The sequence below is a fragment of the Talpa europaea genome (assembly GCF_964194135.1).
Source record: "Talpa europaea genome assembly, chromosome: 8".
Taxonomy (NCBI): domain Eukaryota; kingdom Metazoa; phylum Chordata; class Mammalia; order Eulipotyphla; family Talpidae; genus Talpa; species Talpa europaea.
In genome coordinates, this window is record NC_140075.1 from 49,959,825 (window position 1) to 50,081,720 (window position 121,896).

General features: G+C 41.1%; 2 protein-coding genes across 4 annotated transcripts; both read left to right on the top strand.

Moving 5' to 3' along the window:
- Nucleotides 1–22,386: 22,386 nt before the first annotated feature.
- Nucleotides 22,387–112,329, top strand: USP3 (ubiquitin specific peptidase 3; the record flags this gene model as incomplete). Of its 3 annotated transcripts, XM_084239483.1 has the most annotated exons (15): nucleotides 22,387–22,477; nucleotides 49,844–49,904; nucleotides 54,172–54,303; nucleotides 65,897–65,980; nucleotides 68,540–68,621; nucleotides 70,031–70,113; nucleotides 71,250–71,363; nucleotides 73,490–73,603; nucleotides 82,765–82,911; nucleotides 86,925–87,031; nucleotides 87,151–87,231; nucleotides 108,720–108,838; nucleotides 110,193–110,306; nucleotides 110,428–110,495; nucleotides 112,164–112,329. In XM_084239483.1, 15 exons carry the CDS (start codon nucleotides 22,387–22,389, stop codon nucleotides 112,327–112,329), a joined length of 1,563 nt encoding a protein of 520 aa, XP_084095609.1. The 3 variants fall into 3 exon arrangements, with proteins under 3 accessions (XP_084095609.1, XP_084095610.1, XP_084095611.1); XM_084239484.1 differs by lacking the exon at nucleotides 71,250–71,363; XM_084239485.1 differs by lacking the exon at nucleotides 54,172–54,303.
- A 5,960-nt stretch (nucleotides 112,330–118,289) lies between these two features.
- On the top strand, nucleotides 118,290–121,681 carry FBXL22 (F-box and leucine rich repeat protein 22). Its single transcript, XM_084239759.1, has 2 exons — nucleotides 118,290–118,639; nucleotides 121,201–121,681. The coding sequence occupies exons 1-2, from the start codon at nucleotides 118,305–118,307 to the stop codon at nucleotides 121,544–121,546; spliced, it is 681 nt and encodes a 226-aa protein (XP_084095885.1). The 5' UTR covers nucleotides 118,290–118,304; the 3' UTR covers nucleotides 121,547–121,681.
- Nucleotides 121,682–121,896: the final 215 nt, after the last annotated feature.

A 121,896-nucleotide genomic window follows, 5' to 3' on the forward strand; every position in this document is an offset into this window, starting at 1 on the left:
TCATCTTGAGGATGTGGATCTCATCTCATTCATTTTGCATTCTCCATGACGTCTCAAGAATTCATTACCTAGCTAACTTACTCTCTCCTCTCTAATCCCTCCTGAGTGATAGATTGCTTATGTCTCTGATCCCTATCCCTCAGGTAGGCCTCCAAGAGGTTAAGCTCCTGGGACTTCTCAGTCCCAGGTTCTGGAGGTTTCCGGCCAGGTACCCAAGAGTAGCACAAGCAGCCAAAGCAGAGACAAACTACATCATCTGTTTCCCACATCCACTGGGCCAGAGTGGGAGGAAGAAACAGCAAGTCTGTAGGCCCAGAAACTCTCTTGTGCTTGTGGATTTCTTCTCCATATGATCTCATTACTGTAAAGCAGATGTTTCATTGCCAGGGCAACCAGGAGGGGATAGGCACAGAACAACCTCCTCCAGACCTTAACTCTATTTTGATAAACTCCCACTGGGTTCTGAGTTTACTTCACATTTGTGGTTGCAAGAATGTAAACATTCTTTGGTTCTGCTGGGGTTTTTTTCTTCATCTTATTTTGTCTCTTTATAAGGTCTGGCTGACATATTATAGTTTACTGGCTTACCTCCTTTTGTTTTTACCAGTTAACCTTGATATCTTTCACTCCTCCATACAGTCTTGTGATCAATATTTCTCATTCATAATAGAGTTATAGACTTTTTTTTATCTATTGAAAACTAACCAGGTCAGAATTGGAAATTTCCAGTTGAGAGAATGCTAGAGGGAATGCTTTAACCATGTTTGTCTTCCTCCTGCATTTGCATTTCCCCCTTGGTTTTTCTGTTTCAGTTCCCTAGCGGCACAAACACATTTCTAAACTCCACTGGAGGAGCTTCTCTATGGCAAGGTCTGTATGGGGTGAGACATAAATGGAGTCTCCTCTCCCTGGTTAAAGACAGAGATCTCAGCATGCTGAGCAGAGAACTGGATTCCTCAATAATAATAAAATTCAAATAGCTCCCAATTTGCTCTCAACCAGCTCTTGTCCCAGTTAAAATACCTGTGAAGTAGACTATGTTTCTAGAATAGTGTGCCTAACAAAATTGGTCTCTGGGCGCTGTATTTTAGCATTCTAAACACACTAGCCTTATCTCGCACCTGGCACTTAATTGTAGCAAAGAAGTACAACTAATTAAATAGAATCAAACCAAATATAATCAGTAAGCTACAAACTAGCCTTGCAAATAAGGGCCTCTTAAATGCAGCCCAGCCGAACCACAGTTCGCCCATGTCTAAGAAGAGGAGGACACATTGCTAAGGCCACTCTGGTAGTTGGAGTGTTTCTTTTCTTTGTTTATTGCTCTGTGGGTCCATTCCGATTTCTCATAGTCACTGCCTGTTGTAAAGATCAGGCATTTTATCAAGTCAAGAACTTGAGTCTTTCGAGAGTCAGGGTGTGAGCTCAGCTTGGACGTGAATGGACATGAACAGGAGAGCAAGGGAGGAAGGTGAGTAGCTGCACAGTCAGTAAGGAAAAATCAGCACAAGCATACTGCTTTTTATTATGTTTTTGCAGGTACCACCTTTTTTTTTTTTTTTTTAACAAACTGAAGGTTTGTACCAACCCAGCATCCAGCAAGTCTGTTGGTGCCATTTTCCAACAGCATGTGCTCACTTTATGCCTCTGTGTAGCATTTCTTAGCAAGGAAGAATTTTTCAATTAAGGTATATACATTGTGGGTTTTAGACACAATGCTATTGCGTACTTCATAGGCTGCAAAATTGTGTTGACATGACTTTCCTATGCACTGGGAAACCAAGTCATTTGTGTGACTCTATTGTAATATTTGGTGGTCTGGAACCAAACCCACAGTCTCTCTGAGTTGTGCCTGTAGCTATAGGAAACATGAGAGAACTGATGATGTGAAATGAGTTGGTGACTCATGGGCCTGGCCTCTCTGGACAGGTCCCTCCTTGAAAGCAGCTCATCTAAACCAGAGAGGGGCATCAGGCAACCTCAGGGTACAGCCCGACTGTGCACCTGCACTAGAAGGGAAGAAAAGTAGGGAATTCACCACCATGCTAGGTTATACAATTAGTTTCTATGTTAAATGGGGACATAGGTGTTATTTACAGAAGGGGAAACTGAGGCAATTGATGGAGTAAGCAGCATAATGGAAAAGACATCACCTTTAGAGGCAGACAAAGCTGGGTTCTTATGTCACAGGTACCATCTCCTACAGTCTGTGAAGCTTTGAGTAACTGATTCCCCTCCCTGACCCTAAATTTCTCATCTGTGAATAGGAGATATTAATGTGCACCTCACATTTTTGTGAGGATTAACTACAGTTAAAGAAAGTGATGCCCAGAAAACAAGGCCCTTACACATAGGCAGTAGGCCATCCCTCAATGTTTCTTCTTGCTCTTTGACCAAAGTTAGCTGGCAGGTTACTAGGTCAGCCAGGTCACCTAATGGCCATGCAGCTCAGCCCTGTCCCCCTGAGTGGTAAGGTAGGGACTCCACTTTAAGGCAGGATCCCTGTGCCTCCTTGGGTCCTCCCCCTGTGCCCGCCCGGGTATGAGTAGCCGGCAGTATCCTCCCACAGCTGGGGCCGATACAAGGAGGGGTTTCTGGCTGCTTCTAGTCAGCTCTACCCCTGGCACATGCCCCACCTCTGCCACAGCCTCATTTGCTGGGCCTGGTGACCACTTTGCTATACTCATCTTCAGAAACACTCTTAGTGTCTAGGCAGGGGCCCTTTCTCTCTCAGGGTGCCCATAAAAGCCCTAGTTGAACCTTTACCCCCCTGCCTGGTCTCACTTTGTATGTTTTTGTTTGTTTTGTTTTGTGTAGACAAACTGGGGTTAGGAGGGTGAGAGGAGAGCAGCAGGCGAGACAGGAGAGGTCTGCTGCACCATGTGGATCACCTCCCTGGCCAGGGATCAAACTCCTGCTGCAGTGGCTGCGGATAACTTCATAGTGCTGTGTCTTAATCCCTTGTGCCACCAGGGAGGCTCCCATATCTGTAAATTTTAAGGCACAGGGCCTCCCTGGTGGTGCAAGGGGTTAAGCACCACACTATGAAGCAGTCCTCAGCATCTGCAGCACAAGTTCGATCCCCGGCTATCCAGGGAGAAACCCACATGGCGCGGCAGACCTCTCCCGTCTCGCCTGCTGCTCCCTTTGGCAGTGTATTTCAGTCAGTCTGCCTGTTCTGTTCCCCACTCTGTCTCTGGTGAGTCCTCTCAGCCCGCCTCCCCCAATCTCTGGCCTGTACCCCAGCTCTTGTATGCATAAATAGATAAATCTTAAAAAAAATTTTAGGGCCTCCCCTGGTGGCGCAGCGGTTGAGCGCTGGGCTGCGAAGCTGCCTGCAGCCTCTGCAGCGCCAGTTTGATCCCTGGCCGCCTGCGAGGGTCCCACATGGCGCGCAGACCTCTCCTGCCGCCCGCTGCTCCCCTCAGCAGTGTACTTCGTCAGTTTGCCTGCTCTGCTCTCCCCTCTGGCTCTGGTGAATTCTCTCACCCTCCCACGCTTCTGACTGTACCCAGTGCTTATATTTAAAAAAAAAAAAAAAGTTAAAAAAAAATTTTTTAAGACACAGTAATAAACTATGTAACAACTAATACAACCTGCCTCCCCCATCTATCCTTCTACCTCCTCATAAAGGTAATCACTATCCTGTAGACTGAGTTTAATGTTGCCTTCCTTTATTTTTTTCAGTGTTAGCAAATATGTAAGCATTTCTGAATTATATATACTTTAATTACGTTGGGATTTTTTGGGGGAGGGGAGAGTTATGTAAATAATATCAAACTGAATTCAGTCTTCAAAGGTTATGAAATTGACCATTTAATGATGGACATGCACCTACCCGACAATTCAGCAATTTCTTACGAAGGGTATATCCGACTGCGTGGTTCTCAAACTTGCTTTCAGGATTCTTATGCTATCAAAATCCACTCCAAAGAGCTCTTGTTTATGTGGGTTGTATCTATCAACAGTTACTACCTTAGAAATTGAAGCTGGAAATTTAAAAATATTAATTAAAAATAAAATCATTTTATGGTAGCACAGCATATTTTATGAAAGAGAATTATATATATTTTAAAATTCAGGGAGATAGTTTCACAGATATAGAATTGGAAAAGGTAGTAGTATTTTAATGACCTTTTCTGATCATTGTGGATATATCATAGAGCCCCTGGGAACCTCCACAACACATGCCTGACAGAATGAAAGTGAAAATTGCTAGGAAAGTAAGGACCCCGATGGATCCTTGAGCACACTTTGAGAACTACTGCCTGAGTGAAACTTGTACATATGTGCCAGGAGGACTTGCTAGATTGTTCACTTCAGTATTGTTCATACAAGGAAGAACCAGAAACAATTCAAAGGTCACCCATCAGCAGGAGAATGAACAGATGAATCATGGTTCATTCACAAAATGCAGTATTTTACAACAGTAAAAATAAATTCTCTTAAGACTTTGTATTTGGGAAGTTTGATGTCATAACAGAGTGCTTACATTTTGACTCAGTAGTTCATTTGATCCATACAAACTAGAGTGTTAAGTGAGGCCATGCACAAAGTAGGTATTTAAGAGATAGACAAAGGAATGAACATGCCCCAAGGCTATGGATGGAGAGGCAGAGCCAGAGTCATCTAATTTCCTATTGTGACTTTTATCATGTTAAATTCTCAAACTAAAGTCTTTTCATTTTATGAGCACTTGATTTCAGACTAATGATTTAAAAACTAACTTCCTGTTACAAAATGTTTATGTCCCTGAGAAATACTTTGCAAAGAGTGGGACTTAATAAACACAAGCTCAGAGAAAATTCCACAAATTTATAAAAATCTCCCCTTTGGAAGTTTGAGATACAGAGCTATAATGAGTCCATTTTATGTCTAAACCTGAGTCTTCTTGCTGGAATAAAACATTTCAAAGCAAAATCTTCCCACACATCTGATTCACAGTTAAAAGAGAGGAGGGAACAATTGAGAGCTTTACAGAGACCAACCAAGCAACTGAAATTATCTTTATCAGCACAAAATCCTGGAGTCCCCAGCATTCCTATGAATGGAATTGTTTCCCAAAGGGCCCCTTCTCTCCAACCCCCACAGTTCTGTACAGTGTACTCTTTCAGAGTATAGGTACAAGTGGTAGCTTTACAGTGGCCCGAGATGGCTGAGCTGCAGATGTGATGGAGACTTGACATTTCTGTACTTCAAACACACCCATATATTAGTAGTTATTAATACACTGATACCCCATGCATCTGGATGCCCTTACTAGCAAACTTACTGGTCCTGAATGGACCAAGGAAAACGGGAAATATGGATTAGTGGGTGAGGAGTGCAATGAGCTAAATCCTCGGTCAGTAGATAATGACTAAAACTGAGAAATCAAGACAAAAAATAAAAGCATGCTATCTGTCAGTTTGGAAGTACATACCAAAAGTATAAAAAATTTTAAATGTATCTTTGGGGAGTAGAAAATGGAGAAGTTGTTTTCCATAGCAAACTTTGCAGAACTATTTGACGTTAAATTATGGGCATATATAGCTTTGATTAATAGATATGAAAAAACTTTAAAAATAATTATAAAACCAAAGTAAATGACCCTCAAATAGTCACATATACAAATACTAATAAAGTAAAAATGAAAACACTACAGGTTTATCTTACTAAGAAATTATGATCTAGATTTTTTTGAAACAGGAAGATGCCAAGGGTGTGTGTGTGTGTGTGTGTGTGTGTGTGTGTGTGTTAGGGTGAGCAATAATCCCAGTTTTCCAGTACTGAGTTATTTTCTGGGACCTGGGACTAAAACCAGAATATTCATTGGTTGGTTACTAGTTCTGTGATGAGTGTGTGTGTGTGTGTGTGTGTGCGTGTGTTTGATGGTGTAGCAAAGATAAATTTTTATTTTTCATAGTAAATAAAGTCTAAAACAGAAATTTAGAAACTGGAATATAAAGCATATTGCTTAGTAATATAATGACAGTGTAAAAAACAGCTAAACCAAGTGACTGTTAGGGCAAAGGAATTAAAAGTATAACATGGGATTATAGATTTTCCATCTCATCCAGGGAGAATTCACTAAGAGACAATGAGAAGGTCCTTACATCTGCACCCTCCTCACCCCCTCAAGACTTTATAAGCAGAAAACTGGAAGACAGAGAGAGTCATGTTAATAGTGACTTCTAGTTATAGAGTACAGTGCTATGATTTTCCTCTTCTCTCGCAGAGAGGGTGTTCCCACATACACATAGAGTCAGTGAAGGGTGCTCATAGGGACCCTCTCATGGGTTCTGTTTTTTCCTGCAAATAGGGAAACTGCCCAGCTAGAGACCAGTAGCATTGCAAAGAGTCACACAATGAAACAGAGAGCTGGAAAAGAGTCCTTCGGTGAGTTTTACACATGACCCTGGAGTTGGGGTCATATGTGAACCTGGCAACTGGGGTCTGCTTCTTGCCTACAGAATTCAGAGAAAAGAGATCTGGTGAAGCAGCCCACAGTGGCAAGGAAAGGGAAGAGCACATCAGTGGGGACAGATTATAGTACAGATTGTAATTCACCCAAGAACCCACATTGGTAGGTTGCTTACAAACCAAAACTAAAAAGACAACCCCAATAAGTAGACACAGTAAGTAAAAAGAAAATTCTCAGATTAAAAAAAAAAGGCTTAATACGTGAAAAGATGCTCAATTTCATTCATAAATAAAAAGGAAAGCTATAATGAGACAATAACATTCCCTTACCATTTTAGAAAGACAAGCCATTAAAAATAACAGGCACTGACTTACAACCATCCAAAATAATATAAGTGGAAAAAAATAACTTGCAGAATGATGTAACCATTTGCTTCCCCAAAAGGAGAAAGAATATAGGGGCCTCCCTGGTGGCGCAAGGGGCTAAGACACAGCACTATGAAGCTACCTGCAGCCACTGCAGCACAAGTTCGATCCCCAGCCAGGGAGGAGACCCACATGGTGCAGCAGACCTCTCCTGACTAACCCACTGCTCCCCTCAGCAGTGTATTTCAGTCAGTCTGCCTGTTCTGCTCCCCACTCTGTCTCTGGTGAATCCTCTCACCCCCCACACCTCTGGCCTGTACCCCAGTACTTGTATGTATAAATAAATAAATTTTTTTAAAAAAGAAAGAATATATATTTATACTATATATGTGTATATATACAAGCACATATATAATATACACACTATATATACATACACATATGTATATATATAATAATCATTTTTGGAAGAGTGCTAATAGTTGTTTATGGCTTCAGGAAAGGGACTGGGAGAAAAAGGAACTTACTTTCCACTGAATACACTTTATTTATTTATTTTTTAAGGTTTTATTCAGTTTAACTTTTTTTTTTTTAAATAATAAATTTTATTTTTATATTCCCCCATACAACTGCACATGCCCCATTCTGACCCCAATCCCTCCCCTCCCGGCCCCCACCCCCCAAAAAGTGTCTCTGGTTCATAGTTTTTTGTTGATTTTGATTTTCACTTTCTTATAGTTTGAATACACTTTATTTTTAATGCAACAAAAAACTTACCATTTTAACTAAAGTGTACAATCCAGTGACAGTCCATTCACAATACTGTGCAAACATCACCACTATCTAGTTTCAGGACATTCGTCATCACCTCAAAAGAAGACCTGCACTCATTAGCAATCACTTCCCATTCTCCCCTTCCCCCAGTCCCTGGTAATCACACATCCATAGATAAGAAAATCTGGACGGAGTTGCCTTTTCTGGGTTGTTCATATAAACGGAATGATGCAATATTGGCCTTTTGTGTCTGGTTTCTTTCATTTGGCACAATGTTTTCAAGGTCTATCCAAGTAGTAGCATATATCCCCACTTCATTCATTTTTTATGGTTGAATATTATTCCATTGTATGGCTAAGTCACATTTTATTTATTGTCAGTTCATAGCATTTGGGTTGTTTCCATTTTTTGGCTATTGTGAATAGTGTTGTTTGAACATTCATATGCAGGTTTATGTTTGAACACCTGTTTTTAATTCTCTTTGGTATATGTACCCTGGAGTGGAATTGCTGTGTCATATGATAATTACTGAAAACTGCAGTGACTTTTGAATGCATATATTATCTAAACAAAAATTGATTGTTGTAATAAAAATAAGTAAAGACAGATGTATTTTTTAATAATCACATTTCGGCAGCCCTGCAAAATCAGCACTGGATCATTAAGTGGTCTCCCAGGACCTGAAAGAAAAAGACAAAAACTATGGCACAGGAAGTAAAATCTAATCCAACTTTAAAATATGACTCATAGAACAAGTGGGTCTTAAGCTACAAATGCCCCGTCATTAAATGTTTCAACAGCGTTGCCCTGATGAGCGTGGGAAGGACTGTGAGAATGTCTTCTAGATCCATTACCCAAAAAAAAAAAAAAAAGGAGGTAAAGCGGTGGTTAAAGTTGGTGTCTACCATGTGATTATGCTGGTTGATCTCTTAGTTGCACATATTGTCATCGGGAGCTATGGCTCCCGCAGCACCATCGATGTCCTCTAGGAGGCAGCCCGGGAAAGACCTGAGTCCCCAAAGTGCAGCTCCCGCAGAGCTTTCACAAAGGCAGAAAGAGGAAACAATTCCAGATCTGGAGGGACACTTGCGAAACACATTTCTCAAGCCCTTTATTTTTAAAAACAAGGAGAATGAGACCCAGAGTAGCTACTGGTCGTCACACAGACTTTGAACACCGAGTCTGGAAACTCTGCTATGTTGCAACGTGGGTGTGGGGAGAGTGACTTCAAGTCTGATAGAGCTGAATTCCGAACCCTTTTCTCCCTGCCTATTCCCCCTCTCACTACTGTCCCTCCACCTAATTTCCACCATTTACTGAAATGTGTGACCTCAGGTCAGTTACTTAACTTTTTGGAGCCTATTTCATCATATAATGGGGATAAGAACATTCACCTATTGTTGATGAGGAAAAAATGATGTCATGTATGTATAGGGCCTGGCTTATGCTTGATGCAGTGTAGGCTCTCAATAAATATTTTTCCTGCAAATGAATATCCCTTCCTCCAGCCCTCTTGCCAGCAATGGTTCTGGAGGCCAAGTAAATCTTTATTGATGACATTTTAGGTGGCATCCTTACAGGCCTTCTTATATCTGGAAGGCTGACCCTGGGAGGAGAAGCAAAGGAGAGTTTGGGGTGTGAGCTTTACTTATATTTGGGTGAAAAACTCCTAGGTGAATCCTGAGGAGCCCATTACCTCCCTGCTCTGTTGTCCACACTTGGAGGCCTCCACATGTATCAGCCAAAGCTCCCCATTTCCGATATCGTGTGCCAGAAAAGTGGGGTTCCTAGTAAGGCAACAGTCTCATCCCCCTTGGCTCAGTGCCCCTGAGCATTCTGATAAGAGGCCTAGTTTAGCTGTTTCAAGTAATACAAATCAAAGCCTTTTATGAAAACTGTTCTTTATCCCCAGCTACAAAGTGATTGTGCATATCTCAAACACATCAGGGTAATAAGTGATAATTTTTATTTGGTTGCATTTATTTGGATATTTAGATTGTGTTTTCTCAGCCTTCATAATTTATATGAAATGTTTTTTTAAATTAGGTAGTAAATTGTAATTCTTACAGTTTTGTGGGGAATACAAGTTGGGGGAGAGAGCAGGCTAACTAACACTTTTTTTCATTATAAAACATATCACTCTAAGACCTAAAAATTTGCTACAGTACACAAAATGAAGGGAATAGAGAAAAGAAAGAAAATCTCCCATAATCCCATCATTCAATCACTATTAGTATTGTTAGGAGATTTTAAAAACAATTTAAAATGTACTATGTATAAAGTTGTAATCAACGGTAACATTATTTCTTATTTAATCAATGGTAACATTTCTTATTTTAAAAACTTGCCATTTCAGTACCTAGCAGTGATACTCATTTCATCAAGCATTTCCTAAATGCCTACCATGTGCTGACTGGGGTACAAAGATAAGGTAAATAGTGTCCTCTCTAAGATACTGTACCTTCTCCTGTCTCTGCATTTTTAACTTGTTTATGTGTTGCTAAATGGCATTATTAGCAGAAGCTCTGAAAAGGAGGAGATACTGATAGATTAAAGCAGGATGGGGGATCATGTCTGGTGAGGGCAAGGAACAGCCAAGAGCCTGGTGTAACTAGAGTGATAGGAGGTGCTCAGTCAGTACTTGCTGAATGAAAAATTATGAATGAATTATCCCAGCATGCTGTGCAAACACTCTGAGTTAATCCTGAGGGTGCCAAAGTAGCTCTGAAATTGCATCTCCCTTTGCCTCCTTTCTTCCAGATTTTAAAAAATGTTTCTGTATAGACGCTATCTTCTTGAAATCGCCAATGAATTTTTCAAGATCCCATTCCTCCCATTGTCCCCTCACTTTGCTTTCCATTTAACTGAGAATCTGTCCATTTGGACTCAATCTGAATTTTTGAGTTTTTTTCTTCTGGGTCATTTACATGGGTCTCTGCACCGTTCTTGGCCTGATTTCCTCAGTGCCTAGGACTGTACATGTTTAATGAAGTATTTGATGAAAGATCTCTTGAATGAGTGAATGAATTTCTCCTGATGAGTTTCATCAGTCCTTGACATCTCCCTTCCACTAGCCTTATCATTGGTCATCCCATATCAGCTTCATTTACCTGTATTTTTTTTTTCTTGAACCTACATGGTTACTATGAGTTTTTCACTTGTCTGCTTCTTTCCTGGAGAAGTGCCAAGTACTACCTACCAGGGGTGTCTCATTATACACCAACTTTCTTTGGACTTAGAAGCACCTCATACTGCATCCTGTCCCGCAATACCCCTTTCCAGGAAGGCTGCTCCGGGAAACCAAGGTAAGATCAGAGGGCAATTTAGCCATTGTGAGTGTCTCCATGACAGGAGGGGCTCCCTGGTCCTCAAGAGTCTTACTGTCCTGAGCTTCTGTGCCCTTCAACCCCAGTGCCAGAGGCACACTGACCCAGTTCCTTTGGAAATACTCTCTCTTCATCCCCCAAGCTCCCTTTCCTATTGTCCAGTCACTCAAGCTCACAGGAAGGTATGGAGATGGCTTTGGGGAAGGGCAGGAATAGGTGCTAATTTAGCAGAAAGGAGATTGGAGGAGCTGGTTTCCTGGGCAGTGTCTGACCTCTTTAGTTGAAAAAGGTGTGGCCACCTTCTACAGGACATGGAGTTACCAACTTTGTGTCTTTCCCCCACTCCTGTACTCAAGAATCCTTTCAGTCTTTGCCATCCCCTCTGTAACAATGGCCAGTTGCAAAGATGTTATCTTTGTCTTCCAATGTGAATATTCTAGTAGGCTTCTCCCCAGATATTCTCTTCTGGAGGCCTAGGGCAAAAGTAAGAGCTTCAAGAGTATGCATAGAATGAAGTTGGTGACTCATGTTTATTAGGATCGTACTTTATGAATGGCAAGAGTCACAAGTTCTACACATCACCCCCATTTTATAGGGATTGGGCCTAAGAGATTCAGAGAGAGTAGGTCACTTGTCCAAGGTCACACAGTTATTACATTTATTAAGAGGGGCCCTCAAACTCATCTCTGTACATTCTGTCCATCAAGTCACTGCACTCAAGGGTCAAACATTTACTGTGAACCTACTATGTGGAAAAACCTGGAGCCAGTACTGTGATAAACATGTAGGTGAATGAAGAATGGGTAGCTCTTGCACTCCAGGGACACAGTTTCTAACTGGCATGTGTTGTGAACATGAAGAATTCTATTCCAAAGTAGACAGAAACAAGGGCTGTCTCTGAGGTACAAGTAGAATCTCGTAAGAATGTAGATGAAAGAGGAAGATCAATTTCTGTGTGGAAGAGAGAAAGGGAGTGAGAGGAGGAGGAGGAAACGGGCGGGAGGGAGGAGGAAAGGAGTGGGGGAAGAGAGAAATATGAATGATATGATGCTGGGGAGAATTTCTCTAGAAGATGGGCTTTGTGTTGCATGTTGACAGACAGGAGAACTTCCACAGGCTGGAATGAAACAGCATTAGTGAGAAGCCAGGGTGAGGGCATTTAGGGTCTGCTCAGCAGTCAGGCCTATGTGGGGGTGTGGAGAAAAGCAGGCTGGCAGTTTTTTCAGGACCAAATGTAGGGAGGCTTGATGCCAGGGAAGGGTTCAAGCTTGCTTCTGGGAGCAGTGGGGAGCTGCTGAAAGCTCTGATGGAGACCAGGCAGAAAGAGATGATGCAACTTGGCAGTGAGAACTGGCAGAGAGGTGGGGATGAGGCCTTTGTGTGGTTTGTCCCTTTTTTGGCCTCCACCCACTGCCAGGCTGATCACTCAGAGGGGACAAGAAAAGGAGGAATGTTTCCAGCACTGGGTGCTCCCTTGGCACAGACTAAGCAAAAGGCCCCTTCAAGACCTGGGGGAGGGGTTCAGAGGAGGAAGTGGCGATGATGTGTGTTTTTGGTTTGAGAGGGGACTATAGGAAATACCGAGTGTTCCTGAACTAGGAGGAGGAGGTAGGCAGGGGAAACAGAATAGAAACACATTCTGGGATATGGCAGGAACATCTCCCCAACTCAGACATAGTAAAATAAGTGTCCTCTACTCTTACATATTCAGACTCATTTTTTCTGACTGAAAAAAAATATTTTGAAGAAGTACAGATGAATTTTAGCTTCCAAGTGCAGTAAAAACTCAATGAAATTGAGAACCTAATTGCCTAAGCATTCAGTTCACCAGAATTGCTTTTTGATTCAATTATAAGAAAAGAGGGAAATGACCACAGACAAGTTAATTTCAGGATATCAATCATAAAAACAGCTACTATGGATGATGCCAGGCAGAATCAGCACATGCAGATGGTGACTCAGTCTAGGACCTATGGGAGGAGGGTGGGGAAAGCAACCCCCCAAAAGTTTGCTCCTCCCCTTGTCATGTTCTCAGAGGCCCTAAATCCTGAAGAATCCAGTATATAATTCAAAAATTTAAGAATATTAGAAATAAAATGTAAAACAGAAAAATTATACATATGCTACTGTGCAACTACATTCTCTGCAAAATTCTTAACTACATTAAAACTGAACTCTATCCCTTTCTTATCTGCTTTGCTGATTCCTTAACCAGCAGGCCCTCATTGGCCTGTCATTATACCCAGTAGACCACAATGTTAAGGATATTTCTTGGGAGGAGGGGGAGTCTTGAAACTGTTTGCCTTTCTAAGAATCCCTATTGAAAATGAGAAGATGCAAGGGGTTAAGATGCAGCACTATGAAGCTATCCACAGCCTCTGCAGCACGAGTTCGATCCTGGCCAGGGAGGTGACCCACATGATGCAGCAGATCTCTCTGTCTTGTCCACAGCTCCCCTCAGCAGTGTATTTCAGTCAGTCTGCCTGTTCTGCTCCCCACTTTTTCTCTGGTGAGTCCTCGCACCTCTGGCCTGCACCCTAGCTCTTGTATGCATTAATAAAACAAATCCTTAAAAAAAAAAAAAGAAAAGAAAAGGAGAAGATGCTAATATTTCAAGGCTGTAGAAAGGAGGGGGGGAAAGACTTAGACTCCACAGCCTGACTGGCTGTAAGACCGTAAGTAATTCCTTAGTCTCTGGGCCTCTGTTACCTCGGCTGTATAAATGGAGAGGCAGAAAAGAATAGTGTCCCTCTTACAGTGCTCCTGAGGATGAAATCAGTGAATGCACAGAAAGCATTCAGAAAGAATGCCCAGCCCAGTGAGTCTCCAGCACTTTACCTTCACTACAGTTCCATGGAGGGTTATCCCTACCATAGTTAGGTGCTGTGAGGCTCAGGGAAGGCAGGACACTTGTTTTAGAACACACAGCTAGGAACTAGATTAGCTAGTTTGACTAAAGACGGGGCTCCTTCCCTCCCATTGCAGTGCACGTTTCCCTGAGTGGGGGAATCACATGAGGCTTAAAATGTTAAACATTAAAACATTTAAAAGATATATTGTACTTTTTTTTGATAACCACTGCTACAAATCTCAATAGGATGAAAAGAGTATACAGTGAAAAGTAAATTTCTCTCCCTCCTCTCTCTTTTCTCACTGACTCTCCCTCCCCAGAACTAACAGCTATTACCAGTTTCTTGAGCACCCTTCCAGAGTAGCTTCAGGCTGAGTTGCCAGCTGCTTAATGCACATTATTTACAACATAGTGCAATTCCCTGAGGGCCTCACATGTGCCAGGAACTCTGTGCTGGGGCTTCTGCTGCCTTCAGAGGGCTCACTGGCTAGAGTTTGGAGTTTGTTTACATCAGGACCTGTTACACTGCTGTGTTCAGTGCTTCTCCCTCTATAGCCATCTCTTTCCCCAGTGGAACCAGCTTGTGGATCCTGCATGCTAGAAAGGCCAAATGAGATGCATGAAAAACTTCTCTGGTTTGGCTTTGCATAGACTCGGGCAAGCCAGGAGCTCTGTGGTGGCAGGAGCCGGCCAAAGGACTCTGATGCTGAACAAACTTGTTACCTCTCTGGCAAACTCCTGACCCAACCAGCTCTCTAATCAATCTGTTCTAAAGGCTCTTAGGAAGGAGCGTTTCCACAAGTCTTGTTGCTTCTGGTCTCTCTTTCCAGCCTGAAAGTACCAGCTATCCCATGGATAAATACCCTCCCTCTGCCCTGCTTCTAATTTATAACTGGGTCAACCATAGCAGATCTTGCTAGATGATGTAATCATAAAACATGTTTACGCCCTTTGGTGTGATCACATAAATGCATAAATTATAGATGTTGGTAACTTTAGGAAATGGTTCTGACCCTGACACCTGAATCCCTGTCCTCTGTTTCCAAGCAGTAAGTATTTGGCTAAGGGAAACAAAGGCATCATTTTGGAAGCAGCTATTCTTATTCCCACTTAGTAGATGGAGGTTCCAGACCTGGCTGCTGGACTGAGGTCCCACAGCAGGCCAGTGGCAGAAGTGGGAGCCCAGCCTGATTGGACCTAAAACCCTACTTCTTTCTGATGCATCAGACATTTTATGAAAGGATCTGGGAATGTAAAATCTTCTGGATATTTGAGAAATTAATTTTCTGGTTAGCTGAATTGTCAGGTTAGATTAAGGTTAGGAAATAAGGAGAGAAGGGAGAAATGGAGATTCTTCACCTAAGAAGTCTTACCTCATCAAAATTCTACATCTTAAATTATTTGTGTTTCTCCCTCTCTGAGCTGGGAGCTCCTCCTGGGTAGTTTCAGGGATCCAGCCATGATTAGGATCGGGGAAGTCACATCTGCATTCTAATCTCTTCTCCCAGTCTCTAGCCATGTGGGCACTGTGGTTTTAACTTGCATTTTCCAGATGACTAATGCCGCCGAACACCTTAAATATGTTTAATAATTGTTAGTTTCTTTCTTTACTCTGTTTTAGCACTTGTCTTTCCGTATCCTGGTGTCCTTATCCCCTCTCCCAGACCTGGCAAAATGCAAGCCTGAATGATGCCAGCGTCCTGGGGACCCAGATTTCTCTGTTTTGACATTGCTGTGTTACAGAGTGTCAGCAGTCCTTCACCGTCTGTCTTCTGACTACACTGCCAACCTTATCTCTCAGTTTTCCATCTCCGTAACTCTCCAGCCAAACCAGCAGTCTTAGAGCCTCTCTGAGTCTCTGAGTTTTTGAAGATTCAGTTCTCTCTTCCTATTCACTGCCCCAAACACTACCTGCTTAACTCCTAAGTATCAACTAAGACCCAGGTCACTTGTCACTTCCTCCAGGAAACCTTGCCTGATGCTTTCCCCTCCCCCACATCCACCCACCAGCCTGGGTTAGTTGTCCCTTGTTTGTGGCTAAGCAACATCCTGTACTTCCCCTCCAGCACTTATCACACTGTGTTGCAATTGCCTGTTTGCTGGTCTGTTTCTCTTGCTCTTTTCCTCATCCCTTTGAGAATGAGACTTTGTGCTCTTCAGTTTTATATCTCATGAGCCTTTGCATCAGTGACATTGGTGGAAAGAATGATCTGGCTCAAATCCCTTTATAAGGACAAAAATCTAGCCTTCTGTGCCAACCATGCGAGAATCAATGACTTCAGGCCATCATCTCCCCCATTAATCCTCCTATTTAACAAGGTCTCAAGGAAACAGACATTTGTTGAGGGGGCTGCTCTATGCCAAGCACCAAACTAAGCCTTTTACTAGTGAAATTATTTTCACGGTGAAAAAGCTTAAAGCTCCTAGCATAGACAGCACTTTGAAATTCAGAGCCTCTGCTCTCCGGTCAGCCAGTGAGCAAGCAAGGGGAAAGAAGCATTATCACAAGGCTTTCCATCTTGATAGTGGCAAAGAGATGTGAATAGAGAAGGACCCAGTTAGCACTGAGCCTAAAGTCCTGGAGCTCTAAGCACTGATCTTCAGTGCCCAGCATATGACAAGAATGCAGACAAGAGTTGTTGATAAATGAAGACAGAAAGTACAGTCTGGAAGCCTAGAAGACCCACCTTTCTTTCTCAATCTTACCTAATATATTCTACCTCCCTCACATTTCTTCCTTGTGTTGATAAACAAAACTGGACATACTGAAGTATTTTTGTGTTGGACAGCTGCTCACAGTGCGAGCCAAGGAGGTGATGCTTATATTTTCTGTTCAGACTTCATTGACTGAAAATGGTTACCCCTAGCAACAGGAATTTCTAGTTGTGAACCTAGGAGGAAAAGAAAGTAGACAGGAGGGAACAGTTAGCAGCCTCTGCCACAGGGTCTAAGGATCTTCTTGTACCTACTGGTGTCACCGGGTGGCCATGAGCTATTATGGATGCTCACTCTGCATAGACCCTTGGGGGTAATTTAGTACAATCCCCTGATTTTACAGCTGGGATACTGGGCCCAAAGAGAGAAGTGACTCCATCACTGTTAAAGAATTGCTTGGGGGTCTCCCCGGTGGCGCAGTGGATGAGCACTGGGTTGCGAAGCTGCCCGCAGCCTCTGCAGCGCCAGTTCAATCCCCGGCTGCTCCCCGGAGGAGGGTCCCACAATGGCGTGCAGACCTCTCCTGCCACCCGCTGCTCCCCTCAGCAGTGTACTTCGGTCCTTCTGCCTGCTCTGCTCCCCACTCTGGCTCTGGTGAATTCTCTTACCCTCCCGCACTTCTGACTGTACCCAGTGCAGTATAAATAAATAAAAATAAGTCTTTAAAAAAAAAAGAATTGTTTGGTGTTAAAGTTATGCTGTTTTGCTTAATCCATAAGTGCTTTATCTGCAAGATAAACAAGAAAACCTTCTCATCTCCTTCATAAAAGTGTTGTGCAGTTCACATTTCAGTGATTAAAAAAAAGTGGTAGAAGCAATACAAATTAAGATGTTGATGGTACAAGACTATTACAAGAGTACAGTGATTCACCAGTGACTCAGAAGGCTGTCTGTGTCCTGTGGTCCATGATAATCTTCACCATTAGGAACTTCAGCTAGCCCCTTGGGCTATCCCATAAGATCATTTAGCTGACCATTTCTACTAGGTGTGAAACTGCCTTCTTTGATTAAAGACCAATTACTAATTGTGAATATTTGTGCAATTATTTAACCTTCTTTGAGCTTCAGTTATTTCATTATTAAAATAGAGATGATAGGGCATCCCTGGTGGAGCAAGGGGTTAAGACACAACCTATGAAGCAATCCACAGTCACCGCAGCAGGAGTTCTATCCCCGGCCAGGGAGCTACCCATATGGCACAGCAGACCTCTCCTGACTCAATCACTGCTCCCCTCAGCAGTGTATTGCAGTTGATCCACCTGTTCTGTTCCCCACTCTGTCTCTGGTGAATCCTCTCACTCCCCACACCTCTGGCCTGTACCCCAGTTCTTATATACATAAATAAATAAATCTTTTAAAAAATAGAGATCATAATACTTTCTGCTCAGGTTTGTTGTGGAAGCTAAAGAAGGAATGAAAACCATTTGATATCTATCTGGCTCCTAGTTGGGACCCAATAAATGTAAGTTTCTGTTCTTATATCATTGAGGTCCTTTCTGTGAATACTTAGGGGACCATTACATGTAATGACTGATGTAATCACTTGAAAGGGGCATTTCCAACAACATTTAATCAACAAGATTAAAAATATTTGCAATTGCTAAACTAGGTGCCTCAGATCCACAGAGGAAAAGCATCTGTTCCCAAGGGAGGCTGAAATGAAAACAGAAAATAACAGCACCATGTGGCAAGCTGCAGGGACAGAGCGAGTGGTGGTGGCTGGGGGAGCCTTTGAAGTCAACTTGAATGACTGATGGAGAGCTTCCCTGAGGAGGTGATATGCTTGGTGGGGGAAGGAGTAGGAGCTGGCCAGGTAGAAGGGAAAGAGATGGGGGAGGATCCAGAGGTGTGAGAAAGCACGTTTTCTCTACTGAGAGAACTATTTTAGGTACTGCCAGAACAGTAACAACAAAAAGCTTTAGCGGAGAGAAGGGACAAGTGACTGATGGCAGTGGGCTTCAGATTTTGTCTTATCAGAGATGAGGAGCCATTGAAAAACTTTGGGCAGGGAGATAATTGGAAAGAAGGGGAGACTGACACTGGGGATTTTCCTGGTTGCTGAAGCCCTCACCCATTCATTCAACAAATAGTGAGGTCTGCCTTGTACCAGGTTGAATTGCTGGAGCTGGAAATCAGCCAATGAACAGGAATGGCGAGGTCTCCGCTCTCATGGAGGAGAATGACAATAGATAAACCAGTGAACAAGCAAGGGAGTATCAGATAAGTGCTGCTTGGAAAATTAAACCAGGTGATAGAAGAGGCCCTGAGCCGGTGCTCCTCACTCCTCCCACACCTTCTGAACACTCCCCAAACCTCCTCCAGATCTAACTTTGGTTTCCCAAGGAGGCTTGGCTCCTAGAAAAATCTCTAAGGTAAATAATTAACCCAGCTCTCTGAGTGCTTCCAAAAAACCTTGCCTGAATGAAGACAGTCACAGCTAGTCTTTCCCAGGAACGGTCAGTTTGTAATCCGCGCTTTGGGACCACCCATTCTGTCAGAAGTCTCAAATCTAAGGCTTTGATGGGTCACAGCAACCTGGAGACTTTGCCTGCATAGGTTCCCATGGCAACGTTTGACCTCACCCCTCCTTCCCCTCCCTGCCTTTATTTATATCTCCTTTAGAAAAGACACATTCGATAGTATGGCTGGTATTGTGCAAATCCTTTTCTCTTTAAAATCGGAACTTTTAAAACAAGCCGGCAGTGCTTCTGGCAGGAGTTGCCCTCCCGCCACCACCCCTCCGCGCCCCCCCGCCCGCTCCCCCCCCCCTGCCTCCCCTCCCCTTGAGCGGGAGGAGGGTGGTTGGAAGCCGGGGATCCACGCCGAGAAGATTCCCTAGCGCTGCAGCTCAGGCCAAAGGCTGGCTCCTCACCGCCAGAGCTCATGGTATGTGTGTCAGAGCTCGGTGCTGCCAAAGGGATGCCGGCCAAGAACAAAAAAGTGAACGTTGTAATAAATGTAGCTGAAGAAAGGAGGGGCTGAAAAAGCCGATTTTCCAGTGTGCCCTGTCGTCTTCCCTGGTTTAACATATTTATTCATGGAGAGATTATTTTTCATATATATGAATATATGAATGTATATTTTTTATATATATATGAAAAATTTCAAAGACACAGGAAGTTCGCTGTGTTTTAGGGGTATGTAACCAAAGCCTCAGGGAAGGCCTTTCTGATTTTGCCCAGCTTCTCCATACTGCCTGATAGTCATAGTTTGCACCCTGGGGATTATTGCTGTCACCAATGACTAAATCAGGGACCCTACTCTGAGAGCTTTTTTAATTGTAGTTGCGGAGAGAAGACACTAATGAAAAGGTTTTCTTTTTCTTCTCAGTAGTTTCCACTTTGCAAGGTGCTTTCACATTCTGGATTCCAGTAAAATAATAAAAAAATAAACTCAGCTGAATGGAAATTCATAGATCGCCTGGGGGTGGTGACAGTGTGTGACCAAATAACTGATATGTATTGGGTCACTTCCTAAACTCCTGACCATGGTAGACATTGCTAGTCCATCACTCACTCATTCATTCACTATTGAACACACTTATTGGACACCTCCATGTCCCATATTGCTATGTTAGGAGTACAGCAGAAAACCAGACAGGCTTGTTTGCTACCCCTTCCAACCTCCAAGGGGGAGACAGACATTAAACAAATAATTACATACATGAAGAATGTTTTTAAAAAGCAGAGTGTGGGGACAGACAAGGGCATCACACACCTGGAGGCTAAGTTGGGAGTGGAGCAGGGTCAGGAGAGCCCTCTCTGAGGAAGTCGTGTTTCAACTGAGGTCCAGAGAATAAAGAGGAGATAGTTTCTGACAGAGTGAAAAAAGAAACATCACATCCCAGCATGCAAGATAGCACAAGTCAAGGCATGCTGCATGGATATTAAATGGGATGTCGGTGTCCAGAGGAAAACAGAGGTTGGTCTGGCCATACCTAGTCAGAAACCTGGGTTGATATGAGGAGAGGACTGAGAGGTTGAGCAAAGGTCAGATTTATTGTTTATGTACCTCTTTCCTAGGAATTAGGTGAGAGAGAGAAAATTATTTGATGCCTACCGCATGGTGGCAAGCCTCATATTGTCCTTGTGATATAAATATTATTTCTCACATTAAAATAAAAAAGGCTTGTGAGAACTTGAGGCACTAAAGTTGACCAGTCCTGACAACAGAGGTAGGATTTGAGCAATTGCACTTTCTACAGCTTCTTAAAACCAAGGCTTGTTCCAACCTAAATCAAATTAAACCTGGAAAGTGACATAAGAGCTTTGACAGAGGATCCGAAATATTACTTGAGGGGCGGGGTGGTTAGAGATGGCCAGGTGAGTGGGCACCACCAGGCAAATGAGTGCAAGGAAGAAAAGGGGTTTGGGGTATGAGGATACTGGGAGGCTTGAGAGGTGACGCAGAGGGTATCCCTGGGCTGCTGTGAAACTGCACCGTGGGGAGGTGCCCTATTCCAACCACTACCCAGCCCAGCCCAGTTAATCATTTCCTGACCTTCCTTCCTCCTCTCGCCCGGTGGACAGGATTGCCACATCGGCTTTCCCCCTCCCCTTGCTCGCTTCCTGGCCCTGTTGCTCCTTCGCCTGGTTTTACGAGGAGCCCCAATTTTGAGGCAATATTTTTTATAGCACGGGACGAATTCAAGGCCAAGTCCCAGAGAAATCGCGGGTTAGCTCAGTATTACGCTCGCCCTAGCGGTCCCTTGAGGCTTGCCCCCAACCCTTTTTAACCAAGATGTCAGAGAGTCGGGCAAAGATTAATTTACAGACTCAGATTCGCCCGCGTTAAAAAAAAAAAAAAAAAGAGGGGGGTGGGTGCGTAGGTGGGACGGTAACAAAAACAGGCAAAGTGGTGCAAGGCTTAAGCGAAGTATTGTATGTGAAGTGTCCGGCTAGTTGACCGTAGTAGGCATTTAACAAATGTTAGAGCCCTTCCCTTATTATCACCTGGTAACTGGGACCTCATCTTCAACAAACCCAGGTTACCTCTCAAACTCCCAGCTGTGGTGAGGTATGAAAGTTTAATTTCTTAAACTTTCTCGTGCTCGGGGTAACGGAGATGGTGAGTCACAGTGACAGTGTTTAAACCCAGGTTCGTGGGCGTCCCCGCGGGCCCAGCCACGCAGCATCCGGGTGGCTGGCCAAGGCCACGTGTTCAGAACCCAGAACCGGGTTAGTATAGCACCTGCAGCAGGGAGCAGTCACACTGAATCAGGTCTTTTCTGAGACCTACTTAGTCCCTTGGGCCAACCCGGAGCCAGGCCCTTAACCGCTCTAAGCTTGTGTCTTTGTGCATAAAATGGGGGTTACAATGTGTGTCTGCCCGAGTGGTTTTTATTTTCTTCTTCACACTTTCCTGTGTGGTCAGATTTTCTACCACGAAGTCACGGTATAGTCAGACCACTAAACACGACGCAGACCAGTTTTCTCTGACTGCGAGCGCTCGCCGGGTCGCAGTAAACGCAGCGGACCCGCCCCGCGCGCCCGGGCGCGGCGCCCCACGCTAGCCGAGCGGAGGGTGGCCTGGGTCGCTCGGGGCTGCAGAGTTGGGAAAGTCACTTCCTCGCGCTGCGGGGCTAAGGCACCCCCGGGAGCTCCGGGACTCCACCCCGTGGGAGGGGCTGGAGGCGGGGCCGGCCATGGGGGCGGGGCCGGCTCAGGGGCGGGGCGGGGCCGGCTTGGGAAGACGGAAGCCCCCAGTCTGTGGGTGGCGGCAGAACCCGGATCCCGGAGTTTCACGTTCTCCGGAGCGGGGCTGCTGGAGTCGGCGCGCGGGAAAACCCGGCTCCCGGAAGCCTTTGCTTTCTTTGACGCAAGGCTCGGGACGCAGCCGCCGTCGGCCGAGCGCCGGGCGAGAAGCTACCCCAGACGGAGTCTCGAGAGTGCCTCGGTTCCCACCTCGCCCCGTCCCGGAGCCTCGGCTCTCCTCGCCGCCCTCCTCTCGGCCATGGAGTGTCCACACCTGAGCTCCAGCGTCTGCATCGCCCCGGACTCAGCCAAGTTCCCCAACGGCTCCCCGTCGTCCTGGTGCTGCAGCGGTGAGTGCGGCCCCGGGCGGCCGTGCCGTGCACCCGAGGCCCCGGCTCCGCCGGGCCTGCCGTCCAGGAGCCGCGGGCGGCCGGCGCGCGGACTCCCGGAGGGGCGCGGGCGAGCGGGGCCCGGGGGGCCGGGGCGGGGTACGGGGGAGACGCGCGGGCGGGCGGGCGGCGCGGCGGCGGCTCCTTTGTTTCCCGCGGCCCGACGGCCCGGCCGGCGGGGGAGAGGCCGCGAGCGCGTGGGGCTGGCGGCGGGCGGGGACCCGGGCCCGCGCGCCCGCCCCGCCCTGCGGCGCCCGGGGCTGCGCTCCCGGGTGTCGCCGGGCGGGGGGCGCCGGCTCGGGCGTCCAGCCCCGCGGAGCCCGCACGTGCCGCGGGGCCCGGGCGGCGTCCCCGGCTCGCCGGGACGGGCGGGCGCCGCGCTCCAGCTTTGTGTGGCGAGGGGCGCGCGGGGCCCTTCGCCGCCGGCTCGGCCCGGCCCGGCCCGGCTTCCTCGCCCGGCCCGCGACTCGGCTGCCGGACCCACGCCGGGCGGGAGCCGCGAGCCCCGGGAGGCGCCGGGCGGCCCAGGCCGGAGTCTCCTCAGCCGGGAGGGGAAGTTTGAAAACAGGCTCCGGGCCGAGGCGCTGGGGAGCCCGAGCCGACAGCTGCTCTGGAGGGGCGGCCCGAGCTCGTCCTGCCTGTCTTTCGGTGGTGGGTTTTTATTTATTTATTTTTTTTTTCTGGAATTGCCTTGGGATTCCCGACGTCGCGCGCTGCGGAACGGCTGCGGGCTGTGCGGGAGGCGCCGCGTTCCCGGGCGTCAGGCCCCCGCGGCTCCCGGGAGGCGCCCGCGCGTCCTCATTGTCTGCGCGGCCGCTCGGGGTCGCGCCGGCCGCCCGCGCCGCTCACTTCCTGGTCGGGCCCGGCCGCCGCCGCCGGAGTCTTTGTTTATTAGCTCCGAGATGGTCACCCGTGGCTCGGGCTGTGGCGTGAAATTTGAATGGCGCATTTCAGAGATTTTAAGATTATTTGAATGAGGGGAGAGGGCTGTGGTACGCGTTGGCTGTCTGACATTTCTCATGCTGGGCCGCGGCGGAGAACATACTTTCGAGGACGCCCGAACACTTTTGACAGGTTGCTTCAATTGTGATTATTGTCCTTGGAGAAAAACATAGGTAACGCCACAAAGGAAAATGTACTCTAGGATGAGGAATAGATACAGCTGCGGTTTCCTGGAGCTCTCAGAGGTTTGCTGTTTTGCTTACCTTTGTAAAAGATGATTTTTTTTTCCCCCATGGAGCCTTTAGAGATGAACCGGTTCGTTGGTTTTTACAGTGCACTATTGCAATCTTTTTATTCGCTACATAAATTTGTATAAATTAGCTCTTACCTATGACTGTGTCTTCCACGGTGAATGTTGACTGTGGAACAACAATAAGGTATATCAAATTCAAAGCTTTACAGACCGGTTGGTGGTGCTTTAGTTATCATTGTAGGCTGTAGCGCTTTAACTGTAACTTAAATGGTTTTTTTTTCCGAAAGAGGTTTGAAAGGAAAAACCACCAAATACTAGGAAATGCCTGCCCCATGAGGAAGGATGAAATTGCTCTTGCTCATCTGTAGTAAGCTACAAGGCTATCAAATGGAAGTTAGCACACTTAACGGCTTTTTCAAGGTAAAGTCACATCAAATTTTAAAATGGCCTCACTGGGCACATGCCTCTGAAAAAAGGAAGCGTTTATGCACGTGGCAGATACTCTGTCCTGAGTCAGTCAGATACTGTGTTGTGAGTCAGTCTCGTCTTTTTCAGTCAGGGAGACCTCTTGCCTGTGAAAAAGAAGTACAGAAAATTGAGCTTCTCTCAAGGAACTTAAAGTGGAGCATAACTAAGAGAGACTGGTGCAACGACAAGAACAAGCCAGTATGTCTGGTCTTAAGGGAGGGGTGATTTCTGGCCAAGGAGCAGAATGGCATCTTTGCATCTTGCAACAAAGTTTGCAGCTTACATTGCTTTGCCAGGTTCTAGTCGTGTGCTTGGATTTGTAAAACTAATAAAGCTAGTTTCCCAACTTTTTGGAGATTGTCCCTTCTGTCCACATTCTGTGAATTGAACCCCTTTTATGTGGGCGTCCATTTTGACCTGTTGGCATCCTTTCCTTGATATAATCAAGTGTTACTGTATTGAGCTGAGTCTTGTTCTTGCCTGTCTGTTATTTCAGTGATTAAATGAGTAAATCTGTGAGTTCTTAACTAATACATCATCTGGGAGTGTTAAGCATTCTGATAGTTAATGGCTAACACTCTTGTAGTTTTTTTCTGGGGGTGGGGTGGGGAGGGGTGTGCGCTAGGGGCCCAAACTGGTAGCCTCTGTGTTGAATAACGTTCTGACTGGGCATTGAGTCTGATTACATTTTTATTAAGGAGTGAAAAAATCCCTGTTTTGGCACTGACACAATAAAAGTAATGCCCTTGCCTTGTTTTCTTTGGAGCTTTGCAATTATACCACAGTGAGAAAGCCTTAAGGCAGCCAAGCAAATTGCAAAAGACCAACATCCTTGGCTCTATTAGCTAGCAATACATCCTTGGACAAGTAGTTCTCTTTCCTTTGCCGATCAGTTCCATTTTCTGGAAAAAAAAAAAAAAGTAACGCTTCACATGTGCTTCATAGGATTACAAGGTGATTTTTGTGAAAACGTTGAGAAACTCCTATACACTTTTCAAGTAATAGGTGGCATTATAGGCCAGAACATCTCTATAAAAACATTCTGAATACTTAAATATCTAAAGCCCCTTAAATAGGATCTAGGGACAGACTAGCTTTGTGCTGAATTATGCTTTACAAGGAGGTATATTACTCAACAAGATTTAGGGATGTAAGAAGTAATTATACTTTAACTTGAGCTTTGCATCTATGGAAGGTACTGTGTATTCGGTTATATAATTGTATACTACAGCCGTTCTCAAGCTTTTTGTTTTCAGGACCCTTCTACACACTCTTAAAAATGAACCCCAAGGTGCCTTTCTTTGTATGACATATCCGTTGATATATTACTGTACTAGAAATTAAAACAAAAATGTAAATATTAGATTATTTACAAGTAATAATAAATTGATTAGCTATTAACATACATAATAGTTTACATAAAATATACTTTTGAAAAGGAAAATTTAGTGTGGTGTTTTTACATTCTTGTAACTTTGTTGCCTAGTTTAATAGAAGACAGCTGGATTTTCATATCTGCTTTTGCATTCAGTCTCTTGAGGTATCACACATCAAGCTGTCTCTGGAAAACTCCACTTCATGCTTGAGAGAGAATGAGGATAAACAATAAAAGTAACATCTTGATATTATTTATGAAAATAGTTTGACCTTAAGTATCCCCTGCAAAGTTCTTGGAAACTCTGAGGGAACCAGGACCACACTTTGAGAACCCACTGGTCTGCAACAATAGTAACAATTACAAACACCTGCTCTTGAGAAGCTAGCTTTAAACTATTAGAGCAATTCTTAAAGCTTAGTTTGCTTTAAAAAAATTCCACTCTAGTTGGAGTGAGACAGGAAGCTAACTGGTTTGAAGATAAATTCATGTTGAGATTTAAGGTAAATGTTGAGAATAGCAAGTTCCTAATAAGGTAAAAGCTGATTTATGTCTAATCTTTGCTAACGGCATTCTGGTTTTAAATGAAAAAAATTTAAAATAAGAATTAGGACATTCTCTCAAGCTTCTTAAAACGTGCACATGCCAGATGTTATTTTCAGAAGCTGGAAGCTTGAGTATTTCTTTATTTTTATGGTTAAAATTGTTGTTTGAACCAGTGGCAAAATACAGGGGGAAAAACAGAAATTGTTTAAAAATATACCTTAAACACAACTGTTTTAATAACTAAGGAAAGGCAAAGACCAAGCCTTTGGACTTCAGGAGTTTGAGTTAACTAGCCAGTTAAATTTGAGATATTTTAATAGCATACGCATTTTTCCCTGATTAATTCTTCAAAGAGTTGAGAATGCCTCTTTAAGTTTCCAGTACACACTTGCTCTCACATTACTCAAGAAAAGTAAGTGTAGATTAAGTACATGGTCTGCAATTTTGGGTGCATATTGAAGACAAACTTTTGGGTTTTTTTTTTTTTAAGATCCATTGACTAATTGATTTCCTTACCGGTAGTAATAAGTTTGTAATATGCGATAGTTTGTGGTAAAGGTGAGAAATCATCGTGAAGGAGTACTGGTTTATTTTGTGTCCTATTTCTCTCATCACAGATATCTAAAGAAGATTCTTGTACACCATATAGAGTAAAATTTGTAGGTAGGATCAGTCAATTTTTTCCGTCGTTAGGTCAAATGCACTTACTGCCTTTTTAGTAACACTCAAATATTTATGAGGTGCTTAGCATTTAAGATTCTCAGTAAATATTTGCTTGATGAACTTTCTTCCATTTAGATTGTGTCTGGGATGGTGTTTAATTTCATGTTGAAAATAAATGCTAAATTCCCTCTTTGCCTACTCCTCCTTCCCAGTGCTTTCACCAGTCCTCACTCTCAGTATTTTGGTTTGTAAACTCTGGTTTGTGAGCAAATGGTCATCTGCAGTGTTGTTACCATAATGAATTTGTATTCTTTTCACATGTTGTGTTTATAGAGGGCAAGTGGACATTTTAGTAATGTGATCGAGCAGCCAAAAATCAGTGGACAGATGATACTTTTTTCAAATTAATTCTGAAGATTAACATTTGAATTTTATATATCTTTATGAGGATTTTTTAAGAATTGGTAATGTTTAAGTCAAGTATAATTGTTTTTCTAGACTTTCTGGTTGTATTCTTTTCCACCCCCACTTCCCAACTTTAAAGCAATCTTAGCATATTTCCAGTCTTTGAATAATTGGTAGTAGATGTGGAAAAGCTGGAATTCACAGTGTGTTCCACGTATTTGTTTCAAGAGGTTGCAGTCTAGGGAGTGAGCCTGACATTTTGCTGTTGTGAGTTTTTGAGACGCTGATCAGAAGTTATTTTTTCAAGTGGTATTCCTCATGTAGTAGTATATTCTTCACAGCCTAGCAGGAGAAAGGGTAAGGTTGAGAGGAGAATTTGAACTCTGTTTTGGTTTCCCATTATTAGTTTATTCTCAAAATAATTCCTTCTCCTCATTGTTTGCTTTTACAGAATTAGCTGTAGGCTCTTATAACATCCTTTTCCCTCCTTGAAATTCATGCAATTTCCTTCTTTACTGGAATATAATAGATTAATTTTGAATTATTCAAACTAGATTTAGAAATACATTTTATAGTGCTTGTAGCTCAGTAAGCAGAAGAGCAATTTGTAGCTCAATGAGTATTTAAATTCCACTTTTGAATTTTAATTGAGTTCCTTTTCCCACAGGTAGTAAATTACGTGTGTATTCTCCCCTAACCTGCTTTGCTTTTTTCTTTTTGAGCTATTTTATATATTTTCCTTACTTTTAAAAAATTAGTCTTTTATTAACCTGGAGTTTCTGACTTACCTGCCTCTGTAACTTATGAGTTTTGTGTTCAGCCATGGCCTTGTATTAGGCTTGTATCAGTCTTTGAAATGGAAAATAGGTACAGTTTAACTTATTTTAATATTTCATGTTTATTCACAGCTCCTTTAGACATGAGAGCAACTGTATTCTAAGTGTTTTAATAGAGCTTTCCTGGACAGATGGCTTAGAAGGAAGTAGTTTGATATTCACGGCAGGGGCTAGTACTTTTTGGAGGGTGTATTTGTGATGAAGCTTACCTTGATTGACAGTTCAGAATGCTGAGAATAGCATTAAGGACAGTAACAGCTTGTTCATCTCACCTAGATATATTTTGTGCCAAAGACCTCTCAAGATGCTCTTAGATTTGTAGTAGTGATTTTTGAGAATGTAGTTAAGAGTGGGTATCTTTTATACAGATGAAATTTACCTAAAAATTGTTCATTGCAATTGTCTCTTGAAATCTTTTGGGATTGCTAAATGAACTTTGGCTTAGAAACTTGTACATAGAGATCATCTTTTAACTGGTGTGAGTGCAGATGTTAGTACCTGTAGCAATTCCAGATGTTTTCTCATCTATTAGTTTTACTGAGTAGGAGGAGAACTGAGAACATCAAGTAACTTCAAAGTAGTTTGCTAGCATTTAATCCTGACTAATTTAATTAACTACCCATCCTTGTAGTTTTTCCTGTTTTATAGATTGTGAAACTGAGACAAAGCTTAAGAGAGTTGCTCAAGATGCTTGAGGGTATTAGAGATAGGCCAAAGCTTAAACTCAAATACCATTCAAACGATACTTTCAGCTTGCTGTTTAAAAAGCGGGTCTTTTTTTTTTTTTTTTTTTTGTCATCCAGTAACTTAATGCTTGAAAATTTAAAGGATTTAAAGTGTTTGGAAAACTTGAAATAATTCCTTTGAAGATTTTTGGCATGAAAATATGTTTTAAATTCCACGTTTTGAAAATGAAGTGATTTATTTTAAAATTGTGTTTGATCGACTCTTCCTTCCCTTGTTTATTGATTAAAGTGCAGGCAAGTTGGAACAAGATTGGTAATACAGTTAGAAGAAAACAATTGTTTTGAATGTCTTAACTTTGTTACAGTTCACATCTAATTTTTTTTTTGTAGGCTGAAATTCATATTACTTTAGTTCAGATCTGGTAAACCAACATAACTGAAAAAAAAATGCAACAACTTTTTATTTATTTATATTTTGATGTGCTTCTGTTGTTGCCCTTTCCCATTTTTTCATTTTGTTTATTATTGAAGAGATTTTTCTTGGAGGTGGCTTGTTGTGGAGTGGAAGAGGGACAGAATTCCTGAAAGACGCAGAATTTTGCTTTTGCCTTTGGCAACTCAGAGGTTATTTGACTCTTTGCTTTTTGGCACTCCACTTTGTTGATTCCACTTAGTTATATTCTAAGATTTTCCAGTTGCCTTTCTTGTAAGAGTTAATTATAGTCTTTAGACTGCAAAGCTTAAAGCAGTTTTCCCTCTCTTAAGATGCACTGGGAAAAAAAAAAGGCATATGTGTGCTGTTTCCAGATGAATGAAATGCAGATGAGCTTAGAAAGGCAATTTTGGATTTTGAAAACAATTGTTGAAATTAAACTTGGACATTGAAAGGTAAAGCTTATAGTTGTCTAAATGTTTGTATTAGATAACTGCTTTATAATGTATACATGCTAGCTAAATCTTATAAGACCCCTTTGAGGAGGGAATTGAGGATTTATTTTTAAGATGAAGCCATTTGTATCTTTGAAAACATAATAAATTAGATTTTATCTGGAGACTTTGTACTCTGCTCTGGGATTGGATAGCTCTATCAATGGGCTGTTTTCTATTTTGAGTAGATGTTCTGTCCTGATATATTTTCTTTGTTCTAGCTGGGTATGACTGTCTTGTAGAAATCTGCTTGTTTATTTATCCTTGACCCACCCTGAATACTCTTAATTTTTATGGACTGTTCTTGTACTATCTTGTCATCAGAAAGAACAGGCTACCAATTAATAGTTATATTCCTGCAGATTTAATTTAACTGATCATAAGACAATACACTTACAGTTTTAGCTTAAGTCTTTGTCCTTACTGGACATGCCCAGGTATTCTTTTTTTTTTTTTAAAGATTTATTTATTTATTTATTTATACAAGCACTGGGTACAGTCAGAAGCGCGGGAGGGCGAGAGAATTCACCAGAGCCAGAGCAGGGAGCAGAGCAGGCAGAAGGACCGAAGTACACTGCTGAGGGGAGCAGCGGGCAGCAGGAGAGGTCTGCGTGCCAAGTGGGACCCTCCTCCAGTGGCCGGGGAGCAGCCGGGGATCGAGCCGGCGCTGCAGAGGCTGTGGGCAGCTTCGCAACCCAGCGCTCAACTGCTGCGCCACCGGGGAGGCCCCCAGGTATTCTTTTTTAACGTAATAGATTATTGTCTCTTTCTTTTGAACATTTGTTGCACAATATCAGGATGGTAATTTTTTTTTTTAAGATTTATTTATTTATGCACATAAGAGCTGTGGTACAGGCCAGAGATGCTGGGGGGGGGGGTTGTGGAGGGGCACGGTGGCAGAAGGATTCAGTAGAGACAGAGCAGGGAACAGAACAGGCAGACTGACCGCAACACACTGCTGAGGGGAGCAGCGGGTGAGTCAGTAGAGGTCTGCAGGGCCGTGTGGGTTGCTCCCTGGCTGGCTGGGCAGAGGCCACAAATTGCTTCACAGTACAGCGTCCAACCCCTTGCGCCACCAGGGAGGCCCAGGATGGTAATATTTTGATGAATGTTTTTGAGGATGGTGCTGAAATTTGTAGGAAATACTTTTTCAGTAGGATGTTTTCCTGGGATAATTGATAGATAATATGTTACAGAAATGTAGCAATATCCTAGACATTAAGGAATATGAACTATATAACTTAAAGACTTAGAGCTAACATTGAGTGATTTTTTTTAAAGTGTAACACAGTAAATTATCTTTTTAAAAAAAGATTTATTCTTTATTTATGCATACAAGAACTGGGTTACAGGCCAGAGGAATGGGGTGGGGGGAGAGGATTCACAAAAGACAGTGGGGAGCAGAACAGGCAGATCTACTGAAATACACTGCTGAGGGGAGCAACAGGTGAGACAGGAGAGGTCTGCTGTGCCATGTGGGTTGGCTCCCTGGCAAGGGATGGAACTGGTGCCAGAGTGCTTGATAGCGCTGAGACTTTAACCCCTGCACCACTAGAGAGGCCCAAACACAGTAAAATATCTTTTGACTTGAGAGTAATTCTAATTTCCATCTGATTTATTTTGAATGTTAATAGTGAAATATGTGAACATTGGAGAAATTGCTCTGCAGCATCAAAGGACTCAAGCTTTCCCTTATGTGTATGAAGTAGTTGCCAGAGCGCAACACTCATCGCATGTGAATTTAATTCTGAGAGCTTAACTACATCAGGTTCATTTTAGTTATTTCAGGTATTTTGTGTATAGTCTTTGCAGAGCCTAATTTACAAATACTTCTTAAGACTTTTATCATTTTTTCCCTTTGAATTATTAAGAGTTTTGGGGACATATTGGGTCAGGTTTTTAAATTGTGCCTATTGGTTGTAGAAAAAAAAATTCAAACGATATTTTTGTTAAATAATTAGGATAGCTATCAGTGTTTGCAGGTGCCTATTTTCTGAAATATTGGGTATTTAGCCCTTTAAGCAGGGTACAGGTATGTGCCCTTTGTTTCTTCACAAATATTCCCACTGAGTCCTCCCTGGTGGCACAGGGGTTAAAGTCTCAGCACTGTCAGTCTATCCAGCCACTGGGGCATGAGTTCAATCCCTGGCCAGGGAGCTGACCCACAAGGTGCAGCAGACCTCTCCTGTCTTGCCTGCTGCTCTCCTTAGCAGTATATTTCAGTACATCTGCTGTTGTTTCTTTTTTTTTTTTTTTAAGATTTATTTATACAAGAGCTGGGGTACAGGCCAGAGGCGTGGAAGGGTGAGAGGATTCACCGGAGACAGTGGGGAGCAGAACAGGCAGGCGACAGAAAGCGCTGCTGAGGGGAGCAGTAGGTGAGACAGGAGAGGTCTGCAACGCCATTTGGGTATCTCCCTGGCTGGCCAGGATCGAACTCGTGCTGCAGAGGCTGTGGATTGCTTCACAGTGCTGTGCTCAACCCGCTGTGCCACCAGGGAGGCCCAGACCTGCTGTTCTGCTCCCCATTCTGTCTCTGGTGAATCCTCCCCCCACCCCCATTCCCGCCACCTCTGGCCTACATCCCAGCTCTTGTATATATAAAATAAATCTTAGGGGAATAAATTCCCATTGATTTTAAAGGTATTACAAGTTTCCTAGCACCATAGTTCATACAAGTGTGGGAATTTTCCCCACTTTGTGCTTAATATTTACCTTTATTATATAACCACACAAATTAGGAAGAAAATTGTACAATACAGATATTAAACCTATTGTTTTCTGAGCAGTCTTTCATAGTAAGAGGTCCTTCAGCCCCTCTATTTAAAGGAGGGGTACTTCCTTTAAGTATCTACATATGAATTAATAGATATATTTGACTCTTTTCTTACACTTGCTGTTGTTTGAAAATAATAACTGTGTGGCATTTATACTTAAGACTTGATTCATTTCTTTTGAAGATCCCACTGCTGTTAACCATGGATTCATTTACTCAGGTTGTTGGTAGATGAGTGAAATTGCATCAGATCTTGCTATTTTAAATAAATGGAAATACTGGATGTCACAGTTTTTCTTAGGTGATTCACAGCTTTTGTGTTCATTCTCCATATAATTAGGTTCACGGGGAAGTTACTTTTGAAACAGTATAAATGTTAATTTTTCTGTAGTTATTTGTATTTGGTCTTCCAAAGGCAATGGCTACCCATTTTGACGATGATTTAGTAATGTCTTGGCTTTAGTAATTTTGGTCCTTTTCCCCATTATCTTTTGCCTTCATTTGAAAGTAGGGGCACAGTTCCAATATATGACTGAATACTGGTAGAGTAGATACAGCATAATAACTTCACTGGGTGTGTTTTTCATCAAAGTAGTGCTGAATTTGAAGGGAAAGAATAATAACAAATTGGTGTGGTGCATTATGTTTTTTGAGAACAAGTAGTTTCACATACATTGTTTTCATTTGTTGTTGAAATCTGATTTCATAAATCCATTTCAAAATAGAGTGAAATGAGGTAGTGAGGGGGCCAGCCTTGCAGATTAGAATTTGCCTCTGGCTGGGGATTCAGCAGGACCAGATGCCCTGTTTTTTCTGGCTCTGTAGGTATCTGGATCTGTTAACATATAGATGACAAATTTTGGCGAGCTTTGAAATTGCATTTTCTAATGAATAACTATAAGAAAGTGAAAATCAAAATCAACAAAAAACTATGAACCAGAGACACTTTTGTGGGGGTGGGTGGCGGGAGGGGAGGGATTGGGGTCAGAATGGGGGAGGTTGCAATTGTATGGGGAATATAAAAATAAAATTTATTATTTAAAAAAAATTGCATTTTCTAATAGAGGACACATCATCAGGCCTGCAAATTAGCCTTGCAGTATATAGGGAACCATATTGTGTCTGGCCCCAAATGATAAAGTGATACTGTAATTTTTATGCTGTGTAATAGATTTTAGACATACTTTTGCATTGATATGACTGTTACATTAATTTACCTTTTTAAAACCCCTTTTTACTGCTTAAAGATTAACTTTTTGACGTAAACCCAGTTCACTCACAGTAAAAAAGATTTAATAGAAAAGCAGTTCCCTCCCCTCCACTCTCAGTGGTACTATCCACACACATCCCTTTTAAGTTCTATTTGGCTTTCTCCCATATTTAACTTTACCTGCATACTTCTAAGTATGTTTTTTTAAAAAAGATTTATTTATTTATACATACAAGAACTGGGGTGTAGGCCAGAGCTGGGGGAGGGGGGTGTAAGAGGATTCACTGGAGACAGAGTGTGGAGCAGAACAGGCAGATCTACCAAAATACACTGCTGAGGGGAGCAGTGGGCTGGACAGGAAAGGTCTGTGCCATGTGAGTTAACTCCCTGGCTGGCTGGGAATCAGAACTCCTGCTGCAGTGGCTGGGGGTAGCTTGATAGCTCTGGGTCTTTAACTCCTGCACCACCAGGGAGGCCCAATAAGCTGTTATTTCTTAATTACCATTTTTGGGTATGGTCTCTTGACATCTTACTACTGTAAACGAGAATGTTAGCGTTTGTACTAGCCGCCTCTCTGACTCTATTTCCCAATATAATTAGATCACATATTTGGGTTAATTATGGGGATTACTTTTTTTTGTTGTTGAACATTTGATTTTACCATGAGTTAATAAATTCCTCTAAAAATTGTTTAGTGTAGCTTCTAGACATTTTCTCCCAGATGTACCTATAAACTTAAATGTTATGAATATTATTTTCCAAGTGCTTAGCCAGGTAGATAATCTCTTAGTACTTTTTTTTTCCTGAAGACCTAAAGACCTAAAAGACCTTTTCCCTTGCTTCCCTTTGAACTAATTGTTCTCTAGGCCTACTGGACAGTTTTTATCCTATGATTTCTTTGCTGTTCTCTTGTTCCTGGGTTCTCTGTTTTTCTCTTTCTTGATTTATTAGACTGTTTCACTGGAGTACATCATCTAGCTCCCTTTCACAGGTCAAGAAATTTTAACCTCCTTCAAGCCTAGTGTTTTTATTCTAATCACTTACTTGATTGCTTGTCTGAGTAGAAAATATTAGAAAAAATTTATCTCTTAGAATTGTGAAAATACTGTCCCTTTGTGTTTAGGCTCCCAGTGTTGCTGTTGAGAAATTTAATCCCTTTCTGATATCTGTTCCTTCATATGTATCTTTTTATTCTTTTTCTTGGAAGTTCTTAGGATAATCTTTTTATCCTTGGTTCTGAAATTTCAAAATGAAATCTCTGGGCATGGATAGTTTTTCTTTTACTATAATGGGTGCTCATGGAGCCCTTCCATCTGTGCCTTTTATAGCACACTCCTCCCATACTTACATCTCCTGCTTGTGTTCTTTTCTTTCTGGAACTGTTTTTCATTGAATGTTTGGCTTCCTGAATATAACCTGTAATTTTCTTACCTTTTTATTTATTTGCCTTTTGGTTCTAGTTCTTGAGATACTGCCCTGACTTTTCCCCCCCATCCCCTCTTTTGAATTTTGAGCATCATGTTTTTAATTAAGAACTTCTCCTCATCATTGCTTTTTCATATATCCTGTTGCGGAATCTTCTGTTATTAGCCCAGGGTTTTATAGAGCTTGTTTTGAAATTTTTCTGTCTTCCTTGCATTTATTTCCTCTAAATTCCTCTTTTAAAATGAGTGAGAGTAGGGGTGTTCTTTTTTCCTAACTTTTAGTTTTTGATTTACAACAATATTTATATTTTAGGGATATAGGTTTATAACCTCTTCAAATGTGTATTTCCATACCATGTACACCACCAAAGCACCAATAATTTTCCACCATAGTCCATTGGGCTCCCTGCTCCCCTCTATTCCTACCCCTTATCTCACTCCCCATCTGGTAGCATTAAGTCTGCAATCATATTCCAAGGGTTAAAAAAAAAAAAAAAAGATTCTGGGCCTGCCCTGGTGGTGCAGGGGTTGAGCCCTGGGCTGTGAGGCTGCCCGCAGCCTCTGCAGCGCTGGTTCATTCCCCGGCTGCAGGCGAGGGTCCCACCAAAAAAAAAAAAAGATTCCAAGGGATGGATTTCTCTGTTCCTTTGCTTTGTTCCTTTATAGTCCACATATGAGTGAAGTCATCCAGTTAGAGGCTTTCTTCAAGGATCTGTTTTATCTGTCTCTTCAGATAAGAGTGAGGCACTGATAAGTTCTGTAAATGGGTAGAACTTGTTTATAACTAGACAGTACCAGGGGGAAGCCACCTTCGCTTAAGATGTGTGTATGGAGAATTTTTTAACTGCCACAAGTGATCACTGATAGCTTGATATCAGGTTATAGAAAGTTTCATGATTTAGTTGTCCTAACAGTCCTTGAACCCCTTGTTTTTAGTCCCATTCTTATCCTTTCTGTCCTCAGTGCCTATTGTCCCTGAGCGTAGGATCTCTGTGGGCCTGCATTCTTCTGTGCTGGCATTTAGGTTGTAGTTTCCTTTGCACTAAGAAGATTGTCACTGCTCTAACTTCTTCCTGACTTTCAAAAACTTTTGAAGTCTTTTGTCTGTTTTGGTTGACTCACATGATCTCTTTTTCCTTATGGGTTTATGTATCTGTTATATTTAATACCTTTATTAAATATAAAGGTATATTTAATACCTTTTTTGTCATTTTAGTGGGGTGTTTGGAGGGGGAGCAGATAAGTGGGAAGTTGGTATGTCATGTTTAATTTGGTGTGTTTTAAAACCCAATATTTTATTTTTTAAAGATTTATTTATGCGGGCCTCCCCTGGTGGCGCAGCGGTTGAGCACTGGGCTGCGAGGCTGCCCGCAGCCTCTGCAGCGCCGGTTCGTTCCCCGGCTGGGCGAGGGTGCCACACCAAAAAAAAAAAAAAAAAAAAAAGATTTATTTATGCATACAAGAGCTGGGGCACAGGCCAGAGATGCAGGAGGTGAGTGGACCCACCAGAGACAGAGCAGGGAACAGAACAGACAAACTGACTGAAACACACTGCTGAGGGGAGTGGCGGAGGAGACAGGAGAGGTCTGCTTCACCATGTGGGTTGCTCCCTGGCCAGCCAGGGATCGAACTTGTGCTTACCAGACTGCGGATTGCTTCATAGTGTGGTGCTTAACCCCTTGCGCCACCAGGGAGGCCCCCAAAACCCAATATTTTAAATCCAGTTTTGCCCTATCATAAATGAATCTTACAAGCTCTTCAGAAAGTTAAATCACTAAAACTGAAATTTGCATTACTCTCTTTAAGATGAACAGAGCAAAATATTGTTACTATCAGTGTTAGCAGAAAGCTACAATAGGTAAGTAAGCCAAAGGGTTTGACTCTGCTTGGGAAGCTAAATCACCAGCCAGACTTTGGATATGTAAAAGAAACATAGTTGTCAGGTTATTTGCACAGTTGTCAGGTTATTTGCACTTCTGTAGTTAGTATGCTGTAACATTTTACTGGCTTGTATTTAGTTCATCAGCTAAGAGAAGTTAATGCCAAGTTTATAGGACTCTTGGCTCTGCATATTGATAATTTAACCTTTTTCCTTGTATTTTAGTTTTATAAAAAACATCTTTTTTTAAGAATTATTTTAATTATTTATGCATATAAGATCTGGGGTGTAGGCCAAAGGTGTGTGTGTGGGGCTGTGGGGAGGGCGGTGAGAGTATTCATCAGACAGAATGAGGAGCAGAACAGGGAGATTGACTGAAATATGAAATACACTGTTGAGGGGAGCAGTGGGTGAGACAGGAGAGGTTTGCTGCGCTATGTGGGTAGCTCTGTGGCTAGGGATCGAACTTGTGCTGCAGTGGCTGTGGATAGCTTGATATAGTGCTGAGACTTAACCCTTTTTCCCACCAGGAAGGCCCAAAAAACATGTTCTTAATTGGAAGTAAAGAATAAAATTTTTTTAAATTTTAATTTGGTATAATTTCACACTTAAACATTGCTAAGAATGGTAGCATTCCCATGTATTCTTTACCTACATTCACCAGTCGTTAACATTTTTACCTCATTTGCTTTATCATTTTTGGATGTACTCTGTTTATAATTTTTTCCCCACTAATTAATTTACAGACATAAATGCTACTTATCCGTAAGCACTTTAGTGCTCCTCCCACTGACCCCCACCAGGAGCAAGCACTTTCTTTTCAGTAAGCACATGATATTGGTCAAAATCAGGATATTTAATACTGATTATACAGTATTATCTAGTGTACATTCCATATTCATATTTCTCCAGTTGTCCCAATAAAATCCTGCACAGCTATTTTCCTTTTCTGTCCCCCAGCCACATTGTTGTCATAACTTTTTAGTGTCCTTTAATCTGGAATAATTCCTCAGTGTTTGTCCTTCATATCTTGGGATTTTTGAGGCATCCAGACCAGTTATTTTATAGACTATACTCAAGTTGAGTTTTTCTGATGTTTCCTCATCATTTTATTTTGGTAGGAATACTACAGAAATAATATAGTTATGTCTTTTCAGGGCATCAGGTCAAGGCACATAATACTGATCTGTCTCATTTTTGTTGCCGTTAACTTTGATTATTTTATTAAGGTAATGTTTGCTTGGTTAATGCACTGTAAAGTTACTGTTCTCCCCTTTGTTATTATTTGTGGGAGATACTTTGAGATTTTACACACACACACACACACACACACACACTCTCTTTCATATGTAATTATATCCTGTTTCTCACTAAATTTCACCCAATAATTTAACATCTATGATGATTCTTGACTGAAATCAGGTATTACTCAGATGGTTGTGAGATGCTGATTTTCTAACACATATTCTTGTAAAGATGAAATATGTCAGTTGGTATTAGGAAGCATGCCCCTCCCCACATACACACTTGTTCTTGTATTTATTAATGTGGACGGAGATTTTTATTTTATTCTGTGACATTCTGTTATTACTATTTATTTTGACCTATGGATTTTCTTAGTTGCGTTTGGTGGGAGCCTCCTTAAGTCATAATGTTGACATGTGCCTATAGTTCATTGAACCCTTTTTTTACTTTATGGCACAGCAAGATGTGCTGGGCTCATGTTGTACTCAGCTGCTCCAACCTTGGAATAAGCCATTTCTCTAAGTAGTCCTGATTCCTTTTGGTGGGAATAATGTTTACAAACTAAGATCTCTTCGCAGATGAGAGCAAAGAAATATGTCATATCTACATATGTATAGCCATGTGTTCATATTGATACCTACAATTGCATTTCAACGCAATAGGACTAATCTTGTCCCTTTCTGTATTTGTAATGTCATTCTTTAATAGTGAAAATCTGGTTCCCATTATCCTCAAAGTATGTACTTATTTGCTCAATTCTATAATCAAAATAGTTCCAGAACTGCTAACCCATATCATTGCAAAGAAAACCCCTTATAGCTAGAGTTCATTATTTGTTGGCACTTCTTTTTGTCTGTATACTGACAATTTAGAAAGTATTACCTTCCAAAGTTATTTAAATACTTAGCTGGCAGGGGAGACACCATGATCATGAAGGTGGTTTTCCTGGGGTAGGAGTCTCTCCTACCAATGACTCCAATGAGGAGTCTCTCATTGCAGTCCCGGTGTGCTGACCCCTGTGATTTCCCCAATTGTGGGAAACTCAACTGCATAATTTGTGGTGAGGAGGGACCTGTGTTTGCACACTCCCTGGTCAAAAAAAAAAGTAATTTAAGTTGTTTCACTGCCTCTTTTAATACTTGCATTATTTTTTTGGACAGGTTCATTTGTTTATGAACGATTGATTGATTCGGTGGGAGGAGTATTTTATTTCATAGCCCCAGTAACTCCACCTCTGCCAAACTTGAACCCAAGTCTGCAGCAGCAGGAGGTGGCGACAGAGCCCATCTTGCCTGGGGCAGATGCTCATCACGGAGGATGGGGGGGCCCTGGTCCTACCTGCCACCTTCTTGTCCCTCTTTTTAACAGAGGGACCTGCTGCCTCTACTTTCTTCCCTTATAACCTGAGAAAAGAGGGAACAAGAGGTTAGGGTCCCCTGGGCTCAGTTTCAAGGCCAAAAGAAGCTGCATGGATGGATGTTCCTGGTGCAAGGCCTGCCCTCCATGGCTTGGCAGTGGGAGCAAGGGCATCCAACATCAGGTGAGAAGCCCCTCTCCTGACCACTATGCCACAGAAGGCATTGTGGCAGGGGTGGTACTGGGTGCTCCTAATCCTCAGGGAAGGTGGGACAGAGGCAGTTTCTGTGGATGTTCTGCTGCTCCGCAGGCACTGTATATACATCATGTTTAAAATGTAGACCAGCATGTGAAACAAAACCATTATTTACCTCATAATAAATGGGTATTTTTTTACCTCATCCTTCCTGGTCTTATTTTTTTGGGTATATAAAACATTATCATGATTCCAAACTTAAAACTATATAAAAAACGATACCAAAAGAGTCACTACCTGATCCTTCCAGTCATTCCTTCCTATCCCTTGTAGACAATTAAGTATTCTGACTTCCTATGTTTCTTTTGTAAGAGTAAGCAGATACTTGAGTTTTATTATTCACCCTCCCCCCTTCCACAGAAGGTTAGCAAACTAAATATATTCTTTAGATTTTGCTTTTTTTATTTAACAGTATATTCTGGATAACACTCCATGTTCATGGAAATTTTCCTCTTCTTTCTCTGTTACTATAATCATCATCAACATCATCATTATAACAGCTTTATAGTAATCCATTTGTGGATTTGTCCCAGTAAATTAAACCATTCTTCTGTGTTTTGGCATTTAGGTTGTTTCCAGTATTTGCAGTTACAAATAGTGCTGCTGTTAATTGTCTTGTGCCAAATATACTTTCACATTAATGGGTATCTTCAGGGAAGATTAACAGTTTTAACTTTTTAATTGTGTGAACAGTAATGTATATGTGATTTTATAATTTTTAAGCCATTTGCTTGCTTCTATCTTCTCACTTCCTGTTGTCTTACAAATGTATTCAAGACTGAACTGAAATACTTAATTGTAGTTATATTTCTGTCTGACAGACCTTGAAATCAGAGAGCCAGAGTGGCCTTGGGAACTTTTTAAAGTTAAGTAGTAGCTAATCTTACATTCTGGGTCTAGGTTCACATTAAGCAATTGACTGTTCCTTGTATATACTCATCAATGAATGCTGTTTTGCCACCTGAGTGCTCAGAACCCAGTGTTTCTGGTACTTCTTTCTTTAAATTTAATTCACATTAGGTTTCTTTGCATTGTATTGTTTGATGACTGCTCCCTGGGGTTATAGAACAGCAGTAAGACAAGATAGTTGTGTGAATAGAAATACGAATTTGGGCATCTCTTTGCTGTAATAGGCCTCAGAGCAATAATGGTATTATAAACTACAGATTCTTTTTTTTTTTTTTAAAGATTTATTTATGCATACAAGAGCTGGGGTGCAGGCCAGCGATGCAGGGGGTGAGAGGATTCACCAGAGACAGAGTGGGGAGCAGAACAGGCAGATCTATTGAAATACACTGCTGAGGGGAGCAGCAGGCGAGATAGGAGAGGTCTGCTGTACCATGTGGGTTATGTCCCTGGCCAGGGATTGAACTCGCGCTGCAGTGGCTGTGGATAGCTTAATAGTGCTGTGTCTTAACCCCTTGAGCCACCAGGGAAGCCTGTGATAAACTACAGATTCTTATAGGAGTGGTCTCATATTCCTAGATAATGCTGCTGGCCCTCTCAGGTGGTTGATGACTTTGGCATCTAGTCTTTTTTTCCAGCAAGTGGGCATTGGGGTAGAAGGGAGCCCTCCTCCTGCACTGGTAAATAGCCATGTAAACGGTTGGCTTGCATAGCCTCCCACCTACCCTAGTGGATTACATATGTGCTAGAGTTCTGATTCCCCTTGGCCTAGGCATGGCTAGATCTTCCTTGCACATCACTGGTTATCTTGAGAAGCCACTTTCTTTTTTTTGCATGTGGCTTACAGATGTTACAAGTTTTGATGCATGCCCTGACAGGGAGAAGGTTGGAAAAGTAGATAGGAACACAGTGTCAAAGTTAGCCTTTTAGAGCCAAGAACATTGTCCCTTAAAGAGAAGCAGGCAAAGACAGTGGGGTGGGGTGGGGGGGACTAAAGTGGGTAAAGGAGAATTATTTAGGGTAGAAATTTAAACCTACAAGTCCATAAAAAATAAGATGATTACCATATCTTAAGTCTGGTATGATTTGAAATATCCCTATTTACTTATTTGCTAAAACAAATGTTAGAAATTAAAATGCATTTTTAAATGATTTGGCTTATTACCCCATTGCATTAGATATTGGAGTCAAACCGATTCACATTAAGAGTGTAGACTCTTAAGGTCTTAATGTGAACTTTCACATTTTCGTTCATTGTGATACTGAAAGTGTATTTGTAGTGAACTAAATAAAGTAGACATCAAGATGCATTTTTTAAAATTTGTTTATGCATACAAGAACCTGGGTACAGGCCAGATGTGTGGGAGGGTGAGAGGATTCACTGGAGACAGAGCGGGGAACAGAACAGGCAAACTGACGAAATACACTGCTGAGGGGAGCAGTGGGCGAGACAGGAGAGGTCTGCCACACCATGTGGGTATCTCGCCAGCCACCCAGGATCTAAGCAGCGCTGCAGAGGCTGCGGACAGCTTCACAGCGCTGCGCTCAACTGCCTGCACCACCAGGGCAGGCCCCTCAAGATGCATTTTTTTTTTTTTAATTTTTTAAATTTATATATTTTTAATTTAATTTATTTATTTATTAATGTAGAAATGCTGTTTCTTTCTTTTTTTTTTTTAAAAATATTTGTTTATTTATTTATACAAGCACTGGGTACAGTCAGAAGCGCGGGAGGGTGAGAGGATTCACCAGAGCCAGAGCGGGGAGCAGAGCAGGCAGCAGGACCGAAGCACACTGCTGAGGGGAGCAGCGGGCGGCAGGAGAGGTCTGCACGCCATGTGGGACCCTCCTCTGGTGGCCGGGCAGCAGCTGCGGGCAGCTTTGCAACCCAGCGCTTAACCGCTGCGCCACCAGGGAGGCCCGCAAGATGCATTTTGATCAATTAGATTGTGAACCATGATTTAATCTTTCTGAATACCTGAGTTTGGTATGTTTCAGTATGGTTTTGACAATTTAGTTGCTTCTATGCTTTATCTGAGCAGCATCGTCTTCTATAATGTATTTGCTTCCTCAAGTATTTATATTACATTATATATACACAATTTAATGATTCTGACACTAACCTGTTTATATCAATTTTGAAATAAGTTTACTACAATTGAGTGTTTTTATCTCATTCTTTCGATATTTTGAACATAATTTTAGGTCAAATATAGGAAGAGTTTCAGAGGGATTTTTGCTGACTTTAATGTGACTGTAGGTATTTGGAATTTTTCTGTGAAAAGAAATTGTCAGCTGCAATTCCTTTTAATGAGTGTATGCTAAGAAGAAGGATACTGAAAATTACTAGTTATGGTATATGTGCACATCTGTTAACCATATTCTATATAATAATAACCCACGTTATTCTTCTTAACTTATGTTTAAGGGAAAGTAACTGACATTCACTGTATGTTTTCTATCTGTTTGGCCCTTAGTTAATGCATTTTATATGATTTTTCTCTTGAAATCCTTACCATGATCATGTGAAGTAGGTTATATTTGTTCAGTTGTACAGGTGAGCAAGCAGTCTGCTGCTAAGGTCATAGAATGAAAGAATGATAAAGCTAGAATATAAATATAAGACTCTTGGTTCTGAAACCTATGTTTGCTTTATTATATCACATGACCTTTACCATGTTTATTTTGAGTCTACAGAGTAGATTCAGTTTCTATGAGGGTAACCCAGTCCCTTTGGTATATATATATATATTTTTAAGATTTATTTATTTATACAAGAGCCAGGGTACAGGCCAGATATGCGGGAGACTGAGAGGATTCACTAGAGACAGAGTGGGGAACAGAACAGGCAGACTGACAAAATTCACTGCTGAGGGGAGCAGTGGGCATGACAGGAGAGGTCTGCAGTGACATGTGGGACCCTTGCTGGCCGGCCAGGATCAAACTGGCGCTGCAGAGGCTGTGGACAGTCTCACAGCGCGGCGCTCAACCGCCTGCACCACCAGGGGAGGCCCTGGTATATTTTTCGTTTAAAGAAGGAAGGCGTTCTTTGGCAGGGCTAGGGGTCTAGGGCAGGTGTCAGACCTATGCCTAATTCAACCAAAATGATGTTGAGCAGAGTTCTTTTGCTGTGCCTCTCCCCTATCTTCTCCTCTTGGGTGGTCATTGAACAACTTGTAAGAGAAAAGTGTGAGTACTTCCTCAGAAATCTTCATATTCTGATTAGGATGTGGGCTCTTGAATCCAGCTACAAGGGCTTGGGATCAGGCATTTCTAGGTGTGATAGGGATCAAGTCAGGCTGACTGAGGAGTATGTCAGAACTCTTAAGCATAGAGAGAACTGGAAACAGATTGAGTAGAATGGTCTCACATCCTAATTATTTAGAGTTGGTTTTTCAGATCCAACCATTGGTAAAATCTTGAGATTTCCCAGAATGCTTATTAAAGAACATAACCCAGGGGCAAAAGGGATGAAGATTAAAGCTTTGTGGCATTTAATGAAGAAAAAACTTTGTTAAGGATCTTGGCCCAGAATTTGGGATTGCTATGGGAATAGTGCTTTTGAGATTTTGAAAGTTGTTTTTACATCATAGGGCACCATTAAGAATCACATTTATGTTCAAGAAAGAATTAGTACTGTAGTTAACACTGCTGTATGATGTATTGACAGTTGTCAAGATAGTAGGTCCAAAGAGTTCCAACAAGAGAAAACATTGTTTTCTTTTTCTTTCTTTTGAGATGTATGAGATGATAGATGTTAACTAAACTGTGTCCTACACCTTAAACTTAGTAAAATGGGGTGGGGGGAGAAAGAGAAAAAAGAATTAGATTGTCTTATGGTAGAAATAGCACAGCTGGATTTGAGTTATTAAAATATTAATGGGATCTAGAAAGAGCCAGTCCCAAGGATGCTGGCAGGTTGGTTGAGGATAGATTGTCATGTCTTCACTTTCTTACCACCTTTATTACAGAGGGGATGGTAAAGACTTTAGATAGTTTTGATTCCTACTGGGTAGAACCTCTTGAAGATTTCCATCCTCAGTTGGGCTAACCATCAGTGTCTGACATTCTGGTGAGTTGTTTGGCTTCATAAGAACAAACCATCCTATATTTTAGTGATGGAAAATTACCATTTTATTTTGCTTATGATTTGTGGGGTAGGGAATTAAAAATTAACTTGTACAGCGTTTTGTCAGCTGGAGTCCTGGGGCTGGGACATCCTCTTCCAAAATGGTTTCTTAACTCACATATCTGATATCTGTGTTCCTTGGTCTCAGTCTCTGTCTCCAGATATCTTCAGCCCCATGGTGTCATAGACCCACCTCTCAGTGGGAGGAGTGTCAAAAAATTTGTGGTTATCCACACTACCATTAAACAGAAAGGAGACTGTGGCAATGAGAAATACTGAACTGTGACTTGACCAGAAAACAATTTACTTATGTAATAGTTCAGGAAAGATTAATTGATTGCTAGCCTTGAACAAAAATGTGTCTGAGGCAGCAAAGAACTGCCAGGGGAGAAAGGTGGGAAATATTCTCATGGGAGAGAGTGGAAGTGCAATCAAAGATAAACTGCTTCATAATTGTCTTCCCTGCCTTAACCCCAAATCCTCTGTTCTGTGATCTTGACCTGGGTTGTCACCTGTGAGCTTGTGAATGCATGCTAGCAATTATTTGTGCTTGTGCTTGGCCTCCTCCTCCTCCTCTTCCTCCTCAGTATTTGGATATTTGGATCTGTGTTTAGTCTCCCAAATTCTATCTTGGGGGTACTTCTTTGGTCCTGGCATCTTTTGCTACTTTTTAAGAGAACTCTTCTGTTTCCCTTTTCCCTTAGAGCCCAGTGCCTGCTCCCGGAAGGCATAGCATTGGGGTGGAGGAACGGGCAATGGACTGTGATTTTGGCTGCTCTCAAGTTGCTTTGTTATCATTGGCAGATTTCTTCTTTTCTGGAGTGCGTTAAGGCTTAGTTCCTATTCTTATGTGACGCCTTCCCCTGGTAATTTCAAAGAATTCAAGTTGAAGGTAGGCGACTTCAGAGTTTTTAACGTAGAATAGGCTTGTGAGCATATGGTATGATGAACATTTATGATATACAGAATATTATATGCCTTGCTCTTAAACATCTAAAAATATATCGGAAGGCAAGTTGGGTTAGTCCTGAAATATCTCTACTTATATGTACTGGAATATATTTCTACTTATATGTATTGAACTATATATGTACATAGCATTTTTATTATAGGGCAGCCCTATCCTTCCATTTCAAGAGGAATGACACTTTTACTATTGATACTTTAATGGCGTGCATGCGTTTTGAATAGCAGCTGCAAAATTGTTTTCATTGATCATATTATAAATCTAGAGTTTTAGATTTTGGTCTGTCATACCATTCACATTTAATAATTTTGAGTTAGTCCATTTTATTTTTTTTAAAGATTTATTTATTTATGCATACAAGAACTGGGGCACAGGCCAGAGGTGTGGGGGTGAGATGACTCACCAGAGTCAGAGTGGGGAACAGAACCGGTGGGTCGACTGAAATACACTGCTGAGGGGAGCAGTGGGAGAGTCAGGAGAGGTCTGCTGCTCCATGTGGGACAGGCTTCCTGACTACTGTGGATAGCTACATAGGTTGCCTTAATCCTTTGTACCACCAGGGAGGCCCGATTAAGTCCATTTTATTAATGCAACTGTATAATACTAGTATTTTTAAGTTTAAAGCACTTAAATTTTATTTTTATTATAAAAGAAGTAATGCTCTCTGAAAAAATTTGCATAATAGTTGAAACTGAAAGTAGGTCCATATGGTTTCAGTCCCCCACCCCATTCCTTTTATGTAACTGTTAGCAGTTACTGTATACTCTTCCAAACTTAAAAAAATAAATGTACAGGTATATAATATATATGCAGAAACATACTGTATGGAATCTTTTTACAACAAAAAATGACATTCTCTGTACCTCCTGTTTTGCAACAGTCCATGCTTTTAAATGCTGTCTGAGTTTGAGTTTCTAGTTCTGTTGCTTACTGTTATTAACAAGTTACATAGCGGGCCTCCCTGGTGGCGCAGCGGTTGAGCGCTGGGTTGCGAAGCTACCTGCGGCCTCTGCGGCGCCGGTTCGATCCCCGGCTGCTCCCCGGCCACCAGAGGAGGGTCCCACATGGTGTGCAGACCTCTCCTGCCGCCCGCTGCTCCCCTCAGCAGTGTACTTCGGTCCTTCTGCCTGCTCTGCTCCCTGCTCTGGCTCTGGTGAATTCTCTCACCCTCCCGCGCTTCTGACTGTACCCAGTGCATGTATAAACCAAACAAACAAACAAATAATAAATAAATAAATAAGACATGCCTCTAGAAAATGAAAAAAAAAAATTGTTAAAAAAACAAGTTACATAGCTTCTTTGTGCCTAAATTTCCTTATCAACAAAGCAGGTCAAATAATAGTATGTATTTCATTGGATTGGTTAAATAGGTGATATTCATAAAGTGGTTTCAATAGTGTTAGGCACATAGTATTTACTAGGTATGTACTAACTAGACAAAAATGAACTTGCTTTTAAGAAATATTGAGTGTTTTCTTATGGGTCGCAACTATTTTTGAGAGTGTGACACTTTAAAAATTATGTGTGTGATGTCAGGTATGTTCTGAGTTTTACTGTTGTGGCAGCATGTTTGCCTATAATACTTTTGAACAGTGATTCCACACACTTTGCTCCATGCTGTTGCAGTAAGTTGCCGTTGCTGATGGGTGAAGTGGTATGAATATATTTGCCCCTCAGAGGTGGTGGGAAGTAGCCCACCCTAAAAAAGCTGAAAACAATTTGTTTAGAAAATTATATTAGCAATTAATCTTTTTCTTAAGTCTTTAAGAAAATTAAGAGAGAGTGGAATTGGAAGAATTTGTCTGTAGAGGATGACATGATTGCTTCATTTTTTTTTTTTTTTTTGGTCCTTTCATGTTCTTTCAGTAATTTTATAATTAAAAAGGACATGCTGATCACTTTGTCTTCATTTTGCAATGAGAAATAGACCCAGAATATTAGTAATTTTCTCAATTTTAATAGTGGATGGTAGTGCTGGGACTAGAATCCTAGTCATTGAATCCTCACCTTACTGAATTTTTTTTTAAAGATTTATTTTATTTATTTATGCATACAAGAACTGGGATGCAGGCTAGAGGTGCGGGATTCATCAGAGACAGAGTGGGGAGCAGAACAGGCGGATCTATTGAAATACACTGCTGAGGGGAGCAGCGGGCAAGAAAGAAGAGGTCTTCTGTGCCATGTGGGTAGCTCCCTGGCTGGCTGGGGATCAAACTCGTGCCATGCTGTGGTGGTTTGGAATAGCTTCATAGTGCTGTGACTTAACCCTTTGTGCCACTAGTGAGGCCCCAAAACATCATATTCTTGTGATAACTCAAACACTACAGGGGTGTACAAATACAGTCAACATTCTCCCCTTATGTACCTACCTAAAATAATTGCTGGTAACAGGCTAGCAGGTATTCTTTCCTGTCCTGTCCTTTCTGTCTTACAGTAAAAAACTCAAATGCCTTCAGGATGACCTTGGCAGTTAATGTCAATATGTGAATGCATCAAGGAAAGGTAGGGCCATTGGCTAACTGGGAAGGGATTTTTTACCATTCAGAGCTTTCACATTCAAAAGTAGTTGGACACCTGTGCTGGGCAGCATATCATTGATCTCCAATTCTTCTGTCACCTCCGCTCTGATACAAATATAGAATGAACATATGTCAAATAATTTTTCAGCTCTTTAATGAGGGAACCAGCAGGATAGTGAAGCTGATTCCAAGAGCATTTGAGAAATTAATTGAGTATAGGTAGACACTGAAGAAAGAACATTGAAATAAATTGCTAGACTAGATATGAAATTGGTCAATATCATATAGGATAGTAAAAATTATAACCTGTGTTTGCTGAATAGAAATTATCTCTACCAAATAAAAACTTACAAATTCATGAATTTGGTTCCTAATAAGTAGTGAGCAGCCGGTGAAACAATGGCAGTATAATCGAATATTATGGAAGGACTTAATAAGCAGGGTTTCATGATACATAGGAAGGATTTACAGTTCTTGATTCAACTTATTTCCAGTTTTCGGTGAATTTTTCTTAAGAGTAAGTTCCTTTGAATATTAGAGCAAGGACCAGATCTTGGAAGAACTTTGTACTGTATACTAAGAAAATTAAACTTTCCTTTAATAAAGGCTTATTGAGCACCTACTATGTGCCAGGGAGCCGATTTATTACCATTCTGAGTGTATGTTGGTTCTTTGGTGTCCATCCCATGCTACTCGGAAGCTGACTAGTAGTTCTTCAGGGGGTGTATTAGGGAGTACCTGTAAAGCTACTTTTCTCAAAACACATGTTCTTTGTCCTTATAGCTCTACCCTAATGCAGATATGTCTGAGCAAAATTTAAGTGTTTTGAAAGCTTTCGAGTTGACTACTTTTAATCACTTCCCTTTTAGAAATCATTGTTGTGTTTAATGGGCCTTTTTTTTTTATTCAAATGAGTGGGTAGCAAGCAAAATTATAATCAATATTTAAAAATTTTTCCGGACCGTCCTGGCCTTCCTGCCCCTATAATACTTAATATAAAATAACTAATGTCCTGCTTACACCCTCAACAAAAATTGTATGCATTTGTCATACAACTAATTATGTTTTATACAACTAATAAATTAATTTGGGAAAAAGTGGGCTTGGTGTCTTATTGTTTCCTTAGGTTATGCCTCTCATTAAATAAACTGAAACAGTTGTCATATTTGTAATATGTGATCTGCATGGCAAACACATGTGATTAAAAAATTAAACTTAAAAATTTTTAATGATAAAATAGACTCAGAGACTATGGTAAAAAGTAAGGTTATAGAGGAGAAAAATGTATGTGTGTTTAACTTGTGGTTAAACTATTTGAGTTAACTCCACAATTAAAATGAGCCTCTGTTGTGGACATGCATTTAAATTGTTTTCAATATAACTTCAGTTAGGGAGCAATTTTGTGTAAATGCACTCACAAAGTAGTGATTTGTGATTTCAGCACACCTAAGCAGCCATGGCATTTATAACTTAATCATAGCATATAGATTACAGATTAAGGGAGAAAATAGGAAATAACATGATACAATTGGTATACTGTCTATTTTTCTTTTTATTAGTGTGCCGGTCCAACAAAAGCCCCTGGGTCTGTTTGACTTGTTCAAGTGTCCACTGTGGAAGGTAGGTAATATATTTATTACATCATTACCCTACTTACTTTTTTCAATTTGCTTTTAAGCTTTATGTTACAGTTTTATTGGTTTGGATTTATTTAGCACCATTGCTTACCATACTGTATAGTCCCAGTCTTTGTAGAATTTCCCTCTCAGAAAGCCTTTATTCAGTGGTAAAATTGAGAAAAATATAGGGGTCAAAATTCTTTGTGTTGACATTCAGACTTTTAATGATTGACAAGTAATATTTGATTGAAAAGATGAAATAAAGGAAATTTGTAATCTTAAAATGAAAGTATTCTTTATGGATTTTTTTAATCCTTCATAAGGTTTAAATTTAAGTATACACAAAATTAGAGAACATAATTGAACTACATATTTATATCACCCAGCTTCAACAGTTATCAATACATGGCCATTCTTGTTATACGTGTTACCTATGCTATCCATACCTTTACTGGCATGACTCAAATCCCAGATAACACATCATTCTTCTGAAAACAAGACAAAGTTACTAAAATATGGACTGGTAAAGAAATTCCCTTGAAAGTAGGCCCATTGTGGAGTTCTTTATTAATTGCTGTCTAAGTAGTATCAAATGTTTCCTTGTCCCATTAAGACATTTTTTGCTTTCAAGGGACTTGACTACCCCACCTCCCACCTCCACCACCATCCCAACTCAAATCTGTTTCCTCCCAGTTCTTGGATTCAAACTATAAACCAGAGACATTCTGCAGAGGGGAAGAAGGGAGTTGATCAAAACAGGGATGGGAAGAGCACAAGGGACTATGGTGATGGTACATGGGTAAACTGGTGGTGGGAATTCCACGGGGACTATACTTGAGATGATAAAACATACATTGTATAAAAATGAAGAATGATGTAAAAAAAAGTTAAAAAAAAAAAACACACCAAAATGATGTTACTTAAATAGTAACTCTTCTAACACAAACTCAAATATCAACCTTGGTGGGTTGGGTTTTTTTTTTTTTTTTTTAAGATTTATTTATTTATTTATACTAGCACTGAGTACAGTCAGAAGTGCAGGAGGGTGAGAGGATTCACCAGAGACAGAGCGGGAACAAAATAGGCAGACCGACGAAACACTGCTGAGGGGAGTAGAGGGGAGTAGCCGGCTGTAGCGGGCGGCAGGAGAGGTCTGTGCGCCATGTGGATCTAACCGGTGCTGTAGAGGCTGTGGGGCAGCTTCACAGCCCAGCCCTCAACCGCTGAGCCACCAGGGGAGGCCAGGTTGTTTTTTTTTTTAACTAAGGTAATAATAGCACATTTATTTCTATTGCTCTTTTAACAGAAAATCCATGTTGAATTTACTTCAGACGTTAATAGCTTAGCAGCAAAGAGCTAGGAAATCATACTGATTCACACATGCTGAAATCTACATTGTATTTATTAGAACTACTTCCCCATTGTTGTTTTTAAACCAATTGCATGAAGAGAGCATCTTTGTTTGTTAATTTTTGATTTTTCACATTTTGAGTCCTAGAATTGAGTATTTTTTCCATGTACACTTGAGTACCTTTGGAAAATGTTAACTGCTTATCTTAATTGTGGCTGTTGTGGTTTTGAAATCTCTAGGATTTGGGGAACCTGAAAATACTTTGTACAGATAACAATTTTTTTTAAAAGAAGAAAAGTAGAAGCACTTAAATTCGGCATTTGAAGAGACAGATTCCTCTCCTAGAGTTTGAGAGGTGAGAATTATAATGCAATAAAATTTGTATAGTTCTTTTCTCCATTTGTCTCATAGTGCTCTACAACCTAAGTCTTAAAGGTCATAGGCTAACAAAAAGACCTGACAAACTCTCAAAAATTAGAGAGAATAATGTTCTTAATACTGAGCAACAAACAATTCTTTAGTTTTTGGAAAAATAAATTGAAAAATTTCTAGATGCTGCCGGCAATCTATTTTCTATGGTAAGCAATACTAAATTTAGAAATTTGATATAGTTTCAGAGGAATATGATTAAACAGATTAAATAGATAATGAGAGTAGCCTGCATTTAGATTTTCATTTTATGTAACTGATTGGTTAATTTTTCTTTATTTTGTAATCCTGGGTATTGATAGCCAAGTATTCTGATTTTTCAGTAATTTTAGATCACTTACCTGCTGAGAAGTCTTTTCTTTCAACCAGGAAACATAATTTATCAGTCAGTGTCATCTTCTAGTTAAATATTCTATTGGTCTTCATGACACTATCCCATTTAAATTTTTTTTTAAAGTTTGTGATTATTGTTAGAAATCTGTGACATACATATTAACACTTTTTCTTTTTAGGTCAAATTGTTAGTTAAAATCTAAAACTAGATGAGAGAAATACCTATTTACATGTTACCTATAACTGTATTATACAGTTTTATATATAACTGTTAGCTTCTGACTTATGTATTGAAATCATTAGCCAAAACATTGCTAATCTTAACGTCAGCTATAGTATGTTTCTTACTTTATCACTGGCATTTACAGTAACTACTTAAATATCCAGTGTGTTTGGAGACTATAGTGTGGTAACTAAATGAACTGTTTTAAAAGATTTATTTATGCATGGGGTTTATTTATTTATGTATGGCCTGGGGTACAGGCCAGAGGTGTGGGGGTAAGAGGATTGACCAGAGACAGTATTGCTTTTTCTTTAATCCTGAACTCATTATAAGCATACTGTTGCTTTCCAAGGCACATTATGTGTATGTAAATGTGGAAATTGAACTAGATATTGAATCTATGTAATGTCTTGAAATTACCTTATCAATGGAATATTAGTTGTTTCTTCACCTATGCAATGTGTTATCTTGAAGTATGTGCTTAATATGACAACTTTCTAAGGAATTATGATGTTTGGAATCTGAATAAATGGTTGTTAAACATATAATGAAAAATAATTGCTAGCATGCATTCATTTATTCATGCAACCTGAACCATGGATTATTTATTTAATTCAATCACCCAACAACCCATAAGGTGTAGTACTATTATCTCCATTTTACAGATAAGAAAACAAGAATAGAGAACTTAACTCACCAAAGCTCACATGTCTAGTGACAAAGTCGACTTTTGAACCTGGGCAATCTACTTTTGAGCTTATATTCTAATTATTTTAATTTAAAATTTATTTCACTCCCTTTTGTGGACCATGTACATGCAAATCTTGCTATGTTTACTACGCTGAAAAAATGGGGGAGGGGATACACGATCAGATTCTGAGTTGAGGTTAGTAGTGCCTCAAGTGCTTCCAAATTCCCTAGGATGTGGAGACTGGGCTTGATGTTGATCCTCCCTACTTACCACAACTTTCCTACTTTGCCAAGGTAAGTGTTGCCACTGGTACAGACGAAAACCATGTATACTCTCTGAGCATGTTTAGTTGGTACCATGTAACCAACATTTGCTTTGAATACTCTTGGTTTTCAATTCAGTGTTGCCTTCTACCAGTTGACTGCTTTCTAGGAGCTCTTCTATAAGGGCCTTCACAGTAGTGGTCAGTTACAACATTGTGAAGGTATAGTTGATTTTGGGTGCATACATGTACATATGAACCCTTATTTCAGTTTCATTTTCCTCTCCCTAATACAATGATTTACTAAATCTGAGTTGGAACGTGTTACAAAGTATTTGTGAATATACAGTCAGCCTTTGATTGTCTTTATTCATATAGAGAAATAACAATTTATATATGCTGAAGATGATTTCTATTTTGCTTGGATCACTTCTAAACAAATGTGTTTCTTATGAGTGGGGCTTGTCAAATAAAAAATCAAATAAAAATCTAAAGCTATGGCTATATTGTGAGGAAGAGATAGAGGATCCTGTTTTTCCATATCTACTCTCATGTTTTACATTAAGCAGCAACCCAGGCAGAACCCATGGTACTGTAGGAAAAGGTTGAGTAATTTAGTTTACAAAGCTTGTGTTTAATGGCTTGGGTTGGGGGTTAACAGGCTGAGAAGAGCTTAAAGAAAGAAAGAAAGAAAACTGTAGCAAAAACATGATAATATCAGTGGTAGTGAAGCTGATTTGCATAGATAATGCCTTTTCTTGCCTGCTTCTAGGCTTATATATAATTAAAACTTGACGGTCATATTTGATTGCAAAAAAAGAAGCATATTTTAAGTATTCAGCTTAATAAATCACTAAATGATTGAATGCTCTTATAAAGTAAGAATTCTTTTTCATTCTTATTTGATTAAACATCTAATTTTATCATCTACTTTAACTTCCAAAGAGATAGATTAAAATAAATTTTCTTTTTTGTTAAGGTATGTGAATGGCCATGCAAAAAAACATTATGAAGATGCACAAATACCCTTAACCAACCATAAGAAATCAGAAAAGCAGGATAAAGCTCAGCACACAGTTTGTATGGATTGTAGTAGCTACAGTACATTCTGGTAAGTTCATATTTTCTGGAAATTACATTCCTTACTATGTGTATATTTTCTCATTTTCTTCTCGCTTTCCCCTTGTGAGGCCCTTTCCCCTGTCCCCCCCAAATCTAAGTCAATTACCTCTACCTTTACTTCCTTTTAGTTCTGTTATGGGTCATAGGGAATTGGAACCATAAGAAATGCCTGTCCTTATTCATTCGGATTTTATTTTATATTGTTCCTTTCAACTTCTAGGCCTCTTCTTTCCTACCCCCTTTTCCTACCCCCTTTTCCTTGTCCATTCCAATAAGCTTTAATGAAATGAAAAGTATCTATTTTTATTATGTTTTTTAAATTTTTTAAGAAGCATTTGACAGTATTTGTTGTAATATAATGGGATACAAAATACTTAATTTCCTCTGGGTAGTTAAACCTCCCATTTCTCAATTCAGAAGAAGGCAGAAAGGAGCTTGGGGAACAAGGATAGAGAGAGGCTAATCTATTTAGCCTTCAGGTACTCCGAGGCCTCACCCAGGACTTTTTTGGTCTCTACCACAAAAAGGCCCTTAGAGTACCTTCTTTATCCCTTCATCATATACCTAAGACCTGGGAGAAATGCAGGTAGCCCTGAGAGATGGTACTACCATCTCTTGACAGGAGGCTGGGAGTAATTTTGAGGCCCAATTAATTTTCTAAGATTGTAACCTTAGCAGTTGCGTTGTTGGTATTTAGAAGAATAGTAAACTTTATTATATAGTTCTCTTTCACACTTTACTGTACAATGTTATTGCCTAGGGGGACAGAAAGGGCAGCAGTAAGTAGGAAAATTGCTTCCCTCTCCTAGCCAGAGCAGGGGAGGGAGCACAGGTGGTGGAGTAGGAGACCAGGGCAAGAACCTGGCAGCCATGTCTTAAGCTGGCCATAAAGTCCTTTCCTCATCTTGGGCTGTCCAGGCAGCCCTAACCTAGGACCCAGGTGGTCTTTCATGCTTAGGGCTGTGGGAGAATTTCCTTTTACTCTGTTCCTTCCATCCAACTACTATCAAAATGTTCAGACTTGGGCTAAATGTTGCCCAAGAGACTGAAATGAGGAGATCAGTTCCCAAATATGAGTAGATTATGAGCAGAAATCTAAGGCTTAGAAAAAGGGGAGAGACCAAGCGTTCTTTGGGGTGTGCAGAACAGACACTCATTGCTCCCACAGTCTCATATATGGGAAGGGAGAGAAGTCTGGGTAGGTTCAAGTATTTTTTTAAAAAAGGTTATTTATACATACAAGACCTGGGATGCGGGCCACAGGTGTGGGGGATGAGAGGGATTCACCAGAGACAGAGTGGGGAGCAAAACAGGCGGATCTACTGAAAATTCAATGCTGAGGGGAACAGTGGGCGAGACAGGAGAGGTCTGCTGCGCCATGTGGGTTACCTCCCTGGTTGGCGGATAGCTTCACAATGTTGAGACTTAACCCCTTGCCTCACCAGGGAGGCCCTGGGTAGGTTCAAGTTTTATGTTCAATATAATAATCAGAAACTTGCACAAAACAAACATACTCCCAGCCACACTAAGCATGAGATGGGGGTGGGAGGCTAGGGAACCAAACACCAAGGAGAAAGCAGCTTATTGGTGTGTGTTGTCACAGCCCAGTCTCATAAACACAGTGGCTCTGTGGTCAAATATGAGACTCAGGAGCATCTTGTTGGTTGTTCTGCATGTTCCAAGAGCTGGTTGTTAAATCTGGTTCTTTAGTTGGTGTTGTATACCAATCAGGATTTTCTGTAGAGTCTGAGGCTTATAGTGCTCTACTTAATCCAGCTGAAGACATAGGCTGACAACTCCTGGAAGCTGGCCACAGAGGTGGAGGCACTGGAGGATGGCAACAGGGAGGCATGATGCCTTGAAACATGCTGAACTTGACCTGGAGATAGACCTGACAAGCGACCTTGTCATGGGAATTGTACTGCCGTGCCTTCGCGATCTGCTTACTGTTTACTTTCATGATCTTTAGGCCCATGTTTTCTTTGTGCATTGTGGACACTCCTCTTCCTACTTTTTCTCCTCCTTGTACAAAAACTGGGTGGAATCAGTGGTCTTCTGAGGAATGGCGTGTTTTGTTGTGCTTCTGGAGCCAGTGTTTTGTTTTAATATTTTAAAATAACTCGTTTTTTATAACATGTTTCTACCATATAGTTAACATTTTGTTACATAATCTTAAAAATTTTAACTTCTTTGTTTAAAATTTTGGCAGTTTCCCTTCTACCAGCATAGTTCCACTCTTCTCTACAAATAAATGTCAAGCATTTTGTGTGTTGTCTTTCACTCTTGCTTTCTTTCCTTTTTATTTTTTTCTTCAAGTGTCACATCTTTACCAGGAGACTGGAGGCCTAGTTTTCTTTTTGTAATATAAGATATGCCTATTTCATATAAATGACAATAATAGGTATCTATTTTTGTGACTACTTAGAACTACATTACTTAGGTTACAAGTAATGTTTAATAGTCTGTATCCATTTGGTATGCCCAGAAAATATTTTGAACATCAATGTAAAATAATTTTCTTTCCTTGACTAGGAAAGTATAAGTAATTATTTACTTGTTTTATTCAGTTTACTCTCAATTCAGAAGATTTTTGACATTGAAGGGGGAAAAAAAACCCTAAGCCACTGAAAGGATCCGTTTGGAGATACTTTTTCCTGCCCTACAGCCTTTGAATGTTGTACTTGAAGGCAGTACTGGACCGGGAGAGGGGTTTACAGTTCAAATACCACTTTTGATTCACACTCTGCTGAGGTTATGTGCTCACCTTTCTATATCTTCCTTTGTTGTTAATTGTACTGAAGAAAGATATCCGTCACAAGGAGGAAAAAATGGTTAGTGGCTTTCCAATTCTTAAAATTGTTACAGTTTTGACATTATTAAATTGTGGCTTTTGAATCAGACATCTTAAGGTTTACTCATTCCTGTCACTACTATTTCAGTGATCCTTTGTGAGAATGATATGTAGGTCTGGAAGAGAAGGAAGCTAGAGGCAGATGAACATTTTAATAAAAATGAAAATCTTTCCAAGAGTTTCACACAAGGGCTAGTGTTCAGTTTATTTATTACTTGCTGTTATAAAACCCTCCTTCTTAGAAAGTAAGCATTAGCCAGGCTGTTAAAGTGTTCTCATTAGTTTTTCCCCCTCCCCCTCAAGAAACTTTCATACTAGAATGATCTAGCTACCTAATTGAAAGACTCCTGTTTTTGTAAGGTTGTAAGTATATCTCTTTAGATAGAAGAAATTAAGGTTATTCTTGAGTTATTGATCTTATAGTCATAAATGTATCAGCTGTTGAGAACATGCCTTCTTGATTTTTGTTAGCAATGTGCATGAAATGCTTAATTGGGAAGCTTGGAAATACAATTAAATCTTTGTATGTTGTAAGCTTGCAATGGGTTTTCTTGCTATTGGTAAGATTATGAAGAAACAAATTCTTTGAGGAAATTTTAGTATCTTAATGGAGTGGAATTATATTCATAGGGCTCTTTAAATGATATACTGTAATGTTTTTATATATTGAATTTTGGAGGAATACCTTTCTTAACTAGAATTTGAATTTAATTTGTTTTATATTGGCATTGTGTGCTAGAGTACATGTCGTTTCATGACCGAATTGGAATTAAATAGCAGATCTTGAACCTTGGGGAATGTTCACCGTGGTAACAGCTTCTTGGCCAATTGCCAGTCTTTTGTGTAAAGTTATACAGAACTGCAAGTGTGTGGACACTCAGATTCTGAAGTTAAGGAAGGGAGCTGCAGCTGGTCACATTATCATTGCATTTGTGGGTTTTAGAATAAAATGCCAGGGAATCACCTTGTAGCAGTACACTGATTCCTAAAAGGAATCTGTGGTAGTTGAAAACTGATGAAGCTGTGGTTTAACAATTTCCCCACATGATTAAGAAACAAACAAAAATTTCTTCTTTCTGTATGGGTGTGTTTGTGTGTGTGTGTGTGTGTGTGTGTGTGATGTGGTACATTCTATCACTTCAGTGTTTTTACTGCCATTTATAAATTTTCCTTGTACATAAACTTCTTGTTTCTAGACTGAATGATTTACTTCAGAGGTAAACTATTGGCATATCAGGTTTAATCTATTTGATTATTAATTATTACACTTATTGTCTGAATTTTAAGATTGATTTATTTATGCATATAGGAACTGGGGTAAGGCCAGAGGTGTGGGGGTGGGAGCATGGCGGTGTGTGAGAGGTTTCACCAGAGACAGAGTGGGGAGCAGAACAGGCAGATCTACTGAAATATGCGGCTGAGGGAACAGCAGGCAAGACAGGAGAGGTCTGCTGAGACAGGTTGGTAGCTCTCTGGCTAGCTGGGGATCTGCAGAGGCTGCAGATAGCTTCACAGTGCTGTGCTTAATCCCTTGCACCACCACGGAAGCCCTATTGTTTGAATTTTTACTTTAGCTAAAGCTACAGCTTTTTTTCATGTGCTCTCTGCTCTGAAGAAGTTGAAACATGCTGTGAGGCTTACATTTTTCTATCCTTATTTTCCTCTAAGATTCCCTGCCCTTTCCTATCTTTGCATATCCTTTATGAAGTTATCACTTAACTGCTTCTACTCCCCCTACCCATCTCGAGTTTTAACTGGAGGTAATCGCTCCTAAACTCAGATTTCTTGGGATACTTGTAATTTCCTGCTGCACATTAGGGACTTGTAAATGTCCTTAGGGACTGGGAACCATATGTCAGATCTTTGGTTTTTTTCCCCATACTTGGTCTCTGGTGCAGCGTAAAGCAATATATGTTTGAAAGTTTGGATATTGTTAACCCTCTTCTGAAAATAGGGAAGGTTACATTAACTCTATAACAATATGTCCTCTGATCACGTCTAAAGAATGAAAAACCATAGAACGTTTTTTGCCGAAGAAGACCTAAATAATGATATACGTGAGCTATGGCTGTTCCATTTATCTCCCAAGAGGGACATGCTTACAGAGCAGTTTTCCTTACTTCTGATATAAACAGGCCATCCAGAAGAAGCACATGCACAAAAATGATAAGTGGGTCACTATCTCAAGACACAGATAGCAGCCATAAAAGGAATAATTTTGATTAAATATAAACCCACTCTGGGCCTCCCTGGTGGTGCAGGTGGTTGAGTGCAGCGCTCTGAAGCTGCCCGCAGCCTCTGCAGTGCCAGTTTGATCCCCGCTGGTGGCGGAGCAACCCACATGGCAATGGCAGACCTCTCCTGTCTCACCCACTGCTCCTCTCAGCAGTGTATTTTGGTCTGTTTGCCTGGTCTGTTCCCCACTCTGTCTCTGGTGAATCCTCTTACCTTCCCGTACTTCTGGCCTGTACCCCGGTTCTTGTAAAAATAAAAGAAAAATAAATCTTAAAAAAATAATTAAAAAAATATAAACCCACTCCTTCAAGAGATAAATCAGATGAACTGAGTTAGAGTTAACTGAAGATTTCAATAAAAATAAAAATCTTGGGCCTCCCCTGGTGGCGCAGTGGTTGAGCGCTGGGTTGCGAAGCTGCCCATAGCCTCTGCAGAGGTGGTTCAATCCCCCCGGCTGCCAGTGAGGGTCCCACATGGCGCATAGACCTCTCCTGCCCCCTCAGCAGTGTATTTTGTCCCTCTGCCTGTTCTATTCCCCGCTCTGGCTCTGGTGAATTCTCTCACCCTCCCATGCTTCTCACTGTACCCAGTGCTTATAGAAATAAATAAATCTTAAAAAAAAAAAATAAAATCTCCCCAGTTTTTCACACATTCAGTTTATTGTTTGTTAAGCAGTATTTTCTTTGTGCTTACCCTAACTTCCCTTCCCAGTCAATACAAAAAGAAACAAAGATACAAATTGGTCAAGAAAAAACAAAGATTGAAATGAGGAATTTTGATTTCTTATGCAGGTATCCCTTTGAAATAGAAAATACTGAATACATTATTTTGTCATCTGCGCCTTGTAGGTTAACTTGATAGCTGGGGATTGGGGGTTAACTTGATAACCTTGTATGTTAACTTGATAGCTGCGCCTTGTAGGTTAACTTAATGCTGCAGTTACTGGCAGAAGCAAGGAAGGGAGGGAAGGCGGGAGGGACTGAGTGAGGGGAGGAAGAAGTGACTGGTGATAGCTTGATAGCACTGAGACTTTAACTGCTGTGCCCCCAGGGAGGACCAGTCTTAAATTAGTTTAAAACTACTTTAAGATCATATTTGGTTCAAGGAATTTGGTTTTGAGACTAATCTATCTAGCCAAGATGATAGTATTGCTTGTCTCAAAGTGTTAGAAGTAAAGGAAGATACCAATCCCCCACCTACCTTGCCTTCTTATAGCCTATTTCCTGATCTGACATCTCTAAAATGTTATCTGATATATTTTTAAAATATTTTTTATTTTTAATGTTCAATTTACTTACAATTTCTTAAATTTCTGAAAGTTCTTTCTTTTTACTAACAGAGAAGTGAACCTTTCTTTTCCTTACCTGACAAGTAGTCTGTTAGCAGTAGAGCTCATCTTTTCTTGAAGTCATCTAAAATCACTAAATAAAAACATGCTTAAGTATAAATTTAATAGCCTGAAAGTTGGTCATACATATCGATATAGGTAGTTCCTGACTTTTGTTTGTCAGACACATGAAGTCCTGTGTAGATGAAGATGACAATCGTGGGCCTCTTCTCCTAGAGAGGTCCTATTCAAGTTATCTGAACCTGCTCAGCATTCTCCTATCATGATTTCTCAGAGTCAGGAGCATAGAAAGAAGAAAAAGAGGAGTAGAACTTTTTATAATATTATTTCAGCTACACTTGGGGAACCAGGTATGTTTTCATGCTGTGGTATCTAATCATATTTATAACATTTATTTCAAGTTGGAAATGTATTCCAGGTTTCAGAGGACCAAATCTTAAAGCTTTTGAAATACAGTATATCGTTATCTACTTTTTTGTACTACTTCTGCTGTCATCTTCTCAAAGGGAAAATTAAGAGTAGCTACATTTTTTTTAGGTGTTAGAGTTAGCATAAATCTTAACATACAGCTTCAACACAATTATAAACTAGTAAGAGATTTTTAGAACTTGTTTATCTTAAGTCCTTCTGTTTGCCTTGGTATTTTTAATACCAGTATTAATTGGTATAGTTTCCAATTTGAAAGCAGCTTCTTAGCTAAAGACTAAAGCAACCTGACAACATGTAAATTCTTGTTCATTTCTTACTTTTGCTACTTATTTTCTTTTGACCTCTGGGCCAGGGAGGAAGAAATCAAAACAGAGGAATGGGGCAGCTAGAGAAAGAGGAGCTATTAGTTCTTGGTTACACAAAGGCAGGCAAGACCGTTTATTGATCTTCTCCCACATGCCTGGCACTCTTAAAAGTTGGGTCCTTTCCTTTCATCATCATCATGATCATCATGAAATAACATTCTCAAAAGAGAATTACACAAACACATAATCAGCTCTAAATTTGTTCATAACAAGTATTCAATTTTTCTCTCTAGATTTTGTAGCCAATTTATTACTATAATGCTGTTATTAAAACCTACAAATTCATTAGTGTTGAAAATGTGTAAAATCAATATTGATTTGTATTATAAAAATTTTTAATTCTCTGACTTGTCTAGCATCTTCGCAGAGCACAAATAAGCATTTTCGCTTCTCAGATCTTTAAGTTTAGCTTGTTCGTGTGCACTTTTCTAGAAGGTGAGAAATGTAGATCACATTGTGGTGTTTTTGTTGAATATTGGCAAGTGTTCCTTTTGTTTCCAGAAAATCTCTAATTAGAGTTAACAATACAGTAAGTCCTTGTAAAACTATTCCATCACTCAAGGAGTGAACATTAGCAAAAAACATGTAGTAAATTTAATACCTTCTGTTTCTTTTAATGGTGGTGATTCACAGCATCTGCACATAAATATTGAACCGTTCCAATAACTGCGTCCACGATACAGTTCAGAGCACATGTATTTTCAGTGTTATCACACGGTGGAACAAATATAAGAAAAATAATTCTAGGGTCTCCCCTGGTGGCGCAGCAGTTGAGCGCTGGGTCTCGAGCGCCCGTTCAATCCCCAGCTACTGGCGAGGGTCCCACATGGCTGGCAGACCTCTCCTGCCGCCCACTGCTCCCCTCAGCAGTGTATTTCGTCAGTCTGCCTGTTCTGTTCCCCGCTCTGGTGAATTCTCTCACCCTCCCACGCTTCTGACTGTACCCAGTGCTTGTAGAAATAAAGAAATAAATCTTTAAAAAAAGAAAAATAATTCTAGCCAAAAAAATCCATATTTTTCATCTCACATAACTGGCTCATTGTTTCTATAGAAGCTTTTTCCTATCTAACTGAAAGTGACATGTAAAACACTAGAAAATATCTACAACGGAAGATCTAATATTTTTAAGGTTGCAAATGGATGGCAGATATTCCTCTGTAAATTTGAAGTCATTTGAGATAAAATGGAACAAAAGGATCAGTTGTCCAGTGTCTAGCAACTCATGTAAAGCTAAAAATAAAAGTACTTAGAATTTTTCAAATGTTGAATTGATATTTAATGTCATTGGAAAGATCTTTTATTCACTGACAACTGCTTGGTGGATCAATTGAAGTTCTTTTACTTTTGGTAAAATGATGTGTTTTATATTCTTTTTCTCAAATTTAAAAAACAATTCCCCTAATTGAAATAAAGACTTAATTTTTCATCTCTTCATTTAATAATGGTTTTTTTTCTTGAGCAAGCATTCAAGACAATAGCTGGCCAAAATTACAAGCTCAAATCCTTTAATAATCAGAATTTTTTTGTTATATATTTAACTTTAATTTCATTTATTAGGACTACTTTCATTGATTGCTTTTGGGCTGTTGAGAGGCAGTTTTTTATTAAATTAATATGCATTTGCTGAAAATGACTTAACATTATTTTATCTTAAAACATCAAACCACTACTTATTTTGCTCTATTGCGGCAAATTGTAATTGCCATTCTCTGTAAAAATTGTGACATACCTTTTCCACTTCATTGTGTCTCATTCATGTGCCTTTTTTTAATTAAAAAAGTTAACTCTTTAAAGCTAGAAAATAGTTACAATTAAACTGTTACATTTAGCTACCAAGCATGACTTACACAGGTTTCACTGTAATTCATCCTGTCTGCTTAAAATATTCAGACATACTCTATCTAGTGCTACACTGTTACATAAAAAATAACTTCAACTGAATCATTTTCTTGACGCAAACTAGATTGATGATGGGCTTATGTGTAATACTAGAAGAGACACATGCCTATCATGTACACTGCAATACATCTCATATGATCTAATAATAAAAGTGAAATATAGTTTTTCTAAAGCCATAAATTTGTGTTTAATGGGAAAATGTTTTACACTGCTCGTTTTAAATTAAAGAAAAATTAAAATTTAGTTCCTCAATTGTATTAACCCCGTGAGCATAGCTTTGAATCTTAGAGCACCATATTTGCTTCAATGATCAAGTTCAGAGAGATGAAGCAGCTGGACTTAAGCCCAGACTAGTTCATAATGGAGCAAGGTCAGACAAATCTATATTTTAATATGTAAAAATGTTGCTTTAATAAATGTGATTTTTATATCCTAGGCTGAATCCATGTCACATCAAAAATAATCACTTTAATAGGAAAAAAAATCAGTCATTTCATTTAGTTTGAAATCTCTTGTTTCTTTGAAGAAAGCAGTTGCTTTCTTAGTGAAGATTAAGGGATTCACTTTTTAATTAGGTATTATGGCATCCTGTAAATACTTGAAAGATGATTTAAATATACCCTTAGACATCATTTCCCAGCTGAACACTAGCATTTGGAGTTTTTTTTTTTTTAATTTTTTTTAAAGATTTATTTATTTATACAAGCACTGGGTACAGTCAGAAGCGTGGGAGGGTGAGAGAATTCACCAGAGCCAGAGCGGGGAACAGAAGGCAGACTGATGAAATACACAGCTGAGGGGAGCAGCGGGCGGCAGGAGAGGTCTGCCTGCCATGTGGGACCCTCGCTGGAGGCCGGGGATTGAACCGGCGCTGCAGAGGCTGCGGGCAGCTTTGCAGCCCAGCGCTCAACTGCTGTGCCACCAGGGGAGGCCCTGGAGTTGTTTTGAACACTGGTAATATTTTGTCTGAAATACATGCATAAGTTTATGCACATAGAATGAAAATGTAAGGTGGAATTAGAGTAACAGTGCAGTTTCTCAGTGAATGTGGAGGAATCAGTGCCTTAAGCTCTAATTTACAGAATAGACTTTGCCCGCTTAACATATATGTGAAGAGGAAGCAAGAAGTCAAATCATAAAGCCCATAAGAATGATTCTCCTGCTGTTGCTGGTACTTTGATCATAGAGAAATGGTCCAGGATGTAAAAGGTAACTTAAGCTCTTCATGGAAATGCTGGGGATTCACATGGGAATTTGCCCCATAGAGAATCTTGATTGACACCATAAGTAGTCAGTTAATGGGGGTGAGGTCCTGTTAAATATCCTATGTAATATACCAGTTAAGTTTTCAAAATTACTTACTTTTAAAATTTTGACTCCTATAAATAAAAGAAACAAGTATGATTTTAAAAATTATTCTGTTCTTTAATCCCGTTTTCATAGACTGGTTTCAGATGTGTAAGTAAGATTTGTAAGTAAGTTTTGATTTGTAAGTAAGTAAGATTTGTAAGATTTGTAAGATGTGTAAGTGGATTTTTTTATTTTGCTATTGATTACCTAATTTTTATTAATTACGATGCATTCAGTTTTGTTGGCTCAGAATGAAAGTGTTAACTATCATTATTCTTTGGTAGTTATAGTAAGTGGTTTTATACAAAGCTGCTATTCAAAAAAAATAATATTGGTACTAGCTTGTAAGTTGTTTCTCTTCAAAGTGACTTTATCCCAGGAGAATACTGAATGCTAATGTACAAATTAAAGTTTATTATGTTTGATTCCTAATGTTTTATGCTAATTGGTTTGTTAAAACACATGCATACATACTATCAGTTTTAAAGAACACTGTATATATTTTCTTCAAAGCAGTTGTAAGTTTCCTGAAAGTTGTAGTCACTGTTCTGTACTATTGTTTTCTCGCATCTTGGAATGAGGTGTCATTTTCCTCTCAACCATCTGTATTTAATTTAATTATGTTTGAAGGGTATAGCCTTATTTTTAATTTTTTCATTTAAATATATCTGTTGGTTAATTACTCTTTGCCTTTAATCTCACCTTCCCTCAGACTTCCCATTAATTTGAGTTGGAAAATACCACCTTGAAGCTATGGGCTTAATGCTAGATGAGTAGAATTGGTGCTTTTTATTTCATTTTCCATGTATTATGTACCACTAAAGAGAATTTGAAAGAATGTAGCAGTTTCATTTTTGAAGGAGAAACTGAAGTGCTTTTGAATTAAAGTATGAAGTGACTAGTGTTCATTGCTTATGTGGCTTTTTAGAAAAAGTTCTTCAGAAACATTCTATTGTGGATTCCAAGTTCTCTTTAAATTTTACCACCTACAGTAACTGCCTGCAGAGTCATGTGATCATCTTGGCAGCAGCCAGGCCTTTTAGTGATTTCATTACTGTGGTTTCCTCAAGCTTTCTACACACATTGATTAATATTTTCCTTGCAGTTATCGCTGTGATGATTTTGTGGTTAATGACACCAAGCTGGGACTGGTACAGAAAGTCAGAGAACACTTACAGAACTTGGAAAAGTAAGTAATAGGCCTTAGGTAAGAAAGGGAACAGAATGGGATTGAGGGCCCTTTAAAATAAACTTTGGATGTGGCTTCCTGAAACTGTGCCCATAGTTGATGATGATAGCTGTGTATTTATTTCATTTAAAATTTATCACTATATCCAAGGGCCCAAGGGCCTGTTTTTTGAGTTAGTACCCACCAGCTTATTAGCTACTCAGCATACTGGCAGTGGCAGCTTTGGAGGTGCAAGGAAAGCTCGGATGTGATATAAACTCATTATAGAGTTACCTTTGATATAGAAAAACCTTGTCAAATGCATTATGAGGTCTTCTTAGCACTAACATTTATGCATTGTTTTTAAAGGAAATGAGGTTTGATTATATTATAGTTCTCTTTATTTGTATATAATAGCACACTGTGTTTGCTTCGGCAGCACATATACTAAAATTGTATATAATAGCACAAGATACTAGTGTGTTCCTTTATCCTTAGGGGTAGTTATACCACTTGAAATTATAAGAAGCTATGGAATGTTTTGTTATCACAAAGAAGTACTTATATAGCTTTTTCTTGCTATAGCCACGTATGTTATTCAGATGAAACTCACTGGAACAATGTTAAAGTAATAAACAGAAACCCAAATAGCATTGCCTAAAAGCTGCAGTGGATAGAAACATGACCATGGAGATTTGTGTGCTATGGAACTTTCTGAAGTAAAGGAAATGTTCTATGATCTGCACTGTCTAATATGGTAGCCACTACCCACATGTGGTTCTTAAGTACATGAAAAGTGGCTAGTGTGAATAAGAACTGAATTTAAAATTTTAAGTTTAAATAGAGCTTCCATATGATCCAGCAATTCCACTCCTAGGTATTTACCCAAAGGACACAAAAACATCAATTCCAAAGAACACCTGCACCCCTATGTTTACAGCAGCACTGTTTACAATAGCTAAGCTTTGGAAACAGCCCAAATGCCCAAAAATAGATGACTGGATCAAGAAGATGTGGTACATATATACCATGGAATATTACTCAGCATTCAAAAAAGATAAACACATGCAATTTGCAGCAACATGGATGGAGCTGGAAGGGATCATGCTCAGCGAAATAAGCCAGAAAGAAAAAGAAAAATACCAGATGGTCTCACTCATAGCAGGAATCTAGAAAACTTGAATAAGGGACCAGGAAAATGAATAACTATAAGAAAGTGAAAATCAAAATCAACAAAAAACTACGAACCAGAGACATTTGTTGGGGGGTGGAGGGCGGGAGGGGAGGGAGTGGGGTCAGAATTGGGGGGGTTGCAATTGTATGGGGAATATAAAAATAAAATTTATTAATTAAAAAAATAAAATAAAATTTTAAGTTTAAGTAGCCACATGAGTGGCTACTGTATGATATAGAATCTAGAGAATTCAGCCATTTTGAGAATGACCATGGGTAAAATTTAATCTTATGATTTAAAAAGCTAACTTCTATATTTAATACATTAAAACTGAAAGTTAACTATTAGCCATGTTACTACGTTGTATATGTACTGTTTGTGATTTAACTTCTCTTCTTATATAACGGAATTGATCTCCTCTTACTACTCCTCTGAGAAGGAGTACACACAGTTACACAGTCAGTATGTCTGATCCTCTGAAGGTCATCGTAGTTCATTTGGAAATTCTGCAAAGAAAAATAGTTATATATTATTTTGGATTAACCTGGTATTTTCAGAAGATGGGAAAGAACTGGCACACTTAAAAGTCTGACTTTTAATAACAATTTTTATTTCCTTTAAATTAGTTTTCTTGAGACATTACTTTTTTTCAGCATGAACATTATCTGCTTTTATTTTTTTAATTTTTAAAAATTTTTTACATCATTGTTCATTTTTAAACAATACTGACTTCCCCCCACCCCCTCAGGGGTAGTCCCCATAGAGACATAATTTTAAAGTGAACCTTTGGAGATAGGATCAAGAAAAATTTGGAATAATTTAAATTCTACATTTCTGTGCTAGTTAAGATTGGTTTTAGGCTCTCCTGTGAGCATACTTGAATCAAATGATTTTGTATCATCTATACCTTATCATCCCTTAAATTCATATTATATCATAATTTATTATGAGAAATGAGCAAGACATGATGAAAATTAAGAAAAATAGCTTTGTATATGATACTTACTGTTTACTCTCAGAATACTCATGTCAGACCTGGATTTCCTTTTTGTTATGAGGAATGGGTTTTCTTGTTTTTTTGAAGCTTCACAATTGATTAGGCAGATAGAAGGATGGGAAGGGGGGATTGTCTCACAGACTACATCTACCTGGCCAGTTTTTCTGGGAAGTGCCTGGTAGTTGCAATTTCCAGTCCCACCCCGCTGGAGGAGCAGCTGGAGGAGCAGTGGGGGCTTCCAAGCAAAGTAGAACTCCTTCAAATACCTTCAAATACACAGGGGGCCTAATAGGTTACTTCCTCTTGTAAGCAACCATGCCAGGTGCTTAGGATAGCTAAGTTTATTCTTTATTCTGCTGTACACATGTATACATTGTCTTTTTGACTGTGTTTGTTTGTGTCTTAACAGCTCAGCTTTCACAGCTGACAGGCACAGGAAAAGAAAACTTTTGGAAAATTCATCACTAAACAGCAAGTTATTAAAAGTAAATGTAAGTAAAATTTGCTCAAATATGAATTAGTTGACATCTAATCGCTGTTTTATTACAAGTCTAACATTAATGTTTGCCACTTGTGCTAATGATTTGTAGTTTGACTAAATACCCCAGGGTGTCCACCCATCTGTGCCTTGCTTCCATCAGGATCACTACTGCACACTCCATTGTCTTAGCAAGCGTCCCTTCTTAACAGTTACTCATGTATCTTTTATTGGATCCCAAAGATCCTTGCTCTCTTCTATTAAAGGTCCCTAGTGCAAATTCTGTGTCTGAAATTTTGCTAAGTTTTAATTCTTAGGACTTTTTAATACAACTTCACCATAAAAGAATATGCTTACTCATTCTGGTAACCATCTATTACCAGATATATGAACCAATAGTGGGTTAGGAAAACTTAAAGATCACTGAATATTTTTATATTAGTACACAAAATTATACTAGTAATTTTATCTCTGCCGTCATGCTGGCTGTGTTGGATATATACTTAACTAAAGGTGTTATGATTTTGTGAAAGAAAGTGCTGAAGTGCTCTCTGGTCATCTGAATTATGGATAGAGATGCTATGGGTTGGGTTAGTAGGTTAACCTCCCAGGTGTAGTATTCCAACATCATGGTGCATTTGTAGAGCTAATCAGAAAACCAAGCCTAGTCTTTAAGAAAAGTTCAGGTATTTTTAAAGATTGATATCCCATTATTAGGAAAACATGTACTGGTTATTTATGCACAGTTTTAAGCTAAAAGTTTGAGGACAGAAATACTTGGGTGTATATGTTTTATATATTTTCTTTTTCTTTTCTTTTTTTTTTTTAAAGATTTATTTATTTATACAAGCACTGGGTACAATCAGAAGCGTGGGAGGGTGAGAGAATTCACCAGAGCCAGTGGGGAACAGAACAGGCAGACTGACGAGATACACTGTTGAGGGGAGCAGCGGGCGGCAGGAGAGGTCTGCGTGCCATGTGGGACCCTCATCTGGCGGCCGGGGATCGAACTGGTGCTGCATATGCTGCGGGCAGCTTTGCAACCCAGCGCTCAACTGCTGCGCTACCAGGGAGGCCCCAATGTTTTATATATTTTCAATTGCTAGTAGTTCTAATAGACTCTTACTAAATATTAAACTATTTCCTTTAAGGATCTTCCTGGTTTTTGCATTGCGTACTCCATGATACTTATTAATGTTGATTTCCTCATAAATTTCCATAAAATACACCCATTTAGAGCAATCCCAGAAGCAGAAACAATCTTCTAAAAATATGTAGACACTTACATAAAGTGAAAAGAAGTTTGAAATACTCATTGCACAGAAAAGGGCCAATTCCAAATATTGACTTTTGCTTTGCTTTCATCTTTGAGACAGTTGGCCTTCTCAGTGTTACATGGCCTCTTTTTGTCCCATTTTACAGGGAAGCACCACTGCCATTTGTGCCACAGGCCTTCGGAATTTGGGGAACACATGTTTCATGAATGCCATCCTTCAGTCACTCAGGTGATAATCAGAGCTAAACTATCTGATGTTAATTTCTAGCAGATTAGTTAAGGTGATATGTTCTGTACTTCACTGACTTTAGTCACAACTTGGGGCTAGTTACCTTAGTTTCCTATGCCTTAGTTTATTCATCAGTAAAATTGGGGATAATAGTTTTTATTTAGGGCAGTGGGAATACCGAACAATATAATTTATATGAAGTGCTTAGAACAGTGTCTATTGGTAAATAGATTAGCTGTTCACTATTTCCTATTGCTTCTTGGATAGACTAGGACAGAGGTCGCTAAAATTTTCCTGTAAAGGCTAGAGAGAAAATATTTCAGTCTTGCATGCCATTTACTGTCTTTCTCACATATTCTTCTCCTCCCCTCTATCCTCTGTTTTAAAACAACTTTTTAAAAATGTAAAAACTCTTGGTCTCGGGCCATATTTGGGGCGTTGATCATGGTTTGCAGGCCCTTGAGCTACAGGGAACCATGTTCAGAGAGCTTAATTTAATCATTGAGTCTTAAGTATGTTCATAGGATTGAATGTTTAAAAGGTCTTTAAAATGCTGACCTACATTATGTAAAAGAAATTATTTTGAACGTTGCATACTTTTAGATTTTAATGAGGCATCAAAGGCCAGAATAAATTATCTTCCTCAGGTCATCTTGCTAATAAGAAGCAAAAGCCCTATTTAATCTCTCTCTAAAGGTACTGCCTCTAAGCTAGTCTAGTCTTATTCAAATAAGAAATTCTAATCACTGTTGAATTCTCCTTGTTACTCTGTGTAGTATAGCTAAACAATATGGTTGGGTTCATGGTTTGTTTTTATTTGAGGAAATTATTGAATACCTGGAAGCAAGCACCCTGAAAAGAAAAAAATGGTATGAGGGGGAGGGAATTTGAGGAATTTTTGAACAGAGATTTTGTTTTAAGCTCTTTGTTCATTTCTATAAAGTCATCTGTTTATATTATTTTCTTAGAATAAACGAGGAAACTTAAACTCATACAAGAGAGTCCCTTAAGTACAATTTAAATTAGAAATAGAAAGATCACACTCTCAAAATTTATAGGTAGGTTTCATGGAAATTTCTTTACAGTCCTCTTAAATTCATTTTTTAATAATTTCTTCCCCCTTCTTTTTAAAATAGTAACATTGAGCAGTTTTGCTGTTATTTCAAAGAACTGCCTGCTGTGGAGTTAAGGAATGGGAAAACAGCAGGAAGGCGAACATACCACACCAGGAGCCAAGGGGATAACAATGTGTGAGTTCTAAGAATATGTCCTTTCTGGCTTTGAGATACAAAACAAATGACTTATACTGGTGATTTTCATTGCATTATGTGAGTTAATAGGTACTGACGTTTTTTTAAAAATGCTTCTTCTAAAGTTTGTGTTTAATCTTAGTAAATATTGGAATTCTTTCGTTTCTATTCACTTAATAAGCAGGATAAATTTTGCAGCCTTTGTGGACTTGGACATTCTAAAATTGACAACTGTGTGTCAAATACAGATCTAGATTTAGACCATCATGAATATCATCAGTCTTTGTAAGTGGATTTGTCTGATAGTATTAGGTAAACCTGTTTGGATAATAAATCTAAATTATAGTTAGAAAATTAATTACTGGGTAATATAGCCAATTTTTAGTTGATATGGGAAAGGGAAAAATTTGACAAGTGATTGTTGAGAACCAATATGTATTCAATTCAGGTTTGGAGTCTAGGCATCTAGGACCCCATCACAGTCACCCCACATAACTACCCTAAGGACATCATTGCCTCCCTGCCCAGCACAATATCAGTTTCCATTGCCAGCATGGCTGGAGTTGGGTACTGACTGACTGCTATTACTGCTGCCCTTGCATCCAGAAAGGATTTGGCACTGTTTCAGCTTCTTTGTGTCACTAATTATTCCTGCTGTATATCAGCAGAACCCAGGTAACTGAGCCCCGGCTGTAAGGGATGCTGAAAAAGCAAGTATTTGGCCTTTTAGGCTATGACTGTCATCAATATTCTTAAGGTGGGGAATTCCTCAAACATAAGGTTCTGGTATTAGGAAGTCAAAAATCAACTTGTGTACCAGGGACATGTAACAAGGTTAGAGAAAGAAGAAAGGGAAATTTTCTGAGGTTTTAATCCAGGAATTGATGAGTGTGGTAGCTGAATTGACAGATACAGTAATTCAAGTTGAGAAGGTATACTAGTTTACTACACACAGAGTGTGTAGTAAATTGTACTTACACACAGAGTGTGTAGTAAATTGTACTTACACACAGTGAAACCCAAAATTAATAGTGATTTAAATATCACTATTAAATATTAAATATCACTTACCTTCTCATGTAAAAGTTGGAGGTTATCTGTCTAGGACTGTTGCACACAATCATCAGACGCCTTCCACTTTTCCTTTCCACCAACGCTAGGATGGGGCTCTAGAGTACCCCCATTTGTCTTCGTTCCAGCTAAGAGGAAGAAGGTAGGGTTAATAAAAAGGACACAACTCTTTTTCTTTAAGGAAATTTCTCAGGAATTGGACACATTCAAAAGTTTTTTATTCTAGGAGTTCATGTGCCCAGCAAAAAAGGAAGTTCTATTCCAGTGAGAGAAGAGGAGGATATTAGGGAGCAGTCGGGAGAATACAGAGAACAGGTACTTGAGCTTAGAGCATATTGAGTTTGAAATGACAAGAAAATATCCAGTAGAAAATTCTTGTTGGAAACAGTAGAAACCTAAATAAAAGTGATCATGAGAAAAATCTGATTTTAAGATTTGTATTTGAAAGTCATTGGTGTAGAGTCATGCATTGAAACTTTGTGACTAGATGAATTCTCTGAGGAAGAAATGAGCATGTGGTCATACACTGAGGTCTGGAAAGTACTTCTGGTGAGGGACAAGAAGGAAAAATGCAGGAGATGGAAAAAGAGATTCTATTACTCCTTTAAAGTTCTTTAAGACATATATTCTTCGTGTGTATTCCAGTAATTTGGCTTGTAACTTACCGTTTGCTTTATTGTACAACTTTGGCACACAATGAAAAACTGTGTCAGTACACAGGTCCTTGAATAATGTTTCTTTCGGTGCAGGTCATTACTTTATAGTGAGAAGGAAAAAACCCCACCCTGCCAACAATAAAACATAATTTGAGGGCCTGTTTTCCTATACATTCTTTGGTTGCAGTTTCTAACAACCTATTGATGAAATTAAGTTAAGGCTTACTCTTAGCACTGCTGCTTACATAGGTGTTTGAGTTGCTTTTACTTAACTCTCAGAAGAGATCAAACCCTTTTTATGTTTTCACTATTTATTGGGAATTTTGGACAGTTGGACATTATTCATGGAATTAGTAGCCTCTCACTAATGCTAAGGGTGTTAACCTTCCTCTTTTCCAGGTCTTTGGTGGAAGAATTTAGAAAGACACTCTGTGCTTTATGGCAAGGTAGCCAGACTGCTTTTAGCCCAGAATCTTTATTTTATGTTGTTTGGAAGATTATGCCAAATTTTAGGTAAGTACTATTTAATGATTGATACTTAAAAATATTAGTATTCTTTTCATAGTTCCTGAAACATTCACTAATGAATGGTGGTATTCTAAATTATAACAAAGAACTTTTTTTCCCAGAAGAACAAAAGTTGGATAAATCAACCTAAATAAATGTGTCTGTTTAAATAGTAGGTAGCCATTAGAAACGTCATTAACAAATGTAGAACATTTTGTAATTATAAAAACGAAGCCCTTATAAATAACATATGCTTTAGAAAAACATGCAGGACAAAATTTCCTTGATTCTTTCATAATCTTAAAAGGAAAAATTACCATCATACACTCTTTTATTATTTCAACTAAAAAAATCCAGATGTCATCAGTAGAAATCAGTGGTATTATATTCATTGGTATGGTCTGGGATCTGAGACCCTTAGAAGACCAGTCCAGTCCCTTGGAATCCACTTTCCAGAAGGTAGCTAGACGACATCCTGATGTTGCCTACAGAGTTGCTGTGTTCTCTGAGCAATCTCTCTCTAACCTCACTTGAGTTTGGAATGTCTCTGCTGTTGGAGGAGCAGGTTAGTCATCCCTGCAGGGTTTCAGGTCATAGCCAATTTGGGGCACTTGTAGGGGTTTGACAACAGTCTCTGCCACGTTTTATGGATTTTATCTTTCTGAAACAAGTCATGGTTCTTACTAGTCATGATTTTGGCACCTAAATATATGCTCCTCCCCCATCCCTCCCCCTCTTTTTTAAAAATCAGCATGCTGTAGTAAAACTTAGCAGTGTATTTTGTTCTTTTCCCTAAGTGTTTTAGATATATTGATAGTATAGAGAAATGTTTTAAGGGTAACAACTTCAATGACTTTTTCTGTTGCCTTGCTGAAAAATCTAACTTCGAGAATCTGACATGAGTTATTACCGTTACCCCTGGTGTCTCTCTCTCTCTCTTTTTTAAAGATTTATTTTATTTATTTATGCATACAAGAACTGGGATGTAGGCCAGAGGTCGTGGGGTGGGACAATGCATCAGAGACAGAGTGGGGAACAGAATAGGCAGAATAAGATACACTGCTGAGGGGAGGAACGGGCGAGACAGGAGAGGTCTGCTGCGCCACGTGGGTTAGCTCCCTGGTGGGGATTGAATTCATATCACAGTGGCTGGCAATAGCTTGATAGTGCTGAGACTTAGTACCATTAGGGAGGTCCCCTGGTCTCTGTTTTGAAGGTAACTTACATGTATCATGCATTTAAATCTCTCTGGGGCCTCCCCGGTGGCACAGGCATTTGAGTGCTGCACTATGACGCTGTCCACAGACTCTGCAGTGCCAGTTCAATCCCGGCCAGCTGGCGAGGGTCCCATATGGCATGGCAGACCTCTCCTGTCTTGCCCGCTGCTCCCCTCAGCAGTGTATTTCATCAGTCTGCCTGTTCTGTTCCCCACACTGTCTCTGGTGAGTCCTCTCACCCTCCTGCGCACTTGGCCTGTACCCCAGTTCTTATATAAATAAATAATCTTTAAAAAAAAAAACTTAAAAAAAAAAATCTCCTTTCTGGAGAGCCTAATTTTATAAGGATTTTAGAGTTTACTTATTAAGTAAGACGGTAGAAATGAGTGCTAAGTTACCATTTCTGGACTTAATTCCAAAAAAAAAAATCCATTTATAGAATGCCTACTGTGTGCCAAGCACTTTAGGTTTTTTATATCTGTTCTTCCTTGAAAAACACAATTTTTTTTTTTTAAAGATTTATATAAGAACTAGGGTACAGGTCAGAGGTGTGGGGGTAAGAGGATTCACCAGAAACAGAGTGGAGAACAGAACAGGCAGAATGACTGAAGTACACTGCTGAGGGGAGCAGCGGATGAGTCAGGAGAGGTCCGCTGTGCCATTCGGGTTGCTCCCTGGCTGGCGGGGGGATCGAACTCGTGCTGCAGAGGCTGCGGACAGCTTCATAGGTTGTGTCTTAACCCTGTGCGCCACCAGGGAGGCCCTGAAAAACACAAATTTCCATCAAGGTAGGAAGCATTACCCCCATTCTAAAGAAGACAAAGCTAAGACAGAGGTATAGCAACTTATTCAATCTTGTATATCTAGTCGGTGTCAGGACCAGATTTAAAATGCAGACCTTTGTGGAGGTGGTTAATGATAAATGTATTAACAGTAATGTGTGTCGACATGACTGAAAGAAACCCACTATCTAAGTTTACACTATTCTTCTTGGTCTCTGTGGTAACTTAGGGTCCTCTTTGTACCCTAAGTCTGCCCTTTATAGTTTTATAATTCAATCGTGGCCATGATTAAATTTTTAGCTGCTTTATTTTGTACATCCTAATATTCCTATGGATGAAGGGAAAGAACTTTTGGTAAAGGTAACCAGGTTGAAGAATTTGGCACAGAGTTCCCAGAATGGTTTCTACTACACCTATACTCTTAGATTTCCTTAATGAGTGGTTAGAATAGGGTGCCTTTTTAAATTGCTGAATAATAGTCCATTTTATACATACACAGATAGTGTAACATCTTCTTCCCCTTATTTGTTGTTGGGCACCTAGGTAGTTTCCATAGCTTGACTATTGTAAATAGTGCTGCAGTATATACAGGAGTACATATGTCCGTTTGAATTAGTGTTTTTGTATACTTCGGACCGATACCTAGAAGTGGGATTGCTGGATAGTACTGTAGATATAAAATGTTTTGATAAACCTCCTTACTGTTTCCCGTAGAGACTGGACCAGTCTACATTCCTACCCCCAGTCTACATTCTCCACAACCTCACCTATACTTCTTCTGGTCTTTTTGCTATGGGCTATTCAGACAGGTGTGTGGTTGTGTGTCACTGTGGTTTTGATTTGAATTTCCCTCATAATAAGTGATGATGAGCACTTTTTTCATGTGCCTTTTGGCCAGCTGTGCCTTTTGTCTTTGAAGAAGTGTCTGTTTTGTTCATCTGCCCATTTTTTGATTGGGTTGTTTTCTTCTTCTTGTCTGAGTTCTTTGTAGATTTTGGATATTAACCCATTGTCAGATGTATGTTGTGCAAATATTTACCCCCATTTGGTAGGATGCCTTTTGGTTTTAATCATAGTTTCTTTCGCTGTGCAGAAGCTTTTTAACTTGATGTAGTCCCAATTGTTTATTTTTCCTTTTGTTTCTCTTGCCATTGTGGTTGAATCCCCAAAGACATCATGAAGCCAGTGATGTGGAGTGTCTTGCCTGTGTTTTCTTCTCTATCCAAGTTGTTGATTCATTTTGAGTTTTCTCTTGTTTTTTTTTTGGTGAATGGTGTAAGAGAATGAATGGCCTGGTTTCATTCTTTTGCAGTGTTGCTGTCCAGTTTTCCCAACACCATTTGTTGAGAAGCCCTCTTACTCCATTGTTTGTTCTTGACTCCTTTGTCTTAAATTAACTGTCCATATAAATATGGGCTTATTTCTGGACTCTTAATTCCATTCCATTGACCTGTGCATCTATTTTAATACCATATCATTTGATTACTATTGCTTTGTAGTATAATTTGAAGTCTGGGAATGTAATATCTCCTTTTTGTCATCATTGTTTTCACTGTCAGGGTCTTTTGTGGTTCTGTATAAATTTTACTAACGTTTGCTCTATTTCCTTGAAAAAAGCTACTGGAATTTTGATAGGGATTGCATTAAATCTGTATATTGCTTTGGGTAATATAGTCATTTTAACAATGTTAATGCTTCCAATCCATGTGCATGGAATATCTTTCCATGTCCTTGTGTCTTTACAAATGGTGTTGGGAAAACTGGACAGTCACATGCAAACTACCCTTACTAGGTATTTAATTCTTTTTGATGTGATTGTAAATGAGATCATTATTTTTTATTTCTTTCCCCTAAAATGTGTTGCTTACACATAGGAATACAACAGGATATTAAGTTTGTGGTCTGCCATTTTAGTGTACTGATTCATTGTTTCTAATGGTTTTTAGTAGTCTTTTGGAGTTGTCTATGTGTATCATTATTTCATCTGAAAAGAGGGAGTTTTTCTTCTTTTCCAATTGGACTCCTTTTCTTTCTTTCTCTTGTCTAATTCCTCTCTCTAGGATTTCTGATACTATGTGTGTGGAGTAGTAGTGTCATGAGAGTGACATCCTTGTTTTGTACCTGATCTCAGAGGAGAAGCTTTCACCATTCAGTATGATATTAGCTTTGGATTTGCTGTGAATGGCCTTTATTATGTTGAGGTTATGTTTCTTCTGTGCCCGTTTTATTGAGCATTTTCATCATAAATGGGTGTTGGATCTTGTTAAATGGTTTCTTTGCATCTATTGATAGGATCATGAGATTTTTTACTTTGATTATTGTTTCAATTTCCTTGCTTGTAATTGGTCTGTTCACATTTTCTATTTCTTCCTGATTCAATCTTAACAATTCTAAGAATTCATGATTTCTTCTAGATTTTCCAATTTGTTGACATAAAGATGTTCATAGTAGTCTGTATCCTCTGTATTTTTGATTTTTTTAACTTTGCTTTCATTTATGATTCTGTTTGTTAGAATTTCTTTTTTCCCCTTAGCCCAGCTAGAGGCTTGTCTTTTAAAAAAACAAAACAAAAACCGCTTTTGGTTTCATAGATAAATTTACTGTCTTTTATTTCTAATTTCTGTTATTTCCTTCCCTCTGTGGCTTTTAGTTTCATTTGTTTTTCTAGTTCCTTAAGGTATAAAGTTAGATTGTTTAGATGAATTTTTTTAATATAAGCCCTGTATTGCTAGAAATTTTCCCCTCTGTATTTATAGCTACTATTCTTATAATGTGTGTAGGGTAAAGTTCTTATAACATGCATGCGTGAAAGCATGTGAACCTTGAATTATGTTTCTGTTATATTTATAATCCCAAAGTAAATGTTTTTGTATATGAAGTCCATTTTCTTTGACTTAATCTTGATTAACATAAGAATGTCTAGGGAATCTGATCTCTTGGAATAAAATATGAGGATTCTGAAATACAAAAATGTGTGTAGTTGTGGGTACAACTTTTCAGTTATTAAATAATGCAGAAAGAAAGAAATACTCTAAATATAGTCAACAACTTTGGATATGGAAATCATATCCATAACAGGCTTTTACCTGGTGGGGAAACTATTCCTGAAGTTTGACCTTACCAACATAAATATCAATACATTTCTTGTGGCTTCCTAGTGTGCCTGTCCATTCCTTTTCTTTTTCATAAAAATAAAGCTATACTTAAGTAGGTAATATACACATGGTTCCAAATTTCAAAAGGTGTAAAGATATGCAATGAAAGTGTTTTCTTTTACTCTATTCCCAACCTTTCATTTTGCTTTCCAGGCTAACCATATTTACTAGATTTTTGTGTCTCCTTTCAGTGATACTGTGGGAATATATAGCTAATGTAGTCTGTTTCATAGCTGCAAGTATTCCACATTTTATGGCTTTATTATATTTTATGTAATAGTCTCCTGCCACTGGTTATGTAGGTTCTGTCAAATCTTTGGTTGTTCTAAACAGTGCTGTAGCCAATAGTCTCAAGCATACATGGGCTAGTATTTAAAAGAAGAATTACTGCATCATAGGATATTTGTGTTTGTAATGCTGATAGCCTTATGCTAGTTTTTATTACTTCTTGTTTAACTTAACATGATTTTTTCCTGTTGCCTCTTTGTCATTTGCCTTCTTGTGTACAGTATTTGCTTTGTAGTCCCCACTTCTTTCTTTAGGATCCAGCTTAATGCTAACACTCTCCAGGAAAGCCTCTTAACAGTTCAAATCTGGTCATGGGAATTTATTCCATTGCTCCTCATACAATGTATGTGCTGTTGGTACTTTCATGTACACCCCAGTTTAACATATTTGCCTTGACTTTCATAACAGTTTTGTTTTTTAAAATCAGTTTTGGTAATTGTTTAAAAATGATGAGTAGATACATTATTGAAATGACTTTAAGTTTGCTAGCTCTTGTATAATATGGCTCTTTAGGAAATATAAAAAAATCTCTATAGACAGTAATTTACATGTGCTATTTTAACAGTATTTTGGGGTATTAATAGAGAACTTTAAAAAATACTATGCTATTTTTTGTGTTTGTGTATGACATTATTTTTATCATTATATTTGGTCTTTTTGCCTTGAAGAAATTCAGCCATGATTGGTACTACATACTGGATAGGAATTTTCATGAATCTTGATATTTTAAACATGAACAGATACCTAAAATGTTAGTGTGTTCTAGGTGTTTTAGAAGTTTGTTCTAGAGTTACAGAACTTAATTATGATGAGATATATCCTATTCGATAGTGGTCTTTTGCTATTTTGCACATTATGGATGAGTACCGCCAAAACAAGAATTGTCCAATGCACAGATTTATGTCACATTTATCCCGGCTGGGGCATCACACAGTGCTTGTGTGTATGTATGTATTATGTGGTGTCTGTTTCATTATTTGGAATATATGCTTTTCACACTGAAGTCAGGTACAAAGTAATGTTTTCTTTGATTATTGGAAAATTTCTTTCAGATTTGGGTATATATGGCCCGCTTCCTTGTGCCAAAAATTGTTTTGTTGTGAAGAGACAGTTGCTGTTGTGATCCTGTGCATTGTGCCTCCGCAGTGTCCCTCATTCAGAAGGAATACTTTATGATCTTTTAGAATTTCTATATTTGCAATGTGCTCTCCAATGATTACTTCTCATAACATCATCAAAACAGAGTATGTGTAGGCATTCAGGAGAAAGAGGTAACCTTTATCCAAGGTGACACATGAGTGAAGATTAAGAGCAATGTTAAAATTGGAGCCACTGTTACTTCCCTCTGTTTTCCTTTTTCTCCTTTAATTCTGGTCTGTCACAGAGATATACCATCTGATTCTTTATAAATCCATTTCCTCACTAATATACAAACAGCTGTTTGGCTGCTATCGCTGAATATTTTCCATACAAAACATGAACATTGCACCCAAATGTGAACAGTGTTCCTTAATATGAACACCCATCAAGAGAAACTTAATTGACTACAGTGGGAACTGTGAAACCCAGATTTGTAGGAGTAGGAAATTTAATATCTTTAATGTTTATTAAGACTTTCAGGTAGGTCGTCAAAGTTTTATGACAATATTTTAAAATGGAGTTATAAATGTCTCTTTAGTCAGAATCAGAATGGCCTAATCTTAGAAGAATCAGATGTTTTTTGGTAAATAAAACAAATTGAAACAGAAACCCATAATTTACCTTATAAAACACCTGAGTATTCCATTTATCATTAGGTTATGTAGGTCAGAAACCATGTTTCCAGTGGTGAAGGGAACATTCCTTAATGTACATTTTGCAGATTGTTTTTTTAGGTATGTTTGATGAAAATACAAATTGACAGAGTACTGGTTTCATGATGCACTTAGAGAGATGGTGATTAGGTATTAGGTTATTTTGTTGCGAGAATGAAACATTTTCATGTATAGTAAATTTCAGATATGATCTAAAATATCTGAGTTACAAGAAAAGGTGTAGGAAGGAACTACCAACTTTGAATCCTTATGACTGAATTTTAACTTTTTTTCATTAGAATAAATGAAGTTCATTAATAGCTATTCTACAAAGAATGGCTATTAGAATTACTTGAACATATATTGATATTTAAATAGTTCAGAAAGTTAAATTAGAGTCACTTTAGCATTTCACCTTAAGTTCTTATTGGTAGGTAGATCTTTTCATAATAAATAGTTTAGTTGTGGGAAATACATGCTTAGGAACACTTGGGTTGAAACAAATTTTGATTAAGGAACATTGCCTGGAAGAGTGGGGAAAATTTTGATTGAAGACCAGAAGACCTTGCATAGTTGTTTTTTTTTTTTAAGATTGATTTATTTATACAAGCACTGGGTACAGTCAGAAGTGCGGGAGGGTGAGAGAATTCACCAGAGCCAGAGCGGGGAGCAGAGCAGGCAGAAGGACCGAAGTACACTGCTGAGGGGAGCAGCGGGCGGCCGGAGAGGTCTGCGCGCCATGTGGGACCCTCCTCCGGTGGCCGGGGAGCAGCCGGGGATCTAACCGGTGCTACAGAGGCTGCGGGCAGCTTCGCAACCCGGTGCTCAACCACTGCGCCACTGGAGAAGCCCAGAAGACCTTGCATAAAGAGAACTTTCCATGCTGGCAAAATACAGGCATAAATCTTTTCCTCCATTGTTTTATGAAAATTCTTCATATATTGTCACTTGATTTATTTACATTAACCTCTATGACATTCCAACTGTGCCAACTTCATTTTCTGTCACACGTCATTACGTGTCATTAACTAACTGTTCATTTGCCAGTGATCCATATTAATGTGACAGTTCCAAAGAAACTGTTACTGTAGATATTCAAGTTTTAGATGGAGTAGAATTGTTTACAATTCAATACATCTTAAAAAGTGTTTTTAGGGCCTCCCCGGTGGCGCAGCGGTTGAGCGCTGGGTTGCGAAGCTGCCTGCGGCCTCTGCAGCGCCGGTTCGATCCCCGGCTGCTCCCCGGCCACCGGAGGAGGGTCCCACATGGTGCGCAGACCTCTCCTGCCGCCCGCTGCTCCCCTCAGCAGTGTGCTTCGGTCCCTCTGCCTGCTCTGCTCCCCGCTCTGGCTCTGGTGAATTCTCTCACCCTCCCGCGCTTCTGACTGTACCCAGTGCATGTATAAACAAAAAAACAAAAAAACAAATATAATAAATAAATAAAAACATGCCTCTATAAAAAAAAAAAAAGTGTTTTTAAAATGTCTTGAATCAGATTAGGATACAAGTATAGAATGTTAGTCGTATTTATTTATTAGACTGATGAATTAGACCTTTCTTTGGTGAGGGTAAGATATGAAATTTTAACATTTGACCGTCTTCTGAAGGAACCATGTGGGACGGGGGAGATTCCATTCAGGAGCTATGGGGTTTACAGTTCCATCTCTGATACTTACTTTCAAGTAATGCTCAGACAGGAGGAGCCCTGGGAGGATCCCTATGATAATCTTCCTGTAGGAATTTAGGCAAATCACACATACCCACCCACCCCCCTTTTTTTTTTTGCCCCTTCAGTTGTAGTAAAATTTGTAAGACAAATTTTATGTGGAATGGGGATGAAAGGCCAGGGAGCCTTGCTGTGCTCCAAGAGCAGGGCTGCAGCCTTTCCCAATGCGTTGCCCTCTGGTGACAAACTGTTTCTGTTTGCTTTAAGGGGCTATCAGCAACAGGATGCCCATGAATTCATGCGCTACCTTTTGGACCACCTGCACTTGGAACTCCAGGGCGGTTTCAATGGTGTTTCCCTCTCAGCAATTCTGCAGGAGAATTCTACTCTATCTGCAAGTAACAAATGTTGCATGTAAGATGGTTTCTTTTTCTTTTAGGAAGACATCAGACCTTTCTGTAGGTATTAGATTTCTAGAAGGTGGAGCGTATTGACCTTTGCTGAAGCTTTTTTGTGCTTGAGCTACAAGTGGCTGTGTCTCTGCCGCCTCCTTCCAGAGAACAGACAGCTTATGTTTACATCGGGGGTCGGGATTGAAAATATAGCACTTATTTTGAACATGAATTTTCATTTTGGACTTGAACTTCCTTAAAGTTTGTTACTTAAGAAATCAAGCATTTGTAGGTTCTCAGAATATTTTCTGACCTCGCAGTATGAACAAAACTAGCCTACTCGATTCTTTTTCAAGGTCTTAATATCCCAAAACATTCATTGAGATGAGAATGTTTACTTTGATTGAGGTAGGATGCTTTACTGTTATTTTAGCCTGGATTTTGGTTAAGTGCAGTTTCCTTTGTTCACAATTTGAAAAGTTTTGTTTTGTATGCAGAAAAGGGATTTACAAAACAAAAACCCCAAAGGGAAAAAGAATAATATTTAGGGACCACTGTAGAATTGCCTAAATTTGATTTAGTAAGATAAGGTCTTTTTAATGGTAAAGCAGACTCATAGGAAATCTGGCCTTGCCAGTTCCTAGTAGCTGTGTTTCCATTTAGAGTCCAGTACAGAAAGGGAAGACCTCTGACCCGGTAGAATTGTTCTTATTGCGAGCACCAAATTTAAAGAAACTTTGTTTTTTTCATTTTATGATAGCATATTCATACACAAAGACTATCAAACTGGACTCTCTCAAGGATAGGCTGTGTGAATGAGGAGGTATATATGCTCTTAGTATTTTATAGGAGGCCCAGGACACCCTCATAGAGTCCCATTGTAATATTCATAGGATGTTTTTAATAACTAATGAATTTTCAGTATTCCATATGCTTTCATGATATTTTGAAGACTTAATTGCAAGTTCCATTAGTGAGTTAGGATGAGAAAAAAATCAAATATCAAAAATCACATTTCCTGAAATTCATTGGAATAGGCATTTCAGGATATTTGCTAAAACTAGAAAAAAAAAATCTGAATATTTGTGTTTACTTGCGCAAAATAACCCTACTGAAGTTGGAGGTGGTAATATGGTAGACATAAGTGGCAGATTGGTCCTTTTTAGTACACAGATCATTAATGCCTTTATGAAGACACCCAACAGCATAAGTCTAAGTAGCTAGTATTTAAAGTAAGTAGTAGTATACTAATCTTAATACACATCACTGAGGCAAGGATTGATTTAGTACACTTTTCTCAGAGGAAGAAATTTTAAAAGAACTATATGAAGCTTCAATATACTGCTTTTTAATAAAAGCTTGCATTTTTAATTAAAGCCAGCATTGTATGTGAACTTTAGTGTGAAAGGATCAGTCATAATCTCTATTGTCAATAGATATTTTGGGGGGTATATCCTATAGCAGGATATCAGAACCTGAAATGTCATTATGTCTAACAGTTCCCAGTGTATCTTTTTGTTTATAGCTTAAGATTTAGAAAAAAAAAAAATGCTGCAATGTATTTCTTTTGCTGGTGAGGAATTAAGCCCTTTCCTAGAAGAGGAAGCAAACTTTTAAATAATAGAATTGCCTGGGTATGTTTTGTCTGTCTTACCATTGCAGCAGTCTTAATTTGGAGCAGCTTAGAAAGTACAGTTTAGTGTATTGTTATTGACTGCAAATGACAGAAACCACAACAAATTGCTGCTAGCATAAAAGAGCATTTACTGATTCAGTAACTGCCTAAGTGCACAAAGGTTAATATGTAAGTGTTCATCATAGTACTGTTGATAGCAAACAAAATAATTGGTTATTTTGGTTAATTTATTGGTTAAATTAAGAGGAGCAGTATCACGTTAAGAGCAGCTGCTCAGAACAGACCAGTTGTGTGACCTTGGATCAAGTTACTAGTCTTTGGACATCAGCTTCCTGGTCTGTGAAATGGGGGATAAATGATTCCACTTCACAAAGCTGGCTGTGAGGGTTAATTTATTTAAAAAATGGAAAGTACTAAGTACTCTTTGTTATGCATGTTATGCAACCATCAAAAAGAATGGTTTACATGTTCAAATTATATATACGGGGGAGCAGGTGTTTATCCTAATACTAATATGCTTGTAAGGGCTTTCTTTTTGAAAAGTAATATACATATATACTTTTTTTTTTTTACAATAAATTTTATTTTTATAATCCCCATACAATTGCAACCCCCTTATTTTGACCCCAATCCCTCCCCACCCCCCACTGTGTGACTCTGGTTCATAGTTTTTTGTTGATTTTGATTTTCACTTTCTTATAGTTATTCATTTTCCTGGTCCCTTTGAGTTTTCTAGATTCCTGCTATGAGTGAGACCATCCGGTATTTTTCTTTTTACATATATACCTTATTTCATCTTCACACCTGAGATAAGATAATCTTGTTTAACACCCGACGAACCTGAGAGGACAATTCGCTTTTTGTTGTCCTTAAAGTGTGTTCTAGATCTCAATAAGAAAGGTATTTACAGTATTGTTTTATGTGAGCTTTTTTTAAAAAAAGGATCTATGTATATAAGCGCTGGGGTACAAGCCAGATGCGCAGCAGGATGAGGATTCACCAGGGGCAGGGCGGGCAGACAGACGGACAGGACGGCCTGCTCCGCCGAGGCCGGGATCGAACCTGCACTGCGGGGGCTGTGGACAGCTTTGCAGTGCTGCTGCTCAGCCTTAAAGTGCTGCAGTAACCAGCACTGCAGAGGCTCCCTTATGTGAGCTTTTAATAAAGCCTTAATTGGGTTGCTCCAGTGCCGGCGGGGATCGAACCGGCACTGCAGAGGTTGTTGGGCAGTTTCACAGCGCTGCGCTTAGCTGCCTGCGCCACTAGGGCGGCCCCCTTCTAAAAAGCCTTAATCATAGTAACCAGCACTGCAGAGGCTGCGGACAGCTTCACAGCGCTGCACTCAACTGCCTGAGCCACCAGGGAGGTTCCCTTAAGGGAGGTTCCCTTATGTGAGCTTTTAAAAAAGCTTTAATCGGGTTGTTCAGAGGCCAGCGGGGATCGAACTGGCACTGCAGAGACTGCAGACGGCTTCACAGCACTGCACGCAACCGCCTACGCCACCAGGGAGGCCCCCTTATGTGAGCTTTTAAAAAGCCTTAATCATAGTAACATCCAGCAATTCAATTGTGCAGTCGCCTACGCCACCAGGGAGGCCCCCTTATGTGAGCTTTTAAAAAGCCTTAATCATAGTAACATCCAGCAATTCAATTGTGCAGTCATAGCTACTAGTAACTGGTAACATGTTATTAAGTTCTTTACCTCTTTTTCCCCTAATCAGTCAGCCGACCACCTAAAAAACTATCTCTAATTGAGGTTGTTGTTGAGAGTAATTTGACAGCTCCCTATAGTATGAGAGGCCTTGCAAAGATTCCAGTATAATGCAGTTTCCTCATTTCTGGGGATATATTTGGGGACATCCTCTTGTTCTGCTGCACAGGCATGTACATGATGCATTTGTTAGTGATGGCCAATGACCAGTTACTTTTAGAGAAAGCAGTGGGTTTGGGGAAGGCCAGTCCAAGACTCAATAAACCTGTTCATTTCATTTTAGTCTACTTAGGTTTGAATTTTTTTTTTTTTTGGTAATGTAAATGAGATATGTATTTCCCCTAAGTGAATTACCTTTAGAAGTTTAATTTTGTTTGTTGGGCCTCCCTGGTGGCGCAGGCGGTTGAGTGCAGCACTGTGAGGCTGTCCACGGCCTCTGCAGTGCCAGTTTGATCCCTGCCGGCCTCAGAGCAGGCCACATGGCGAGCAGACCTCTCCTGTGTCACCCGCTGCTCCCCTCAGCAGTGTTTCGTCAGTCTGCCTGTTCTGATCCCTGCTCTGTCTCTGGTGAATCCTCTCACCCTCCTGCGCATCTGGCCTGTACCCCAGTTCTTGTATAAATAAAATAAATCTTTAAAAAAAAAGTTCAATTTTGTACTGAGATGTTTTCCTCTGGTGATTTTCTTTAGAAACGGAGCATCTACAGTTGTCACGGCTATATTTGGAGGCATCCTTCAAAATGAGGTTAACTGCCTCATATGTGGAACAGAATCTAGAAAGTTTGATCCATTCCTAGGTAAGACTTTTTATTAAATAATTTTAATGTTAAGACAGTAAATAAAGAAATCTTAAATTTTGAAATTACTTAATTGTGGTTATATGCTTTTAACAGCTCTTTTCCTATTTCATTTCAAGACCTTTCTTTAGATATTCCAAGTCAGTTCAGAAATAAGCGCTCTAAGAATCAAGAAAATGGACCAGTTTGTTCATTACGAGGTAATGACAGTTTAACGTTATAGTTTTTTCCCTCCCTCTATAATACCTGAATAGATTTATAAGCTCCATCAACACATGATATGTTAATAGCTATAATGCATTGTGTTATAACTTAACAGAAGTCAAACCTGAATGTCTTAGAATGTTTTTGGATATTTAATAAAAATACCTGCCAGAGATAGTAGGTCAAGCATTAAAAGTATAAAGATAATTTGATTATTTAGAAAGGAAATCAGTAAGAAATTACTTATCTTGAGGCTCTCTAATTTCTCGGGTCAGAACAGTATTATCGACATTTATAAAAACAAAATAGGTCTGGTCTCTCTCTATATATACATACACACACATTTTTACTGACGTTTAACAAAAGCCAGTAAGTCTAGATAATCTTTGATTATAAGACTCAGAATCAGATTTCCTCAGGTTTCCGTCCTGTCTCCCCATCTGGAATTGATCATATAATTGCTGGCTTCTTACCTATCCAAGAATGCTTTCATGATGAGACTTTACTTTCTTTGGCCTGTCCAGGAGGAGAGTATGTTACATGGCTTAGGTGGTTGGTTGCTACTACAAGAAAGGTAACAAAAGGATTTGACTCACTGAAATCTGATGTGATTGGTATTAGCTTTAGGGGCCTTAGACCATCCTCAGGTGTTTAGCGTTTGACTGGACTGGACACATGCCTTCTGTATTCTCAGATTTGATTCTAATTTTGTTAAAGTGCTTACTGTTAGCTGGAAGTAGACAACAGTGATTTTTTTAAAAATGAGAAGTTACAGGCAGTTAAGGGCACTACTTTCTTGGACATCCAGAGTATGATGAATTTTAGTTGATTGATATGCCTGTGTCCTTATTAAATGGAAGATATGAGGTTAGTAGTCTGCTTGGAAGAAAATACTTGTGTGTTCTTTGGATCTGTAATTGTTAAGCTTATTTTCCATTTAAAAGGGAAAGGTAATGGTGAAAAAGACCTTTGGAATTTGAAGTTATTTAAAGTATGCATAATGAGAAGCTAAAGTATATAACCCTAGTTCTAACATGCCATCAAAAAGAAAAAATGTAAATTATAGATCAAAGACTCCTAAACAAAATATTAGCAAATGGAATCTAGTACTATACTACAACAATAATATTACAGAGATCAAGTAGGATTTAGTCCAATAAAACAAAACCTTTAGGGAAGGGAAGTCAAAATATCTAAATAGGTTTTGATCAAATTCCAAATCCATTATTACTGTTTAAAAGAAGGGAAAAAACCTTATGAACTTTTAAACTAGGGATAGAAATGTTCTTAATTTGATGAGGCTTATCCATCAAAGCTATCAGTGGTCATCATAACAGTGAGGCACTCAGGATTTTCTGTTAGTCGGGAAGCCTAGTGAGGGACAAGGCCGAAGAAATAAGAATAATGAAGAGGAACAATCAAATTGATTATATAACTTGAACATTTCAAAGAATTGGTTGGAAATTATGAGGAAATATATACTAAATCTCTGGAGAGCAAGATGGGCCAGGAAACCTGCTTTTCTAAAAGTCCTCAATCTTTTTAATTAAACAGATTTACTAAGAGGGGCCTCCCTGGTGGCACCCCACATGGCACGGCAGACCTCGCCTGCTGCTCCCCTCAGCAGTGTACTTTGGTCAATCTGCCTGTTCTGTTCCCCACTCTGTCTCTGGTGAGTCCTCTCACTCCCCGCACCTCTGACCTGTATCCCAGCTCTTGCATGCATAAATAAAAAGAAAAGTATATTGAATAAGAAATAATTTTATTCATTTTAATCTGTCCTTTATTAACAGAGCTATGTCACTTTTCAAATCAGATGACTCCCTAAATATATTCTAATTTGTTCAAAAGTTCCTCTGTAAGCACAAATTCTTAAAAGGACTAAAAATCTTCATTAGATAAAGGAGCCAGGATAGAGGTGGGAATTTATGATGACAAAATAAATTGTGTTACTCTAAATAAATTCATTTAGGGAGACATATATTTTCCCCCAAATTTGAGGTTTCAGTGTTTAATATGAACACTATAGGATCATATCCTTTTGATTTTGTTTCTGGGGAGATATAAATATATCACCCATTAAGGAAGAAATTACAAATGTAACTGCATAATGGTAAAAGACAAAGTAGAAAACTTGAAACAAGTTTTTGCAGTATATGAAAATGTAAAAAGTACTGGGGCAAAGTATGAGAGTTAGAAAAATAAATGCAATGATTTAACATCTGTAAGACTGTTAAGGGCCTCCGTGGTGGAGCAAGGGGTTAAGACCTAGCACTATGAAGTTATCAGCAGCCACTGCAGCATGAGTTCGATCTCCGGCCAGGGAGCTGACCTACATGGCACAGTAGACCTCTCCTGTCTCGCCCGCTGCTCCTCGCAGCAAGGTATCTCAGTCAGTCTGCCTGTTCTGCTCCCCACACCTCTGGCCTACAATCCAGCTCTTGTATACATAAATTAAAATAAATCATAAGTAAATGCTTAACATGATAGAGATGGAAATTGGGCTAATTCAGAAGACCATAGAAAGGAAACTAAACCATCCCTTACATGGTAGCTGTTCAGAAATACCATGACTAAGGATGTTTTTATTTAAAACATTTTATAAAAAGACAGAAGTGAATTATTTTAGCTCTTAGAAATCATTATAAATAGACATCACTATATTTTAAGAAAGTGAAAGCAGCTTTTTAAAATATATATGGAGATTGATGGTGGTAGTGTGGCAACAGTTCTCTGCCTATCCAGACAAGATTTACAGTGCTGCTTTTTTATTAAAATTCCCTAGAGGCTACTCACAAGCACACTAGTATTCTGCCCTTTTGATGCAGTGGTGACAAGTTGTCTGAGACCTGCTTGTTGAAAATGGCAGGAGTTGCCAAAGTGGCTACCGACATACCTACTAGTTTCATGGCAGTGAGAAGACACTAGAAAGCAGGCCAGTATTTCTATGCATTTTGCATTGGTCTCAACTGCAAATGAGTTGCTATGAAATGTTCATGTATTCTTTGGCAATCTCAATACTTTGAAGGGAGTCAAATTCCTGAAATTTAGAAAGGTTCTAAATAGTTACCAAAGGAGACTTAGGATACCACCTAGGAACTTGTTAGTAACCCCCTCTAAATGACTGCATGCTGCCACACACACAGGGGAGTGGTTCACTGCAAGTTCAGTATAGGAAGAAAGGCTGCCTGCAGTTGACTTGCTTCTGCGTATGTGTTGTGTGACTGGGGAGACACTTGGAACAGTGTGTTGAATCTTAACAATTGTCTGGTTAATGAGAGGGGGAGGCGGAGTGATAGCATCTCAGTGGGCATTCTTGCCTGCCCAGGAAAGTTTCCAGTATATGTTGATGTTCAGTAATTTAAATATAAACACTATCAACGTGGTAAATTTTAAGTATATAATTCAGTATATTCACCATATCATACAATTATCACTACTATTTTCAGAACGTTTTTAGCCTTAAACTCTATACCTATTCTCCCTTAGCTTCAGTAACTTCTACTTTATCTATGAACTTGCTATTCTAAGTGCTTCATCTAAGTGAAACCTTACTATAGTCATCCCTTGGTATCTGGTGGGTTGGTGCCAGGACCCCTCACAGATACCCAAATCTGAGGAAACTTAAGTGCCTCATGTAAAATGATGTAGGACAAGTTAGAATCCAGCAAGACAGTGGCAGTGAAAACACCGAGTATAAGCGCTGGGTTGCGAAGCTGCCCGCGGCCTCTGTGGTGCCAGTTTGATCCCCGGCCACCGGAGGAGGGTCCCACATGGCGCGCAGACCTCTCCTGCTGCCCGCTGCTCCCCTCAGCAGTGTACTTCGGTCCTTCTGCCTGCTCTGCTCCCCGCTCTGGCTCTGGTGAATTCTCTCACCCTCCCGTGCTTCTGACTGTACCCAGTGCTTGTATAAACAAAACAAACAAATAAATAAAAAAACATGCCTCTATTAAAAAAAAAAAAATCTTAAAAAAAAAAAAAACACCAAGTTTACTTCCGCCATATAGTCACAACTAGGACGGCCATATCACACAGTCGGAACAACACTCCAGCAGAAATTTTAAGTGAACTGTGTTGATACTGGGACAGTGAAACCCACAGCAGGACTGCTGTGAGGAACACCCTGTAGTTGCTGACTCAGAGGTACACACCAACACTGGGGCTCTTTATCCAGCATAGTGCTGACTCTCGTGCACAGTAGGAGAGCCGCAGGAAGTGCAGGGCAAGGATCACTGACTCTTCTTATTGCCTAACTGGAGCCTGAACCAGTGTGGAGAAATAGGTCAGATTACCAGTGTCTCCTCAGAGAAGAGGCTAATACTTGAAGGTCAGACTGGAATATTCAAAACGCTTGCCACCCTAAACCTCAGGGCCAAAACCAAGACGACAAATGAACACTTGCATAAACCAGAGATTAAGCACCTGTTAATAACAGGAGCAAACACCCCAGGATAAGGCTCTGTGCTGGAAAAAAGAGCAGCCCCTGGCTAATGACCCCATAGCAACTCCAGTCTTTGCCCAGTGCTGCATGGAGTGCTCACAAATAGCCTAGGGATGAAAGCTGACATGGGACAACTCTGGTAAGCACAGCACAGAACATAACCAAGATACATTAAAGTTTTTGGAAGCCAACAATAAGGACAGAATACTGAAAACATCAAGAGAAAAATGGGTAACTTTATAAGGGAATACCAGTCAGACTGTCCACAGACTTGTTACTAGAAGTACTGCAAGCCAAAGGAAATGGCAGGATATATCTAAAGTACTTAAAAAAATTTCCAACCAATACTACCAAATACATTTTACAAGGCCAACACCACACTAGAACCGAAACCAAACAAAGAAAACACACAAAAAAGAAAACTACAGACCACTCTCCCTAATGAACATGGCTGCTAAAATCCTCAAAGTCCTAGCAGACTGAATCCAACAATGCATCAAAAAAGATTATACATCATGACCAGGTGGTATTTATTCCAGGGACGCAGGATAGTTCAACATCCAAAAATCAGTTAACATAGTTTACCACATAAACAAAAAGAAAAATAAAAACCACGTGATCATATCAGTAGATATATTGAGAAAGCATCTGATTAAGTTCAACATTCACTTAAGATGAAGGATTTTGAAAAAACTTTAGATAAAAGGAACATAACATAATAAAAGCCATATATGACAGACCCATAGCTAGCAACATTCTCAAGGGTGGAAAGCTGAAAGCCTTTCCATTAAGATCTGGAACAAGACAAGGGTGTCCACTCTCACCACTTCTTTGCAATATAATACTGGAAGTCCTAGCTAGGGAAGTTAGACAAGAGAAAGACACAAAAAGAATCCAAATTGGGAGAGAAATAAAACTACCATTGTTTGCAGATGATAAGATAATAGAGAGGACCCTAAAAAAAAATCCACAGAAAAATTATCTAACAGTAAGCCAGTTCAGTTGAGTGGCAGGTTATAAAAATCAGTAGCCTTCCTGTATGCAAACAATCGGTCTGAAGAGGAAGAAAACCATCCCAGGGCTTCCCTGGTGGCGCAAGGGGTTAAGTCTCAGTGCCATGAAGCTATCTGCAGCCACTGCAGCACGAGTTCAATCCCTGGCCAGGGAGCTGACCCACATGGCTCAGCAGACCTCTCCTGTCCTGCCCACTGCTCCCCTCAGCAGTGTATTTCAGTAGATCTGCCTGTTCTGCTCCCCACTCTGTCTCTGGCGAATCCTCTCACCCCCATCCTCCCGTGCCTCTGGCCTACACCCCAGCTCTCATATACATAAAGTCTTGGTAAAATTGTAAATGGGATTTTCTTTTCCTCCAAAAGAAATATCAAATACCTGGAAATAAACCTTACAAAGGAGGTGAAATACCTATACAAGGAAAATTATAAAACATTGTTAAAAGAAATAGAAGATACAAAGAAATGGAGTCAAATTCCCTGCTTGTGTGTCAGAACAATTAACATTATCAAAATGGCCATCCTACCCAAAGCAGTTTACAGATTCATTGCAATTCCAATAAAAATCTCAATGGCATTCTTCAAAGAAATGAACCACAAAAACACCAGAATATCCAAAGCTCTCCAGATTAAAAAGAAGAATGAGGTTATTACACTCCCAGACTTCAAACTATACTACAAAGTCATAATAATAAAAACAGATACAGAAGCCAATGGAATAGAAAGCTCCAAAATAAAAACACACATATATTGTCAACTAATCTATTGCAAAGGAGCGCATACACACTGGAACAAGGAAAACCTCTTCAATAAATGATGCTGGGAAAACTGGGCTGCAACATGCAAAAGAATGAAACTAAACTATCTCACCCCATACACAAAAATCTACTCAAAAAGGATAAAAGACATGGATGTAAGACCTGACACCATAAAATATATAGAAAACAGGCAAAGCACTCCATGACATAAACCTCAGAAACATCTTTGAGGACTTGTTTCCACAAGCAAGGAAAACAAAGGGAAATATAAGCAGCTGGGACTACATCAAGCTAAAAAGCTTCTGTACAAGAAAGAAGACAGCAACCAAAACAGAAACGCTATTGAGGCGGGAAAATATCTGCACACCATATACATCGAATGAGGGACTGATATTAAAAATCTACAAAGAGCTTACACAGTTCAACAAAAACAAACTAATCAAAAAACGGGCAGGAACTAAAGAAGAAATGCAAATGGCCAACAGGCATAGGAGAAAATGCTTAACATCACTTTATCAGGGAAATGCCAATCAAAAAACCACAGTGAGGGCCTCCCCAGTGGCACAGTAGGTTGAGCGCAGTGCTGTGAAGCTGTTCATAGCCTCTGTAGTGCGGGTTCAATTCCCTGCTGGCCAGGGAGAGTCCCACATGGCGCGACAGACCTTTCCTGTCTTGCCCGCTGCTCCCCTCAGCAGTGTATTTCAGTCGATCTGCCTGTTCTATTCCCCACTCTGTCTCTGGTGAATCCTCTAACCCCCTGTGCCTCTGGCCTGTACCCTAGCTCTTGTATAAATAAAATAAATCTTTAAAAATAACAACAACAACAACAAAAAACCCACAGTGAGATACCTCACACTTGTGAGAAAGGCCCATATTTAAAACAAAACAAAACTAGAAACAACAAATGCTGGTGAGGATTTGGTGAAAAAGAAACCCTCTTACATTGCTGATGGGAATGTAAACTGGTCCAGCCACTATGGAAGGGTGTGTGGAAGTTTTTGAAAACACTAAAAATGGATCTACCATGTGACCCAATGATCCCACTCCTAGGAATCTACCCAAGGAACACAAAAACCTTAACTTGAAAGGAACCTTTCATTCCTAGCTTTATTGTAGCATTATTCACAATAGCCAAGATATGGGAATAACTTAAACGCCCCAAAACATGAATAGATCAAGATGTCGTATATATACTAATGGAATATTACTCAGTGATCAAAAAATGTAAATTTATGCCATTTGCAGCAACATGGATGGAGCTGGGAGAGATTATGGTAAATGAAATAAGTCAGAACGAAAAAGATAAATATCAGGGGGTTTCACTTATATGTGGAAAAAAGAAACTGAACAAAGGGTCAGGAAAAGGACAAGACTTGAAAACTGTAGATCTGGGGCATCCAACAGGAGAGGGAAAGGAGAGGAGTTAAAACAGGCGAGAGAGGAGCATAAGGGATGGTGGCGATAGATTGTGGGAGTACAGGGGATACACCTGAGGGGAGAAATCAAATACTATGCAAAAATTAACAATAATGAAAAGAACTTTAAAAAATTCCAGCCAAAACCCCTCTACTCTGAAAGATTAACATTCAAGACAGAAGGAGGAATATAAGTAAGGAGCATCACTGAAAAACAAAACCTAAATAAACGAGTATGTCCTATCAAGCCACACTTGAAAGAAGTTAAAGGGTTATAATTATAAAGCAACAAAAAACAGCCAACAATAAATACAGGAGTAACACCTAAATCATTTAACATGGAGGAGGAGAAATGTGACCCATCAGAACAAGGCAGAGATGAGGCTATCCAATGTGTCACAAATAGCCCATCACACACTAACCTCGGTAGAACCCTCAAGCAAAAATTAATAGAAGTAACTCTTAACAGAATAGAAGACCCCCCGCAACGGAAGACAAAAACTCAAACCAAAAAAAAAATTAATGCATTGCCTTTTCTTATGTCTCAATAATGACCTTAAATGTAAATGGCCTGAATTCACCAATCAAAAGGTGTAGAGTGGTGGGATGGGTTTCAAATCAAAGTCCAATGTCCTGCTATTTACAAGAAAGCCCATCTTACCAACAAAAACAAGCACAGACTTAAAGACTGGAAGACAGTCCTGCAAGCAAATGCCAACCCTAAAAAATCAGAAACAGCAAGACTTTTACATCAGATGACAGACTCTCAAACTGGGATACAAGTCAGAGGTGTGGGGGATGAGAGGATTCACCAGAGACAATGGGGAACAGAACAGACAGATCCACTGAAATACACCGCCAAGGGGAGCAGCGGGCGAGTCAGGAGAGGTCTGCTGCACCATGTGGGTTCCTCCCTGGCCAGAGATCGAACTCGTGCTGCAGTGGCTGCGAAATGGCTTCATAGATTGTGTCTTAATCTCTTGTACTATCAGGAAGGCCCGAGAACAGGCTTTAATTGAATCACAACTAGTAGAAATCACCACAGTGCAGAAATACAAAAGATCATAATAGATACAGTGAACATCTACACACCAATAAATTCGATAACCTTGAACAGACAAGTTTCTGTATCAATATAGCCTACCAAGACTAACCCAGGAACAAACATGAATTTCACAAGCATGGAAATTGAAACAGCAATTAAAATGTCTTCTAAAAAATAAAAACCCAGGACCAGAGAGCTTTACAAACAAGTTCTTACTAAATCTTTAAAGAAGTAATGCCCCTCTTAGTCAACTGCATTTAAAATTACAGAGAGAACATTCTCTGCCACATTTTACAATGCCTTCATCACCGTAACACAAAGATGGCACGAGAAAATTAGGCCAATAACCCTGAAGAACACAGATGCAAAAATCTTGAACAAAAGACCAGCAGATTGAATTCAATAGTATATTGCAAGGATTACGATCAGGTGAACTTTATCCCAGAAATGCAAGGTGATTTCATATACATAAATCAAATAATGGATCACATCAACAAAAGTAAAGATTAAAGTCATGATAATATCAGTAGATGTAGATAAAGCATTTGATAAAATTCAGTACCCGTTGATGATAAAAACAAGATGCCTAATACAGATACTCTTTCTAGGAATCATCCTTTACATGAGATAGCAAATTGGGGCCTCCCTGGTGCAGGGGTTAAAGCCACAGCACTATCAAGCTATGGCCAGCCGCTGCAGCACAAATACAAGTTAGGCCATATACCGCAAAACAACCGCCAATATAATACTTGATGAAAAACTGTAAGTCTCCACCTTAAGATCAGGAACAAGGCAAGGATGCCCGTCCACAGCATTTACGTCTGACTTAGCATTTGGCTTTGGCCAGAGCTATCAGACAAAAGCAGGGAAGAAAGGGAGTCCAAGTCAGAGATGAGGAGGTGTAGCTATCACTGTTTTTGTTTTTTTTTTTAAAGATTTATTTATTTATTTATTTATACAAGCACTGGGTACAGTCAGGAGCGTGGGAGGGTGAGAGAATTCACCAGAGCCATAGCCGGGAGCAGAGCAGGCAGAAGGACTGAAGCACACTGCTGAGGGGAGCAGCGGGCGGCAGGAGAGGTCTGTGCGCCATGCGAGACCCTCCTCCGGTGGCCGGGGAGCAGCCAGGGATTGAACCGGTGCTGCAGAGGCCGTGGGCAGCTTCGCAACCCAGCGCTCAACCGCTGCGCCACCGGGGAGGCCCAAGACCACAACTTTTTACATGATGCAACAAATACTCCTGTGACTTCAGATTCAGAGCTTACAAGCACCATAGTGATTGGTCTAAAGGGATTCATATTACCGACCAGTCTGTGCTACAGTCAGTTCTCTTTACAGCTAGCACCATGGAATTTAGCAGGGCCCCTGAGGACATCACCAGTTTGTAAATTTGGGTTTAGTGTTTGAGATTTGTTTCAGGAAATCAAGGCTGACACTAGATACTCTTTCTAGGAATCATCCTTTACATGAGATAGCAAATTGGGGCCTCCCTGGTGCAGGGGTTAAAGCCACAGCACTATCAAGCTATGGCCAGCCACTGCAGCACAAATACGAGTTAGAGCCCCGGCTGGCCAGGGAGCTACCCACATGGCGCAGCAGACCTCTCCTGTCACCCCTGCTGCTCTCTCCACCGTGTATTTTGGTCAGTCTGCCTGTTCTGCTCCCCACTCTGTCTCTGGTGAATCCTCTCACCCCACCCACCCCACACCCCAGCCCAGCTCTTGTATGCATACATAAATCTTAAAAAAAAAAAAAAAGATAGCAAATTGGCAAATCCTCTGTTAGGACCGGGTTGAAGAGAAAAGGGCCACCATCTACTGGAAGTTGGGAAAGGCTCAAAAAAAATCGTGAGAATTGAGAGGCCCAAGGGTGGGATGTACGTTCTAGATATGGGGATCAGGGAGCAAAGGCACGATTATGCAAGCATGCTGGGTTTACAATGGCAGCGCAAGATGGCCCTGAGCTCGCCTCCCTCACACACTGAGTCTGCAGCTACCTGTGGAGCGACGTCTCCTGATAAAGCCCAGCTGAGTGACTTCTGCACAGCGAGCAGACAAAAAGGAAAGCGCGTTAAAGCAGGTAGGACAGGCAGAGACACATTCTCACCATGAATCCCACTCCCGGTGCAGCGACCCACAGTCAGGAGGGAACTCAAAACCTGAAGCTTGCCCGAGTTGGCAAGGTTTTGAACCCCATGTGAAACACCCCTACTTCATAATCTGAATCTGACCCTCCAAACATCTAGATTTGAAAACCACTGGGCCTCGGTTCATGAGCCCCAGGAGACTATATATAGCAAATGGAGGACGGTCTCTTCAAGGACTCATCTGTGGACTCACTCACTCTAGGGCCCCGCTCAGAAGCAGCCCTATGAAAAAGCAGCCAGAGGATGTGGAAGAGGCTAGTTTGCTAATCTTAAGTTGTCAGCCTTTGGGGCAGGAGCCTGCTGGGATACTCCTAGGGAAGTTGGTGGGTATCATCCTCATGCTTTCCCTCTGCTAGAGCCTGTGAGTGCCATCTTTTATGTTTGCTCATTTTTCTGTAGACTTTTTTCCTCCCTGCCAACCCTTGAAGATGCCACCTTCACACACTCCTTGCAGGCCCCTCTACCGTGCTCTCGAGCACCGCTGTTTCCTCGAGGGGACATTTTACATGTGTCTGGTGTAATGTTTTTTTGTGGCTGTTGCCCAGGGGGTGTTTTTGATCACTGTCTCTGGTAGTCCCTGGGGCCCACAGGACTGTAACAGTCGGAGTGGCACTTTACAGACAGCAGACTGAAACATACCCCAGTCTTTCAGTGAAAAAGGCCTATGATCATTTCAGCCTCGGGGTGGGCATCAGGTTTGGCATACATGTAGTGGGGGGCTTGCAGAGATGCTCTCAGGGAATGTACACCAGGGGACAAAAATCTTTGTGCCCACTCTATTTTGTTACAGCTCTACAGTATCTCCCAGAAAGGAGCCTTATACTCTAATCTGGAGCCCCAGTACTTTCAGCTGTTGCCCAGAGAACACTACCAGGTTGGGTCTGGTGACTAGCAGGGCTAATGCTTGGGATCCCACATAACAGTATCCATTTGTATACTTGAAAAGCTGCTGCCTGAGAGTCTGGTTTCCAGTCATTCTGAATCTAAAAGTGCTAACTGAGGTCCTCTCTTTTACAACACTGACAAAACTTGGCAGTGGGCACTGTTAAAAACATTCAATAAAAAAATTAACAATCCTTTCAAACTATCAAAAAACAGGACGGGATGTTTCCAAACTCATTTTACAATGCCAGCATTACGCTGATAACAAAACAAGGACACCACAATATCCCTAATGAACATAGATTCAAAAATCCTTAATAAAACATCAACAAACCAAATTCAACAATACATTAAAAGGATCATACACAATGACCTAGTGTGATTTATGTGTGTACGCATACATATATGTGTGTGTGTATATATATATATGTATTTTTTTTCATTCCAAGGATGCAAGGGTGCTTTAACATCTGCAAATTAATGTGATTCACCACATCAGCATAATGAAGGGTAAAAATCATATGACCATCCCTATAGATGTAGAAAAAGCATGACAAAATATTCATTTATGATAAAAACTCTCAATAAAGTTCATATAGAGGGAATATACCTCAATAGGGTGGAGAAGCTACCTATAAAGATAACATCATCAGGCTAACATCAGACTTCTCTGAAGAAACACTTCAGGTAAGGATAGACTGACATGATCAAACTGCTTAAAGAATTGCCATCCAAGAATACTCTATTCTGCAAGGTTCTCCTTCAGATATGAGGGAGAAATAAAGGCCTTCTCAGATTAACAAAAGTGTTGTTTGCAAGCACTAGACCCTCACCCCCAGAAATACTGAAAAGAGCTCTTGTATCTAAACCAAAGAGAGGAACATATATAAAGAACTCAAAAAGGAAATTGATAGAACCACAATATTAAAGACGAAATGGCAGCAACAGACTTTCATATATCAATTTTAAATACAAATGACTGAACTCACCAACTAAAAGGTACAGAATTATATTTATAGATTTCCTAATTATAGATTAGGAAGTAGAATTTAGCCTTTTCTTGTCTCCAGGAAATGCACCTGAGCATTTCCTCCAAAGATAAACATAGCCTCACAGTCAAGGGCTAGAAAATAATCCTACAAGTTAGTGGGACCAAAAGGAAGGCAGGGATAGCCATACTTAGACAAAATAATTTCCAGTTTAAAAAGATAACAAAAAATAAATCTTAAAAAAAAAAAAGGGGTAACAAAAAAACACAGATGGATACTATGTAATGATTAAGGAAACATGTATCAGGAAGACATACTCATCAAAGTATACTCACTAAACAAGGGCATGTATTAGGCAATTACTATCAACTCTAAAAACAGACATTGGAAAAAACACATGTGAAAGGGGACTTCAACACCATACTCTCACCAATGGACAGATCAACTAGGCAGAAAATAAACAGGGACACAATAGCTTAAAGACTTAGACCGCAGGGCCTCCCTGGTGGCACAAGGTTAAAGGTTAAGCACCGTGCACAAGTTGCAGCACAAGTTGCAGCACAAGTTCGATCCCCTGCTGGCCAGGGAGCAACCCACATGGCAAAGCAGCCCTCTCCTGTCTTGCCCGCTGCTCCCCTCAGCAGTGTGTTTCAGTTAGTCTGCCTGTTCTGTTCTCCACTCTGTCTTTGGTGAATCCTAACCCCCCGTGTCTCTGGCCTGTACCCCAGCTCTTGTATGCATAAATAAATCTTTTTAAATCTTTTGAGGGCCTCCCCAGTGGCGCAGCAGGTTGAGCACAGCGCTGTGAAGCTGGCCGCAGCCTCCACAGCACGAGTTCGATCCCCGGCCGGCCAGGGAGAATCCCACATGGAGAATCCCACATGGAGACTAACGATATGCTGTTTAATAGCTGTTGGATAAAAGGAAATTAAAGCAGGGGCCTCCCAGGTGGCACAAGGGGTTATGCACAGCACTATGAAGCTGCCTGCAGCCTCTGCAGCACCAGATTGATCCCCGGCCAGCTAGGGAGCTGCCCACATGGCACAGCAGACCTCCCCTGCCTTGCCCGCTGCTCCCCTCAGCAGTGTATTTCAGTCAGTCTGCCTGTTCTGCTCTCTGCTCTGTCTCTTGCCCTCCCACGACTCTGGCCTGTACCCCAGCTCTTGTATAAATAAAAATAAATCTTAAAAAAAAAGAGAGTTAGACCGCATGGACCTAATAATATTTATAGAGTACTGCACTTCAAAAAAAAAAAAAAAAAGCTGATTACACATTCTCCTCAAGTGCACATGGGACAGTTTCCAAGATCGACCATATATTGTGTCACAAGACACTTATCAACAAATCCCTTAACATTGAAATCATACCAAGCATATTCTGACCATAAAGATACAAAACTAGAATAAACCACAAAAAGCAAACAGGAGAACCCTCCAATGCTTGGAGAATCAACATACTGCTGAAAGGAAGGGTTAATGAGGATATTGGAGAAGAAATCAATGAATTACTTAAGACAAATTACAAATTACAACCATTCAGAACTTATAGGACACAGCAGACACAATGTAGGCCCATATCAAGAAACAAAAAAAGAGCTCAAATAGCCTTGTCTTCCACCTCAAAGAACAAGAACAAACAAAACTAAAATCCAGTTGAAGAAAGGGAATAATAAGAGTAGAAATAAATGAGAGTTTTAAGTCCAAAAAAATTAATGAAACCAAAAGCTGGTTCTTTGGCAAAATAAATGGAATAGAGAAACCTCTAAGTTCACTTAAAAAAATAAGGAAAAAAACTCAAATAGGATTAGAAAAGAAGTAAAACAGATGCAGAAATTCAGAGGATAGTAAGATACTAAGAACAGTCATATGCTGATAAGTTCAATAACCTAGAAGCAGTGGACAAATTCTTATAATTACAATCTTTTTTTAAAAAAAAAACATTTATATATGCATACAAGAACTGGGGTACAGACCAGAGGTGCAGGGGGAGGGGCTGAGAGGATTCAGCAGAGACAGAGTGGGGAACAGAACAGGCAGACTGAAATACACTGCTGAGGGGAGCAGCGGGCGAGTCAGGAGAGGTCTGCTGCGCCATGTGGGTCACCTCCTGGGCTGGGCATCATACTTGTGCTGCAGAGGCTGCGGATAGCTTCATAGTGCTGTGCTTAACGCCTTGTGCCACCAGGGAGGCCCCAATTATACAATCTTCTAAGACTGGATAGGGAGGAAATAAAAAACCTGACAGACCAATTACAAGTATGGGAATTGAAACAATAATCAAAACTCTCCTGGAAAAAAAAAAGTTCAGGACCAGGATGGCTTCACATGAGCTCTACCAAACCTTCAAAGATGAACTACTATCTGTCATGCTCAAATCATTCCCAAAAAACTGAGAAAGGAGCACTTTCAGAAACATTTCATGACATCAACATTACTCTTAATACCAAAGACACACACACACACACACACTCAAACTACAGAGCATTTTCCCTAACGAACACAGATGCAAAAATCCTTAATAATTCTTAAATCCAACAATGGATTATATACCATGACCAAGAAGGATTTATCCTGGGGATCCTAGGGATCCAAAAATCAATTCATATAATTCACATCAACAAAAAACAAGACCATAACCATATGATCATATCAACAGATATCAAGAAAGCATTTGATAAAACTCATTTATGAAAGCCCTCAAAAAAATGGGGTACTACATCTGAGAGGAGAAAGCATGCATTGTAATATATACATATATATATATATAAATAAAAAATAGGGGAGAAAAACGGGGTAAAAGCTATATATGACAAACCCACACCTAATATTCTCAATAGTGAAAAACAAAGCTTTTTCAGTAAGATATGGCACAAGACAAGGACGTTCACTCACCATTATTCAACAGAGTATTGAAGTACTAGCTAGAGTATTAAAAGAAGGGTACAAAAAGACTCCAAATTGGGGAAGAAGTAAAGCTATTATTTGCTGATGACATGACAGTACACGGAGACCTCTAAGGACTCCACAGAGAAACTAATACAAGCAATAAATCAATTCAGCAAAGTGGCAGGTTATAAAATCAACACACAAAGATCAGTTGTCTTCCTATGTGCAAACAATGAATTAGAAGGAAAAAATTAAGAAAATGATCTCACTTATAACCAAAAATAAAAATTAATACTTAGGAGTAAACCTAATAAAGGAGGTGAAGAACCTGTACAATGAAAACTAGAAGAAATAGAAGACACAAAGAAGTGGGAAGATAGTCCTTGTTCATGGATTACAAGAATCAACATTTTCAAAATGACCCTCCTACGCAAAACAATATACAGATTGGACACAATATCTTTAAAAGTTTAAATGGCCAGAGCAATCATTTTTAGATTTCAAACTGTACTATAAAGCCGTCAAAATGGCATGATACTAGAACAAAAACAGATACAAACCAGTGGAAAAGAAATGAAACCTGAGAAAATGACCCCACACCTAGATGGACAGTTAATCTATGATAAAGATCCAAGGATATACATTGGAGCAAGGTGAGCCTCTTCAATAAATGATGCTGGGATTGGTGTGCAGACCTCTCCTGCCGCCCGCTGCTCCCCTCAGCAGTGTGTTTCATCAGTCTGCCTGTTCTGTTCCCTGCTCTGGTGAATTCTCTCACCCTCTCTTGCTTCTGACTGTGCCCAGTGCTTGTATAAACAAATAAACAAACAAACAAATAAATAAGTGAATCTTATAAAAATAAATGATGCTGGGAAAACTGGACAAATGCAAAAGAATGAAACTAGATCGTTATCTCACATCATACACAAAAATCAACTCAAAATGGATGTAAAACCTGAAACCATCAAACACATAGAAGAAAACAGGCAAAACACTCCTTACATAAGCTTCAGTAATGTCTTCATGGATACATCTTCAATAGCAAGGAAAACGGATAACATAAACAGGACTACATCAAACTAAAATGCTTCTACACAGTGATAGAAACTGTGACTAAGATGGGGGACTCCCTGGTGGCCTAGGGGTTAAGTCTCAACACTATCATCACTGTGGCCTGAGTTCCATACCCGGCCAGGGAGCTAAATGCACATGGCGCGGCAGACCTCTCCTGTTGTGCCTGCTGCTCCCCTCAGCAGTGTATCTGTCTGCCTGTTCCAGTCCCCTCTCTGGTGAATCTTACCCCTGCACCTCTGACCTGTATTCAAGTTCTTGTATGCATAAATAAATAAATAAACCTATCTTTAAAAAAACTAGAATGAAAAGATATCCTACTGAATGGGAGAAAACACATACATACTGTACATCTGACAAGGGACTGATCTCAAAGGTATACAGAAAGCTCATAGAACTCAACAAAAGAAAACGACCCAGGGGACTCCCTGGTGGCGCAGCGGTTGAACCCTGGGTTGCGAAGCTGCCCGCAGCCTCTGCAGGGCTGGTTCAATCCCTGGCAGCCAGCGAGAGTCCCACATGGCGCGCAGACCTCTCCTGCCGCCCGCTGCTCCCCTCAGCAGTGTCCTTCGGTCCTTCTGCCTGCTCTGCTCCCCGCTCTGGCTCTGGTGAGTTCTCTCACCCTCCCGGCTTCTAACTGTACCCCAGTGCTTGTATAAATAAATAAATTAATTAAAAAAAAAAAGAAAACCCAATTAAAAAAAGAGCAAGAACTAAATAGGCATTTCTCCAAAGACGACATACAGATGACCAACAAGCACATGAAACAATGTTCATCATCACTTATTAGGGAAATGCAAATCAAAACCACAATGAGACCATCTCTCTCGAGAATGGTGAATATCAAAAAGACCAAAATGACAAGTGCTGGTGAGGATGGGTTCCTTTTTCCAAAGGAACCGTTTTTACTGTTGGTGGGAATGTGGACTGGTGCGGTCCTATGGAAAAAGAGTTTGGTGCTTTCTCAAAAATCAAAAGTGGGGGGCCTCCCCTGGCAGCGCAGGGATTGAGCGCTGGGCTGCGAAGCCGATCCCCGCCCGCCGGCGAGGGTGCCACATGGCGCGACAGACCTCTCCTCCCCTCAGCAGTGTCCTTCGGTCCTTCTGCCTGCTCTGCTCCCCGCTCTGGCTCTGGTGAATTCTCTCACCCTCCCGCGCTTCTGACTGTACCCAGTGCTTGTATAAATAAATAAAAATTTAAAAAAAAAATTAAAAGTGGGTCTGCCGTATGACCGAGCAATTTTCCTAAGTTTCTACCCAAAGAATAGAAAAACTCTAATTCAAAGGGAAGCCTGCACGCCTATGTTCGCAGCAGCACTACACACTTTTTACAATAGCCAAACAACGGAAACAGCCAAAGTGCCCCAAAACAGATGAGTGGGTCGAGAAGATGTGGTATATACACAATGGAATATTACTCAGCGATCAAAGAAGATAAACCTCATGCCAACATGGATGGAACTGGAAGGGATTATGCTAAGCAAAGTAAGGAGAAAGACAAATGCTGGGTGGTGTCACTTGTAGGTGGCATTCAGAGAGAGCAAACAGAAGGTCAAATAGAGCCAAACTCAGAACCCTTGAAAACAGACTATAAAACTGACACATCCAGAGAAGGAAGGGTGTGTGGCGGGAGAACAGTGGACTCTGGTGGTGGACTCTGGGTGCTTCGGTGGTGAGTTTGCTATGGCTACAACACCTAAAGTACAGGAGGGGATCCTATACTTTCAAAATACAAATAATAATGTACATCAGTACTATGGCGATAAAAAATAAAAGATACATCAATTTTTATTGCTTCGCCACTGTGAGAATGGCCTGTATCAAAAAGAATGAAAACAAGCGCTTGTGAGGATGTGGAGAAAAAGGAACTCATCCACTATTGGTGGGAATGCAATGTGTTGTTTTTTTACCTATTCTTTAGGTAGAAACCCAGGAGTGGAATTGCTGGGTCACACGGCAGACCCATTTTTAATCTTTTGAGAAAGCTCCATACTGTTTAGAAGGCAACAAAAGAAACATGGAAATACCTTATGGTGCAGTGACCCCACTGCTAGGTATCTCCCCAAGAAAATGAAAAGTCTAATATGAAAAGATGCATGCACGCCTGTGGTCACAGCAGCAGCAGTCAAGTATTAGAACCAACTTAAGTGGCAAGTTCCCAGTGACAGATGACTAGATAAAGAAATTGTAGAAAATATCTTCAACGGAATACCACTTTAAAAAGATGGGAAGTGTCTTTTGGGACAAAATGAATATATACTGAGGCCAGAACAAGTCACAAAGTGAAGGACATTTATCAGATGGTCTCACTTAAAATCTAATCACTAAAGAAAGCAAAGTGTCACAGCACAGCAGAAAAACAGCCTGCGCAATACACTGGGGGGGGGGGCATGGCAGTGAAGGGGTGAGGGAAAGGAAAGGAGTAGGACATTTGCAGAGGAGTTTGGTGGAGGGTGAGTACATTTTCACACATATGGAGGAGTGTGAAACAACCGACTAATAAAATTCGAGGGAAAATTTAAAGAAGAAAAAATCCCCCAAGTATAAAGACCTCATATAACTCGGCAGCAAAAAAAGAAACATTTTCCCCCCAAAGGCAGCATACCAGTGCATGAAAAGATGCTCCACCATTTCAGAGAAGTCAAAGCCACAGAGAACCAGCACATCATGAACCTGTTAGAAAGGCTATTATCAAAGAGAAAAAAAATACAATTGGTGAGGATGGAGAGACAAGGAAACCCTTTTGCGCTGTTGCTGCGAACAGAAGTTGGTACAGCCACTCTGCACAACAGTCTGAAGACGGTTCCTCCAAAAATTAAAAAATAGAACTACCGTATGATCCAGCAATTCCACTTCCCGGTAATTATCCAAAGAAAATGAACACACTACCTTGAAAAGATACATGCCCCCCATGTTCATGGCACTATTCGCAGTAGCCGAGATGTAGAAACAAACATGAGTTCACAGAGGGATGGGTAAAGAAAATGTTGCGGGCGGGCGGGGGTGGGGGGGTGGGGGGGGTGGGGCGGTAGGGGGGGCACACACAGTACCATGAAAAAAAATTTTTTTTAAATTTGGGCATTTGCTTCAGCATGGATGAATCTCGAGGCAGAGAAAGTGCCCGAAGGCACTCGCTTACACATGGCTCTAACCCACCACCAGCAAAACCAGAGAGCAGACTGGTGTTTGACGGAGGCAGGGAGTGGGGTAGACAACAGGGATGAAAGGGGTGAAAAGGTACAAATCCGCATCATAAAATGTCGCGGGGATAGTGCCCAGCATGGTGACTGCAGTTAATGACACTGTGTTACACATTTGGAAACTGCTGAATGAATAACTTAAAGCTTGTCTTCGCAAGAAAGATGTTTCTGAGTATATGTGGTGTCATGGGTGGATGGTAACTAGATTGGTCAGGGCAGCGCTCATTTCGTAATCCACACAGACATCAGATCGCTGTGCTGTACCCCTGAAACTGGGATGTCGATTACACCTCAGTTAATAAAAAGAAGTGTCCGGGCCCCCAAACCCCATACCGGCGGGTGCTGTATCCAGCCCACAGCGAACACCTGCTGGCCTTGCCCCGCTCACTTCCAATGAAGGGGCAGTTTCTTACACACTGGGAAGCCAAGACTGATTTTGACCTAAAAATATGGAGACAGTGTTGTTTTTCCTTACATTCGCCAGATTTGTCCTTGCTACCCAGCCTTTCAAACTGAACATTGCTTAAGGAGACATGCACAGAAATCTAAGGTCTATAAAGTAAGCAAAGAAATCAGGAGCTGAGAAGTCAGGATGATGGCTTCTCAGGGGGACTGGAGGCTCAGGTTGGTGAGACACACAGGAGGCCCCTCCCAGGGCTGCAGTTCGCGGCTACACAGCTCTGGGGATGCCATTCATGGAAACACGCCTCACGTACTGGAGAAAATCCATTTCTTTACCTGAGTAAGGATTTTGGTATTCATATTTTTCTCTGGAAAGGGTTAATATATTCTCTTCAATAATATCTCTATAGAAGAGCACATAAGTTTTATTTAGACTTCTGAATATATTTGAACCCACCAGGAGTTGGCAGACTTTCTCCATAAAGGTCCAGATAGTAAATATTTCAGCCTTTTCCAGCATTTAAGGTCTATGTCCCAGTTTCTCAACTCTGCGATCACAGTGTAAAAGCAGCCACAGACGCAATAAAAACAAACAGGCATGGCTGCATTTCAACAAAACTCTATTTACAAAACCAGGTGGCTTGGTTTGGCTCTGAGCCAAAGTTTAGGAAAGCCCAGATTACACAAATCTTTAGAAGAAAAATGTAGCTGTGATTCCTCTGGGGGATTGAGAGTCTGGAACAAAGGCCTCCTTGGAGGTGTCCTAGGGGGCTGATAATGTTGCTCCGGGATCTGTGTGTATTTTTGTTAGGTTATTACTGTGAACATATCTGGACCAAATTTGACTTTTTATGAACTTGGGGTTTTGTCCTCATTGTATTTTAAGATATTGAGAGAAAACTGATGTTTGAACTTGATTTTATTTGGGACCCATTTTTTTTTATCAGAATTATCCAGACTAGTTCATTCTCATCGACCAACAAGAATAGTATGTCAGTGGTTATGGCTGGGTGTCAGGCCCGACGCTGGGAACTTTACACACGCATTTCCCTCACCATGGCTCTTAAAAGCAGGCATTACTTTTTGTCTGCATTTTACATCTGAAAAATGCTGACTTTTGCAAGAGCCAATAACTAGTGTAACTGCGATGTTCAGCTTCAAGGTTTACAGGTTTTTTTTCTAAGTACACTATCCGTAACAGGCATCTTGTTTCAATGCTGCCAAAATCATTTTGGTTTTAGATTGTCTTCGCAGTTTTACTGACTTAGAAGAACTTGATGAAACAGAGTTATATATGTGCCACAAATGCAAAAAGAAACAAAAATCCACTAAGAAGTTTTGGATTCAGAAACTACCCAAGGTAAGCGTTGAGTGCATTTTCAAGGGAAAAAGACTTAGGACAGATGAGAACACTTCTGTAACCTTCATCTCTGATCTTTCCTGTATTGGTCTCTAGGGATTTCAGTAACCGCTGAACAAGCCCCCTGAGCATGCTGCAGTAAATGTGTCCTAGTTACACTTTCCCGGGTGTGAGTGGGGGAGGGGGGAAGGGAGTCCCACCACACCATCAACAAGTAATCTCTGACACCAGCTGGTGTCCTGTAGGGCAACTCACATCCCACACTATCTATCCGGACAGAGTATCCGATTAAAGACCCCGTCCCCGAGACCACCCATCCCTGCAGATGCCCATCACAAGACCAGGATGTTATCTTAGGCTTCTGACCAGTGAACCGTGGGTTGGAGTTCCCCATGACCCTCTCTTGGGTTCAATTAATATGCTGGAGCAGCTTATACAATTCAGAAAACATGTTTAGTCACTGGATCATCGATTTATCACCAAGGATGTTAAGGATACCACCCAACAACCAGGTGAAGAGATACACAGGGCGAGGTCCCAACCAAAGGAGCTTCTGCCCTCCTGGAATCTGGGATCTGACAGAGTGACACCTGAAGTATTCTGGTTCCCCAGCTTGGAAACTGTCCAAACCCAGTCCTTTGGGGGCTTTATGGCTGCTTCATTATAGAGACACAAACGATTAATTCATTGGCCATTGGCAATCCAATTTCCAGTCCCTCCTCTCCTGGGAGGTCACAGACATAGGACTGCAAGTTCCCAGCCTGTAATCACTTGCTTGGCAACCAGCCCCTATTCATAGGTGTGGTCCAAAAGCTACCTCATTAACATAACAAGAAACTTTTTTTGCAGATCTCTTCAGTTAGGAAATCCCAAAGGTTTTAGGAGTTCTCTGCCAGACAAGGAATGAAGAATACATATTCCTTACTATAAGCCACAATTCACAAGAATGTATGCATGGAAGAAAAACTACTCTGAAAATTGATAGGCCACCTAAAATACTGTGTGAGACACATTAGTACCAAATAATTTTGACTAAAAGGTAAACTAGGGCCTCCCTGGTGGCGCAGGCAGTTGAGCTCCGCACTGTGAAGCTGTCGCAGTCCCTGCAGTGCCAGTTCGATCCCGGCCGGCGCGAGAATCCCACATGGCGCAGCAGACCTCTCCTGTCTCGCCTGCGGCTCCCCTCAGCAGTGTATTTTGGTCAGTCTGCCTGTTGTTCCCCACTGTCTCTGGTGAATCCTTTCACCGTCCCGCACATCTGGCCTGTACCCTGGTTCTTGTATAAATAAAATCTTTTTTAAAAAAAGGTAAATTAGGTGTTTGTTTACAATCTTTGTGCTTATCTCTCATCCAGGTGCTGTGCTTACATTTGAAAAGGTTTCATTGGACAGCATATTTACGAAACAAAGTGGATACATATGTAGAATTTCCACTGAGAGGCCTAGACATGAAATGCTACTTATTAGAGGTAAGATGGCACTTCCCTAAAATTAAGTCTCCATTTGGGAAGGTAGAACTCATTGAGACGTTAAGATCATTGACCACTGCTCCTAACTCAGTCTTCGGATGCCTTCTTTCCTGTTTTATAGCCTGAAAACAGTGGCCCAGAACACTGTCTGTACGACCTCGCCGCTGTGGTAGTGCACCACGGTTCCGGGTGAGTGTGTGGGCAGGCTTCATGTGGGTGGGCCTGGCATGGTGAAAACCTGCATTTTTGTGCTTCTTTTGATAATTCTCCCTGAACTCCCTAAAAAGTGGATTCCATATATTACAGTGGGTGAAGTAGGGCTTTCCTTCAGTTTTGCTGAGAAAGAATATTCCTGAGATGATGTGAAGCACGAAGAAAAGGCCCATAAAATGGAGAAAGGTTCCTAGGAGCCCAGCTTTCAGAACCCAGTTGTGTCACAAAATCCTGAGTAGTTTACTCCAAAGTTCTTTCCTTTGCCGTTGGATATTTAAATGAGGGAAAATTGAAAATTATTTTGTTGAATAACATTCCTGATTACTTTCTTTCCTAAGTTTGCATTAGGGCCTATATCTTCGGATGTCTGGCCTGAGAATGGCTATTTCAGCTTGGACTAAAAAAAGAAAAAGCTCTAACTTGGATGACTATATTTGGACCAACCACTATCCATGCTGACAATTTTTCTCCTTCAAAACTTTGTAGACACTGTTCCATTGGGTTCACCATTCATAGACTTACGAATGACAAGTCCCTTTTACAAGTCTTATTCTAATGAATGCTCCCCTTTGGACTTGAGAAATTATAGCAGGCGTGTTCTGCATGGTAGCTGGTATGGACGTTCAGTCTAGCGTCTTCAGCTCATGGAAACGTTCATTTGTTCCACCCATTCTGTCTTCTGAACGCTTATTAAATGAACAGTGGGTTTCCAGGATTAATCGTCCACATATTTTAACTACCTTTAATGATTTCCATCTCTTTGTTTTGGAATACTACCATGGACTATTTTTCCATCTAGTAGCGGTTTCAACTGTATCTAAGTTGAAGAAATTTTTATATTGTTGGCAATCACATGTTTTGATAACTCTTTCATAATAGCCTATTGTTTTATAGCTGCAGTATCTTCTTGAAATTGTTGGTGCTGATTAGATTTTTTAAAGTTCTCAGTGGCTAATTGCTTTACTGGTTCTTCCTGGTAGTACTCTTTCATGCTGTTTTTCTCCCAAGAATTTGAATTTTTTGTTGTTGTTGTTGCTTATTCAGGATCATGATAAATGAAGGGTGAGACTGATCATTATTGGCAAGTAAATGTTACCTTAGCAATAACTTAGCAGTTACTTTTCTCCTGCTGGGGGAATGGTCTGAGTCTAGGGTTGTGTGTGAGTTTTTGGGGGGCTGTGGAGAGGACCATACTGATGAGAAAAGACCTTGATGGGACAAGGTAGACCTTGATGGGACAAGGTAGGGGCAGTGTTTCCCTAGAGACGGTTTGCTTTCCCAAACTCAGGTTCTAAGATTCCGATGGGAAACCTGGTCCTATTTTCTGCGCTTGTTGGGCTGAGAGTGACTAGCTGTTGGATGTCTGCATTTATCTGGTGCCATGTGAACATTTATGTGTTCTCAATTTCCATTCAGTTGATAGCACTCCTGCCCGTTCTCTAGTGTATTTCATCATCTCAGTGGGTTTTGAGGAGGATAAGCACGAGTTTAGCCTAACCAACCATCTTAAACCACAAGTCTCTAGGAGTCATTCTTCAATTGTATTGTACTTTTTAATACTTATTGTATATCTGACAAATTACATGGTTGCACAGATCCTTGGTTTCTGTTGTCTTTCTTTGATCTTTGGGCTTCTCTTTGCAGGGTCGGTTCTGGACATTACACAGCCTATGCCACTCATGCAGGTCGCTGGTTCCATTTCAATGACAGTACTGTAACACTGACTGATGAAGACACCGTTGTCAAGGCAAAGGCCTACATCCTTTTCTACGTGGAACGCCAGGCCAAAGCTGGATCGGATAAACTTTAATACCTCCTCTCAATCGTTATTTGTCAACTATACCGGACAAACATTTCCAATTTTCCATAAATACTTGATCAAGATTTAATTTCATTATGCACTTTTCAGGTTTCTGTTTTGAAGTTAGTTTTATGTCGTCAATGGTAGTGACTTATTGAACATGAGCACCAACTAATTTTTTTAGTTCTACCAGAAAACCTCAGCAGATATTTTGATTTGCTGCTTTAGTTGTAATTCAGTTTTTATATGTAGTTTCAAAAACTTAGTTTTACTTGACCTTTTTATATTAATGTTTTCAGTTCTCACAATGAGGCACATTTACATCAATGCTTGTTACTCACATGCTGAAAGCAAGATATGTTCCTGATTGTGAAGAGCAATGTAACTGCCTGCTGCCTTTCACAGCTGTACTGAAGATCAAGTTGACTCTGAATCAAGGATCACGTTTCCCTGAAATTTGTGGCCAACAAGATTTCGGTGACTGCTCAATAATCGTTTTATTGGCTTGTAAATGATAACTGAGAGGGCATCACTGAGTAGACCAGGGGCTCACTGCTCTCGCTAGCTCTCAAAGCTGCTGTTTATCAGCACTAATGAAATAAATTTGCTCATTTAGTTATATCTGGACTGCATATTCAAGGTTGTTTTTTTTGGGGTGGGGAGGGGATTTTTGTGTGTGTGTTTTTGTGGAAAAGATAGGAATACAGAAAGTCCAAATATAAGACCAAATGCATTTAGTGTTTTAAAAATCCTGTGACTCAGCTACATGGTATAGATGTTATCCAGTGAGATAAAACCCGAGCTTGTTTGTCTATTTGAATCAGCATCTAATTCCCCATCAGTTTTCGCACCAGTGCTAACTACATGTCTACTTTGGTCTTCCTCCATAGTTGACCATCTGAGGTTGAGATGCTAACTTCCAAAGTCGATTTTGACCATCACCTGTACTTCAGGTAATACGGAGGGATCTGCTTCTGCAGAAGGAAATCAGAGTCTTTGTTACTCTGGTTCAAAATCCCTCACTTGCCTATCCTGATAGCAGAGCAAGTTGAAAATATTCTTTGAGTAAGTAGAATTTCTATTCTTAAGTTAGTCATCTTTTTAAATTAAGAGAAATAGGTACAAGTACTATTTGAATTTAACCCAAACTGAAATTTGGGACTAGAACCCCATATAAAGATAATTGTGATTTCTGCGAGTCTTTCAAGCCAGTCTGTTGATTTTGGAGTGGTGGCTGTATGATTTGCAAATACCAAATGAGGAGGAACTCCAAAATAGGCCAGTAGCATAGGACCATGCACTGTTCTCATGGTTATCTGTTGCCTCCATCACTATTCCCTCCCTTCTCAAGAGTTGTTATGAGAGGCAGAACTATGTGATGTTATGCCAGTCAACCACACTTTTTGGTACTGTTTTTTTAATTAAAAGAAAATGGTCAGATTTTTTTTTTTTAATACAATAGCTGGGGTACAGGCCAGAGGCATGGGAGGGTGAGAGGATTCACCAGAGACAGAGTGGGGAACAGAACAGGTCGACAGAAGGTACTGCTGTGGGGAGCAGCAGGCGAGACAGGAGAGGTCTGCAGCACCATGTGGGAATCTCCCTGGCTGGCTGGGAATCGAACCCGTGCTGCAGAGGCTGCGGACAGCTTCGCTGCGCTCAACCCGCTGCGCCACCAGGGAGGCCCCATGGTCAGAATTTTTAAAAGTGTATAAATATAAAACAAAGTTTGGAGCTGTCTTCCTAGGTCAGATATCTGAAGTTGCAAGAGCAGATGTGGCTGCATTCCCATTTTAATATGAGTGGCTACACCCCACGTTTTCTCAGTGCAAAACACATGTGCTGAACACTTTAACATGACTCAGAGCAAATTGCAATTACGTCTAAACTTGTACCATTCAGTAGAGGTCACTAGCCACATGGGGTTATTTAAATTTTAATTAAAATTCAATTAAAACTATCATTCAGTCACACTGGCCACGTTTCAAGTATTCGCCCATCAAATGTGGCACCAGACTGCAGGCTGCGGGATTTCCACACTGGGTAGAGTACTTGGATAGGGCTATATTGATTTTCACTCCAGAGAAAAAAGCTTCAAGATCATATTTAGGTCCTAGAACTTAGAAACAGAGTCTAGAAGAGGGAAACTTGCATTTAAAATAGTTCACAGTGCTGTTACATTAGGTTGAACCATAGGAAATGGCCATGTTTTTGATCTGTAAAACTGAGCTTCCACATAATTTGATCTAATACATCGATACATTCACTCCACATCTAAGTGAACTTGAAAGGCACAGCTCCTGCGAGCTTGCTGAGTATCTTCAGTGAATCCAGGCTCTTTTGCTTAAAAGGCACAAAGCCCTAACTCCTAACCTTTGCACTTAGACATTTAGTCTCTCTGAATGAGCAGCTGTTATGACTTAACAATAAAGCCTTGGGCAGTGTCGACATTGATGAAGAAAAGTTGTCTTTTTATACCAAACGGAACTTGGCAACAGTCTGCACCACTTTGTTGGGTCATCAGACAGACAACTCTGTTGGCTTGAGAGATGAACATGTCTCTCCGAGTTTTTGTAGTGTTTTTCCTGCTTGATTTTACTGATGCAGAAATGTTCAAATGATATCATGAAGGCTCCTTGGAAGTGTTGGATCCATTTGAATTGTGCACTTGAACACCAGTGATGTAAATGTGCCTGTTTGTATTTCAAAAATTCAACTGTGTAGCCTTATCACACCTATTTTGAAAGCTGATCTTTCTGTGTTCTTCAAGGCTTTTCCCTGTGCCGTGCCGTCTCTAGCGTGGATGTGGCTTCTCGCTCCGAGAGCTCATGCTGAGACAGGGCCTCACAAGTCACACGGCTCCTCAGAACAAGAAAACTTTCACAGAAGTCCTCCCACACGGGTGGGTGATAGATAGTTTGTGGCAACACAAATCTCTCTCCATGATGGAGAAACCTTTGCTTATCCACTGTGTTCTATTCAGTGTCTAGTGATGACAAATGTAATAGAATTAAACCAGTAAAGCGTGTTGGCCCTGGTTAAGTGTTAAGTGTGTATCTCACTTGTGGGACCTGCTCAGCAGCTTGGTTTCGGGGGTCGGGGACATATTTAGTTCCTAAAGGCAAACCTCTCCTTCACTGGTTTAGTGTCCATAAGTCTATTTGGATACACTTACCCCACTTCAATCTCCACTGCCCCGAGTTCTCTCATGTTCTCTGTTGCTAACGGGGCATCTTCCCTTCTGGAAAAGCTCACGAGCAAAGCCTGTTCCTGCAGCAAGGGTGCGGACTGGCCAGAGGGCAGCCGCAGGGCGCCCAGGGCGCAGGAAGAAGTGGCCTCTCTCTCATGCAGCACCTTTCCCACAGGTCTGAGCATGAGGGACCCCAGAGCGCCTCCTGCCGGTGCTGACTGTGCTGTCACATGATCATTTGCCATTAAAACCTAGTTTGTATGATGACAAAAGGGTTAATTGTGCAAGTGACCCATTTCATTTAAACTGTAATCACATCCCTTTTCTGCTTCACCAGCCTGAGCTGTTTTATTGAAAATATCATTAAAGATCTGGTCTCTTTCCTTTGGACTATTTATTTCTGGACACTTTCAGTGGAGCCAAGTAAACGATACACACTCAAGTTCTGGGCCTCATCAACAGCCACTGGGTAGCAAGGTCTTAGAGAACCCTCGCCATCTGGGGTACTGTGGGACAAGGGCCAAGATGCCATCAGGGCTGGGTGGCAGGAGGGTACCACCACCCACATCTGTGGGCCCTTCAGAAGGCCACCATCCTGGCTCCCCTGAGGAACCAGTTTTGGGGGTCTCAGCAAAGGACAGTGCTCATCTTTGGAAGTAAAATAACTACCGTTGTTAAAAAATATCCTAGTTTATAGTAAGATTCCCTATATTACCTCTGTCTCCCCTCCCCTGCATACAGAAAAACCACCAGCCTGTGCTCACACCCTGGTTTTTCTTTGTCACTGATTTGCCTGTTCCTGTCAGTCTTCTAAAGCTACAGACAGTGGCGCCTGCAGCTCAGATGGTTTTGCCTGTAGGTCCTGTAGACCCTTGGATGGAGGCTGTGCAGCTGCTGTTGCTGCACCCACGAGCCCAGCACCACACAGGGGCACAGGGAGACCGGCCTGGGGGCCCACCTGCAGGGTGGGCCCCCTCAAAGGGCCAGGCTTGGGGGGCACGCCCTGCCAGGGCATGGCTGTGTCTGCGGGGCTGCAGAGGCAGCTGGGAAGCCACAATGACTGAAATGACTTCCCAGGGGCCAGTGCACTTCCATAGTTCTATCTTTTAAGAGGCTGACAGAACTGCCTATTTCTGGGAGGCAGGCTTCTGGAAAGTACTTTTTAGGAGGGAAAGGAGAGAGAAGAGCTTTCTTTTTTAAGACTGTCTGTGGTTCCGTAGCGGACTTTGTGAATAGGGGCTGTACAACTAGAACATAATCAACTCGAAGTGTCAGCGGTAGCAAGTCAACCTTTTCCTTGAGAAATGCTTCTTTTTTTTTTAGCTGTTTCTTGGCTTATGTGATTTTAAAGAAAATTCACTCCACGGCTGTGGTGGAGTAATGAGGCACAGGGGGACTTCGACTTTGGTTTCTCCGAGAAGGGCACCTCCAGAATGGCTACTTTCTTTCCTGAGCTGTGTTGCGCTGTCTGCCAGGTCTGACCAAGCCTCAGTTCCAAAAGAAGGCCCAGCAGAGTTGCCCCGTGCTTCCCTTTCCAATTAATCCGGGAGAAGGAACAAAGGTGATCCCCAGGGGGCTGGTCCCGGGCTGGCTGGGGAAAGCATTCCCTCCATCACTGCTGCAGAGGCAGAGCAGCTTTCTCAGCATCCCCTAAATAAAGGATCAAACCAGTTCTTACTGGAAGCAGCAACTCACTCGGGGTGCTGGGGTGGGAGTGAAGCACTGAGAAACCTGGTACTTTAAGGCAGTGAGAACTTAATGGCTACAGATGGAGGCTGATGCGCTGGTTTAAAGAGCCGGCTTAGACAAAACACTTGAAATTACAATCATTTCAAGCAGTTCTGCATTAAGAGCTACCTCATCCATCCTGGCATTTGGAGAAATACAGGAGGACATATAACCGGAACCATGTAAAGCCATGTAAACTTAAGTTTAAAACACCTGCACAGCAGTGCCTTGGAGAGAAAAGCTCCCCAAGATAAATCTTTTATGAAACTAATGGGTAAAAACAGAGGCAACTGAGAGGCCAAGGAAATCCTTTGCCTGGTGGAGGGCAGGTCCTGGTCTGGCCGCGTCATCGAGCCTGGACACCACCACGATTGAGCAAAAACAGAAGTCCATGTGACACTCGAACTCTGAGAGGTCAAAGATAAACAGTATATTTTGAGAGCAGCAGGGAAAGCAACATATTGCATACATACTTTGAACAAGTGATGGCTGAATTCCCCTCTGAAACCATGAAGATGGAATACCTTTAAAGTACTAAGAGAAGAAAAGCATACACAATAGTCCAGAGGGGTCGCGTGTGCCTCCAGGTCTGAGCATGACGAGAGACCGTCGGCCCTTGATGGATACCTGGGCTCTGCGGAACAAGTCTCCTGTCTAAAGACACTTTACATTGAGTCCCTCCCAGCAAGGAGAATGCAAGCCCCGACTGAGGTGGTCTGGCCAAATACTTTGAATGAAAAAGCTTCTGGAAAAGTCAAAGAGTTCTCTGCTAAACACCATTGTCAGCTAAAAGGAGAAGAAATCCCTTTTAAGGAAACTATTTAACTTCAATAGGCTGCTTTTGTGCCAGGATTTCCAATTCCTCTGAACATAAGCCGAACCACAGACGGCTGCACGTATGTCTGGATCCTGGCTTTCCCCTCCTCAGAGCTTCAGCACCAGTTGTTCGCCAAAAATAAACCCCATTCCTCAACCATATATGTCCACCAGCCCAGCCGGGGAGGAGCAGCGGGAGGCAGGTCAGGTCCCTGGGCTCCAGCCACACTCCCGGAGGCCGCCACACACCATGCATATCACCCAGCTCAACCGCGAGTGCCTGCTGCACCTCTTCTCCTTCCTGGACAAAGACAGCAGGAAAAACCTGGCCAGGACCTGCCCCCAGCTCCAGGATGTGTTTGAGGATCCCACACTCTGGCCCCTGTTGCACTTTCGTTCCCTGACAGAGCTCAAGAAGGACAACTTCCTCCTGGGCCCCGCGCTGCGGAGCCTCTCCATCTGCTGGCACTCCAGCCGCGTGCGGGTGTGCAGCATCGAGGACTGGCTCAAGAGCGCCCTGCAGAGGGGCATCTGCAGCCGGCACGAGAGTCTGGTCAGCGATTTCCTCCTGCAGGTGGGCGACAGGTAGGCCCCCTCCCCCAGCAGCAGTGCTGTTTCTGCTGGCCCCGGCACCAAGAGAGCTACGGGGCGGGGGGTGGGGGGTGTGGGGGCAGAGGGAGATCATTACAAGGCCAAGAGCACCACTTTGGGGAGCCCCAGAACAGGCCCCAGGCAGACTCTCCAGGGCCATCCACAGAGCAGTCCCCAGAAAAGGATAAAACCACGGGGGAACAAGCGCTGATCCTCCTCTTAACCTCGTAGTCCCGGAGCTGCTGCTACTGCAAAAGACCTGGCTTCAGCTGCCGCAGTCCTCGGGGTAGCTGGCCTCCCTGGCCGCCACTGCCTGCCGGGTGGGTCCTGCTGGGCCTGGATCTTCAAGGTCAGGCCCCAGGACAAGGTTAATAGATTCAGCAGAGCAGGGGTTAGCTGAACCAAGCCAGACTCCCCAGGAGTAGAGGCGCTGATATAATGATGTTCTCATTTCCTCACAAACGGTTTCCTCACTAGTCTTTACAGTACCCTAATGGAGCGTGTTTTAAGCCTAATTTTTCAGACCAAAACTCTGAGATGCTGTGTGATTTGCCCCTCTACTCCCCGTCTTGGTCTAGGATCTCGAGGTTTTAGCAAATAAATTTTGTTCAAGACACCCAGTTAACTTTGAATTTCAGATAAATGGAATAATTTGTCAGTGTACCTATTTCCTGGATTTGCTCTGCAAACCCGACCAGGGACACAGAGGCCAGGCTTTCCCCAGTCACAGCTTCCTGCTAAGCCCCAAGAGAACACAGATAGCTCTGCCAGGTTCTTACTGAGCCTTTACCAGCCCCGTCCTGCCCGAGTTAAGGCACCCCTTGATGATAACAAACTGGGCTCAACCAGGCTGCTGCCACCCAGGTTTAACAGCTGCTATCTGCTGGCGGCATGACAGCAGGGAATAGTGTAATAGTCCCAAGTTGCTTTATTTTTAAAGGGGCAGTAGGAATAAGCAGAAGATGGACTTGGCTGGAAGGGCCCAGACAGGACTAGGCCATTTTTATGGTCTTAACAGGGGCATCGGACTGGAAGATGGGGGGTGGGGGCGGGGCAGGGAGAGGAAGGCTGAACTCTGTGCTGAGTCCCTGAGTTGTGCTACTTCCTGATCAAGTGACCCTCTTTCAATTGCATTTCTTCACCTGTGAAATGGGATGACACCCTTTCACCTAAGCTAAAAGGATGAAGTGACACACAGCGGCACCTGAACACAGCCGGTAGCCTAAGTATCCACCACATTCCCTTACTCTGGCAATCAGCTTTGGGGTGGGGGTGGGGGTGAGGGAAGAATGGAACCTCTTTCTCTTCATTACCATTCTTTTAAAGATTCTGAGAGGAAGGGATGTCTTGGGGCTTAGACACCTAATCCTCATAACCACCAGAAGGGAACTATTTCTCCCACAGTTGAAGGGTTCAGACAGCAAATTAAATCACCAGAAAGTCACTTGACCTCTCTGCACTGGGGGTGCAGAGGGTTGATGTGACAACCAAGGAAGGAACATGAACTTGGGAAGATGCAATGGGCGGGTTCAGTGTCTGAAGTGTGGCTGTGCCCAGTCTAACTTAGCTCCCCTCCCCTTTCCCTAGGCATGGAGTTGGCCCAACCTAGCCATGTCAAGGGTCTAGGGGAGAGGCTGATAGGAGAGGGACAGGAAAGGTCGAGGTCAGCTCCCTCTGGCTACAGGGAGTCAAGCTTTGCATCCAGGAAACAGATTCTTTTTGACTATAAGCGGTCTGGTCCCAGGAGAAGCAGGTTCCCACTGATTTTCCCATAGAAAACCCTGTGCAGCCTGTTTACACCCCAATCCCAATCCTCACAACCCTGCCATACATTCTCTTCCTGCCTCCTTCCCTCCCACCCCCACACAAAGTGCATTAGCCAAGGTCACACTGCAAAGAAGCCAAGTCTATCTTTGCTCAAGATCTTTCCCTTCAGCAGGTGCTAGTAAGGCTGGGCACAGCGGCCTCCCAATTTCTGGACAAGATGACGATACCCACCGCGGGCCTTCTAGTTACTTCCCATCCCCGATCTTTTCCAGCCTGGTGCCCGTGCGCACAGGCAGAGGCTGCCTAGTGACCTGAGCAGAAACCAGGGCTCTGCAGTCCAGAGCCAAGCCTCAGAGTGCCCGTGCCCAGGTTGAGGTTCAGGAGAGCCTGTCACGAAGCCACCCCACGGGGAACCCTCCGCCCTTGGCTCTCCCGCCTCCAGTGACGCTGGGCTGGAGCCGGCGCCAGGCGCCCCGCGCTTCCCGCGGCGACGAGTCGGGAGAGAAGGCGCAGGCGTCCCTCCCGGAGCCGGAGCCAGAGCCACCGCCCCTCTGTCCACAGCAGGCTGGGCCCGCCAAGGGCTCCTGGGGCCAAGAGCCCGCGCGGATTAAGGGGCGGGGGTGGCGCGGGGCAGGGGACGGGACAGTCCTGGCAGCTCCTCACGGCGGCCCTTTCCTCCCGTCGGCGCCGCCGTCCGGCCAGCCCGGCTCCGGGGCCGAGGGCTGAAGGGCCCGTGAGCGCCCCTGACCCGCCCCTCCCGGCCGGGCCGGCGCGCGCTGTCTCCGCAGGTGTCCCAACCTGGCCTCCGTCACGCTGTCGGGCTGCGGCCACGTCACAGACGACTGCCTGGCGCGCCTGCTGCGCTGCTGCCCGCGCCTGCGCGCGCTGCGCCTGGAGAACTGCGCGCGCGTCACCAACCGCACGCTGGCGGCCGTGGCGGCGCACGGGCACGCGCTGCAGACGCTGCACGTGGACTTCTGCCGCAACGTGAGCGCCGCCGGCCTGAGCCACCTGCGCGCCGCGCGCCCGCGCCTGGCCCTGCGCGCCGAGCACAGCGCGGCCATGATCCCGGACCAGCCCGCGCGCGGCCCGCCGGCGCCCGGCCCGGGGCTCCGCAAGCTGCGGCCGCGCTAGGCCGCGGCCCCCGGGCGGAAGGAGCGACCTGGCTTCGAACCCAGCGACTCGCCCTCTGACCGCCGCCACTTCTGAGCCTCTTCCCCTGGAGCCAGAGGGGAGCCGACGCCGACCTCACGACTGACTGTGCTGCGGTGGAGGAAGTGCGCGCCGCGCCCGCACCGCACCGGCGTCCCCGGCGCCCGGCCCGCTCCCCCCTCCTCGGGCGCTGCCCGCCTCCGGGTCTGCGAAGCCGCGGGGAGGCGCTCGCCCGCCGGGGGCGCCCTGGGAAGCGGGCCCGGGAGTCGAGGCGGGCCCGGGACCCCAGCGGCGGCCCTCGCCTCGCCAGGCCCCGCCGGCGGCGCAGACGC

Bases quoted from the DNA above. Each gene is read 5' to 3' on its own strand.
- FBXL22 (XM_084239759.1), top strand. From the start codon at position 118,305: ATGCATATCACCCAGCTCAACCGCGAGTGCCTGCTGCACCTCTTCTCC. The intron at 118,640-121,200 runs GTAGGCCCCCTC...CTGTCTCCGCAG, and splicing joins CTCCTGCAGGTGGGCGACAG to GTGTCCCAACCTGGCCTCCG.